Consider the following 107,293-nt stretch of genomic DNA (forward strand, 5'->3'; position numbering starts at 1 on the left):
TGCATGGTGGAGTCTTATTCCAGGCATTCACCTTCTCATTCTTTTTTACTCCCCTCTGCACATTCTACCCCATGCACAGTTGTCTAACGTAACATTGATCACCTGCTATGTGCCAGCCACTGTGCTAGGTACAACCTATGCATATCCCCATGGATACCCCACTCAATATCACCACCTTTGTTTTGCAGTTAAGGAAATGCAAAATGGGCACACCTAATATCCTACGTGTTTTTTTATTGGAGAGAGAGAGAGAGAGAGAGAGAGAGAGAGAGAGAGAGAGAGAGAGAGAGCGCGAAAGAGAGAGATTGTTGTTCCACTTATTTATGCATTTATTGAGTGCTTCTTCTATGTGCCCAGACTGGTCATCGAATCCACAACCTTGGTGTATCTGAATGACACTCTAACCAACTGAGCTACCTGGCCAGGGTATGGTTGTGTTGTTGTGGTTCTGATTAGATGGAATAGTTTGTGGAAGCATATAGCACAGTGCTTGGCATAACCAATGTTGGTCATTTGTATTAGTTTGGGATTTGAAGTATAACGTTGTTGTATTAGCAAAATGCAGGGTCTTTGGAATCACAAAGTCTTGAGCTGAAATTCTGGCTCAGGCACTTATAAGATGGCCCACGTGCAGGCCATTTGCTATTCTAACCTTGGTCTTCTGGTCTGAAAAAAGGAGGTGTGGGGTTGCTGCTCAGATGTGCCCCCTGGGCTCTCTGAAAGGACTGTAGGAGGTGATGCCTGGGAAGCACCTGGCCCAGGCATGCATGTGTGAGTGGGCACTGCCACAGGCAGTGGCTCCAACTGTTAGTTCTCTACTAGAGCCATTTCAGGGTGCTGTTGGGGGGTAGCGTATCTCCACTCTTCTGGCCCAACTGTCCCATGACATTTTACCTCCCAACCTCCATTGAACCACGAGAGAAACGCCACTCTTCAAAGTCACCACAGAAGATTGCTGGAAACACCTAGAACACCCCTGCCATGTCTGACACCTGGCTCTGAGTGAGGGTCTTGCTCTTCCTGAGTGATTCATTAATGATGAACTTTCAGCTCAGACAGCCTTTATTTCATGGAAGGAGTGAGTGAGAAGGCAGGGCTCGTAAAAGTTAAACACCCAAAGTATCAAACAAACAAAAAAAACAGCCCTGTCATTCAAGCAGAAAAAGCAGTCACTCCTCACTTTTGAGAAGATAATTCGGACAAGAAGAAAAGTCCATGGGATCCTCTCTGGATCTCAGTGGATCTCCTTTGTGGGAATGTAACATCAGCGTTGGGGTCAAGAAGACAGGGGACACGAAGCCTGGGTTTCAGTCACTTGCCAGTTGCCAGCTCTGTGACATTGAGAAGGTTTCTTATCCCTTGGTGCCTCAGTTTTCCCACCTTTGACAATGGATGTATGGTAGAGATGTAGAAGTCACTGATGACCATGTGCACACGTTTTTTTCATTGCCAAGCCTCTCTTGCAATTAGAATGAGGCCACTGAATTCCAGTTCTGGTCTGAGAACCCCAGTTGGAAGTGACACAGCTCACTGGTCTAGGCCATTTCAGGGTAGGTTTGAGTCTCAACACTCTCTTCCCGGACTCACTAGCCCTGGAAACCACGTGTGAAGGTGTAATATCAAAACATGGCAGAGACTCTATCAGCCCAGTTCTCTGAGTAACTGGGTAGCCCTCTCCTGTCAACCTGAATACGTTACACCCATTGCCTTTCTTAACCTTATGACAAACCTACGGAGCATTCGTTCATGCAATACACATGTAATGGGCACCCTCCAGGTATGGATATAGCTTTGGCCGTGTCAATCAAAGTTACTGTTGTCATGTTTATATTCCCATGAGAGGAATGAAGAAGACTGCAAAAAAAAAAAAATCAACTAAATTAACAGGAGAATCTCAAATGGTAATAGGTGTCCAGAAGAAAACAGAACAAGATAACATAACAGTGTGACTGGGCTTTGGAGTGAAGGGCAGCGGGAAGAAGGGACTTGGTGACTAAGGATATCATCTCTTAGAAAGTGATTGATGTTTTGAGACCTGAAGGAGGAGAAGGAGGCAGCCATGGGAAGACCAAGAGAAAAGGCAGGAGGAGCATTATGTACACAGGCTGGAGGCTGAGCTTCCCAAGGAATAGATCGAGGCTGGTGAAGCCAATTACTGAGTGAGAAAGATGATTCCGAGGTCAGAGACACAGGCAGGTCACAGAGCACTTTTGGGCCATAATAAGGAGTTTGGATTCTGTGTGAAGTGTGATGGGGTGTCTTGAGGGAATTTTAAGAAAAAAGAGACACGATTCACTATTTAATTAAGTGGCTAATGTCTTTGGTTATTTAATTTTGAAATAAAACGGGAAAGAGGTAATTCGGAAGTGAAATGATCAGGTTTGTACTGTAGAGACCTCACTGGCAGTTCTGGGAGAAGGGCTTTCAAAGTGAGAAGGATGCTGGCTGGCCTAAACTTTGATGGTGGCTTGGGCAAGCTGGGCACAATGAACACCGAGAAGTGGCGGATGTGGGCTGACATTTTGAGACACCATCAAGACGACTTCCTAGTAATGATGGTTATGATAGAGGAAATGAAGAAAAGAGAAATTGAGGTGACTCTCCAGCTTTTGGCTTCTGCAATGACACATTTGTCGGTCATGTTTTACCTCTGTAGAAGCACGCTGAGAAGATTGTCTAACATGACCAAGGACTTGAGGCCTGTCTTTCTCTAAGGCAGTCTGCCATGCTCACGTCTCCCTCCAATATTCTGCCCCTAAACTATCTGCCACAGGTCTCCATCTCTGATTTCTGGCTTCTTTCATAACAAACAATAGATATGAGCTGCTCAACTAAGAAACTGGGTACTGGGTGGGAGGGACTCCCACTCTCTTTACATTGTCTGTTCTGGGGGAAAAAAATAGACTCTGGAATTTATGACACTACAACATCTCAGTTGATTTTATGTTTGGCCAAACCATAGGAATTGACCAAAGCCTTCCCCAGACATTTCAGATCCAAAATTGCATCGACTTATGTCCAGGAGAGAGCGCCATGTGCCATAATGTTTGGAAGACACTGGAAGTGCCCAGCATATGGAGCATATGGAAAGTGCTTTCCAAATGGCGGCTGTTGTTTTTAAACAGAGACTCCAGTGCCAAATAGGCAAAGCTGAAACCGTGATCCACCAGTTACTACATCACACAAAGACAGAGGGCTATTGCAATGCTGTACTCCAGTTCCTTATCTGAAAATAAGAATAACTGCACCTCCCTGATAGAATTGATGTAAGAATTAAAGAAGATCATATGCGCAGACTGCGTGGAAGAGTGCCTGGCTCATAGTAAGGATAGTAGTACCCTGTTTACCTAAAAATAAGACAGTGTCTTATATTAATTTTTGCTCCCAAAGATGCGCTAGATCTTATTTTCAGGGATGTTTTATTTTTCCATGCGCTAGGTCTTATTTTTGGAGAATGTCTTATTTTCGGGGAAACACGGTAGTAATAGTAATAGTAGTAGTAGTAGTAGTAGTAGTAGTAGTAGTAGTATTGTTAGAGAGGAAGGACAGTGGGAAGAGAGGAGATATAATTGCTCCTTTAAGACCTCTTGCCTAAAGGAACTCATACACATAACCTCATTTATACATATACTAGGTGCCCGATACACGAAATTTATGCAAGGGGCTCAGTCCTTGCAGCCTCTTGGCCCCAGCCTCTTCAGCCATCACTGCATTGGCTGGCTCAAGGCCCCACCCACTGGTTGTTCTAGAAGATTGTTCTGCCATATGATTTAATTAGCATATTAGTTCTTTATTATATAGGATTAGTACCTTGTATTTCTTTTCATTAAAGAAATGAATTGAGACTCAGAAATTTTTCATGACTAAAAAGTATTGACTCAAATTTATTTAAAATTGACTATGTTACTGGCACTGTAACAAACTATTTACATGTCATCTATAATAATAAAAGTGTAATATGCTAATTAGACTGGACAGCCAAACAACCTTCAGGATGTCCTTCCGGATGACATTCAGATGAAACTGGGCTGTAAAGGCTGAGGTTACGAGGGGTTGCAAGGGCTGGAGGAGGCTGAGAGGGGCTGTGAGGATCAAGCCCCTTGCTTGAATTTCATTCATCAGACATCTAGTATAATATAAATATTATGTGGGAAAATACTATTATTGAATCAAAGGAGATTAAACATGGAGTGGGGTAAGTGGATGCTGCACAGACACCTTCCCAGTAACAAATTGGAATTATTAGGTTATACCTGTTAACAATGCAAATTTTTTCAATAAATGGAGCTACATATATGGTGATATATATGCAATTTGATATGTATGCTATTTTGTTATATTGCAATATGCAGTTGTTATATTGACAACATGCTACAGAACTTCATTTGTCAAATTTACTAAAGGTGTTAACATCATAGATATTTTTATGCTTAAAAAATGTGCAAGTTTTTGCCAAAAAAAAAAGAGAGAGAGAGAGAGATTTTGAGGGAAGTGATAATTCAATACTTTATTTTGAAGAAAAGTGCTGCTTTATATTTCGGGAAGCTTATGGTGAACATATTCCATCTCAAGATACATGTGAACTCTGCTTTAAATGCTTTAAAAGTGACTATTTCAATGTGAAAGACAAAGAATGTCCGGGTGAAAAAGTTTAAAGACCAACAGTTACAAGCATTATTGGATGAAGATGCATATCAAACTCAGAATCACCTTGCAGAAAGATTAAACATTGCTCAGCAAAAAATTTCTGATTGTTTACAAGCAATGAGAAAAAGTTTAAAGGAATGAAAATGGGTGCCACATCAACTGAACAAAAGACAAATGGAAACTTGAAAAGTCATCAGTAAAATGTTGCTTCAATGGCATGAAAAAAATTTTTTTATATCAAATTGTGACTGGCAATGAAAAGTGCATTTATTTTGAGAATCCCAAAAGCACAAAATCATGGGCTGATATATATCAACCATCAACATCGAATGCAAGGCCAAATTGCTTCGGGAAGAAGGCAATGCTCTGCATTTGTTGGGATCAGGAAGGTATGTATTATGAGCTTCTAAAACCAGGTGAAACTGTTAATACTGATCGCTACCAACAACAAATAATCAATTTGAACCATGCTTTGATTATGAAATGACCAGAATGTTCCAGAAGATATGGCAAAGTAATTTTGCTTCTTGATGATGCACCATCACACAATTTAAAACCTGTTAAAAACAGAGAGATCCAAGATGGCTGCACAGGTAAACACCTAACCGCAGCCTCCCACAACAATTTCAATAAAATACAACTAAAATACAAAATGGACATTACCCAGAACTACAGGAAAGTTGACTGACTGGAAATTCTACAACGAGAAGGAAAGAGAAAACCAGAAGGAAAAGCAGAGGAGCTGTAAAAGCCTAAGGTAGGGAGACACACTGTGCACAGAGAGGACAGAGCCGGAGAGGAGGGGAGGCTGAGTGCCTGGCTGGCATTCCCTAGCGGGAAGGAGATAAAAGCTCCAGACTGTGCTGAACCCCAGTTCTAGGCTAGACCCTGGGGACCCAGGCTCATACGGAGGTAGCCTGGGCTGTAAGGCGGAATCTGAGGGGAGCAGCAAAAGGCAGTCCCGGAGACACACATATTACGCGCAGAGGACGGACTGTTAACTCTGCTGCTAGATTGCCCTAGCAGGAAGGAGACAAAAGCTGAGCCTCAGTTCCAACTGCACTGAACCCTAGTTCTAGGCCGGACCCCAGGTAACCAGGCTCATACAGAGAGAGCCTGGGCTGTAAGGCGGAAACCCAGGGGAGCGGTGAAAGGAAGTCCCAGAGTCGCGCACATTGTGTGCAGAGAAGGAACGGTTGACTGTGCCGCTGATTGCCCTAGCGGGAAGAAGACAAAAGCTCCAGAACCTCACTTCCAACTGCACTGAACCCCAGTTCCGGGCTCATTGGGGGAGAGCCTAGACTATTTGGTAGCGGGTGAAACATTGAAAAACAGGAGAACAGTTTAAGAGAAGAGTAAGACAACATGAAACATAACAATATTCACATAGTAGGTATGCCAGAAGAAAAAGAAAGGGAGGGAGGGACAGAGAACATGTTCAAATAAATAATTGCAGGAAACATCCCTAATCTAGTAAAGAAAAAACCACACAAGTCCAGGAAGCACAGAGAACCACAAGCAAGAACACAAACAGGCTGATGACCAGATACATCACAATTCAAATGCCAAAAATCAAAGACCAAGAGAGAATCTTAAAGGCAGCAAGAGAAAAGAAAACTGTTACCTATAAAGGAGTTCCCATAAGGCTGACACCTGATTTCTCATCAGAAACTCCACAAGCCAGATGGGAATGGCATGAAGTACTCAAGGTAATGGAAAGCAAGGATCTGAGACCAAGATTTCTATATCCAGCAAGGCTATCATTCAAATTTTACAGTTAAATTTTTATAAAAGGGCTAAAGGAGTACATCACACTCAAGAGGTATCTGTATATTTCCCTGTGTGTTTGTGTGACTGTACCCCAACAAACAACTTTAGAGACAATCTCCCTAAGACTAACTCCCAGCAGTGAGGGAGAAGGAGACAATATGTGCTTCCTCCCCACCCCCAGGCTGAGCCTCTTCTGCCCCTGCTCCTCCCAGCCTGTGATGAGCCCTGGGGGTCCCATTCCAAGGGTGGATGAAGGGAAGGGGGAGGAAGACGTGGAAGACTCTGATGAAAGAAAGAACTTAAAGAGTGTGGAGGGAGAGTTTTTAGGGAGAACTCTGGATCCCTGGGAAGAAATATTTAGGTGGATGCACATGGGGGAAAGCTGAGGGTAAGACTCCTAGGCCCCTAGCCCCTCCTAGGAACGAGGGACTGGGAACCTCTGGAGAAGTCTGGGAGAGTCCAATGGAACTCCATTCCTGGAGAGCAAGTCACTCATTTGCCCACACTGGGCCTAGGCTGGGACCTAGCTGAGGAAAGTGCCTGGGTTGCTCAGAGCATCACTCCCAGAACTGGGTCCTGGACATCTACTGGACGTGCAGGGCCACATGAGAACACTGGGGTGTGTGCAGCAGACAACAGGAGGGAGAACCAGGTCCTTGCTCTCTCTAAAGGGAGAAGGGAGGGCAAGGAGGAACAGCATTTACCACAGGTTCATGTACATGATGAATGCACAACACAGGATCACCCTTGATGTCAATGTCAGCACTTTATTATCTTCAGCCCCAATTTGAGTGCCCACCTGGGCAATCCAAAGGAACAAGAGCCTTGGAGGCAGAGTAGTGACTGATGTTAACTTAAAACAACAGAAATGAGGGAATGCTGGCAGTCCTGGGTCCTTCCCAATCAGCCCCACCACCCCCACCTTGCCCCAGCCATGTGGGGGCACCGAGGGAGCCAGGTGTGTGCCCAAGGTCACACTCAGAAGGGATGCTGAATTTACTGTGGTTGCTTCTGACTGAACTCCTTTTCCCGAAGTTCATTCCTTTTGATCTTGCCAGTGACAGTTTTGGGCAGCTCTGGGACAAACTGCACCTGGGTGAGGAGAAAGCAAACCAGCCTGAGTCCTGCTTCATTTCCTACCCGTCCCCACTCCTCTCTTCACACTGTACGTCCCCCAAACAGGCTGCAGCAGGTGGTGGCCTCAGTGGTGGGGGCCAAGTACGTCAGGTCCTCCTCCTGACCCCCTGAAGCTGCTGCAGCCTGTGACGTGCTCTGACCAATGAAATGTGGTGTAGTGAAGCATGCCCCCTCTCACAGGAGAGTGGGAACCTCTGAGCCTGGCCACCCACTCTGTCCATCTCTGACAGCACCTGGCAGGTGCCTATGGGGGGGCTGCTTCTCTATCCTGCTCCCAGAAGACCAGGATGGGCATGTGGCATGAGCCTTTCTTACAATAAACCATGCTGCTGTGGGGCTATTTGTTACAATAACAACTAGCCAAGTGGTGTTTCCACATGGGGCACATGCCCCACAGGGGTCAATTTGATTTTTAAGGAGAGCAATTTTAGAATGAGTTATCAACAATGAATTTTTTCCATTTTTTACTGTTCTAGGGGCCTCATATACAGAATCTTACCTAATAAAGAGGGAAAATGCTAATTGACCTTCACACCATCACAAAGATGGATGTGCCTACAGCTATTAAAGAGGGCACATGCTAATTGACTGCCCCACCCTCAAAGGTGGTGGGGCCCACAGCTAACAAGGAGGGAATATGCCAATTGACTCCCTGTCCTCAAAGATGGCGGCGCCCACATCCAATAAGGAGGGAGCATGCTAATTGACTGCCACGCCCTCAAAGATGGACGTGTCCACAGCCAAAAGATGATGGTGCCCAGTCCCCTCAACCCCCCAGCTGGCCAAGTCTCAGGTGAGCAGGGCTGACCAAGGCTTGCATTGCTGGCAGTGGCAGCAGCAGAGGTGTGATGGGAGCATTTCCTTCCCCTGATTGCTGGGCCGATTCCTGCCCCTAAGGGCTCCCAGACTGTGAGGGGGACAGGCTGGGCTGAGGAATCCCACCTTCAGTGCATGGATTTTCATGCACCAGGCTTCTAGTATAAATATATATTGTGACATATTTATTCATTTCAGTTCTCCATTATGTTTTGAAACTTCATTTGCTATTTTTTTCATATCACTTCATATTATCATTATTATTATTATTATTATTTTTAACAATTTCTTAGTGATTTCTTCTTCAGTACTTCAACTGTCCTTTCATTCTTTTTCTCTTGCATGGATGCCATGTTTTTGGAAGCTTGTTTACACCAAGTTAATGGTCTTTTAGGCTTCCTTCCTATGAGAAGTTCACTTTTTGAAAGTATATGTCACAAGCAGGGCCTCAGGATTTTAGAGATGTTTAGATGGAGCATGGCCCCAAAGTGGTTGGAAACTACTTATCTAGCCCATTCTAACTGGTATGCATTCCCTATTCTACTCTCTAGGAGGCAGCAAAGACTAACATTAAAGCAAGAACACTGCTGCCATTAGAGTCACTGGTTTGAGTTCCAGCTCTGCCTGTATTAACTCTGTTCTCTGAGCCTCAATTTCAACTCCGTAACATACATGGTTAGACCATCTCAGGCTGCGGAGAGGATAAATGAAATAAGAATGCACATGAAGCATTGAACCCAGGGCCTGGCATGTGAAGTAAATATTCAGTAACTGTTAGCTCCACAGCTTTACAACATGCACTAACTATAAACATTCAGACAATGTAATAAATGGTCACTTGTTGGCATCAAACTTTGTTTCCAAACAAATACAATAATATTAAGTATATTCTCTCATAGCCTACTTTTTAATCTTAATAATATATTGTGGCACCTCTATATTAAAAATAAAAAATCTACATCATTAAAAATTACAAGATAATATTAAATTTTACAAATAATTTTATAATTTCTCTAAAGGACAAATGCAGCTCTGGCCAGTCTTTCTCAGTGGTTGGAGCATCATCCCACATAGCAAACTGTCATGGGTGTGATTCCAGATCAAGGGGATGTATATGGATTGCAGTTTCCATCCCAGGCCCTAGTTGGGGTGTGTACAGGAGGCAGCCAATTTATATTTCTCTCTACATTTCTCCCTCTCTCTCTCTCTCTCTCTCTCCCTCTCCGTCCCTCCCTTCCATAACTCTCTAAAAAACAATGGAGCACTCTTGTCCTCCTGCCATAAAGACAGAAGAGAAATAGTCCAGAGATGGAAGATGCTGACAACACCTCACCATAGCAGCAGACAGCAGCTGTGCATAGCTGAAGGATGCCCAGGACCAAACCAGAGACGGTCGGACATGCATCACAACCATTTGTCCACCAATCATATCTATAACACCATGGCTGACATGTACACATAAGGTACTGCTTGACATTGAAATTGGGACTCAAAAGAACTGTTGGCCCAGAAAGAAACTCACTATAGACTGATTCGTTTGCCTCTCAGCATAACCATTATGGCTTGTCTCAGTTTCAGTTCTTATAAGGGAATTCCTTATATCACACGATCTAATGCATCTAGGGGAGATAATGAACAACATAAATTGATGAACAGAAATAGACCCGGAGACAGAGAAGCAGTGATCAGACTGTCAAACCTCAGAGGGAAGGTAGGGGAGGGTGGGTCCAGGGGGAGAGATCAACCAAAGGACTTTTGTGCATGCATATAAGCCTAACTAGTGGTCATGGACAAAGCGGGGGGGTGGGGGGGCATATGTGGGGCGGGGTTTGGGACAGAGATGGGGAGATGAGGACAATTATGTAATACCATAATCAATAGAGAAATTAAAAAAAAAAACAATGGGAAAAATATCCACAAACGAGGATTGACAATAACTAAAGATGTAAACAGAAAAAAAAAATGTAATAGAATAAAAAGAATAAGAATGAGCTGCCACAGATGAAATATAAAATGGTGGCAGAGGCCCTAGCCAGCTTGGCTTAGTGGATGGGATGTCAGCCTGCGGACTGAAGGGTCCCAGGTTTGATTCCGGCCAGGGACACATGTCTGGGTTGTGGGCTCAGTCCCCAGAGGGGGTGTGCAGGAGGCAGCCAATCAATGATTCTCTCTTATCATTGATGTTTCTACCTCTCTCTCCTTCTCCCTTCCTCTCTGAAATCAATAAAGAAATGCACATTAAAATAATAATAATAATAACAACAATAATAAAATGGTGGCATAGAAAGTGGATGCTGCACAAATATGCTCCCAGGAACAAACTGGTATTACAACTAAAATACAGAACAACTTCCTGAATAATCAACAGAAAACTCAGAGCAGAGAACACTGATGTCTGAAGACCAAAAGTCAAGACCACATAGAGGCTTACAGGAGGGGTGGAGGTGCTAAAGGGCTGGCTGGGTGCCCAAGAACAGCAACTGAAGTCCAAGAGAGATATCTCAGCTGTGGGTGGTGCTACTGAGAACTCAGATATAGATATAGATATAGATATAGATACAGATACAGGTATAGATGTAGATGTAGATATAGATATAGATATAGATATAGATATAGATATAGATATAGATATAGGACAGCCATACAGACTTAATATGGCAATAAATAAGTACATATCAATAATAATCCTAAATGAAAATGCATTAAATGCTTCAAACAAATGGCTTAGGGGTCTGGCTGGCATGGCTTAGTGGTTGAGAATCCACCAATGGAGCAGGAGGTCACTGTTCGATTCACAGTCAGGGCACATGCCTGGGTTGTAGGTCAATCCCCAGTAGGGAGTGTGCAGGAGGCAGCCAATCAAGGATTCTATCTCATCATTGATGTTTCTATCTCTCCCTCTCCCTTCCTCTATGAAATCAATCAATATATTTGAAAATAAATGTTTATTTTTAAAAAGTCATGGGGTAGCTGAATGGATCCAAAAATATCACCCTCCTATATACTGTCTTCAAGAGACCTTTCTCAAAACAAAAGACACATACAGGATGAGAGTGAAGGAATGGAAAAAAAAAATTTTTCATGCAAGTGAAAAAGAATAAAAATCAGCCAGTCAGAGAAATATAAATATCACATTTGTGGAATAGAATGAACAACTTAAACTGATGAACAAAAATAGAGACAGAGGAAAAAAATTTTTAGACTATAATAGAAGTAATCCTGTTATTTGCAGTTTTTTAATTTTTCCTATCAATACATCCTTTGTGATAGAATACTATATTAGTACAGTTTTGGTAATCTACACTCATAAAAGAGAAATATCCAAATTAACCAACACTCCGCTATGCCCACCAGCCAATTAGGAGGGAATATGCAAATTAGAAGGAGAAAGATGGTGGCTGCCCAGCTGCTCCAGGCACAGAGTAGAGGAACAAGACGCCTGCTATTAGAGGGAGGGCAGAAATGGGGGAGGGGGTGGGGCCGAAGGGATCTACAGGAGCAGCACTCTGGCCACAGTGAAGACGAAGACTACAGACTCCGGCCTGAATCTGCAGCTAAGATGGCAGACTCAAGCCAGAGTCTGCGGCGAAGACAAAGGTGGAAGACTCTGGCTGGAGCCTACAACAAAGAGGAAGAAGGCATACTCTGGCCGCAGTCTGCAGCAAAGGCCGAAGACTCCAGCTGGAGCGAGAGCCTGGCTCCCAGGTGCCAGAGGAAAACTGCTACTGGGAGCCAAGGGATGGAAAGCCTATTGCACACATCTCTTCATGCAACGGGCCTCTAGTATTATTATATTTTACATCTTTTTTTCTCTTGAAATATTAATGTTTATTGCATGTAATATATTTAAAATTATTTTCCTTGAAATGTTGTTTATTACATGTAACATTATTATATTCAAAATAGTTTTTCTTGAAATGTTAATGTTTATTGAATGTAAAGGGCTAATTATTTTGTATATAAAAAAAGAATGAACTTGTTTTAAGGATATATATAATTTTGTTAACATTTGTTTGTTGTGTACATAAGTAAGTATTGAGTGGAAATATTGAATGTATTTCTTAGTATGAATCAAATTTAAGAATAGTTAGAAAGTGGCTGATTTGGATTTCTTTTGCAAATTTTGAAAGATGTTAAATAGCCTTCTTCAATAGCTTTGGGCACTGGTCTGATTGTTTTGCCCTCAGGGTAATGTGCAGCGCATTTGGGGGATTCCGGCCCAGAACAGAGGTTCCATCCCAGGCAGTTGGCTGCATCCACCCCTAAGCCGAATTGCTTCTTCTGCAGAGAAAAATGCTCCTTCTGTGTTCGGGGTCAGCATCTCCCGGCCACCCGACCAGACTCGGGGCAGCGGAGCTCAGAAGGCACGCGCATGGCCCCACTCACCTTCCTCGGGTACTTGTACGGGGCGGTCACTGACTTCACGTGCTCCTGCAGCTCCTTGATGAGCTGGTCCCGGTCATGGGACAGAAACTGTGGGGTCAGGACAACGAAGGCTTTCACCACCTGCAACGCAGAACCAGAGCGGGGGCTCAGGGTCAGTGCCACTCAGTGGCCGGGTTTAAAAAGTAAGTGTTTATGCAATGAATGGCAAAACAAGCTGACACCGGAGCCTTTGGAAACGGCTCAAATCCAAATACTTCGATTTCTACCTTTCCCTTGCAAAATCACTTAACCTCAGATTCCTTCTCTGTGACATGTGCAGAGTACAGATCCATCCCATGGTGGCCTTATGTTCAGATTCCATGAGTTAGTACACATGCACCTAGCTTAACTTTGTTATTATCCTCAGCTGTTGAAAGCTGTCCATTGTCTTCACTAGCAGAGAGGTGTGGACAAGGAAACAGAAGGCTGTTCAACCTTGAAGCTCTTCAAGGTCAGAGCCAAGCACCCACTGTCTAGTTGAGACAAAGAGAGCTGAAGCAACTTCTACATTTTAGTCTTAAGTAAATTCTTATTGATGGGCTATCATTGGAATTGTCTGCCTAAGGGCTATGGGTGTGTCCCAAAACCTGAATAAAAGGGATCGAAAGGCCAGAGCAAAGCAGAGTCCTTGCTCTTGAGCTGGGCTCCTGCATGGCCCCCTGTGTTTCCAAATTAATATTTTCTAGTCTCTTTCATTTGCAGGTGGCTTCCTCCAGAGCCCGAACCCTGAACCTGAACTCTGAACCACATGGGATGTGGGGGGGACACTCACACTCAGCATCATTATTCTCATCACTATTTTTACTGCTAATGAATATACAGTTCTGTGCCTGGAACCTGTGGGCATTTAATAATTGTTGGTAACTTATTGAACTTATTGTTTTTATATTTTTTAAGAAGTTGTTGATTCTTTTTAAAAAATATATATATATGTTTTTATTGATTTCAGAAGGAAAGGTGGGGGAGATATAAACATCAATGATGAGACAGAATCATCACTCTGATGCCTCCTGCAGGCCCCCTACTGGGGATCTAGCCCACAACCTGGTGGTCAGTGTGCATCACAGGGACTAATTGTTTTACCATTAGGTTGATTTGCACCTTAGCTTTTAGGATTTATGTCTTCATTGAATTGTGCAGGCCTTGTACCTAGTAGGTGCTCAATAAATCCAGTGAATGCATTGGAAACAGAGTTTCAGATTTCCATCCTGGCTCCACTACAGTGTAATCCGAGCAAGTTACTTAACTTCTTTATGCTGCCTCTCTGTCTATTTAAAGGGATAATAAGTAAAAGTCTCGAACTCATTAGGTAGTTGTGAGGGCTAAATGAGCCAGCACACCAGTTTCTAGTCAGGATTGTCACGGATGATGCCACAGTGCCTCCTGCTGCCCAATCAGTGTAAGTGTGGCACGCATACCCACTGCTTTGGAAGATTCCCGGACACGCAGGTCCCTTATCTCCTGTCCTTCCCCTCACCTGCCCTCGGATCGGGTCCGGGCTGCTCACCACAGCTGACTCAGCCACCGCCGGATGCTCTGCCAGCGCGTTCTCCACCTCTGCCGGCCCAATGCGGTACCTGTGGGACCAATGGTTCCTGCTCTGCTTCTGAGCAGATGCCAGGGCTGGAGTGACCCGGGCCCTCCAATCTCATGTGTGGGAGTCACAGCTTCCCTGGGCACAGAGGGCAACCTTAACAAGAGCCAGAGGACTGGGAGAAGGCTCTGTAGGGACCAGGATGTGAAGATCTGGGCATTGCAAACTCAGATGCTCCCAAGGCCTCCCCCCACTGCCTCTGGTGGGCAGTGGGGGTGGAAGGCTGTTCTCCTGAGGCTGAGTGTGTGGCACAAGGATCTTCCCAGCAGGACTCTTACTGTACACTTGGGAGCCTCAAACTTAGTCTTAAAGATTTAGGGAAATTCTGTCTCACTACATCAGCATCCAATGTAGAAATTCAAAAAGTAAAATGAAACTAATTTCCCTGATGCATCCAAGGGAAGTTGTTACATGTGTCACTTTTTCTCCCTACAACACCTAAGTGGTAAAGACAACAGATCAGGAGCCACACTACCTCGGTTCAAATCTGGGCCTCTCCCTGCACTATCTTGGAAACTTTCAGCAACTTAGTTCACTGGTCAGTGACTCAGTGCTCTCATCTGTAAGATAGGCACAATAATGGCATCTACTGGGTGAACAAAGCACAGAGCAGTGTACTTTCACACAGTAAGTTCTCCATGAGCTTAGCTGGTATTGCTGTTGTTCTGTGGCATGTGTCCCATTGGAAGAACACAAAGAATAATGTCCCCCAACAAATGGGGGAAGATGGGGGCTCAAACAAGATCTCCCTTGCCAATCCTATATCCCCTCTTTAAATTGGATGATGTCTCCTGTGCTTGTTCTTCCAGGGTTCTTGAACTTTCTTTTGATGTTGGGGGGATGCACAGATACCCCAGGCCGGGGCCCTGTAACGTGGCTGCATTCAGGAACACACTGCATGTTTCATCCCCAATGCATGGAGGAATGGGCAAGCAAGCTAGTGTCTGCCAGGCCCAGGTCAGCCACACCTACCCAGAGGCATTGATGATGTCATCGTCCCTCCCCAGGAACCAGATGTAGCCCTCTTCGTCAATAGTTGCTTTGTCCCCAGTGTTGTAAAAGTCTCCACACTCCACTTTGGCTGTCTTCACTGGGTTATTCTGCAAAGAGAATGTCACTCTTGTTGAAGAAAGTGAGATTAGAGATGCTGAGCTGCAACATGGGGCTCAGATCTGGGTTTGAATCCTGCTTCTCACTCCACCAGGCACCTGTGCAACTTTATAATCTCTCTGAGTCTATTTACTTTACATGCAAACACTCAATGCATGCTAATGGTCAATTAATGTACAAAACACACTGACAATTGATATTAATATAATACAGTGGTTGAACTGATGGAAGGTAATAATAAACTTTTCTAAATGAATTTTCTTCCCCAAGTACCATCTCATCTCATCCTCAAAGGAAGCTTGTGGCCCTGGCAAGTGTGGCTCATTTGCTTGAGTGTCATCCCATGTACCAAAAGGTGGCCAGTTCACTTCTTGGTCAGGGCACATGCCCAGGTTGTGGGCTCAATGCCCAGTAGGAGGCGTACAGGAGTCAGCTAATCAATGTTTGATGAAATAATGGCAGAAAACTTCTCTAACCTGGTGGAGGAAAAAGTCACACAAGTTCAGAAGGCACAGGGAACTCCAAACAAGAAGAACCCAAACAGACCCATGCCCTGACACATCATCATTAAAATGCCAAAAATTAAAGACTAAGAGAGAATCTTAAAGGCAACAAGAGGAAAGCAAACTTACCTAAACAAAAGAGCTCCCATAAGGCTGACACCTGATTTATCATCAGAAACTCTATAGGCCATGCCGAGACCGGTTTGGCTCAATGGATAGAGTGTCGGCTTGGGGACTGAAGGGTCCCAGGTTCAATTCCGGTCAAGGGCATGTACCTTGGTTGCGGGCATATCCCCAGTAGGGGTGTGCAAGAGGCAGCTGATCGATGACTCTCTCTCATCGATGTTTCTAACTCTCTATCTCTCTCCCTTCCTCTCTGTACAAAATCAATAAAATATATACATTAAAAAAAAAGAAACTCTATAGGCCAGAAGGGAATAGCATGAAGTATGCAAGGTAATGAAAAGCAAGAATCTAAGACCAAGATCACTATATCTAGCAAGGCTATCATTCAAATTAGACAGTCAAATAAAGAGCTTCCCAGATAAGATAAAAAGGCCAAAGGAGTACATCACCACCAAGCCAGCATTACAAGAAATGTTATAGGCCCTGCTGTAATGAGAAGGAGAAACAGAGAGAGAAACATACACATAAAGAATTAAAATGGCAATAAATAAGTACCTATCAATAATAACCCTAATGTAAATGAAATACATGGTCCAATCAAAAGGCATAGGATAGCTGAATAGATACAAAAACACGAGCCAACTATATGCTGTCTATAAGAGACCCTCCTCAGAACAAAAGACATGCACAGGATGAGAGTGAAGAAATGGGGGGGGGGGAATTTTTTCCATGCAAATTGAAAGGAAAAAAAAGGCTTGATTAGCAATACTCATATCTGACAAAATAGACTTCAAAGTAAAGGCCATCACAAAAGACAACAAAGATCACTTTAGTACATAATACAAAAGGGATGGATCCAGTAAGAGGATAGAACCCTAGTAAACATATATACACTCAATATAGGAGCACCTAAATATATTTAAAAACTGCTAAACTTTAACAGCTAGAGGAGAGATTGACAGCAATACACTCATAGCAGGGGACTTTACCACCCTGCTAACTTCACTGGATAGATCCTCCAGACAAAATGTGAAACAGAAACAGTGAATCTGAAGGACACACTGGATCAGATGGATGTAATTGACATTTATAGAACAGTTCACCCCAAAGCAGCAGAATATAGTACATTGTTCTCAAGTGCACATGGATCATTCACAAAGATAGACCACATGTTAGGACACAAAACAAGTCTCTACAAGTTCAAGAAGACCGAAACCATATCAAGCAAATTCTCATATCACAGTGGAATGAAATTAGAAATCAGCTACAGTAAAAAACACCCCAAAACATTCAAACACATGGAGGCTAAGTAGCATGTTATTAAACAAAGAATGGGTTACCAAATCACACCAATAAATAAATAAATAAATAAACAAACAAACAAACAAACAAACAAACAAACCTTCGTAGAAACAAATGAAAATGAACACACAACAACCCAAAATCTCGGGGACACAGCAAAAGCAGTCTGAAAGGGAAGTTCATAGCAAGATAGGCCTACCTCAAAACAAGAAAAATTAACAATAAACTATATAACCCTTCAACTTAAAGAACTGGAAAGAGGACAAGAAAAGATTAAAGCAGAAATAAATGACATAAAGACTAAAAGAAAAACACAAAACAATTAAGGAAATTAAGAGCTGGATCTTTGAAAAGATAAACAAAATTGATGAATAGGTTAGCCAGCAGTTTTAACTGTTGGTTGATAGTATCACATGAGGAGCAGCGGCCCCTCCAGGCCACAGGGATGACAACAGTGACAACAAGAGAGAGCCTCTGATGGCTGTTCTTTTGGAGAAAGGAGATGGAATCTGAGATTCATTTCAGGTGTGCCCACCCTTCCATACCCATCTTGGAAGCTGAGAATTTCCGCTTAGTGGCCTCTACTACCCTGGGAGGGCTAAGGTTTATCTGGTCAGGAGTCTGAGCAAGTTTCCTTAGAGCCATCACAAGTTTCTGTAATCTCTGGATTTCCCATTAGGCTCTGGGGCTGAAAGACATGGGTTTGAACCTTAGTTCTGCCATACATTTGACACAGGTAAAAACATGACCCCTATGGTCTGCAGGTGGTTTTCTCTGAGAAGTAGGGTAGGGGAGGTCTCAGGAGGCTCAGGACAGTTACTAGATTTGTGCACACCCTGTTGGTAAATTGGAGGTAGGATGTGAACCCAGCCGAAGCCTGCATTCTTAATCATCAGCCCCCAAGTCCGATGATTCCCAAGCCAGGCTTCTCCACCACACCAGTGCCACGTGGGTCAGGAGAGGAAAGACTGTGAGCTTTGTGTGAACTAGACCTGGCTTCACTGAACTGGAGCACATAACGGGAGATGGGAGGAGTCAAAGGATGTAGAGTTGGGAGCCCTCCCTTATCGCTGCAGGGGTGCTCGGGCCAGGGAGCAGCAGGCGGGGCGCCCTCACCTCATACAACATGAACAGGCCGATGGGCTTGGTGGGCTTCATCCTGATGCCAAGGTTGCCCTCAGTGTTGGGCGGCAGGATGTTGCCTTTGTCGTCGATGATCTGGAGCAAGAGGTCTGTGAGGCCCCCTGCAGGGCTCCCAACCCTCCTGCCTCCTGCGCACTCCCTTCCCCCAAACTCTGCCTGACTTATACGTGTGACACCAGTGGGGACCATGGGGAGATCCCTGTCAGAAAACAGAATGAAGCTGTCAAGTCTTTGAAATCAGCAAGTCATGGGCGTGTTTGTTTCCTGGTCTGGACATCTCATGTGTCTTCAAGCTAGAAAACAGGGGTCAGGACAAGCTAAAAGCCGGAGGGTGGAGAGAGCTGCCGGGCACCCCCAGGTCCTGTGCGCCATGGCTGTTGCACAGCCTCGGCTGGCACGGTGAGCTGCACTGATGCCCACAGTACTGACTCTCCCAGGAAACCAGAGGGGAACTAGGAGAGGAGGAGGGACAACTTGGGCAGGGGGCACGGCTCTTCTGCTGCCTGGTGTCACATGGGGTTAATCCCAGCTGAGTCCTCAGTGCTCCCTGGCCACGCCTTTAGGACCAAACCTGGACGTCGAAGGGCGGGATGGCTTTCCCCATGGAACCGGGCTTGACCTGTGACCCCCGGGCAGTGCCACAAGTAAATCCCTGTGCACAAAAGGAAGAGAAGATCAGTTGTCAAGGGCTCCAGGCCGATCACAGAGCAGCAACAATGGTTCACAGCACCCCTGCTCACACACACTGCTCATAGAGCCTGTGGGGGAGCTGGGAGCTCTGTGCACTGGGCTCAGGGCATTGACCCAGCTCTTCAGCAGACAGTCACTGCGCCCGACATGTGACATGCACTGGGCCAGTGCCGGCTGCCAGGGCCACAGGGTCCCATGGGGGAGGCCAAGAAAGGAGCAAAAAGCTGAGCTCGGAGTTGTGGGAGTGTGGTGGGTGGGGGAGTGCCCACTGTATGCCAGACATGTGTCCATTTGACCAACACTTACTCAAGACTGAACCTGACAGGAACCCTGCCTCCTCTGCCCTCGGGGCTGCGCTGAAATCACTTAGGCTTTGCCTCTGCCACCACTCCCACCCCCATTTGCCCTCCTGATGAACTATGACTTCTTCCTGGTTCTCTGAAGCTAACATCTGTCCTAAAGCTAAGCCTGCACAGTCACACAGATGAGTTGATGCCCTGGGAACCCCCTCTCAGGGCCTGCGGTGCAGGAAGCTGCTCAGGCCCACAGTGGTGAGCTCACCTGGCTCCTTCGGGCAACCAGCCCAGACTCAGGCCCCAGGAGAAGTCCCGGGCGATCCTCCTTCGGTGGCATCTCCCCCCCATTTCTGTTGTCGCCAATAGTTCTTATACTGACGTTTGGGCATGTTTCCCTCCACAGATAACCCTTCTACTCTGCACCCCTGACACCTGGCGCAAGACCCCCCACATCAGTGAGGACAGCGGGCTGGCCCTGGGGGCTCTGCAGGCTGGGTATCTCCAGGACTTTCACATTCCCTTCCACTCCCCTCACCACCACCCGCAGGGTTGGCATTCTATTCCCATTTCAGAGACAGGGAAGTTGAGCTTTTGGCAGGCTCCATGGTATGCCTACGGGGTTGAAGCTGCCATTGGCGATGCTGAGAGGAACTGAGAACTGAGCTCCTGGCAGAGGAAGGTCTGCCTCTCCAAACTGCTCTTCTCACTTCAGGATGTGCCAACGCCCACAGGTGAGTGAGTGGGTTGCAAGAGCTTTGAGCAATGAGGCTCCATGCAGCCAGGAGGGAGTATTCTGTGGCTCAAGCAGTCCACACTAAGGGGCGGGGTTATGGGTGTAGCTGGTGCTTATCTTAGTCCAACAGTGAACTGTGAACCATGCCAGGTGAGGCCTAGAGCCCTCCCATTTCTCAGGCCTGGAAGCAGACCACTTCACTGACTAAAATAAAACATTTTTCTCAAAAACAATACACCGTCAGAAAAATATGTGAATTAGGACCAGCAGAGCCCGCCCTACAGGTCCTGAGAGGGTTGACTCTGTGAGCTGACGGGATGGTGGGAGGCGGGTGAGTGGCTGTGTCGGCATCAGGGGGTTGAGGATGCTTCGGGAGAGAGGCAGCCCCTCCTCCTAACACTGAAGCCCCTGAGGGTCCAGACAGCACAGCAGGCTGCACGGCCTGCCCACTGCAGGCTCACTGACACCCTTAGTGATCACACTCTGTGTGTATGTGTGTGTGTGTGTGTGTGTGTGTGTGTGTGTGTGTTGTCTATGCTCCCTCCGCCCCTCCTGCTTGTGCCCCACAATCACACGTGTGCTTTGGGGCCCGCTCTTGCCTGGCCCTGTGGTTGCTACTCGAGGGAAGGATGGTGACATGGGCAGCACTCATAGGAGGGGCCTCCATTGCCATTGCTCCTCCCAGCTCCCTGATCCCAGAGATGTAGCCCTGTCCTCAGACCCCTATGGAAGGTTTTGTCCAATAGCTGTCAGCACACTGGGGTCTTGACAAGTCGAAAACTGTGTGAATTCTTACTTGCAAACTGATTTGGGGCCAATCAGCCTGAACTCCAGAGCTGCCCTCTGCTGGCTCTGCACACATTGGGCCTGTGCACACAGTGGGGCCTGTGCACACGCTCTGGCAGATTCAGCTGCTCTGCTGGGCTGGGTGGCCCCCCTGTGCCCATCCACCTACGGTTTCTGTCTGTCCATAGATTTGGTGAAGCAGAAGGCCCGTCTGTTCTCTCCACTTCTCTTGCTCCTCGGGCAGCACGGCCTCTCCGGAAGCAGAGCAATGCTCCAGAGTGGGGAACCTGAGGCTTGGGGGAGACAAGGTGTCCACAGAGCTTCAGAGAAGACATCTGGCTCCCCTCCTTCCTCCCCTCCCCCCAACACGTCTCCTGTTACACAGCCAGGAGTGGTGGACAAGGGGGCTGGTTTCATTGGGGGCGTCTTCCTCCCTCATCCGGAGTTTTCTCCAAAGTAGGTAAACTTAGCAGAGTCTCCAGTGGAGTCATTAGTGATGCCCTGATTAGATTGTTACTGGGTTTGACCAAGTTCATCATCTGAGGAATGTTGCATAAAGTGGCTGTCACAGAGCTTTGACATACAGATAGAGGCAGACTCCAAGGGCATGCTGGAATGGAGGCTTCATGAATAAAAGCAAGTTGTATTTCAAAGTTAGCTTCATAAGGGTAGTTGTTCAAGTCCTTGAGATTTTAACTCTGTGTCTAAAAGTTATTGGGACTGATTTTTGAAGCAGCCATTTCCATTTTAGAGTCTCTAAAATATGTATAAGTGTGCATTAGGTTCAAAGACAAGATTGCAGTTTAGCTCAGAATTAATCTACAAATACAAGGAAATTCAAAATAAAGTAACACTACATCCATCAGATTGGTAAAAATTAAAGACTCTGACAGGAACAAATGTTGCCAAAGATGTGGAACAAAGGCACACATAGTGATTGGATACTTTGGAAAATAGGGGGTAGGATGCGGTGTCAGTGTGACTCAGCAATTTCTCCTAGAAATACACTACATAGTGAGTGCTGATGTGCACAGAGTGAATGTACAAGAACAGTGCTAGTCATCAATCGCCCTCAAATGAATTAGTGGTAGAAGAGATGGGAAAATATGGACTTTTCATAAAACGGAATATTATATGGCAATAAAAATTAGCTACAACAATATAATGTAACATGGGCTTACCTTAGAAATATAATGTTGTAAAAAGAAGCTTCATATTAGAGAATTATATGATTACAAAGCTCAAAAGCAAGTAAAAGAGATTGATATTTCCTTAGGAGGTAAATTATGGGGGGCGGAGGAAGAAAAAACACACACAAATGAATGAACACCATAAAAGTAAAGATAATGAGTTCCTTTAGGGGAGTTGGAGAGGTCTGAGGAGGTCACTGCGGCTGGCAATGTTCTCTTCTTGTGACTTGAATGAGTGGTTACACATTTGTTTAATTTTCACCAATTTCTTCATTTACAAATTTATATCTTATGCATTTTTCTGTGTTTGTTATTTCACGACTTTAAAAAAGAAAAACACCCACAATGATGCAAGGCTCACTGTTTATTTGAATCTGAGTCCTGCTTAATAAACAAATTTGACTGGCTGATAATTATCTCTACATTTCATACACACGCACACACACACACACACACACACACACACACACACACACACTAGCTCTCACTGCCCTCAAAGAACCAGTGTTGAAACAGTCTGACCATTACAATCCTTAGCTGGTTATTAAAAGAAATAGAGCCGGGGAGAGGATGACAATGTTGAGCACAGTCAGCTGGGAAGCAGAGGCCTGTTTGCTTCACCAGGAACTCCAGTTTCACACCCAAGAAATGGCAGCATGGTATCCCCAAGGGGATTAACACCCGTCTCTCCCTCCTCTGGTTCAGAAATGTGTGTGGGAGGGGACATGGGGCAATCAGGAACTGCCCAGTAAAGTCAAACTGGCACAGGGGAGGGAGAACCAAGATGGTGGCCTAGGTGAGCATCTAAGCTGCTGCCTTGCACAACAATTTCAAAAACAACAACTAAAATCAGAACGGACTTCATCCAAAAACACAGGAAACCTGATGGAGTGGGAAATCTGTAACTAGAAAGGAGAGAGGCTCATGGATCAGATTTGAAGCCGCTGAGGTAGGGAGATGTTCGTGCACAGAGAGGAAGTGCGGCTAATGCTTGGTTGGCGGGAGGGGAAAGGAAGTTCCGGATTGCACCGAACCCTTTCTGACTGTACTGAATCACAACCCCGGCCGAAACCCCATGGACCCAGGCTCATACAGGTGGAGTCTGGACTGTAGAGAAAGGCATCCAGAGACTCAGAGACCGGGGGAGCCGGGAGCCGCAGCGGGCAGGGTCTACAGTAGTGCGAGAGTGAGTACGCACAGAGATCTGACCATGGAGGTTGCCTCTGCCTCTCCATAGTGGAAGGAATCAGAAGCTTCAGACTACAAAGACTCATCCCAATTCTGGGCGAGCCTCTGGGGCACCCACACTCTTGCACAGGGAATCTGGGCGGTCAGACGGAAACTCAGGGGAGAGGCAGAAGGCAGAGGTCAGGTGGAAACTCAGGAGAGTGCACAAGGGCAGGGCTGACTGGAAGCCAAGACTGTCAGCTCAGCCCTGAGACTCTGCTCCATGCAAGCTGAGCGCAGAGGCTTCTGCAATTTTGCAAATCTGATCCTATAAGACTGTCTCCAATACAGAAGGTATCCCAGAGTAGACACAGCTGATACCCACATCCAATTGGCCTGGCGGTCAATTCCTCCCAGGGATACCAACAACAATAAAGACTTAGCTACAACAGGCTGTACACGCAGTTCACAAAGGGGAGCACCAAGTGTATCTACCTCAGGTAACTGAGAAGGCTGACCAACTGGGCCATATATGACACCAAACACACAAAGCCATTCTACCAACTCTGGGAAGCAGCAAAAATGCCGAGACAAGGAAACAGATCTCAAATGAAAGTGATGGAAGAGAACAACAGACTGGATATTGAATTCAAAACCACGGTTATAAGGTTTTTCAAGAATTTCCTTGAAAAGGCCTATAAATTTACTGAGACCCAACTAGAAATTAAACATAAACTGACTGAAATAAAAAATATTATACAGAGACCCAACAGCAGACTGGAGGAACACAAGAATCAAGTCAAAGATTTGGAATACAAAGAGCCAAAGGACACTCCTCTGGAGAAGCAAGAAGATAAGAGAATCCAGAAAGTTGAAGATAGTGTAAGGAGCCTCTGGGACAACTTCAAGCGTACCAAAATCAGAATTATAGGGGTGTCAGAAGAGGATAGAGAGCAAGTTACTGAAAACCTATTTGAAGAAATAATATCAGAAAACTTCCTCCCACCTGGTGAAAGAAATAGACTTACAGGTCCAGGAAGCATACAGAACCCCAAACAAGAGGAATCCAAAGAGGACCACACCAAGACACATCATAATTAAAATGCCAAGGGCAAAAGACAAAAAAAAGGATCTTACAAGCAGCAAGAGAAAAGCAGTTGGTTACCTATAAGGGAGCACCCAAATGGCTATCAGCTGATTTTTCAACAGAAACTATGAAGGCCAGAGGGAGTGGCAAGAAATATTCAAAGTGATGAATAGTGAGAATTTACAACCAAGATTACTGTATCCAGCAAAGTTAAAATTCAGAATTGAAGTGCAGTTAAAGAGCTTCACAGATAAGAAAAAGTTAAAGGAGTTCATCACCACCAAACCAGCATTATATGAAATACTGAAAGGTATTCTTTAAGAAGAGAAAGAAGATCAAGCGAATTAAAAATCTGAGGAACAGAATAAACTGGTGAATATAATAGAATCAGGGGCAAAGAAAGGGAGTGGATTGATAATTATCAGGGGGAAAGGGGTGTGAGGGTGCAGAAAGAGACTGGATTAAAATCGTACACCTATGGATGAGAACAATGGGGGAGGGGTAAGAGCAGAGGGGGGGAACGGGAACCAGGTGGAAGGAAGCTATGAGGGGGGGAAGGAGAAACAATTGTAATAATCCGAGTAATAAAGATTTATTTAAAAAAAAAAACTGGCACAGGGGAAGGTGTTGGATGACAGAATCTGTGGGTCTAACCTGGGATAAGGTAGTTGACTTGGGGTGGACCCAGTGCATGTCCCTGGAATCTTGGGAAGTTAACTGGTTGTTTTGAAAAAGCTCCTGGTTGAGACCTAGGGGGCAATGTTGGCTCTCTCTCTTGCCTGGGACCCCACTGGCCCAATTTGTTCCTGTCCCTTCCGCCCAGGAGCAAGAACCATGCAGGACTACAGGCACCTGGGCCTGGGGGAGACTTCCAGGCCCAAACGATCATAAAGCTGAAATTCTAGGCATTGGCCTTTGCGTTGGCCCCAGAAAACAAGATTGGACTTTTTCCAGGGCAGGGCCAAGAGAGATGGGCCTTGGGAAGCCCAGAGGAGAACTCTATTGATGTTATGCAATAATTAAACCACATTGAACACATCACAATCTTCCGTGCATGGATCTTTGGGACTCTTTCCTCCCAACCCTGTGCAAGAGCCTGTTTCCCACCGACAACAAGACCACAGTGAAACAGACTCCTTAAATTCCTACCCAAAGATTGTGATTACAACAAGCCACTTCTACATACCTGCTAAAATTCTGCTGCAGAATCATTCGAAATACAGAGGGCACAGCAAAGCACTGGGTGATAGGGTATTTAAAGAATGTCTGCAAGGTGAACAGAGAAAAATTTTATATTTATAGTTAAGATGAAAAATACTGTTCAATTATTACCATTCTTTTGTTGCTTGTGGTGGTAACTCTATTTTTTAAATTATTACCATTTTAATTCTGATCTCCCTTCTGGGAGAGCACATTTATCCATGATGTACTCATAACAACAGCAATTGCTGCCAGTTCCTGAGTGTTTTCAGGTGCAGGCCTGATGGCTAAGCACTTTACACACTTTGCCTGTATCATCTCAATATTCCCAATAACCTTATGAGATTGTAATTATTAAGACTTCCATCTGACAGGTGAGGATACCAAGCTCAGAGAGGTGAGGTTACCACTAACAATTGCTAAAGATGTAAAACGGAACTGGAACCATTGTGTTCTAAGGGCTCTGTTTTTAAACACTTCAATCAGTTCACACACACACCAGCCACCTGGCCCTGGAGGAGCCAGGAGACCTGAGATTGTGCTGGTTGCTTTAATTTCTCAAAATGTGTATTCTGGGTGGTTCACTGACTGATTCAGCGCCTCACATTTTGAGAAACCCAGAGCCCAGGTTATACCACCCTAATGGGCTGTTTTGTTTCATACACTATTCTCTGCAGGAGCCAGCTTTTGAGCCTGAAACATGAGTTTCTCCTGGAGTTTGTTGACACTGAGAGATTAGTGCTCTTACCTCTACAATGACCTTAGGGTCAAATTGGGGCAGATGATGGATGAAGACTGTAGACCCTGCTGTCCATGGTTCAAACAGGGTCCCCATGAGAGCCGCAATCCAGCCTGGATCTGACATGCACCAGAAGACATCAGAGGCCTTCAGCTTCAGTAATTTCCTGCTAACTCCAAAATACAGTGGCCTCAGCTTTGTAAGCACAGTTGCATTCCCGGTCAAGGCACATGCCTGGGTTTTGGGCACAATCTCTAATCATTGATGTTTCTATCCCTTCTCCCTTCCTCTCTGAAACCAATAAAATGTAATATTAAAAAGTGCAACTTTGAGTTCTGCACTCTCTCATTTTATTATTTATTTATTTTTTTAAAATATATTTTATGATTTTGTACAGAGAGGAAAGGAGAGAGATAGTGAGTTAGAAACATCGACGAGAGAGAGTCATCGATCAGCTGCCTCTTGCACAGCCCTTACTGGAGATGTGCCCGCAACCAAGGTACATGCCCTTGACCGGAATCGAACCTGGGACTCTTCAGTTCCCAAGCCGACGCTCTATCCATTGAGCCAAACTGGTTTTGGCTGTCTCTCATTTTAAAATAATAATAATCAACGAGGGGAAATACCCTTGGGTGAGAATTAACAAAAATAAAAAATAAAAATAATAACAGAAACAGCTGGTAAAAGGAAAATTGAATCCAGTGGCTACTCAGCTAGGACTGAAGCATCTCCCCACCTACTGTTACTGCTTCTGAGGGACCTCTGTGTGCAGAACTCCTTGAGAAAAACTCAATTCGTCCCTTAGCAAACTATGGCTTTGAAGAGCTCTCTGTTAGTAGGGAGGGGCCTGGAGAGCCATTCACACCCCCTCTTCCCATCTCTTAGGGCTGTGGCTCACCCACAGGAAATTACAAGCTAGGGACCTCTGTTCTGAGCTGCAGACCCAACTGCCCACTGGGCATCTCTTCTGGGATATCTCTCTGGCATCTCAAACCCAGAGCGTCCTAATCTCTCCTGCCTTTCTGGACTGATTCTTCTCCAGTGTTCTCTGTGATTCACTGAATGTCATTACTGTCCAAGCTCAAAACCCGAAGTCCACCTTGACTCTCCAGCCTCTCCCAACCCCCACATCTAGCCAGCACACCCTCCCATTCTATCTCCTAAAATCTTAGACTTCTTAATTTCCTCCCTGTCCTCAGCAATTGGCCAAGCCACCACCATCTTGCACCGAAATTATTCTAAGATCCTCTAACAGGTCTTTCTAAATCTATTATTTCCCCCAGCCATTCTCCACCTTGCAGCCACAGTGATCTTTTCAAAATACACATTTGATTAGGTCTCTCCCTTGTTCACAACCTTTCAATAACACCCATTGTTTTCCCAATCTCTACACCAAAGTCCCCACAACCCTCTGTGCTCTGGGCCCCATTCACTTTCTCAGCTGCTCCCATCTGTGCCTCCCGGACACCCTGAGAAGCTGCTCTCAAATCCCTGTAATGCTACTTTTAATATATTTGTGCCTTTGCTTGTGTTGTTCTCACTACACAGACATCCCCCCGCTTCTTCCCACCCTAATTCCTTCAGTATTTTGCTTATAAAGTGTTATCATTAGAACAGATACTCAGTGCCCACAAGACACCTTCTCTACTCCCTGGTCTGCTTAATAAGGTACAAAATATATTATTAGTTGGGGAAGAGGAAGTAGGAGGGAGAAGATTGGTTTAATACTGATTAAATGATTAACCCAAGGCTATTTCTTCAGCCTCTACAATTATTGATTTTAGGTTAATGGCAGTGGCTTGGTTCCAGGTATAACTTCCCCCTAATGGCTCATGATTGGGAAACTCAACCTCCGTATCTGTACAGTTCACATCGCTAGAACTTTCTGTCCTCCTCCCACCAAACCTGGAACCAGTGACAAAGACACATGGCTTGTCATTTGTGCAGCTTGCAGAATGCCTGCTGCCTCCACCCATGTTCCCTCCACACCTGTGAAGGTGCTCAGGCAGAACCCCCTTGTCATTGGGAGGCTGCTGTCAACACACACTTAGAAGTCCAGACCTTTGCCTCTGAGACCCCCAGTGGTCTGAACCAAAGAGAGCAGAAGGGAGAAGAAGGATGGACTTGTTCTACTTGGAACACCTTTCCCAACACACACACACACACACACACACACACACACACACACACACACACACTCCTTGCTCCAGAGTGACCCAGCCTCTAAGCTGGTGCCCTCTTTCCTACCATGAAGGGAAGGAGTGTCGCAAGGCAAGTCCATGGCTGTGTTTTGCCATCTTGGGGAAGCCAGAGGTGCCACTGGTGAAGAAGATGACCATTGGGTCCGTGGTCTTTGACTTAATGCAGGTGTGATCTGGGGATGCTGATCTACAAAGGGATTGAACACAAAAGGATAAAAGTCAAGTCTCCTGGCTCCACCCTCAGGGTGAGCCAAAGAAACAACATGAGGCTCAAAGTCAGAAACCTGACTTGTTTGCTTGTACAGATTTGAGAGAGAGGGAGAGAAGGAAGGATGGAGGGAGGGAGAAAGACAGAGAGAGAGAAAAACATGCATTTGATGTTCCACTTACTTATGCATTCATTGGTTGATTCTTGTATGTGCCCTGACCAGGGATCAAACCCACAACCTTGGCACTCTATCCAACTGAGCTACCTGGCCAGTGCAGAAAACTGCAGTTTTGCAACACTGGAGGAAAACTGGTCTCCAGGTCTGAAGCACCAAACAGAGTTTATGGGTGATCTGGGTAAAAGCACTGACATTTCTTTATTTAAAAAATGGGAAAAACATGGCTGAGTATTTTATAATTTAACAAACATTGAAATAGAACTTTCAGTGAGTTTTTTTGGTGCTCTACCAGTAAGTGACTTACAAATAAGAACTCATTCAATCTTCAGAGAAATCCTAAGATGTGACTATGCCCAACTTGTCATGCTCCCTTTGGGGATGAGGAAACTGAGGCTCAGAGAGGTTAGGTAACTTCTCTGAAGACATACAGCCAGCAATTGGCAGAGCCAGGTTCAAACCCAGTGTGCTGCATAGACTGTCCTCTTAGTCACACTGCTAAGCTTGCTTTCATACAAGCTAACTTTAGAGGAATTTCACTCCATAACCTTGGTGCTGAGTGGGGGAGGGGAAAGGAGATGAGAAAGTGAGGGAGAGTGAGAGTGAAAAAAGAAAGAATTACTGGGCCTTGATTCCTGGGAGCAGCTACACTCAGTCTCTGGGGGCTGGCCGGCGATGATTGTGCTTGTGAGCTTCCTGTGTTGATCTGATAAACTGCAGATCATTCAAATGCTGGAGGGAACACTGGCTTTTGCTGGGAAATGGTACAGTCCTGACTCTGGGCAATTTAAGGGATTTTTCAACAGTACTATTTTTAAAAATATGTTTTATTGATTTCAGAAAGGAAGGAAGAGATAGAGAGAGGTATAAATACCAATGATGAGAGAGAATCATTGATTGGCTGCTTCCTGCATCCCCCCCCCCCCACCTTGGATCTAGCATGCAACCTGGGCATGTGCCCTGACCAGGAATGGAACCTCGACCTCCTGCTTCATAGGTCGAAGCTCAACCACTGAGCCAGGAGGGCTTGGCAACAGTATTATTTTTAAGTTTTTTGTTTGTTTAACTCTCTGACTTTGTTTATTCAAATTATAAAAGAAAGTTTATCTAGAAGCCACAGAGGTAGTAGAGATGAGCCAGAGGGCTGCATTGGCTCAGCAAACAAGTTCAGACAGAAGAAGGGCCCTTGGTGTTGAGGAGAGAGACAAAGGTAGCGCAGGGGGAGGTGAGGGCACGCTCACTGGAAGGAAAACCCCAAATCTGGACCTGAGAGTCCACTACAAGGTGTGATGTCATTATGTTTGCCTTTTGGTGTTGAATAACATTTTAATTTAAAATCAGAAGGGGCCCTAAAAAGTTTGGCTCAGTGGACAGAACATTGGCCTGTGGACTGAGGAGTCCCAGTGCAAGGGCATGTACCTTGGTTGCGGGCACATCCACAGTGGGGGGCGTGCACGAGGCAGCTGATTGATGTTTCTCGCTCACCAATGTTTCTAACTCTCTGTCCCTCTCCCTTCCTCTCTGTAAAAAATATCAATAAAAATATATTAAAAACAGAAGGGTTCCTTCAAGAAAATAAACCCAGTGTAACTTATAGGTTATAAACCAGTATTACCTCAGAAAAATAAAAGAGACAAAGAAAAGACATCCAGCAAGGTTTGAGCTGCGGATGGAAAGGGGGCTCTGTGAACTAAGCTCACAGGTGATCTGATCATAAATCCCTGTCTAGGCAGGGCATGGCGGAGGCAGGCCCCTGACACAGAGCTTCTCTGGTAAAACGGTTATCTTTGCCTTAAGCAAGCCTATGCATTGCTCTTGTGCATCTTCTAGGTTAACACCCCTTGAAATATTGAAAGTAATATCCCTTGAAGGGGGTGTGACCCCTCAAGGGAGCAGAGAATCTTAACTATCCTGTAATCCCATCCCCACCTTGCTTTCTCCCACCTTAGTCTTTCTTGCATCCTCTCCTGGATTTCAAATGCATGAGAGAAGCTACAAAACTCTTTTCCTCCAGAGCATTTGAGGTTTTGTTCCCCAGCATATGTTGTCATTTTGGCTCAAATAAACTCATAAAAGTTTCCTGCAGGTCTGGGTGTTTCTTAGGAGGACAGTGAAAAACACACCTAAAGGCTCACAGAATGAAAGCATTGAAGGTGGAGGGTCTCTCTGACCTGGCATTTTTCTAACTTTCTAAGGGCACCCAGACTCCGGGAGATGTTTGCCCCCCAAAACCCTCTATCAGTCATTTTTTCTTGCAGTCTCAATTTTCACCTTAAGGATCCATTTTAACCTCTCATTCAACTTATTCACATATATGTATTTATACTTATATATGAACTAGAGGCCCGGTGCATGAAAATTCATGCACTGGAGGGGGCTTCCTTCAGTCCAGCCTGTCCCCTCTCACAGTCTGGGAGCCCTCAGGGACTGGAGTCAACCAGGCAATCAGGGGAAGGTGATGCTTCCATCACACCTCTGCTGCTGCCACTGCCAGTAGGGCAAGCCTCAGCCAGTCCTGATTACCCAGAGCCTCTATCAGCCCTGGGTGGCAAAGCAGCCATCATCTGATATTTGCGTATACCTCAGGACGACCTTAGGCAGCTGGGCAGCCAACATCTGAGGCATGCCTGCACCTCAGGCGAGCTCTGGTTGGCTAGGAGGCTGCCATCCCAGGCTTACTTGTGACTTAGACTGGGGGTGGCTGGGGGGCTAAGAAGTCTGGGGGTTCTGGAGGCAACCATGCAGAGCAGCAGGACCCCCTTGGGTTTGAACCCGGCTATCCTGTGCACCTGCCACCCTGGTGGAGCTGAAGGGACTGCACACCACCATCTTGGGGTTGTGGGTGAAACTATCTTTGAGTGCATGGCAGTCAATTAGATATTCCCTCCTTATTGGCCGTGGGCGCTGCCATCTTTGAGGGTGTGATGGTTAATTAGCATATCACCCTTTATTATATAGGATAGTCTTTTAGATTCCCACCTACAAGAAGCCTGAAACACAGTAATCCTCTGATGGTACAACTCCTTTCACATCCCAGGGATGATCAAACTTTAGGGAGAGAAGCATAGACGTGCAATGTCCTGATATTACAGATGAAGCAACCTTGGCTCAGAGAGGGGAAGGAAGTAGCCCAGGGTCACACAGCAGGTCAGGAACATAGCTGGGAAGAGGTTTCAGGAGTCAGGCCTGGTGAGCTTCCTACCACCACCAGCTGTCTGTCGACAGCACTTGGGTGTACATGGTCTTCTCCCACCATTCCTCAGAGAGCACCTCCATCAGACCCGAAACTCACTTAATCAGAGATCGGAAGTCCAGCCACCCCTCACGCCTGCGGTCAGACACCAGGAGCTTGGTTTTCAGAGCGGGACACTGAGAAGCCACAGAGTCCACAACCGGGGCAAGGGCATCTGTGGTCACGATGCTATTGGCATTAGACTCCTTCAGTCGGTAAAGAATGTCCTTGGCCTGCATCTGGGTTGTCCCTGGTATGAAGATAATGCCTGGGGATGAAAAAAGAAATTTTTTGTTTCATTTTCTCTTTCATAACCATTGGCTTCGGGCCTGTCTGATCTGAATAGAAATCCCTTAGCCCCTTGCTACACAAAGGCCCGCAGTGCCAGCACCAACACACCACACCCAATCCTACCCAATCAGAACCTGCATTTTTAAAATTTTTGTTTATAATAAATTTTCATTGATTTCAGAGAAGAAGGGAGAGGGAGAGAGAGATAGAAACATCAGTGATGAGAGTCATTGATTGGCTGCCTCCTGCACGCCCCACACTGGAGATCTAGTCTGCACCTGGGCTTGTGCTCTAACTTCAAATTTTTGCTTTTATGTTTTAAATATTTATGCTTTCAACCATGACCTCCTGGTTCATAGGTCAATGTGCAACCACTGAGCCAAGGCAGCAGGGCCAAAACCTGCTAAAATGCAGGACCTCCAAATAATTCCCACGCACATTATAATTTGAAACACTTGCCCTAAACCTTTCTACTCTAAATGGGTGCAGCCAGTAGACAGGTGGATCCTATTTTGCGAGAGTCTGCATAGGACCTAGGAGCACAGATGCAAGGAGGACAGAATCTCTGACATCAGAAATAATTACATTCCAGCCCCCAGTTTTATCCTCCACCCCCTTCTCTCATCCCTGTGTCATTGGGAATCCCTTCTTTCCTTCATCCCTCATGTCCAAATTAACCACTTTGTCCCTTGAACTCCCCTACATTCCCTCCTTTTCATAAGCTGTCATCAATAATTAGTTCAAGTATTTGTGTGCACCTATCTGATTCTAATCTCCTCACCAGATAGATGCCTTGCCCTGGAACTTTCATATTATAATCTCTGTAAATTCCACAGAGCATTGATTTTCTCCCCACATTTACTGCTGTTAGGACTAGAAAGCAATAAAATCCTTGACAGTGATTTGTAATCATCTCACCAAAGGAGAACAAAGACAAGGAAATGCTGGCTGGACACCAGAAATCAGACCATGTAAGGAAGTGAAACTGTCCTGAAGACACCCAGTGGCACACCTTCATTCCATCCCCATTTCAGGCCCACCAGCTCAGCCCCAAACCCACTGATGACAAGAGAGTCCCCCGTGACAGCATATAAGAATGAAACTCCTGCTCCTGGGCACATCATCATCCCCTTGGCTCAGAGCTGTACAACCCTTCCCTTTGGGTATCCCACCTTTGATCCCGTTTCTCTTAAATAAACTCAATTTTCTTTAATCACTTCTGAGATGGCCATTTAGCCTGCCTGCCCACCAAGTTCACCTTCAATTCTCTTCCCTGACACCTGTGTCCTCTCTCCAGGAAAACGCCATGCTTCCTATTCTGACATTGAAGACACTGCCCATGCTCCACCTTTCTCCCTCTAGTCTCTATTTCAAAATGGCCATTCACATAGGCAACTCTTGACTCTAACACTTTGCATGTATGTGTTCAGCCCATTCTTGGAATTCCCTTTCTATTTTTCTACTCCTCTTTATTTATGCTTTTCCTAAAGGGCTCAGCTCATGTCTTGGGGTTCTCATGGGTCATCTCTCTTTTCTTTCTTTTTCTTTTTTTAATATATTTTATTGATTTTTTACAGAGACGAGGAGAGAGGGATAGAGAGCTAGAAACATAAATGAGAGAGAAACATCAACCAGCTGCCTCCTGCACACCCCCTACCAAGGAATGTGCCCACAATCAATGTACATGCCCTTGACTAGAATAAAACCTGGGACCCTTCAGTCCACAGACCGACCGACGCTCTATCCACTGAACCAAACGGGTTTCGGTTCATGAGTCATCTCTTAGTTCTACAAGTCTCATGGCTTCTTTATGCTCCCTCTGCTGTTACCAATAACATTTGATTCCAAAGGAACGAGATGGATTAATCCACTATTTTATGAGGGGAAAAAGAGATAGAATATACAATATAAACAAGAACATGAACAGACTGTTGTGTGAACATGTGATTCAACTGAAGTGATTAAAAAAATCCACGAGTCCCATACTGATTCTAAATTAGATAGATAAGTAGATAGATAGATAGATAGATAGATAGATAGAGGATGGATAGATAGATAGATAGATAAATAGATAAGTAATTGAAATGGAAAGGAAAGTCTCTACAGAAGAATGCTAATTAATGATAGTAGAAGGATTGATATAAAAAGAATATCCTCATGTAAATCACCATCATAATATTCAACTCAGTCAAGAATCAACAGTGAACACTCAAACCATGGGGTGAAAGTCAGTAGGGGAGCAGGATAGTCACTAGTTTTATAAGTGTTATTCTTACTGGTCAGGAAGAGAAAAGGTGCTTTGACACAGTTGACCACCACCCCTCTAACGAGATAATCAGTATCACTGTTGGAAGACAAAACAACTATTGTACATAGACCCCTCATGTGGTGCACTGACAAAGACACAACACTGTCCTCCCAGCACTCCTGCTAAGATGTTTTAAGATGAATATAATCATGAAGCAAGAGACAGAAATACACATTTGTGTGTAATGCCTGCAAAGCAACTGGCTTAGACACTTCAAAATATCATTGCCATGTGGAAAAGGCTAGAGAACCATTCTAGGTTACAGGAGACGGAGAAGACATGACAACTAAATGCAATGCATGATCTTCAATTGGATTTTGGACTTAAAGAAAGAACAGGCTGTCAAGGACATTATTAAGGCAATTGGGAAACGTTGACTATGGATAGTTATCAGGTACCATATACTGTACCAATGTCAGACTTCTTGTTTGAAGACATCTGATGTGAAGGAAATGTCTGGGATCCAGGGTTTATGGGTATTTACATGCTCTTTATGGGTGTCAAAATGCCTGCAACTGATTCTTTACTAACTCAGTGGGGAGCTGCAATACGGCAAAAGGTTAACAGTTGATGAATTTCAAAAAAAGCAACAATGTCTGAGACTGTGCAAGAAAAAGTAAGTGGCATCAAGACAGTCTGTTCAATAAATGGTATTTATAAAATTGGACAGGCCTGTTTTTATTTACATGCAAAAAAATGAAACTAGGTCACCAAATTCCACCATATACAAAAATAAACACAAAATGGATAAAGAACTTAAATATAATATGAGAAATCATAAAAATCTTAGAAAAATCCATAGACAGCAAAATATCATACTTATGTGGTAGCAATATCTTTACCAATACAACTCCGAGGGCAATGGACACTAAGGAGAAACTAAACAAATGGGATTACATCAAAATAAAAAGCTTCTGCACAACAAAAGGAACCATCAACAAAACAACAAGAAATCCCACTGCTTGGGAGAATGTATTTGTCAATGTTATATTCAATAAGGGTTTAATCTCCAAAATTTAGAGGGAACTCATACAATTTAACAAAAGAAAGATCAACAATCCAATCCAAAAATTGGCAAAGGACCTAAATAAACACTTTTCAAAAGAGGACATACAGAGAGCCAAGAGACATATGAAAACATGCTCAAAGTCATTAATCATCCAAGAATGCAAATCAAAATGACAATGAAATACCATCTCACAACTGTCAGAATGGCTATCATCAACAAATCAACAAATGACTGCTATCTAGGATGCAGAGAAAAATGAACCCATCTTCTATGCTAGTAGGAATGCAGACTGGTGGAAAAACAGTATGGAGTTTCCTTAAAAAATTAGAAGCGGAGCTTCCATTTGATCTAGTATTCCCACTTCTAAGAATATATCCCAAGAAATCAGAAATACCCATCAGAAAGGATATATGCACCCCTATATAGCAGCACAATTTACAACAGCTAAGATTTGGAAACAACTTAAGTGCCCATCACCAGTTGAGTGGATTAAAAACTGGTGGCACATCTACACAATGGAATGCTATGCTGCCATAAATAAGAAGGAACTCTTGCCGGGACCGGTTTGGCTCAATGGATGGAGCATCGGCTTGGGGACTGAAGGGCCCTGGGCTCGATTCCGGTCAAGGGCATGTACCTTGGTTGCAGGCATATCCCCAGTGGGGGGTGTGCAGGAGGCAGCTGATCGATGACTCTCTCATGATGTTTCTAACTCTCTGTCTCTCTCCCTTCCTCCCTGTACAAAAATCAATAAAATATTTTTTAAAAAAGAAGGAACTCTTAAAAATTGCAACAGCATGGATGGACCCGGACAGCATTTTGCTAAGTGAAACAAGTCAGAGGAAGATAAATATCACATGATCTTACTCACTTAAGGAATTAATGAACAACATAAACTGATGAACAAAAACAGATCCAGAGACAGAGAAGCATCCATCAGACTATCAATCCTCAGAGGGAAGTTAGGGGAGGGTACGGGTAAGAAGCAGAAATGAACCAAAGGACTTGTATGAATGCATATAAGCATAACCAATGGACATAGACACCAGGGCAGTGAAGGCATGAGCTTGGGGCTTGTGGGGAAGGGGGGGTAAGAAGATAAGAACACATATGTAATACTACTTTAATCAATAATTAAAAAGGGGAGAGAAAGTGTGTGTGTGTGTGTGTGTGTGTGTGTGTGTGTGTGTAAGAAAGAGAGAGAGAGAGAGAGAGAGAGAGAGAGAGAGAGAGAGAGAGAGAGATTGCATTTGAACATAAGTGAGGGTGAGGGAGAGACTAAGGAACAAGGGGTAAAAATATGTGAGGGAGTCGGAGAAAGAGAAAGACTGTGAATAAGAAAGTTGTAGGGGAAGAGAAAGCATCTAGTGTTCCTCGACCAGTTGGCTCTAGGACATCCCTAAGGTCTCTAAGGGCCTCTCTGAGTCACTGACCTGTTCGCATGCAGCCCATGGTCACCAGCCACCACTCAGGCACTCGAGGCAGAATCAAGGCGAGACGGTCTCCCTGCTGCAGGCCACAGGTCTGTGTGAAGACATTGGCTGCACGGCAGGTGAAGTCTGTCAGCTCTCTGAAACTCCACTTCACTTCGTCTCCTTGGCTGTTCACCCACCACAGGGCTGGGTTGGGGCCTCTTTTGAATTCCTGGTCAAGATCATACACCATGTGTTATTTCCTGCTTCAGAGGAAAAGGGCACTTATTTCCCCAACCCCCTGTCATAGGCACGTTCCAGTTTGAGCATAGCACAGGAACTAACACCCATTTTAAACCATTTAAAGAGTCAAGGAAAGTTAGGGTGTGCTGTGATCCAGCCAACTTCTTCTGGTCTACTATGGCCATCTCCTCCCAAGTCACATAAGATTATGAATAGCTTCATGTTTCCAACTGAAGACTTATCCATCCCCACATGTCTTAGTTCCATGCAGACAGTGCAATCCTCTTTGTCTCCCAGCATTCTCATCTACGAAGTGGGGACAATAAAATTACGAAGATGGCGCCATAGGTAAACACCTGGACTTGCTGCGGCACTCAACTACATCAAAACTACAACTAAAAGACAAAAGGAATATCATCTAGAACCACAGAAAGGCTGGCTGAGTGGAAATTCTATAACTAGAAGGAAAGAGAAAAGTGCATTGAGTCCGGTAGGAGGTACAGAGGTGTGGAAATGTGGAGGTATAGAGGCCTGCATGAAAGGAGTTGGTGACTGCTTAAGTGTTGTCATTTTCAATTAGGAGGGAGATACATGCTCCCCACTGCTCTGAACTCCAGTTCTGGGTGAGACTCTGGGGACTCATACAGAGAGAAACTGGACTGTCTGGCATCAGGCTGGAACTCGAGGGCTGCTTTCTCTCAGAGGTGCTTCCAGTAATCATTATTCCTTCATGGTGCCACAGGACACAGAAACACAGGAGCCTCTTCAGGCAGGGCTGATAGGCAGCCATTGCTGTTTGCTCCCCGTGGTGATTCCCTGAGACCCTGCCCCACCCAATTTACAACCTCATCCAAGCTGTGCCCAGAGGCTTTTGCATATGAATGGCAATCTAAAACCTAACAAACTGCAGCTGGGTCAGAGAGCTCCAGAGTTTCCAAAAGAAGACCCAACGCTCCATAGCAGCTTACATTGCTTCACATGTGGGCCTCATCTGTCACCTCCAAGCCCCAAAGAGGAAGAATCTGCAGATCTCTCTGTAACTCCTGCTGCATGGCCTCAGGCAGTTGCTGACTTTGCCACTGTATCCAGTATACCCAGTCGTCAGAGTGAGCCCATCCAGATTACAGTACTTCACATCCAAAAGAGACACAGTCAGGGGCTAGACTGGGTGAGTGCCAAAGCCCCACTGAAATAAGTCATGGTGTATCCAGCACTGAAGTTCTCTCATTATAGACACAACTGGTTCTTACAGCCAACTGGCCTGGAGGTCAATTCTTCCCAATGATCCCAACAACAATCAAGATTACAACAAGACAGTGCACACAGCCCACAAAGCAGTGCACCAAGCATGTCCACCTCAGGTAATTGGGGAGGTTGAGCCACTGGGCCCTATAGAACACCTAACACACAAAGCCACTCTATCAACACAGGGAAGCAGCCAAACTGCAGAGACAAAGAAAGAGGTCACAAATGAAAAAAATGAAGGATAGCAAATTTACTGGGTATATAGTTCAAAATCATGGTTATAAGGTTAATCAAGAATCTTCTATAAACCTACAAGAAATTTAGTGAGACCCCCACCCCCCAAGGATATGAAAAAGGACCAACTAGAAATTAATCATACACGACTGAAATGAAGAATAACATACAGAGATCCAACAGCAGATTAGAGGATCCCAAGAATCAAGTCAAAGACTTGAAATACAAAGAAGCAAAAAACACCAAACTGAAAAAGAAAAAAAATGATCCAAAAATATGAAGATAGTGTAAGGAGCCTCTGGGACAACTTCAAGTGTACCAACGTCAGAATTATGGGGATGCCAGAAGAAGAGAGAGAGCAGGATGTTGAAAACCTATTTGAAGAAAATGACAGAAAACTTACCCTACTTGGTGAAAGAAATAGACTTGCAAGTCCAGGAAGCACAGAGAACCCCAAACAAAAGGAATCCAAAGAGGAACACAGCAAGACACATCATAATTAAAATGCCAAGGGCAAAAGACAAAGAGAGAATCTTGAAAGCAGCAAGAGAAAAACAGTTAGTTACCTACAAGTGAGTACCTATAGTACTGTCAGCTGATTTCTTAACAGAAACTATGAAGGCCAGAAGGGAGTGGCAAGAAATATTCAGAGTGATGAATAGCAAGAACCTACAACCAACATTACTCCACCCAACAAAGCTATCATTTAGAATTGAAGGTCAGATAAATTGCTTCACAGATTAAAAAAAAAACTAAAGGAGTTCATCACCACCAAACCAGTATTATATAAAATGCTTATCTTTAATAAGAGGAAGATAAAGAAAAAGGTAAAGATAAAAATTATGAACAAAAACATTACACTGAGTAAAAGAAACCAGACATAAAAGGATGCAAGAGCAGGTCAATGGTTGCCTGGGGCTAAGGGTGGGGGTGGGAGGGGATTGGCTGAGATAGGACAAAAGAAAGGTTTTTGGGGTGATAGGAATAGTCTAGACCTCAGTTTCAGGTGTACAACCTAATGATTAGACATTTATTTAACTTATGAATATAACATTGTATGTTAATTGTAATTGGAAATCTTTAATAATTATTGAAAAAATAAAGCTCTGGCCGGTTTGGCTCAGCAATTAGAGCATTGGCCCTTAGACCAAAGGGTGGCAAGTTCAATTCAAAGATAAGGGCATGTACCTTGGATGCAGGTTCATACCTGGCCCTGTCAGGGTACCTGTAGTAGGCCACCAACGAAAATGTCTCTCTCAAATCCATGTTCTCGCTCTTTCCCCCATCCATCCACCTCTTCCACCTTTCCCCTTTCTTTTAAAAAATCAAATTAATTCTTGGATAAGGATTAAGAAATAAATGAATAAATAAAGGCATCCAACTCACAATAAAATGAACAAAACTCCCACATGTGTGAGTTTATTGCTTGTAGAAAAAGCTAGCTTCAGTATTTAAAAACTTTTTATTTATTGATTGGTTTAGAAAGAGGGGGGGAGAGAGAGAGAGAGGTCAACTTTGGTGTTTTTCTTATTTATGCATTCATTGGTTGATTCTTGTATGTGACCTGATCAGGGATCAAATCCAAAACCTATCCAGGATAACAATCTCACCAACTGACTTACCTAGCCAGTGCCATGAAGCACTTCCTTTTGTTTTATAATGAATTCTTTGCCAACACACACACACACACACACACACACACACACACTCAGAAGAGAACACATTCTGAGTTCTCTTGTGCCCTTGTAGCTCAGTGATTGAGTGTCAACCTATGAACCAGAAGGTCACGGTTCAATTTCCAGTCAGTGCACATATCCAGGTTGCTGTTTGGGGTGTAAAGGAAGCAGACAATCAATGATTCTCCCTCATTATTGATGGTTCTATCTCTCTCTACCTCACCCTTCCTCTCTGAAATCAATAAAACATTCTATATAATATGAGCACAGTATGCAAGTTGTCCTCTCAACTGGGAGTTCCTAAAAGAGTTCAACCAGGAGGTGGGACCAACCTGGGCAAGGGAGGGAGGCCCCGACCGGTGGCAGCAGCAGCCACTAGAACCCTATCAGTGCATGAATTTTGTGCACAGAGCCTCTAGTATTTAAAATAAAAAGAAGGGGGCACATAAAAATTTTGGATTTCTAACTTAAGGGAAATTTGTTTAAAGGGAGGTTCAGGAAGTAAAGTGGACCCCAGTGGCATGCCCTCTGCACAGTCTTTAATAGGAGCAGCACCAAGATCTACAGATTGTTAGGCAGGTTTCAAAATTAATTTACTTCACAAATGTTTGTTGAGAAACTTCTTTGTGTCAGACACCCCACATCACTAGAGACACTGATCATGGTTAAGGCAATTGGAAAAGTGAAACAGACAGGTCAGAATTATTATGAGAATGAAAATGTATGGAATGAGGTGTGCGTGTGAAAATTGGGAGATATGGATGACTTGACAGTGACTGATAACAATGATGTAAAACCCAACAAGAACAGTATTTCATGGGGAACCCTATTTATTTGGTGGTTATCTCCCTGGGTGGATGTGTGAACTAATGAATTAGATTCTAATTATTAGAATTTTATGAAGATAAATGCAATAAAAAGTGATTGCTCATTCTCTCCTCTCTACCTCCTCCTTCTCCAGGCCATCTCACGGTCCCAAAGTTCTTCACCAAATCAAGAGATGTTTTGGCATCATCCAATCATGGGAACAGGTTAATAAATGGATTTTAGAATTAGAAAGCCTAGACCCAAATTCTGCTCCTCTACTTAGGTAACTAATTTCCGTACGTTATTTAAAACTCTTGGAATCTCAGTTTTCTCATCTAGGAAATGGGGATCATAAAACTGTCCATCTAATTTAAACATTAAAAGCAAAGTGCTTGACATAGCATATAAAGAATGTTCTTCATAACCAAGGCTCTATTTTCCTGGGAGTTATTATTAAAATTCAGAGAAAGGAAAAAGAAAGGAGGAAGAAGCCCCATGAAAGGCATATATAGGCCTTGAACACTAGCACGTGAATGCATATGTTAAATTCATTGGAAACTTAAAAATTCCATCAACTCTCTGGCTGCATTGCCAGTGAATTCTCTCTTTCTACAAAGATAATGTTGGGTAACTTTTTACACTGTGATCATCATCAGCTGGGACTTAGTAGCTGGAACACCTCCCATTGTCCACCCCACCCCCTGGGGTACACATCACGGCTCCCCTTTCCATTTCAAGAACTTGGTGTCTTCTGAAGAGACCTGTAAATTCTAGAGGCTGAGGGGCTGGTTTCTCTGGACAGACCCCAATTCAAACCCCTGTTGTCTTTGGTAGCCAGGCCTGCAGCTGGCCTTCCTCTCCTCACAGGAGGACTCCTGACTGAGCTCTACCTGTCAGTGCACAGGTGCACCAGCAAGGGGCCTGTCCCTTCCCTCTGTGCAGCCTGAAGTTGAGCCCAACTTTGATGAGATAAATTCCAGTGAGGCTCACCCTTAGTGGAAGGTCAGAATTCAGGTGAACATCAAGTTGCTGACCTTGTAGTTAGAACTTTGCATTTGGTCCCAATTATCTGACTGTACCAGATGCTTTTACCTGCTGTCGTATTTCTTAAGGGAGTTTGTCCCCATTTCACAGATAAAACCAATGAGGCTCAGAGAAGTGCAGAAGTGGCCAACATGAGAATTGAGAATTGAACCCCAAAATATACACTTTTCCTATGACACTGTATTGGGTCTGTGCCATCAGCCTCCGAGAAACAAGATAAGCCAGAGAGATCATGCGTATAACCACCCCCCATCACAGGTTCCTCCTCACCTTCTCCATTTGAGTCCAGTAGTCCACGACATCACTTGCAAAGTTAAATTTCTCAGGTGTGTCATGGTCATTCCATCGCGGGGCGCCAGTTGCTGATACAGACTGGGAGCTCAAGTGCCAAAGGGATGGCTGGAAGGCGTGGCAGGATTTGTGGGTGCCCCAAAGGACCCGGAGCCTCATCAGCCACTGCATGGCGGAGCAGTCCTCAGGAGGCAGGCACGCACTTCTCAGTCACCACCTGCTTCGGGAAGAGATGGCTGCTAGGTCAGCAGTGGAACAGGGCTTTCCTCCACAAGATGAGGCACATTTCTGGTTCATGGCTGGAGTGTGGTTTCAGCTGACCAGTATTTGGAGGCACAACTTAGTGCCTTAGGATTTAGAATTTCTCTTCCCAGCTCAGGAACCACAGGCAAAGAGGGATCATAGCTGCTAGATGGGGTTGGTACACCTTCCTGAGGGTCTTCTCCTTCTCTCTCACCCCCTGGGAGTTAAGCTCAAGTTGGCATCCATGGGACCAGCCCCTTTTTGGGAAACTCACCATTTGAAAGTCCTGTTCTCCATGCTAGCCGGGCTCTAACACCTCTCTTCCTGCCGAGGCCAACTGTGCCATTCTCATGGGAGCTGTTATATTGTTAGATGATCCCAGCTGCTGTCCAAAGTTCATTGGTCCAGGGTTGAACAAACATGCCTTACGATTTTTTAATCCAGGCTGAGCTGCCCACAATCCCTTTATCCCTTTCTCAAATGTGTGTGTGTGTGTGTGTGTGTGTGTGTGTGTGTGTTTGTGTGTGTGTGTGTGTGTGTGTGTGTGTGTGTGTGTGTTTGAGTCTGTGCTTGTTACCAAAGTGGGTAAAGGCACTCTTTCTAACACTGTAACCACTGAGCACACCAGCGAAGGCTGAAGGAAGACTCTTTAAAGAGGTAATTAATTTAAAATGAGTCAGTAGGTAGACCCTAATCGGATATAACTGTTCTTATAAGAAGAGATCAGGACACAGACACAGAAGGAGAATGCCGTGTGAACATGAAGATGGACAACTTCAAGCCCAAAGCTAAGCCCAAGAAGAGACCCACCTGCTGACACCTTGATCTCAGACTTCTTGCCTCCTGAGCTGTGAGAAGTGAATTCCTGAGGTTTAACCCCCCAGGCTGTGGCTCTTTGTAACAGCAGACCTAGCTATCCAATACCCCACTCTTAACCAAACAGCAAATAAATGACTTTGGCACTATCATCTGTAAATGTGTTTGAAATTCTGATTTAATCTTCATCATGTGAAAGGACTGTGGGAGGGCTGTGGGAGCTGAGAGCGTGCCCTGAGGAGCAAAGTGGCACATGTTCAAATGCCAGCCCCTCACTCCTCACCAACACAGCTTTGGGCAAATTTCTTAACCTCTCTCTACATTATGGAAATATTAGCAACACCTGGAGTAGTGACTGGATGACATCCTGTGTAAAGCATGTGAACACAGACTCAGCTCAGATGAATAATCCAGGTCTGGGGGTTTCTGCTAACAAACACTCTCTCTGGGGAAACTCATTGAACAATCAGGCTTCAAAATCCTGGCTGCTTGAGCTTTGGAACTAGCACCTAATGAGAAGGAACAGGGATAACATGCTGAGCAGACACCACAGCGTCCAGCTTCTGCATTGATACATTAAGAAGGCTAAACATGGGGATATGTATACTTACATGTCCATGTCTATTTTCATGTATATCTGTCTTTATAACGGTCAATATCTATATCTATAATGATGCCAACATTTGCTGTCACTGTCTGTAGCTTTATCATATCTATACCTATATCGACATCGATAGCTGTATGTATATCTAATCCGAGTTGATATTGATATATCTCACCATGAATTACTTTTTTTAAAAATATTTTTATTGATTTTGTACAGAGAGGAAGGGAGAGAGATAGAGAGTTAGAAACATCGATGTGAGAGAGTCATAGACCAGCTGCCTCTTGCACACTCCCTACTGGGGATATGCCCGCAACCAAGGTACATGCCCTTGACCGGCATCGAACCCCGGACCTTTCAGTCCCCAAGCGACGCTCTATCCATTGAGCCAAACCGGCCTCGGCTCACCATGAATTACTATAGTGATATTTATTGCTACATTTGTATCTGTGAGTGGGTTCGTGACTAGACTACGCCGGTGTTTAAGGCTAATTTGCTACATGGATGTGCAAAGGCAATGGCAGCAGTTGTACTGTACCCACTGCACAGGTGCACCATTATCCTCTGTAACTAATGTCACTGTTTGGCAAGAGACCTCTTTTGTCTGAGTTGGTATGAGAATGTATCGCTGACCAGCCAGTGTGCGGCCGCTTTGTGGGACTACTTTGTTGGTTTCTTTTATTTTTGTTTTGTTTTGTTTTGTTTTTTTGAGGTTTTTTTTCACTGTGCACTTTATTTTTTTATATAAATCTTTATTGTTCATATTATTACAAATGTGCCTCTTCCCCTCCTCCCTCCCCCCCACCGCTCCATTGTTCCCCTCCACCAGGTTCCCACTCAACCCTCTGCCCTTTCCCCTCCTCCCATTGTCCTTATCCATAGATGCCCATTTTATGTTCAGTCTCTTCCTACACTCCCCTCTCCCCTTTTCCTGAGAATCATCAGTTCACTCCCCTTCCATACCTCTGATTCTATTATATTCACCAGTTAATATTGTTCATAAGATTTTTTTAATTTCCTTGGTTTTTAGATTCATTTGTTGATAGTTATATATTTGTTGTTCATAGTTTTTATCCTTATTTACTTTCTTTTCTGGAAGAACCCCCTTCAACAATTCATAGAATTCTGGTTTGATGGTGATGAACTCCTTTAGCTTTTTTTTTTTATTAGTGAAGCTCTTTATCTGGCCTTCGATTCTGAGTGATAGCTTTGCTGGGTAGATTATCTTTGGCTGTAGGTTCTTGCTATTCATCACCTTGAATATTTCTTGCCATTCCCATCTGGCCTGCATGGTTTCTGTTGAGAAATCTGCTGACAATCGTATGGGTGCTCCTTTATAGGTAACTATCTGCTTTGCTCTTGCTGCTTTTAATATTCTCTCTTTGTCTTTTGCTCTTGGAATTTTAATTATGATTTGTCTTGGTGTGGTCCTCTTTGGATTCCTTTTGTTTGGAGTTCTATGCGTTTCCTGGACTTGTAAGTCTAATTCTTTCACCAGGTGGGGGAAGTTTTCTGTCACTATTTCTTTCAGTATGTTTTCGATATCTTGCTCTCTCTTATCTTCTGCGACCCCCATAATTCTGATGTTGGTTCGCTTCAAGTTGTCCCAGAGGTTTCTTACATTATCTTCGATTTTCTGGATTCTCTTGTCTTCTTGCTTCTGCGGAGGAGTGTTTTCTGGCTCTTTATGTTCCAAATCTTTGACTTGATTCTTGCAATCTTCCATTCTGTTTTTAGGACTCAGAATAATATTTTTTATTTCAGACAATGTATTCTTTATTTCTTGTTGATCCCTTATTATTTCTTATTGATCCCTTATTATTTCTTGTTGATCTCTTATTATTTCTAGTTGATCCCTTTTCATATCCTCATAGGTCTTATCGACCTTTTCTAGGAAATTCTTGAAAAACCTTATAAGCGTGGTTTTGAACTCTATATCCAGTCGCTTTTTGTCCTCCATTTCTTTCGTTTGTGATCTGTTTCGTTGTCTTGACATTTTCGCAGCTTCCCTGAGTTGGTAGCCTTAAAAGTCTCTGTGTTCAGCTTGGATGGGGGGGAGTTTCAGGGTGGAGCCTACAGCCTTGGTTTCCATCAGCCATGCCCTATGCGGCTCCTGAGTCTCAGTGTTCCTCAGGGTCCTTTGGTGCTCACTGCAAGCACCTCTGAGAGTGAGGTGCCCTCGAGTTTCACCTGCTACCAAACAGTCTAGGCTCTCCCCCCATGAGCCCAGAACTGGGGTTCAGAGCAATCTGGAGCTTTTGTCTCCTTCCCACTAGGGCAATCCCAAGGCACAGCCAACCATCCGTTCTCTGCGTGTAATGTGCACACCTCGGGACCTCCTTTCGCCACTCCCCCGGGTTTCCACCTTACAGCCCAGGCTCCCTCTGGATGACCCTGTGTCCTAAGGGTCTGGCCTAGAACTGGGGTTCAGAGCAGTCGAAACTGGGGCTCAGCACAGTCCGGATCTTTTGTCTCCTTCCCGCTAAGGCAATCTGGCAGCCGAGTCAACAGTCCGTCTTCTGTGCACAATGTGCGCGCCTCCGGGGGCTCTGCCTTTCGCCGCTCCCCTGGGATTCCGCCTCACAGCCCCGGCTCCCTCTGTATGAGCCTGGGTCCCCAGGGTCTAGCCCAGAACTGGGGTTCAGTGCTGTCGGATCTGGGGTTCAGCACAGTCCGGAGCTTTTATCTCCTTCCCACTAGGGACTGCTTTGAAGAACTGCTTTGTCTGATATCTCCTGTGTTAGCAATGGCTACTTAGTCTGCAATAAAGTCTCCTATGTGCCTGCGGATGCTCATGTCTTCTGATTTCTGCGGGCACAGAGGTCCAGCCCTCAGCAGAGCAGCTGTGACCAGACACTGTGTCTATAACTATGTACTGTATCTTTCTCTGTATAAGACACTATTTTTTTCTAAAATCATTAGACTGAAAATTGAGGGGCATCTCATACATGGAAGTCAGCCAAGGAGAGAGCTGCTGCCCATACCTCGTCAAACAGGCTTCCTCCAATCACGAGCCTGGTTGTTACTGACGTCAGATGATGCCATAATTGGAGGTGGAGGTAGAGAGTGTGCAGATACAATCAGGACCACAGTGTTCTGAGCCCATAAAAATGTAAAAAAATAAAAAGATAAATACGGAAAGCGACTGTATTCTGCAAAATTCAAATGGAGTGTAATCAGCCAAGCAAAAGTGCATGAAAATAGAGTAGAAGAGAGACACTTTGGACCTCCTCCCACTGAGTATGATCAGACAGGGGAGAAACAGGAAGAACAACTCCTTAAGATGCCAAAAAAAAGGAGAAGGCCTTAAGAGGAAAGCCAGCAAAATGGGCAAACTTGGAGCAGAGGCTACTGACAACAAATAATCACTTTGAATCACGCTTTGACCATAAAACGACCAGAATGTTCCAGAAGACACAGCAAAGTAATTTTGCTTCATGATGATATACTATCGCACACTTCAAAACCAGTTAGAGACACCTTAAAAGATCTTGCTGGGAGGTTTAACTCGCCTGCAGTATTCACCATACTTGCTCCTTCAGATTACCACTTGTTCTGACTGATGGCACACGCACTGTCTAAGCAGCACTTCAAAACATACGAAGAAACCATGAGGGATGTAGCTCTATGGATAGAGCATCGGCCTGCACATTGAAGGGTCCCAGGTTTGATTCTGGCCAAGGGCACATGCTGCGGTTGCCAGCTCGATCCCCAATGGGGATTGTGCGGGAGGCAGCAGATCCATGATTTTCTCTCATGGTGGATAGTTCTCTCTCTCTGACCTTCTCTCTTACTCTCTGAAATCAATAAGAAATAATTAAAAATATTAAAACAGAAAAACATACGAGGGCCCATAATGGTTTGGCTCAGTGGATAGAGCATCGGCCTGCAAATTGAAAGGTCCCAGGTTCTATTCTGGCCAAGGGCATGTACCTTAGTTGCTGGCACATCCCCAGTATGGGGTGTGCAGGAGGGAGCTGGTCGATGTTTCTCTCTCATCGATGTTTCTAACTCTCTATCCTTCTCCCTTCCTCTCTGTAAAAAATCAATAAAATATATATCTTTTAAAAACATGAGAGGAAGTGGAAAATTGTGTCTCTGAATGGTTTTTCTTAAAACAAGAAAAGTTCTCTTAGGACAGTATCCACAAATTACCTGAAAGATGGGGAAATGTGTAGCTAATGATGAACATTACTTTGAATAAAGCACGTTATTCAAAAATTATTGTATTTTATTTGATTACAAAATCTAGCATTATTAACTGGTACACCTAGTAGAAATAAAATATGGGAAAATTACCTTAATAATCAATAGAAGATTTAGCAGAGAGAACCCTGATAAAGGAGGACCAAAAGTCGACTGCATAGAGACTGGTAGGATGGGCAGAGGTGGGGAAGGGCTGTCCCGGCATTCACAGATAGCAACCAAAGTTCTGAGAGATGTCTCAGCTGTGGAGTTTGCCACTGAAAACTCTGAGGTCTAATCCCCAAGCTGGGGCCCCCAGTAAAGAGTAACAGAACTAAAAAGGTCACCCACATGATATCTGGGTGAAAAGCAGGGAGAGATGCTGGAAATTCAGGCACCCTCTCAAAGGGCCAACACACAAAATTCCCTGTGGAGACACCCACTTTGTGCCCAGGCAGATAGAGGCAGAGCAGACTGGAGCTTTGGGAGCAGAAGCCAGGATTGGGGGCTCTGAGATGAGAGCTCAGAAGGCAGACACCAAGAGTTCCTGTGCTGAGTCAGTCCCCTCTGCAGCAGAGCACATCTTTCCCACACAGACATTTGCTATGCAGCAGGCCTTGCCTGGGGGAAGAGGGTTGACCCATCCTATTGGGATACACCTTGCCCCAAAGTGCTGAGTTCCTGAGGCCACTTAAGAGTCTAAAAATAACAGTTAGCCTCCAGGTAGAAGCAACTACCCAACCCTGTTGAAAAAAAAAAAGAAAAAGAAAAAGAAAAACTCTTGCCACACATGAGGACAATTGCCTGAGGGCTGTGGTCGGCAAACTATGGCTCCAGATGTCACATGAAGCTCTTTGGCCCCTTGAGTATGACTCTTCCAAAAAATACCACATACTGGGTGAGTCTATTTTGAAAAAGTGGCATTAGAAGAAGTTTAAGTTTAAAAATTTTGGCTCTTAAAAGAAATTTCAATTGTACTGTTGATATTTGCCCTGTTGACTAATGAGTATGCCGACCACTGGCCGGAGGGAAACTCAAGTCAGAATCTTTTCAGTCTGTAGGCACAGGCAGTCCTTGGAGTCTTTAAGTCTTTGCCTGATCATATTATTCAGAAAAGCATTTGATGCTGTTCTGCACTAAAGATTAAGAGGTGCAGCAGATCTACTTAATACAGTCACAAATCCAAACACACAGCCAAAATGAATAGACAAAGAAACATCCCCCAAATGAAAAACCAAGAGATTTCTTCGAAACAAGAGATAAATGAAGCACAGGTAAGAAATTTATCCAAAACAGTGTCTAGGGTAATGATGATAAAAATGTTCAACAGCATGGAAAAAAAAAAAAGATATAGTAACTCTACTCTGAAAACAGAAATACAAAATGACATAGCACAAATAAATAACATTAAAGGGAATACACAGCCAATTAGGGGAAGCTGAGGATAAAATCAGTGATTAGAAGACAGAGGTGGAAAAAAAAATCACTCAATCAGAGAACCAGAAAGAAAAACCATTAAAAAACAGGAGAACAGCTTAAGCCTTAAGGGAACAGTGGGACAACATGAAATGTAACAATATTCACATAGTAGGTGTGAGGAAAGAGGCAGAAAGGGAGGGAGGGACAGAGAACATGTTCATAAAATAATTACAGAAAACTTCCCTAATCTGGTAAAAAAAAAAAAAAAAAAAAAAAAATCTCACAAGTCCAGGAGGCACAGAGAATCCCAATCAAGAAGAACCCAAGCAGGCCCACAGCCAGACACATCATAATTCAAATGCCAAAAATTAAGGACCAAGAGAGAATCTTAAAGGCAGCAAGAGAAAAGAAAACTGTTACCTAAAAAGGAGTTCCCGAGGCGGAGCTTGAAGATGGCGACCGAACAGTCGGACTTGTTCTGACTCTGGTCCCAGAACAGATAAAAGTAACATCTGAGTCGCTCAGGGAGGGTTGATTGGCAGCTGAGGGGCAGCAGAGGTTTCAAGGAAGCTAGGCAGCGATCCGCTGGATAGGATTTCCAGCCGGTGGCCAACACTGCCACAGCGGCGGCCGGCGGCTGCGGCGGCGGCAGAAGCAGCGGCGGCGGCGGCGCTGTGAGAAAGGAGTGGCTTCTCTGAGGCCGGGAAAGCCCACTGCGGAGAGGTCCATCCAGTAGCTGAGACGCCCGAGTTGGCGCTGGCGCGTGGATTCAAAGGAGTTCTTCGGTCACCCACGGAAAGGTCAGAATTTGCGGGGAAAGCCTGAGAGATCGCGGTCCCGCGGTGCCGGCAGCCACAGTAGCCGGGGAGTTCCGGCCCTGCCTCCATGCAGCGCCCGCAAAGCTGAGCCCTAAGAAGGCTGCAGCGACATCTAGTGCTGGGTTTGGCATAAGCTTCCCCAGAAGCGGGAATTTTTTTTTTTTTTTTAAAAAGCCAGGGGACACGGGACAGAGTGTTAAGAATCGCGGCTGTCCCGCCAAGGGCGGAACATCTGGACACCTCGGCGCCTGATCCCCTTCACCCCCTAGCTTCGGAATACTAGGGAAGATCAGCCTAGTTGGGCATATCCGGGGAATTTGCAGGGAGAAAGTGCCTCCCTGGAAACAAGGGATCGGAGCCAGAAGAGATAGTCTGGGAGCCAGCTGGCACCCTGCCAGCTAGAGCCATAGAGAAAGAAGGCCGGAGCAACCAAAAAGACTGGGAGGTCAAACCGGAAACACTGACACCTAAGAGCTGAATTACAAACTGCCCTTTTTTTTTTTTTTTCTCTCTTTTTTTTTTTTTTTCCTTTCTTTTCTTTTGTCTTTTAATTAATCAAAAATAAATGGACACAAATATCTAAGATATAGTCTACTAAAAATTAAGGATTACCTTACAAAACTGAGGTGCAGTGGAAAGCTGGGAACTGCAAGACTGTCTGGTCCGAGAATCAGAAGTGCCAAATATATTAACTGAGGAAGTGAGTGACCAGTACTGGTCATTTTTATGCTAATTTTGCTATACTTTATTTTATTTTCATTTTTTACATCTTTTATTTAATTTTCATTTTTCATATCTTTTACTTAAGAAACAATTTTTTTTCTTTTTTCCTTACTTGATTTTACCTTTTCAATTACTACATTTTTCAATCTCTATCACTATTACTACTGCTATTTTGCAATTTTTTTTAAAAAAAAAATTTTTATTTATTTTTTTTTCTTTCTTTCTTTTCTTTTTTTTCTCTCTCTAGTACCATTTTATTTTTTCTTTATTTTACATTGGGAGTAACCTTCATTCTATTTTAATCTCTACTATAGCATCATTCAACCCTATCTCAACTCAACCTTTACACTATCACTCTCTTACTAAACTTTACCCTTTAGTCTACAGTTCATCCTATCCCTTTCCGGCTTTAGTTTTTCCTCTATTCTCTCTCTATACCCCCTGCTAAAGCTCTCACTATACTTATAGACCTAAGTTCCAACCCCTGATCCAAGTATATAAATACCAATCTCTGCACTATATTAACTAGTTAAAAAAAAAAAAAATCCATTCTCCCCTCTATCCTTTTCGCATTGTATGTGTGAAGGTTGATTATTGTGAATTTTTATGCCTTTTAGTGAAATTGTTATGCTTATTCCTGTATTGTTATTGTTGCTTTGTATTTTTTTTTAAATCCTCTGTTTTTGTTTGTTTATTTTACTTCTGTATATCATAGCCTTACTTAATAATAGTGGATATTGTAGTTTGTATTAATCTCCAAGTATTGTTACTGGCATTGGCTGGGTCCAGAGGTTTTTCTATGGCAATTTTCTCCACATATATATAGTTTGTTTCCCATTTCTCTTTTAGTTTGCTTCTTCTCTCTCTTTCTCTCTCTCTCTCTCCATCTTCTTTTTTTCCCTGTTTTCCAACTTCATTTTGTCATTACTTTTTTCTTCTTCTTCTTTTTCTATCTCTTTATCCCTCTTTTTTTTTAATTTACTTAATTTTTTTTTTAATTTTAATTTTATTTTATTTTTATTTTTTTTTAATTTTTCTTTATTTTATTTTTACCTTTATTCCTTCTCTCCTATCCCCTAAGTTGCCTTTCTCTAGTGGTCACCTTTATTAGAGGTTATTAATATTGTAAATACATTCCTGTTAAGTGCCGCTTGTGTTGTACCTGGTAGTGTTGTATTTTGTACCTCAAAATCAACGCAGGAGAAGGAATACCACATAACCAGACATCCTGAAAAGAGAGGCCATGGGGAGACAAAAACATAGTCCGCACTTGAAAGAAAAGCAGGCATCACCAGAAAAGGAAGTAAACGAGCCAGAGGTAAGCAGCCTGCCAGAGCAAGAATTCAGAGTAATGATCATAGCATGGCTAAAAAGAATGGAAGAGAAATTTGACAAAAGCCAAGAAGAAATGAGAAAGAACCATGAGGAAATGAAGGAGAGCCATGAGGAACTGAAGAAGAACCAAGAAGAAATGAAAAGTGACATCGCTACCATGAAGAACTCAATAGAAAGCATCAAGAGTAGACTAGATGAAGCAGAGGACCGCATCAGTGAGCTAGAAGATAAGATGGAAAAAAATACCCAAGTAGAGCAACTTCTAGAAAAAAAGATTAAAAAGCAGGAGGAGAGCCTACGGGAGCTTTGGGACAAAACAAAACAAAATAATATTCGAATAATAGGGGTTCCAGAAGGAAAGGAAACTGAGGTAGACATGGAAAAAGTATTTCAAGAAATAATGACAGAAAACTTTCCTGAAATAGAAAAGAAAAAACCCACACAAATCCAAGATGCCCGCAGAGTCCCAAGCAAAATGAATCCCAGAAGACAGACTCCAAGGCACATTATAATTAAATTGGCAAGCAACAACGACAAAGTAAGAATCTTAAAAGCAGCCAGAGAGAGACAGAAAGTTACATACAAAGGAACCCCCATCAGACTAGCAACTGATTTCTCAACAGAAACTTATCAGGCCAGAAGGGAATGGGATGAAATATACAAAGTCATGCAAAGGAAGGGTCTGAATCCAAGAATACTATACCCAGCAAGGCTATCAATCAAAATTGAAGGGGAAATCAGGAGCTTCACAGACAAAAAAAGACTGAAGGAATTTATCTCCACCAAACCAGCAATGCAAGAAATGCTAAAGGGTCTACTGTAAAAATAAAGAAATAAGAAGTGAAGAAGGAGCACGGGTATAGAATAAAAATGGCGTCAAATGAGTACCTATCAATAATAACCTTAAATGTAAATGGATTAAATGCTCCAATCAAAAGACATAGGGTAACAGATTGGATAAGAAAACAAGACCCATACATCTGTTGTCTACAAGAAACCCACCTCAGAAAAAGAGATGCACACAGACTGAGGGTGAAGGGATGGAAAAAAGTTTTCCAGGCAAATGGAAATGAAAAAAAAGCTGGGGTAGCAATACTTATATCTGACAAATTAGATCTCAGAGTGAAGGACATAACAAGAGATAATGAAGGCCACTTCATAATACTAAAGGGAACAATCCAACAAGAAGAAATAACCCTGGTAAATATATATGCACCCAATACAGGAGCAACCAAATACATTAAAAAACTGCTAGAGGACATTAAGGGAGAGATTAATAGCAATACAATCATAGTAGGAGATTTTAATACCCCACTGTCACCCTTCGACAAATCATCTAAACAAAAAATCAGCAAAGAAATATCAATCCTAAATGACTCACTAGACCAGATGGAATTAATTGACATCTTCAGGACACTCCACCCCAAAGCCACAGAATATACATTCTTCTCAAGTGCACATGGGACATTCTCAAAGATAGACCACATTTTGGGACATAGGCAAAGTCTCTTCAAATTCAAGAAGATAGAAATCATATCAAGTATCTTCTCAGACCATAATGGCATAAAACTGGAAATTAACTACAATAAAAATAATCCAAAGAAATCAAACACATGGAGACTAAACAGCTTGCTATTAAACAAGGACTGGGTTACCAGAGAAATCAAGGAAGAAATTAAAAACATCCTGGAAACAAATGACAATGAAAGCACAACAATCCAAAATCTTTGGGACACAGCAAAAGCAGTTTTGAGAGGGAAGTTCATATCCTTACAAGCCTATTGCAAAAAACTAGAAAAAATAGTAACAGATGATCTAACTCTACAACTCAAAGAGTTAGAAAAGGAGCAACAAGAAAAACCCAGTGTAAGCAGAAGGAAGGAAATAACAAAAATCAGAGCAGAGATAAACGACATAGAGACCAAAAAAACAATACATAAGATCAACAAAACCAAGAGCTGGTTCTTTGAAAGAATAAACAAGATAGATGGACCTCTAGCCAGGCTAACCAAGAAACAAAGAGAGAGGACCCAAATAAACAAAATCAGAAATGAAAGAGGTGAAATAACAACAGACCCCACCGAAATACAACGGATTGTTACAAAATACTACGAACAACTCTATTCCAACAAACTGAACAACCTGGAGGAAATGGACATATTCCTAGAAAAATACAAACTTCCAAAACTCAATCAGGAAGAATCTAAAAATCTCAATAGACCAGTGACTTGGGAAGAAATTGAAACAGTCATCAAAAAGCTTCCAGCAAACAAAAGCCCAGGGCCAGATGGCTTCACAGGAGAGTTTTACCAAACATTCAAGGAAGAACTAAAACATATCCTCCTCAGACTATTCCAAAAAATTCAAGAGGAAGGAACACTTCCAAACTCCTTCTATGAAGCCAGCATCACCCTAATACCAAAACCCGATAAAGACAACTCAATGAAAGAGAATTACAGGCCAATATCCCTCATGAACATAGATGCCAAAATCCTCAACAAAATTCTAGCAAATCGGCTCCAGCAGAGCATCACAAAGATCATACACCATGACCAAGTAGGATTTATACCAGGAATGCAAGGTTGGTACAATATCCGCAAATCAATAAACGTGATACATCACATAAACAAGTTGAAAGATAAAAATCATATAGTCATATCAATTGATGCAGAAAAAGCATTTGATAAAATCCAACACCCTTTCCTGATAAAAACTCTTAACAAGGTGGGAGTACAAGGATCATACCTCAACGTAATAAAAGCTATATATGATAAACCCACAGCAAACATCATACTCAATGGGCAAAAACTAAAACCATTCCCTCTAAGAACAGGAACAAGACAGGGATGCCCACTATCGCCACTCCTCTTTGACATAGTACTGGAAGTACTAGCCATTGCAATTAGACAAGAGGAGGAAATAAAAGGCATCCAAATTGGAAAAGAAGAAGTAAAGTTATCCTTATTTGCAGACGACATGATATTGTATATAAAAAACCCAAAAGACTCCATTAAAAAACTAATTGGCTTAATAAATGAATTTGGCAATGTAGCAGGATACAAAATTAACACCAAGAAATCTATGGCATTTCTATACACCAACAGTGAGTTTATAGAAACAGAGACTAAAAAAGCAATTCCATTTACGATCGCACCAAAAAAATTAAGATACCTAGGAATAAACTTAACTAAGGAAGTAAAGGACCTATTTGCGGAAAACTACACGACACTGAAAAAAGAAATAGAGGAAGATGTAAACAGATGGAAGAACATACCATGTTCATGGATTGGTAGAATCAACATCATCAAAATGTCCATACTTCCTAAAGCAATCTATAAGTTCAATGCACTCCCCATTAAAATACCAACGGCATATTTCACTGACCTAGAAAGAACTCTCCAAAAGTTCATTTGGAACAATAAAAGACCCCGAATAGCCACAGCAATCCTGAGAAAGAAGAGTAAAGTAGGAGGTATCTCAATACCAGACTTCAAACTGTATTACAAAGCCACTGTTCTCAAAACAGCCTGGTACTGGCACAAAAACAGACATATAGATCAATGGAATCAAATCGAGAACCCAGATATCAACCCAAATCACTATGCTCAATTAATATTTGACAAAGGAGGCACTAATATACAATGGAGTCAAGACAGTCTCTTCAATAAATGGTGTTGGGAAAATTGGACAGATACATGCAAAAGAATGAAACTAGATCACCAACTTACACCATACACAAAAATAAACTCAAAATGGATACAGGACTTAAACATCAGACGGGAAACCATAAAAATACTTGAAGCATCCACAGGCAACAAAATCTCAGACGTATGCCAAAAAAACTTCTTCACTGATACTACCCCTAGTGCAATGGAAGCTAAAGAGAAAATAAACAAATGGGACTACATCAAAATAAAAAGCTTTTTTACAGCAAAAGAAACCATCAACAAAACAACCAGAAAGCCCACTGTGTGGGAGAACATATTTGCAAATGTTACCACTGATAAAGGTTTAATCTCCAACATCTACAAACAGCTTATACAACTAAATAAAAGGAATATGAATGATCCAATTAAAAAATGGGCAATGGACCTAAATAGAATATTTTCAAAAGAAGACAGAAGGAAGGCCAAAAAGCACATGAAAACATGCTCAAAGTCACTAATTATCCGAGAGATGCAAATCAAAACAACAATGCGGTACCATCTCACACCTGTCAGAATGGCCAACATCAACAAATCAACAAACGACAAGTGTTGGCGAGGTTGCGGAGAAAAAGGAACCCTCGCGCACTGCTGGTGGGAATGTAGACTGGTGCAACCACTGTGGAGAACAGTGTGGAGTTTCCTCAAAAAACTGAAAATGGAACTCCCATTTGACCCAGTAATCCCACTTCTAGGAATATATCCCAAGAAACTTGAAACACCAATCAGAAAGGATATATGCACCCCTATGTTCATAGCAGCACAATCTACAATAGCCAGAATTTGGAAACAGCCTAAGTGTCCGTCAGCAGATGATTGGATCCAAAAACTATGATACATCTACACAATGGAATACTATGCTGCCATAAAAAAGAAGGATTTCTCATCATTTGCAGCATCCTGGATGGAATTGGAGAACATCATGCTGAGTGAAATAAGCCAATCAATGAAAGAGAAACACCACATGACCTCACTCATTTGTGGATAATAAAGAACATTATAAACTGGTGAACCATAAGATAGATATAGAGACAGTATATCAACAAGTAGACTGTCAAGTTACAGTGGGGACGGGAGGAAGATCTGGGGGAGATAATAGATCAACCGAAGGACTTGTATACATGCATATAAGTGCAACCAATGGACACAAAACTCTGGGGAGGGAGGGGATGTGTGGGAGGGAGGGAGGGGGTAAAAAAAAAATCAATAAAATATATTAAAAAAAAAACAACAAACAAACAAAAGCAAACAGAAATAAAAATTCCATGCCCTAAAAAAAAAAAAAAATAAATAAATAAAATAAAAAGGAGTTCCCATAAGGCTGACACCTGATTTCTCATCAGAAACTCCACAAGCCAGATGGGAATGGCATGAAGTGCTCAAGGTAATGGAAAGCAAGGATCTGAGACCAAAATTATTATATCCAGCAAGACTATCATTCAAAATTTACAGTTGAAGAAAGAGCTTCCCAGACAAAAAAAAAAAAAAAAAAAAAAAAAAAAAAAAAAAAAAGGCTAAAGGTGTACATCACTCCCAAGTGGTATCTGTACGTTTCCCTGTGTGTTTCTGTGTCTGTACCCCCAAGAAACGACTTTAGAGGCAATCTCCCTAAGACTAACTCCCAGCGGTGAAGGAGAAGGAGACAATATGTGCTTCCTCCCCACCCCCAGGCTGAGCCTCTTCTGCCCCTGCTCCTCCCAGCCTGTGATGAGCCCTGGGGGTCCATCTCAAGGATGGATGAATGGAAGGGTCAGTTCATACAACCCCATGCCCAGATTCGGGAGGAGTTGGAGAAGACTCTCATAGTTGAAAGAACTTAAAAAGTGTGGAGAGAGTGTTTTTAGGGAGAACTCTGGATCCCTGGGAAGAAATATGTGGGTGGGTGCACATGGGGGAAAGCTGAGGGGTAAGACTCCTAGGCCCCTAGCCCCTCCTAGGAATGAGGGACTGGGAACCTCTCCCAGGGACTGGGAGAGTCCTGTGGAACTCCATTCCTTGAGAGCAGGTCACTCACTTGCCCACACCGAACCTAGGCTGGGACCTAGCTGAGGAAAGTGCCTGGGCTGCTCAGAGCATCACTCCCAAAACTGGGTCCTGGACATCTACTGGACGTGCAGGGCCACATGAGAACACTGGGGTGTGTGCGGCAGACAACAGGAGGGAGAACCAGGTCCTTGCTCTCTGGAGAAGGGAGGGCAAGGAGGAACCGCATTTACCACAGGTTCATGTACGTGATGAATGCACAACACAGGATCACCCTTGATGTCATTGTCAGCACTTTATTATCTTCAGCCCCAATTTGAGCGCTCGCCTGGCCAATCCAAAGGAACAAAAGCCTTGGAGGCAGAGTAGTGACTGATGTTAACTTAAAACAACAGAAATGAGGGAATGCTGGCAGTCCTGGGTCCTTCCCAATCAGCCCCACCACCCCCACCTTGCCCCAGCCATGTGAGGGCACCGAGGGAGCCAGGTGTGTGCCCAAGGTCACAATCAGAAGGGATGCTGAATTTACTGGGGTTGCTTCTGACTGAACTCCTTTTCCCGAAGTTCACTCCGTTTGATCTTGCCAGTGACGGTTTTGGGCAGCTCAGGGACAAACTCCACCTGCATGAGGAGAAAGCAAACCAGCCTGAGTCCTGCTTCATTTCCTACCCGTCCCAACTCCTCTCTTCACCCTGCACGTCCGCAAAACAGGCTGCAGCAGGTGGTGGCCTTAGTGGTGGGGGCCAAGCACGTCAGGTCCTCCTCCTGACCCCCTCAAGCTGCTGCAGCCTGTGATGTGCTCTGACCAATGAAATGTGGTGGAGTGAAGCATGCCCCCTCTCACAGGAGAGTGGGAACCTCTGAGCCTGGCCACCCTCTCTGTCCATCTCTGACAGCACCAGGCAGGTGCCTACGTGGGGGCTGCTTCTCTATCCTGTTCCCAGGAGACCAGGATGGGCATGTGGCATGAGCCTTTCTTACAATAACCCACACGGTTGTGGGGCTGTTTGTTACAATAACAACTAGCCAAGTGGTGTCCAACATGGGAGACACACCACACAGAGGGTCAATTTGATTTTTAAGGGGAGCAATTTGAGAATGAGTTATCAACAGTGGATTTTCCCCATTTTTTATGGTTCTAGGGGCCTCATACACAGTATCCTATCTAATAAAGAGGGAAAATGCTAATTGACCCTCACACCGTCTCAAAGATGGCGGTGTCCATAGCCAAAAGATGATGGTGCCCAGTCACTCCAGACCCCCAGCTGCCCAGGACCAGCCTGAGGCACTGGCAAGCCTGGGATGGCAGCTGTCCAAATGTCCAGGACCAGCCAAATCTCAGGTAACCAGGGCTGGCCAAGGCTTGTGCTACTGGCAGTGATGGTAGCAAAAGTGTGATAGGAGCATTGCCTTCCCCTGATTGCTGCGTCGACTCCTGCCCCTAAGGGCTCCCAGACTGTGAGAGGAGAAACGCCAGGCTGAGGAACTCCACCTCCAGTGCATGAATTTTCATGCACCGGGCCTCTAGTATAAATATATATTGTGACATATTTATGTATTTCAGTTCTCCATTATATGTTTTGAAACTTCATTTGCTATTTTTTCATATCACTTCATATTATGATTATTTTTTTTAAACAATTTCTTAGTGATTTCTTATTCAGTACTTCAACTGTCCTTTCATTCTTTTTTTTCTTGCATGGATGCCATGTTCTTTAGAAGCTTGTTTAGAGCAAGTTAATGGTCTTTTAGGGTTCCTTCACATGAACAGAAGTTCACTTTTTGAAAGTATATGTCACAAGCGGGGCCTCAGGATTTTAGAGATGCTTAGATGGAGCATGGCCCCAAAATGGTTGGGAACCACTGATCTAGGCTGTCCTAACTGGTATGCATCCCCTATTCTACTCTCTAGGAGGCAGCAGAGCCTAACATTAAAGCAAGAATGCTGCTGCTGTTATAGAGACACTGGTTTGAGGTCCAGCTCTGCCTGTATTAACTCTAGTTTCTGAGCCTCAATTTCAACTCCGTAACATTCATGGTTAGACCATCTCAGGCTATGGAGAGGATAAATGAAATAAGAATGCACCTGAAGCACTGAACCCAGGGCCTGGCACGTGAAGTAAATATTCAGTAACTGTTAGCTCCACAGCTTTACAACATGAACTGACTATAAACATTCAGACAATGTAGGAAATGGTTACTTGTTGACATAGGTATTCTTTCAAACTTTGTTTCTAAACAAATACAAAAATATTAAGTACATTCTCTCATAGCCTGTTTTTTATCTTAATAATATATTGTGGTACCTCTGTATTAAAAAAAATCTACATCATTAAAAATTACAAGAAAATATTACATTTTACAAATAATTTCTCTAAAGGACAAATGCAGCTCTGGCCAGTCTTTCTCAGTGGTTGGAGCATCATCCCATACAGCAAACTGTCATGGGCATGATTCCAGATCAAGGGCATGTACTTGGATTTCAATTTCAATTTCCAGTTGGGGTATGTACAGGAGGCAGCCAATTAATAAGTCTCTCTACACCAATGTTTCTCTCTCTCTCTCTCTCTCTCTCTCTCCCTCTCTCTCTCCCTCTCTCTCTCTTCCCCTCTGCCTTCATCCCTCCCTTCCTTCCACTTTCTTTAAAAACCACTGGAAATATTGACAATAACTAAAGATGTAAACAGAAAACAAATGCAGTAGAATAAGAATGAACTGCCATAGATGAGATATAAAATGGCACCAGAGGCCCTAGCCAGTTTGGCGTAGTAGATGGGGTGTCAGCCTGCGGACTGAAGGGTCCCAGGTTTGATTCTGGCCAGGGACAACATGCCTGGGTTGTGGGCTCGGTCCCCAAGGAGGGGTGTACAGGAGGCAGCCAATCAATAATTCTCTCTCATCATTGAAGTTTCTATCTCTCCTCCCTTCCTCTCTGAAATCAATAAAGAAATACACATTAAAATAATAATAATAACAACAATAATAAATAGGTGATAAGAAGTGGATGCTGCACAAATATGCTCCCAGGAACAAACAGGTATTACAACTAAAATACAGAACAACTTCCTGAATGATCAACAGAAAACTCGTAGCAGAGGACACTGATGTCTGAGGAACAAAAGTGGAGACTGCATAGAGACTTGTAGGAGGGGCAGTGGTGCAAAAGGGCTTACTGGATGCCCAATGACAGCAACTGAAGTGCTAGAGAGATAGCTCAGCTGTGGGGGGTGCTACTGAGAATTCTGGGGTCTAACCTCAAGCTGAGCTCCCCAGTGGAGAGAACCTAAACTGAGGAGGGTACCCACATAACATCTGGCTGTGAAAAGCAGTGGGCTGCTATCTGCCAGGGAATAAGAGCTGAAAATTAAGGCACACTCTTAAAGGGCCAACACACTAAATTCCCTGTGGAGCCACCCACTTGGTGTTCAGGCAGAGGGAGGGTGAAGTAGACGGAGCTGTGAGAGCAAAGCCCAGAACGGACAACTCAGGGGACACAGCTCAGAAGGCAGACACCCCGTTTCCTGGGCTCAGTCATTCCCTCAAGGGGACATCTTCCCCACATAGACATTTGACTTGCCTGAAGACAGACAGTTAATGCACCCCACTGAAAAACACCTTGCACTTAAGAGATTAAAAGTCCAGTTAGCCTCCAGGCAGAAGCAACTGCCCCACCCTGTTGAAAAAACTCTTGCCACACCTGCCAACTATTGTCAGGGACAATTCAAGTTGGAATCCTAACAGTCTGGAGGCTGATCTAATTAATCTTTACAGCCCTTAACTCTGTCCTGCACTAGAGACTGAAAGGTGTAGAGGATCTACCAACCTAATACATAGTCACAAATTCAAAGAGACTGCCAAAATGAGGAGACAAAGAAACAACCCCCAAATAAAAGACCTAAAGAATTCTCCAGAAGAAATAAATGAAGCAGAGATGAGAAATTTATCTGAATCAGGGTTCAGAGTACTTATGGTAAAAATGCTCAACAGCATAAATAAATTTATAGTAACTATGAAAAAAGAACAGTCTGAGATAATGAATGACATAACACAAATAAAGAACATGTTGGAAGAAATACAAAGAAGATTAGGGGAAGCTGAGGATCAAATTAGTTGAAAATATCATTCAATCACAGAACCAAAAAGACAAACAATTAAAAAATAGGAGGACAGCTTAAGGGAGCTGTGGGAGTACTTGAAACATAACATTATTAGAATAGCAGGTGTGCCAGAAGAGGCAGAAAGAGAGAAAAGTATAGAGAAGATGTGTCAAAAACTAATGGCATAAAACTTCCCTAATCTGGTAAAGAAAAAAGTCACACAAGTTCAGGAAGCACAGAGAACCCCAAAGAAAAAGAATCCAAACAGGCTCATGGGCAGACATCATCATTAAAATGCCAAAAATCAAAGACCAAAAGAGAATCTTAAAGGCAGCAAGAGAAAAGAAAACTGTTACCTACAAAGGAGTTCCCATAAGGCTGACACCTGATTTCTCATCGGAAACTCTACAGGCCAGATGGGAATGGCATGAAGTAATCAAGGTAATGGAAAACAAGGATCTTAGACCAAGATAACTACAATATATCCAGCAAGGCTATCATTCAATATATATGGTCAAATACAGAGATTTCCAGACAAACAAAGAAAAAAGGGGAAAGGGGTACATCATCACCAAACCAACATTACAAAAAATGCTAACGGGATTGCTATAATCAGAAGAAGAAAAGAGAGCTATCCAGCCATACAGAATTTAAATGGCAATAAATAAGTACATGTCAATAATAAACCTAAATGAAAATGCATTAAATATTTCAATCAAAGGCTTAAGGGCCTAACTGGCTTCCACCAGAGCCAGGAGGTCACGGTTCGATTCCCAGTCAGGGCACATGCCTGGGTTGTAGGTTGTATTTTGCAAAAAGACCTAGAGGAAGACATAAACAATTGGAAAAATAAACCACTTGTTCATGGATTGGTAGAATCAACATAATTAAATTTTCTATTGCCCTAACCGGTTTGGCTAAGAGAATATAGAGCATGGGCGTATGGACTTAAGGGTCCCAGGTTCGATTCCCGTCAAGGGCATGTACCTTGGTTGCAGGCACATCCCCGGTAGGGGGTGTACAGGAGGCAGCTGCTTGATGTTTCTTTCTCATCACTGTTTCTAACTCTGTTTCCCTCTCCCTTCCTCTCTATAAAAAATAAATAAAATATATTTTTAAAAACTCCATACTACCCAAAGAAATCTATAGATTCAATGTAGTCCCTATTAAGTTATCAATGGAATATTTAACAGGTCTTGAACAAATTCTCCAAAAAAATTCATATGGGATAAAAAATAAAAGACCCTGAAAGCCTCAGCAATCCTGGGGAAGAAGAGCAAAGTTGGAGGGATCAAAATACCAAATATCAAGCTATATTACAAAGCCACTGTTTTCAAAACTGCCTGGTACTGGCACAAAAAAAGACATACAGTCCAATGGAACTGGACAAAGAACCCAGAAATCTACCCAAGCAATGATGCTCAATTAATATTTGACAATGGAAATAAGAGTGTACAATGGAGTCAAGACAGCCTCTTTAATAAATGGTGTTGGGATAATTGGAACAATTCATGCAAAAAAAAAAATGAAACTAGACCAACAACTTACACCATACACAAAAATAAACTCAAAATGGATAAAGGACTTAACTGTAAGAAGGCAAACCATAAAAATCTTAGAAGAATCCATAGGAAGCAAAATATCAGACCTATGCTGTAGCAATATCTTTATGGATACAGCTCCTTAGAGCAATGGAAACTGAAGAGAAAATAAACAAATGGGACTATATCAAAATAAAAAGCTTTGCACAGCAAAAGAAGCCATCAACAAAACAACAAAAAAGCCCACTGCATGGGAAAACACATTTGCCAGTGCTTTCTCGGGTAAGGGTTTAATCTCCAACATTTACAGGGAACTCAGACAATTTAACAAAAGGAAGATAAACAATCCAATCAAAATGTGGGCAAAGGGTTGAAACCGGTTTGGCTCAGAGGATAGAGTGTTGATCTTCGGACTAAAGGGTCCCAGGTTCGATTCCAATCAAGGGCATGTGCCTTGGTTGTGGACAGATCCCCAGTAGGGTTGTGCAGGAGGCAGCTGGTCTATTTTTCTCTCTCATCGATGTTTCTAGCTCTCTATCCCTCTCCCTTCCTCTCTGTAAAAAAATCAATAAAATATATTTTTTTATAAAAAGTGGGCAATGTACCTAAATAGATAATTTCAAAAGAGCACATATAGAAGGCCAAGAAACATATGAAAACATGCTCAAAGTCACTAATCATCTGAGAAATTCAAACCAAAATGACAATGTGGTACCATCTCACACCTGTTAGAATGCCTACATCAACAAATCAACAACAAATGACAAGTGCTGGCGAGGATCCAGAATAAATGGAACCCTCATGCACTGCTAATGGGAATTCAGACTGGGGCAGCCACTGTGGAGAACAGTATGGGGTTTCCTAAAAAAATTAAAAATGGAACTCCCATTTGACCCAGTAATCCCACATCTAGAAATATATCCCAAGAAATCAGAAACACCAATCAGAAAGAATGTATGCACCCCTATGTTCATAGCAGCACAATTTACAATAGCTAAGATTGGGAAACAGTCTAAGTGACCATCACCAGATGAGTGGATTAACAAATGGTACATCTACACAATGGAATACTACCCTGCTATAAAAAATAAGGAACTCTTACAATTTGCCACAGCATGGATGGACCTGGAGAGTATTATGCTAAGTGAAATAAGCCACTCAGAGAAAGATGAATATCACATGAACTCACTCGTTAGTGGAATATAATGAACAACATAAACTGATGAGCAAAAATAGAGTCAGAGAAAAATATTATTAGAATATAATAAAAATAATCCTGTTATTTGCAGATTTTTAATATTTCCTATAAAAATCTGGTGAGAGAGGCTCCTGCCACTGCCAGTGCACTCACTAGCCTTTGTGATAGTATACTATATTAGAACAGTTTTGATAATCTACACTAATAAAAGAGAAATATGCAAATTAGCCATCACCTCGCTATGCCCACCAGACAATCAGGAGGGTATATGCAAATTAGGAGAAAGATGGCACCTGCCCAGCTGCTCCAGGCCCAGAGTGGCCAGGTGGGGCATGAAGCCTATGAGAGGGAGAGCAGGTGGAGGGTTGAGGGAGGAGGTGGCGAAGGGATCTACAGGAGCAGGATTCTGGCTACAGTGAAGACTACAGACTCCAGCCTGAATCTGCACCTAAGATGGCAGACTACAGCTGGAGTCTGCAGTGAAGACAAAGGCTGCACTGGCTGAAGCCTGCAGCAAAGGCCACAGACTCCAGCTGAAGCGAAAGTCTGGGTCCCAGGTTCCAGAGGAAAACTGGTGCTGGAAACCAAGGGATGGAAGGCGTATTGCACGAATCTCTCATGCAGCGAGTCTCTAGTATTATTATATTTTAAATAATTTTTTCTCTTGAAATATTAATGTTTATTGCTTGTAAAATGTTATATTTAAAATTATTTTCCTTGAAATATTATTTGTTACATGTAACATTATCATATTTAAAATAGTTTTCCTTGAAATATTAATGTTTATTGCATGGAATAGGCTAATTATTTTGAATCTTAAAAAAGAATGAACTTCATATTTTAAGGATATATATAATTTTGTTAACATTTGTTGTGTACATAAGTAAGTATTGAGTGGCAATATCGAGTGTATTAGTATGAATCACATTTAAAACTTGGAAAGTGGCTGATTTGGATGACTTTTTCAAATATTGAAAGATGTTAAATAGCCTTCTTCAACAGCTTTGGGCACTGGTCTGATTTTTTTGCCCTCAGGGTAATGTGCAGCGCATTTGGGGGATTCCGACCCAGAACAGAGGTTCCATCCCAGGCAGTTGGCTGCATCCACCCCTAAGCCGAATTGCTTCTTAGGAGAGAAAAATGCTCCTTCTGTGTTCGGGCTCAGCATCTCCCGGCCACCCGACCAGACTCGGGGCAGCGGAGCTCAGAAGGCACGCGCATGGCCCCACTCACCTTCCTCGGGTACTTGTACGGGGCGGTCACTGACTTCACGTGCTCCTGCAGCTCCTTGATGAGCTGGTCACGGTCATGGGACAGAAACTGTGGGGTCAGGACAATGAAGGCCTTCACCACCTGCAACGCAGAACCAGAGCGGGGGCTCAGGGTAAGTGCCACTCAGTGGCCGGGTTTAAAAAGTAAGTGTTTATGCAATGAATGGCAAACAAGCCGACACTGCAGCCTTTGGAAACGGCTCAAATCCAAATACTTCGATTTCTACCTTTCCCTTGCAAAATCACTTAACCTCAAATTCCTTCTCTCTGACATGCGCAGAGTACATCCCATGGAGCTGAACATGGTGGCCTTATGTTCAGATTCCATGAGCTAGTACACATAACACATGCACCTAGTTTAACTTTGTTATTATCCTCAGCATCATTATTTTCACCACCATTTTTACCACTAATGTATGTACAGTTCTGTGCCTGGAACCTCTGGGCATTTAATAGTTCTTGGTAACTTACTGACCTTGTTTTTTTTTATATTTTCTAAGAAGTTGTTGATTCTTTCTTTTTTAAAAAAATATGTTTGTACTGATTTCAGAGAGGAAAGGATGAGGAGAGATATGAACATCAGTGATGAGACAGAATCATCACTCTGCTGCCTCCTGCAGGCCCCCTACTGGGGATCTAGTCCGCAACCTGGCATGCGCCCTAACTGAGAATCAAACCTCATTCCTGGGTTCACACTCAACCAATGAATCAGATTGGCTGGGCTGACCTTATTGCTTTTATATTGTTACTAGAGGCCCGGGACACGAAATTCGTGTGCTTGAGGAGGGGATCCTTTAGCCTGGCAGTCCCAGAGCTCTTGTGGGATGTCCGACTGCCAGCTTAGGCACGCTCTCCACAGAGGTGAGAGAGGCTCCTGCCACTGCCAGTGCACTCACTAGCCTTGAGCCCAGGACTGATCACCACGGGAAAGCTCCAACATTGAGCATCTACCTCTGGTGCTCAGTGCATGTCATAGCAACTAATTGTCCTACCATTAGCTTGATTTGGAAGATTATCCTGTCGGATTTATGTTCCCATTTAATTGCACAGGCCTTGTATATAGTGGGTAATCAATAAATCCAGTGAATCCATTGGAAACAGAGTGATCAGATTTCCATTCTGGCTCCACCACAGTATAATTCAGGCAAGTTATTTAACTACTTTATGCTGTCTCTCTGTCTATTAGGAGGGCATAATAAGTAAGGGTTTCTAACTCATTACATTGTTGTGAGGGATAAATGAGCCAGCATACCCTGTATTTACTCAGGATGTCATGGATGATGCTACAGTGCTTCCTGTTGCCCACATGGTGTAAGTGCGGCACACATACCCACTGCTCTGAAAGATTCCCTTGCACCAGCTGTCCAGTGCCACGCAGATCCCCTGATCTCCTGTCCTTCTCCTCACCTGCCCTCGGGTCGGGTCCGGGCTGCTCACCACAGCTGACTCAGCCACCGCCGGATGCTCTGCCAGGGCGTTCTCCACCTCTGCCGGCCCAATGCGGTACCTGTGGGACCAATGGTTCCTGCTCTGCTTCTGAGCAGATGACAGGGCTGGAGTGACCCAGGCCCTCCAATCTCATGTTTGGGAGTCAGACTTCCCTGGGCACAGAGGGAAACCTCCATGGGAGCCAGAGAATTGTGAAAAGGCTCTGTAGGGACCAGGATGTGAAGACCTGGGCATTGCAAGCTCAGATACGCCCAGGGCTTCCCCTCACTGCCTCTGGTGGGCGGTGGGGGTGGGAGGCTGTCCTCCTGAGGCTGAGTGTGTGGCACAAGGATCTTCCCAGCAGGACTCTAACTGTACACTTGGGAGCCTCAAACTTTGTCTTAATCCTTTATGGAAATTCTGTCTCACTTCATCAGCATCCAATGTAGAAATTTAAAAAGTAAAACAAACCTAATTTCCCTGATGCATCCAAGAGAAGTTGTTACTTGTGTCACTTTTTCTCCCTACACTACCTAAGTGGTAGAGACAACAGATCAGGAGCTACACTACCTCAGTTCAAATCTGGGCCTCTCCCTGCACTATCTTGGAAACTTTCAGCAACTTAGTTCACTGGTCAGTGACTCAGTGCTCTCATCTGTAAGATAGGCACAATAATGGCATCCACTATGTGAACAAAGCACAGAGCAGTGTACTTTCACACAGTAAGTTCTCCATGAGCTTAGCTGGTATTGCGGTTGTTGTTCTGTGGCATGTGTCCCATTGGAGAAACACAGATAATAATGTCCCCCATCCCATGGGGGAAAATGGGCGCTCAAACAAGGTCTCCCTTCCCAACCCTATATCCCCTCTTTAAATTGCACGATGTCTCCTGTGGTTGCTCTTCCAGGCCTTCTTGAACTTTCTTTGGATGTTGGAGGAGATGCACAGATACCCCAGGCCGGGGCCCTGTAACATGGCTGCATTCAGGAACAGGCTGCACGTTTCATCCCCAATTCTTGGAGAAATGTTGTAGCAACCGAGAGCCTGCCAGGCCCAGGTCAGCCAGACCTACCCAGAGGCGTTGATGATGTCATCGTCCCTCCCCAGGAACCAGATGTAGCCCTCTTCGTCAATAGTTGCTCTGTCCCCAGTGTTGTAAAAGTCCCCACACTCCACTTTGGCTGTCTTCACTGGGTCATTCTGCAGAGAGGAGGGCACTCTTATTGAAGGCAGTGAGATTAGAGATGCTGAGCTGCAACATGGGGCTAAGATCTGAGTTTGAATCCTGCTCCTTACTCCACCAGGCACCGGTGCAACTTCTGTAATCTCTCTGAGCCTATTTATTTTACATGATAACACTCAATGCATGCTACCTGTCAATTAATGTACAAAATACACTGACAATTGATATTAATATAACACAGTGGCTGAACAGATGGAAGGTGATAATAAACTTTTCTAAATGAATTTTCTTCCCCAAGTACCATCTCATCTCATCCTCAAAAGAAGCTTGTGACCTGGCAAGTGTGGCTCATTTGCTTGAGTGTCATCCCATGTACCAAAAGGGGCCAGTTCACTTCTTGGTCAGGGCACATGCACAGGTTGTGGGCTCAATGCCCAGTAGGGGGCGTGCAGGAGCCAGCTGGTCAATGTTTGACAAAATAATGTCAGAAAACTTCTCTAACCCGGTGGAGGAAAAATTCACACAAGTTCAGATGGCACAGGGAACTCCAAACAAGAAGAACCCAAACAGACCCATGCCCTAACACATCATCATTAAAATGCCAAAAATTAAAGACCAAGAGAGAATCTTAAAGGCAAGAAGAGGAAAGCAAACTGTTACCTACAAAAGAGCTCCCATAAGGCTGACACCTGATTTCTCATCAGAAACTCTATAGGCCAGAAGGGAATAGCATGAAGTACTCAAGGTAATGGAAAGCAAGGATCTAAGACCAAGATCACTATTATCCAGTAAGGCTATCATTCAAATTAGACAGTCAAATAAAGAGCTTCCCAGACAAGGTAAAAAGGCCAAAGGGGTACATCACACCAAGCCCGCATTACAAGAAATTCTATACGCACTGCTGTAATGAGAAGGAAAAACAGAGAGAAACCTACACATACAGAATTAAAATGGCAATAAATAAGAACCTATCAATAATAACCCTAAATGTAGGAGAAACCAAGATGGAGGCATAGAAAAAAATCTAAACTGCTGTCTCACAGAACAATTTAAAAACTACTACGAAAAGACAAAACGTCTATCACCCAGAACCACAGGAAGGCTGGCTGAGTGGAAGCTCTACAACTAGAAGGAAAGAGACAAGCAGAAGATCTGAAAAGCTGAGGTACAGAGGTGTGTGAATTGGGCTGGCGGCGGGTGTCTGGTTGCACTGCTTCTTTCAACCTAAAGGGAGACAAGCTCCCAGTAACTCTGAACTCCAGTTTCTGGGGAGATGAGGGGGACCCAAACTCCTATGGGGAGAAGCTGGACTATCTGCCATCGGGTCTGAAAGTGAGGGCAGCTTTCCTGCAGAGGTGCGCTGAGCAATCATTGTTTACTGTGCTGGGGCACGGGATGCAGGGAGTTGGAAACACAGAGATGGCTGACTGATAACCATGGCTGATTGCCACGCCCTAGCTTAGTGACACCCTGAGACCCCAACCTGCACAATCTACAAACCCACTCTAGCTCCAAGCAGTGGCTTTTGCATATAAATTTAGCCCTATTGCAGCTTAACCAAACAAACTTCAGATCTGTTCAGACAGCTCCAAAACCTCCAAACTCAAAGCAAAGAGGAGAAAACTGTAGGTCATGCTGTAGCTCCTGTTGAGTGGCCTGAGACAGTAGCTGACCTGCACCCCATTGGAGATCCAGAAGTCAGAGTTTCTAGTGGTCACTGTGAGACAACACCAGATTTCAACTACTCACATACGTAAGTGACACATTCAAGAGGCAGACTCAAGGAGCGCCAATGCCTCACTGAAGCAAGTCCTGCCCCATAAGCATGTCTCCAGTGCAGCAGTTCTTCCATTATAAACACAGCAGGTCCTCAAAACCAATTGACCTGGAGGTCAACTCCTCCCAGGGACATCAATAACAGTCAACACTTAAATACATCAAGTCTGTACACACAGTCCACAAAGGGGTGCACCAAGAGTGTCCACCTCAGGTAACTGGGAGACCAACCCATTGTCCCATATAGGACACCTTAGCACACAAGACCACCCTACCAACTCAGGGAAGCAGCAAAAATGTGGAGACAAAGAAACAGATCAGCCAAAACCGGTTTGGCTCAGTGGGTAGAGCCTGCAAAATGAAAGGTCCCAGATTTTATTCCAGCAAGGGCATGTGTCTTGTCTGTGGGCACATCCCCAGTGGGGGGCATGCAGGAGGCAGCTTATAGATGTTTCTCTCTCATCGATGTTTCCAACTCTCTCCCTTTCTCTCTGTAAAAAAATCAATAAAATATATTTTTAAATAAAAACTAAATGAGATAGATCACAAACTTAAGAAATGGAGGAAAACAAATAACTGGATATAGAGTTCAAAACCACGGTTATAAAATTTTTCAAGAATTTCCTGAGAGAGAAACCAAGATGGCGACATAGGTAAACGCCTAACTGCAGCCTCCACAACAATTTCAAAAAATACAACTAAAATACAAAATGGACATTATCCAGAACTACAGGAAAGTTGACTGACTGGAAATTCTACAACTAGAAGGAAAGAGAAAATCAGAAGGAAAATCAGAGGAGCTATAGAAGGCTAAGGTACAGAGACATGGTGCACGTGTGGGGAGAGGACGGAGCTGGAGAGGAGGGAGCGGCTGAGTGCCTGGCTGGCATTCACTAGCGGGAAGGAGATAAAAGCTCTGGATTTGATGAACCCCAGTTCCGACTGCACTGAACCCCAGTTCTGGGAGAGACCTTGGGGACCCAGGCTCATATAGAGGGATTCTAGGCTAAAAGGCAGAAACTCAGAGGAACGGCAAAAGGCAGAGCCCCAGAGTCACGCATATTGTGCACAGAGGATGGACTATGGCTGTGCCACTGGATTGCCCTAGCGGGAAGGAGACAAAAGCTCCGGACTCTGCTGAACCCCAGTTCCGACTGCACTGAACCCCAGTTCTAGACCAGACCCTGAAGACCCAGGCGCATATAGAGGTAATTTAGGCTGTAAGGCGGAAACTCAGGGGAGCAGCAAAAGGCAGAGATCCAGAGATGTGCACATTGCGAGCAGAGAATGGACTATTGACTGTGCTGCTAGATTGCCCAAGCGTGAAGGAGACAAAAGCTCTGGACTGTGCTGAGCCCCAGTTCCGAATGCACTGAACCCCAGGTCTAGACCAGACCCTGGGGACCCAGGCTTATAAGGAGGAATCTGGGCTGTGAGGCGGAAGCTCAGGGGAGCAGCAAAAGGCAGAGCCTCGGAGGCACACACAGTGAGCACAGAGGATGGACTGTTGACTGATTGCGCTAGCGGGAAGGAGACAAAAGCTCTGGACTGCACTTAACCCCACTTCCAATTGCACTGAACCCCAGTTCCAGGCTCATTGGGGGAGAGACCAGACTGTCTGGTAGTGGGCGAAACTCGCAGGCACCTTTCTCTCAGAGGTGCTTGCAGCAAGTACCAAAGCAGCAAGTACCAAAGGACACTGAGGAACACTGAGACTCAGTAACCCCATAGGGCAGGGCTGACAGGAAGCCAAGGCTGTAGGTTCCATCCTGAACTCTGCCTCATCCAAGCTGAGCACAGAGGCTTTTACAATTTTTCAAGTCTAGTCGAATAAGACTGTCTCCAGGCATAGACACACCTGATCTTCATAACCGATTGGACTGGAGGTCAGTTCCTCCCAGTGATACCAGCAACAATCAAGACTTAACTACAATAAGGCAGTACACATAGTTCATAAAAGGTGCATCAAGAGTGTCCACCTCAGGTAACTGGGAGGCTGACCCATTGAACCATATAGGACACCTTAGCACACAAAGCCAACCTACCAACTCAGGGAAGCTGCAAAAATGCCGAGACAAGGAAAGAGATTCCTGAAAAACCTTATAGGCGTGGTTTTGAACTCTATATCTAGTCGCTTTTTTGTCCTCCACAAACTAAAAAAATGGAGGGCAAAAAGCGACTGGATATAGAGTTCAAAACCACGCTTATAAGGTTTTTCAAGAATTTCCTAGAAAAGGTCAATAAAATAAACGAGATCTATAAGGATAAGAAAACGGATCAACTAGAAATAAAGAATACATTGTCTGAAATAAAAAATATTATACAAAGTCCTAAAAACAGAATGGAAGATCGCAAGAATCAAGTCAAAGATTTGGAACATAACGAGCCAGAAGACACTCTTCAGCAGAAGCAAGAAGACAAGAGAATCCATAAAGTTGAAGATAATGTAAGAAATCTCTGGGACAACTTCAAGCGAACCAACATCAGAATTATGGGGGTCCCAGAAGAAGAGAGAGAGCAAGATACCGAAAACATATTGGAAGAAATAGTGACAGAAAACTTCCCCCACCCTGTGAAAGAATTAGACTTACAAGTCCAGGAAGCGCACAGAACCCCAAACAAAAGGAATCCAAAGATGACCACACCAAGACACATCATAATTAAAATTCCAATAGCAAAAGACAAAGAGAGAATATTAAAAGCAGCATGAGAAAAGCAAGTAGTTACCTATAAAGGAACACCTATATGATTGTCAGCTGATTTCTCAACAGAAACCAGGCAGGCAAGATGGGAATGGCAAGAAATATTCAAGGTGATGAATAGCAAGAACCTACAGCCAAAAATACTCTACCCAGCAAAGCTATCACTGAGAATCGGAGGCCAGGAAGTGCACAGAACCACAAACAAGAGGACTCCAAAGAGGACCACAGCAAGATATATCATAATAAAAATGCCAAGGGCAAAAGACAAAGAGAGAATATTAAAAGCAGCAAGAGAAAAAACAGTTAATTACCTACAAGGGGGCACCCATAGGATTGTCAGCTGATTTCTCAACAGAAACTATGCAGGCCAGAAGGGAGTGGCAAGAAATATTCAAAGGGATGAATAATGAGAACCTACAACCAAGATTACTCTACCCAGAAAAGGTATCATTCAGAATTGAAGGGCAGAAAAAGAGCTTCACAGACAAGAAAAAGCTAAAGGAGTTCATTACCACCAAACCAGTATTATATGAAATGCTGAAAGGTATTCTTTAAGAAGAGGAAAAAGAACAAAAAAATAAAGATAAAAATTAAGAAAAATGAATATATATCTATCAATAAGTGAATCAAAATATCAAGTGAATAAAAATCTGATGAACAGAATAAACTGGTGAATATAATAGAATCAGGGGATAGAATGGGAGTGGATTGAAAATTTTCAGGTGGAAAGGGGTATAGGGGATAAGGAAGAGAATAGACAAAAATCATACACCTATGGATGAGGACAGTGGGGGGTGAGGTAAGGATAGAGAGTGAGGTGGGAACTGGGTAGAAGGGACCTATGGGGGAGTGGAGAGAAGAAACAATTGTAATAAATCTGCACAATAAAGATGTATTAAATTTTAAAAATAATAATAACCCTAAATGTAAACAAAATGCATGGTCCAATCAAAAGGCATAGAACAGCTGAATGGATACAAAAACATGAGCCAACTATGTGCTGTCTATAAGAGACCCTCCTCAGAACAAAAGACATGAACACAATAAGAGTGAAAGCATGGAAAAAAATGTTTTCCATGCAAATGGAAAGGGCTCCGGAAGCTGGAGTAGCAATATTCATATCAGACAAAATAGACTTCAAAGTGAAGGCCATCACAAAAGTCAACAAAGATCACTTTAGTACATAATACAAAAGGGATGGATCCAGTAAAAGGATAGAACCCTGAAAAAAAAAATACACCCAATATAGGAGCACCTAAATATATGTTAAAAACTGCTAGTCTTTAACAGCTAGAGGAGAGATTGACAACAATACAATCATAGCAGGGGACTTTAGCACCCTGTGGCTTCACTGGATAGATCTTCCAGACAAAAACGTGACCAAGAAACAGTGACTCTGAAGGACACACTGGATCAGATGGATGTAATTGACATTTATAAAACAGTTCACCCCAAAGCAGCAGAATATAGTACATTGTTCTCAAGAGCACGTGGATCATTCACAAAGATAGACCACATGTTAGGACACAAAACAAGTCTCTACACGTTCAAGAAGATCAAAATCATATCAAGCAACTTTTTATATCACAATGGAATGCAATTAGAAATCAACTACAATAAAAATACCCCAAAACATTCAAACACATGGAGGCTAAATAGCATGTTATCAAACAAAGAATGGGTTACCGATTGGTATAAGAAATAAATTTTAAAACCTTCGTGGAAACAAATGAAAATGAACACACAACAACCCAAAATCTCGGAGACACAGCAAAAGCAGTCCTGAGAGGGAAGTTAATAGCATGACAGGCCTACCTCAAAACAAACAAACAAACAAAAAATAAACAAAAAACTATTTTTTAATAAAAAAAATAAACTATTTTACCCTTCAACTTAAAGAAATCCAATGAAGACAAGAAAAGCCCATAGAAGCAGAAGGAATGAATTAATAAAGATTAGAGCAGAAATAAATGACATAAAGACTGAAAAAACAATACAAAAAAATCAGTGAAACCAAGAGCTGGATCTTTGAAAAGATTCAACAAAATTGATGAATGGTTTAACCAGTGCTTTTTACTGTTGGTCCATAGTATCATGTGAGCAGCAGCGCCACCTGGAGGCTACAGTGATGACAACAGTGACACCTAAAGAGCCTCTGATGGCTGTTCTTTTGGAAAAAGGATATGGAATCTGAGATCCATTTCAGGTGTGCCCCCCTTTCCATGCTCATCTTGGAAGATGAGAATCTCCTCTTAGTAGCCTCTACTACCCTGGGAGGGCTAGGATTTATCTGGTCAGGAGTCTGAGCAAGTTTCCTTAGAGCCATCACAAGTTTCTGTAATCCCTGGATTTCCCATTAGGTTATGGGGCTGAAACACTTGAGTTTGAACCTTAGCTCTGCCATGTCTTTGACATTGGAAAACACATGATTCCTACGGTCTGTGTTTTCTCTGAGAAGTGGGGGTAAGGGAGGCCTCAGGAGGCTCAGGACAGTTACTAGGTTTGCGCACGCCCTGTTGCTAAATTGTAGAGTAGGATATGAACCCAGCCGAAGCCTGCATTCTTAATCAGCCCCCAAGTCCGATGATTCTGAAGCCATGCTTGTCCACCACATCAGTGCCACGTGGGTCAGGAAAGGAAAGGCTGTGAGCTTTGTGTGAACTAGACCTGGCTTCACTGAACTGGAGCACATAACGGGAGATGGGAGGAGTCTTAGGATGCAGAGCTGGGTGCCCTCCCTTATCGCTGCAGGGGTGCTCGGGCCAGGGAGCAGCAGGCGGGGCGCCCTCACCTCATACAACATGAACAGGCCGATGGGCTTGGTGGGCTTCATCCTGATGCCAAGGTTGCCCTCAGTGTTGGGCGGCAGGATGTTGCCTTTGTCGTCGATGATCTGGAGAAAGAGGTCTGTGAGGCCCCCTGCAGGGCTCCCAGCCCTCCTGTCTCCCCTGCTCCCTCCACCTCTGCCTGGCTTATGCGTGTGACACCAGTGGGGACTATGGAGAGATCCCTGTCAGGAAACAGAATGAAGCTGTCAAGTCTTTGAAATCAGCAAGTCATGGGTGTGTTTGTTTCCTGGTCTGGACAACTCATGTGTCTTCAAGCTAGAAAACAGGGGTCAGGACAAGCTAAAAGCCGGAGGGTGGAGAGAGCTGCCGGGCACCCCCAGGACCTGTGCGCCATGGCCTTGGCTAGCAGGGTGAGCTATACTGATGCCCACAGTACTGACTCTCCCAGGAAACCAGAAGGGAACTAGGAGAGGAGGAAGGACAATTCGGGTAGGGGGCACGGCTCTTTTGCCACCTGGTGTCACACGGGGTTGATCCCAGCTGAGCCCTCAGTGCTCCCTGGCCACGCCTTTAGGACCAAACCTGGACGTCGAAGGGTGGGATCGCTTTCCCCATGGAACCAGGCTTGACCTGTGAGCCCCGGGGAGTACCACAAGTAAATCCCTGTGCACAAAAGGAAGAGAAGACCAGTTGTCAATGGGTTCAGGCCGATCACAGAGCAGCAACAATGGTTCACAGCACCGCTGCTCACACATACTGCTCATAGAGCCTGTGGGGGAGCTGGGAGCTCTTCGCGCTGGGCTCAGGGCATTGACCCAGCTCTTCAGCAGACAGTCACTGAGCCCAACATGTGACATGCACTGGGCCAGTGCTGGCTGCCAGTTCCACAGGGTCCTCCTGTGGGGGAAAAGAGGAGCAAAGGGCTGAGCTCGGGGCTGTGGGAGTGTGCTGGGTGGGGGAGTGCCCACTGCATGCCAGACATGTGTCCATTTTACCAACACTTACTCAAGACTGAACCTGACAGAAACCTGCCTCCTCTGCCCTCGGGTCGAAAACTGTGAAATGTCTCTCTGTAAACGGATTTGGGGCCAATCAGCCTGAAATCACTGAAATCACTGAGGCTGTGCCTCTGCCACCACTCCCACCCCCGTTTGCCCTCCTGATGAACTATGCCTCCTTCCTGGTTCTCTGAAGCTAACATCTGTCCTAAAGCTAAGCCTTCAGTCACACAGATGTGTTAATGCCCTGGTCTCCCCTGTCAAAGGGGCCAGGCCACACCCTTTCTCAGGGCCTGCAGGGCAGGAAGCTGCTCAGGTCTGCACCCGTGAGCTCACCTGGATCTTTAGGGCAACCAGCCCAGACTCAAGCCCCAGGAGAGGTCCCAGGAGATCCTCCTTCGGTGGCATTTCCCCTGCATTTCTGTTGTTGCCAAGAGGCCTTATTCTGACGTTTGGGCATGTTTCCCTCTACAGATATCCAGTGTCTGAGCTTAGAGATGCCCCTTCTGCTCTGCACCCCTGACAGCTGGCCCACGACCCCCACATCAGTGCGGACAGCAGGCTGGCCCTGGGGGCTCTGCAGGCTGGGTAACTCCGGGGCTTACACATTCCCTTCCAGTCCCCTAGCCACCACCCGCAAGGTCGGCATTCTATTCCCATTTTGGAGACAGGGAAGTCAAGCTTCTGGCAGGCTCCACGGTATACCTATGAGCTTCATGCTTCCATTGGCGATGCTGAGAGGAGCTGAGACCTGAGCTCCTGGCAGAAGAAGGTCTGCCTCTCCAAGCTGCTGCTCACACTTCAGGACATGGCAACACCCACAGGTGAGTGAGCGGGTTGCAAAGCTTTGAGCAATGAGGCTCCATGCAGCCAGGAGGGAGTATTCTGTGGCTCAAGCAGTCCTCACTAAGGTGCGGGGTTATGGGTGTAGCTGGTGCTTCTCCTCGTCCAACAGTGAACTTTGAGCCATGCAAGGTCAGGCCTAGAGCCCTCCCATTTCTCAGGCCTGGAAGCAGACCACTTCACTGACTAAAATAATACATTTTTCTCAAAAACAATACACCGTCAGACAAATATGTGAATTAAGACCAAGAGAGCCTGCCCTATAGGTCCTGAGGGGGGTGACTCTGTGAGCTGACCGGATGGTGGGAGGTGGGTGAGGGGCTGTGTCAGCATCAGGGGGTTGAGGATGCTTCAGGAAAGAGATAGTCTCTCCTCCTACCACTGAAGCCCTTGAGGGTCCAGACAACACAGCAGGCTGCACGGCCCGCCCACTGTGTGCTCAGTGACATCCTTGGGGATCGCACTGCGTGTGTGTGTGTGTGTGTGTGTGTGTGTGTGTTGCCTGTGCTCCCTCCCCTCCTCCTGCTCATTCACCACAATCACAGGTGTGCTGCCCTCATACACACCCAGAGATGAGCTTCGAGGCCAGCTCCTGCCTGGCCCTATGACTGCAGCTCTAGGGAGGGAGATGACAATGGCAGCACTCGTAGGTGGGGCCTCCATTGACATTGCTCCTTCTACAATAGCTCTCTGATCCCAGGGATGTAGCCCTGTCCTCAGACCCCAATGGAAGGTTTTGCTTAATAGCCATCAGCACACTAGGGTCTTGACAAGTCAAAGAATGTGTGTGAATTGTCTCTCTGCAAACTGATATGGAGCCAATGAGCCTGGAACTCCAGAGCTGCCCTCTGCTGGGTGTGCATATAGTGGGTCCTGTGCACACAGTGAGTCCTGTGCACACAGTGTGGCCTGTGCACATGCTCTTGCAGATTCAGCTCCTCTGCCGGGCTGAGTGGCCCTGTGCGGTCTGTCCACCTACCGTTTCTGACTGTCCATAGAGTTGGTGGAGCAGAAGGCCCGTCTCTTCTTTCCACTTCTCTTGCTCCTCGGGCAGCAGGGCCTCCCCGCCAGTGGTGCAATGCTCCAGAGTGGGGAACCTGAGGCTTGGGGGAGACAAGGTGTCCACAGAGCTTCAGAGCAGGCCTTGGCCCTCCTGTTCAGACCCAGGAGTGGGGAGCCTATATACCTTTCTGTTTCCTCACTTTCTTACTTGCCTTCCGGTTGGATGTAATTCACTTCTGGTTGGATGTCATTTACTTCCAGGTGTCAATCCCTATAAATTGTTCTTCAGTGGGGTGATGGGTGGGGGGGGGATGATGAGGCTAAGGGGTTCAGTTAGGGATCCAACTAAATTTGGACATTGAAACCTCGTCTGAGGGAAGCTCCTATGTGGAAAGAGCGATGTTTTATAAACCGCGAGGGGGTGAAGGCTGGGACTCCGGGGACACGTTGGGGGTTATGGGACTGCACTTCCTGCCTTGGGGGAGATGGGTTATGTGAACTGAAGGGCTTTGTGTCCCTGAGTGGAGAATGCAAGTCAGGGATATTCAGTGAATTGCTCTGGTCATCATGGAAGATTGAGCTGGGTGTGGGAAACCAGGAGTGGTCACGGGTAGCAGTTTTTTAAGAAGGAATTTTGGAGAGAACAAAAATGTCTGCTGTAGCAGATATATCCTGTACTAGGCACACCATTTGCTATACGTTATTTCTCCTCCATTTCTGCCAGGAAAATTCCCAGAAATAATACAAAAACAATCAAGATTATAATGGACTCCCTAAAGGAAATGAGGAGAAGTGACTGAGGTCTGAACATCATCAGCAGGCTGAGCTGGACCAATTCTTGGAGATGAGGGTAGTGGCAGACCTCTGGCTCCAATTCCCATGCACCAAACCCCAACTGTGACCTCTCCTGATACATAGAGTCAGGAGTGGTGGACCAGGGGGCTGATTTCATTAGGGGTGTCTTCCTCACTTGTCTGGACTTTGCTCCAAAGTAGGTAAAATTACCACAGTCTCCAATGGAGTCATTAGTGATGCCCTGATTGAATTTTTACTGTGTTTGGACCAATTTTATCATCTGAGGAATGTCGCAAAAAGTGTCTGTCATATGAGCTTTTAAATACAGATAGAGGCAGACTCCAAGGGCATGCTGGGATGGAAGCTTTGTGAATAAAAGCAAGTTATATTTCAGAGTTAGCTTCGTAAGGGTAGTTGTTCAAGTACTTGTCATTTTAACTCTGTGTCTAAAAGGTATTAGGTCTGATATTTGAAGCAGCCATTTCCATTTTAGAGTCTCTAAAAAATATGTAAATATATCTCAAAGACAAGATTAGCTCAAAACTAATCTACAAACAAGGGGAAATACTAAAATAAAGTTATAGAAAAATAACACTACATCCATCAGATTGGTAAAAATTAGACTCTGACAGGAACAAATCTTGCCAAAGATGTGGAACAAAGGCACACATACTGATTGGATACTTTGAAAAATAGGGGGTAGGATGCGGTGTCAGTGTGACTCAGCAATTTCTCCTAGAAATACACCACATAGTGAGTGCACAGGGTGAATGTGCAAGAACAGTGCTAGTCATCAATCCCCCTCAAATGAAACCATCTAAATGTCCATTAGTGGTACAACGTTTTGAAAAAAATGTGGACTTGTACAAAATGGGATATTATACGGCAATAAAAGTTAACTACAGCAATATGATGCAACGTGGGCACATCTTAAAAATATGATTTTAAAAAAAAGAAGCCAGACATTACAGAATAATATCATTACAAAGTTCACAAGCAAGTAAAATAGACTGATCAGTTTCAGAATATTTCCTTAGAAGGGAAACTACAAGGGGAAAAAAGAAAAAACACACAAATGAGGGAACACCATAAAAGTCAAGATAGTAGGTTCTTTTAGGGGAGTTGGAGAGGTCTAAGGAGGTCACTGGGGCTGGCAATGTTTTCTTACTGTGACTTGAGTGAGTAGTTACATACTGGGTCAATTTTCAACAATGTCTTCATCTACAAATTTATGTCTTATGTATTTTTCTGTGGGTTTGTTATTTCACAATAAAAAGGTTTGGGGGGGTGGGGACACAATGGTGCAAGGTTCACTGTTACATTACTATCTTACTCCTGCTTAACAAACAAATTCGCCTGGCTGGTAATTATCACTGCCAACATCTCTCTCTCTCTCTCTCTCTCTCTCTCTCTCTCTCTCTCTCTCTCTCTCTCTCTCACACACACACACACACACACACACAGACACACACACACACACACACACATACACACTAGCTCTCACTGACCTCAAAGAACCAGATTGCAACAGTCCGACCATTACCATCCTTGGCTAGTATTGAAAGAAATAGCCAGGGGAGAGGCTGACAATGTTGATCACAGTCAGCTGGGAAGCAGAGGTCTGTTTCACACCCAAGAAATTGCAGCATATTCTCCCCAAGGGGATTAACACCCATCTCTCCCCCCTCTGGTTCAGAATTGTGTGAAGGGGGATTCGGGGGAGATCAGGAACTGCCCAGTAAAGTCAAACTGGCACAGGGGGAGGTGTTGGATGACAGAGGCTGTCAGTCTGACCTGGAATAAGATAGTTGACTAAAGGTGGACCCAGTGCATGCCCCTGGAATCTTGGGAAGTTAACTGGTTGTTTTGAAAAAGCTCCTGGTTGAGAACCAGAGGGTAATGCTGGCTCTCCCTCTCTTGCCTGGGACCCCACTGGCCCAATTTGTTCCTGTCCCTCCCGCCCAGGAGCATGGACCGTGCAAGTCTACAGGCACCAGGGCCTGGGGGAGACTTCCAGGCCCAAAGGGTCATAAAGCAGAAACTCCAGGCTTTGGGCTTTGAAGATGAGATTGGACTTTTCCAGGGCAGGGCCAAGATGGGCCTTGGGAAGCCCAGAGGAGAACTCTATTGATGTTACGTTACAAATAAACCACATTGCCACATCGCAATTTCCTGTGTGTGGATCCTTGGGATTCTTTCCTCCCAACCCTGTGCAAGAGCGTGTTCCCCACCTACAAGACCACGGTGACACAGACTCCGTAACCTCCTACCCAAAGATTGTGATTACAACAAGCCACTTCTACATACCTGCTAAAATTCTGCTGCAGAATCATTCGAAATACAGAGGGCGCAGTAAGGCACTGGGTGATAGGGTATTTAAAGAATGTCTACAAGGTGAACAGAGAAAAATATTATATTTATTGTTAAGATGAAAAATACTGGCCAACAACAACAAAGTACTGGCCAATTATTACCTTTTTTTTTTTTTTTTCCTGATCTCCCTTCTAAGAGAGCCCATTTATTTGTTGATTCTTTCAGTATTTGTATATTGAACATGAATGTGTTTATGGACTGAGGAAGTAGAGTTGATGAAAAGTGAGAGATTGATAATATAGTAGAAAGGGCATAATGGATTAAAGATGAGTAGTGAGGGGCTCCAATGGAAGGGCCTGGAGAAGAACAGGCCCCACAGTGGTGAGGGGCGGGGCCTGGGCTTGAGAGGTAGAGAGGCAGTTCTGGGAAGGAAAGCCAGGGTGCAGTGAGTGCAGACACAAACAGCAAGGTCAGGTGCAGGAAGTCATTTGAAAGGGTTTATCTAGGCAACTTCAATTGTCACCATGATGTACACCTAACAGTAACAGCTACTGCTGCCAGTTCCTGAGTGTTTTCAGGTGCAGGCCTGATGGCTAAGCACTTTACACGCTTTGCCCATATCATCTCAATATTCCCAAAAATCTTATGAAATCATAATTATTAAAACTCCCATCTGACAGGTGAGGAGACTGAGCTCAGAGAGGTGAGGTTACCTGTAACAAATGTTAAAGGTTTGAAAAGGAACTGGAACCAACATATTCCAAGGGCTCTGCTTTTAAACACTTCTGTCAGTTCACACACAAACCAGCCACCTGGCCCTGGAGGAGCCAGGAGACCTGAGATTGTGCTGGTTGCTTTAATTTCTCAAAATGTGTATTCTGGGTGGTTCACTGACTGATGCAGTGCCACACATTTTGAGACACCCAGAGCCCAGGTTATATCACCCTAATGGGCTGTTTTGTTCCATACACTATTCTCCACAGGGGCCAGCTTTTGAGCCTGAAACATGAGTTTCTCCTGGAGTTTGTTGACACTGAGAGATTATCCTCTTACCTCTACAATGACCTTAGGGTCAAACTGGGGCAGATGATGGATGAAGACTGTAGACCCTGCTGTCCATGGTTCAAACAGGGTCCCCACAGCAGCCATAATCCAACCTGGATCTGACATGCACCAGAGGACATCAGAGGCCTTCAGCTTCAGCAATTTCCTGCTAACTCCAAAATACAGTGGCCTCAGCTTTGTAAGCACAAGAGCATGTGACCAAGGGCTGGAAAATCTAGTTCTGAGACAGAGAGCCACCCCAATCACTCTGAATTTATGCAGTTAGTGTGGGGCTCCAGACTCACTCCCACCCCAGTCCCAAAAGCAAGCCAATTGGATTTCCTGGTCAAATGCCCCTTCAACTGGTTCAATCATAATGACCCTTAAGGCTGGGAAAACTGGGATGGAGTCTGTTGCTCTTTTTCTGGATTCAAATATGTTACTGGTAGAGTTTGGGGCAATGCTGGCAGCCATCAGGGATAAGGGAGCAGCCTTTCTGAGAACAGCATCAAAACATAACAGAAATCCCTAAATGGTTTAGCTCAGGGGATAGTGTCGGCCTGAGGACATATGGCTCGCAGGTTCAATTCTGATCAAGGGCATGTACTTTGTTTGCAGGCACATCCCCAGTAGGCACATCTCATCGATGTTTCTAACTCTCTCTCCCCCTCCCACACTCTCTAAAAAATCAATGAAAAACAAATACCCTCGTGTGAAGATTAACTAAAAAATAATAATTTAATACAGGGGATGAGGTGGGCTACAAGGAGGGAATGGGGGTGGGGAGGAAGGGACATATGTAATACATTGAACAATAAAGATTTCATTTTTAAAAACACACACACACACACAACAGAAACAGCTGGTAGATGGAGAGACAGAAAATTGAATCCAGTAGCTACTCAGCTAGGATTGAAGCGTTTTTCCACCGACTTACTGCTTCTGAGGGACCTCTGTGTGCAGAATTCCTTGAGAAAAATTCAATTCGTCCCTTAGCAAGCTATGGCTTTGAAGAGCTCTCTGTTAGTAGGGAGGGGCCTGGAGAGCCATTCACACCTTCTCTTCCCATCTCTTAGGGCTGTGGCTCACCCACAGGAAATTACAAGCTAGGGACCTCTGTTCTGAGCTGCAGACCCAAGTGTCCACTGGGCATCTCTTCTGGGATATCTCTCTGGCATCTCAAACACAGAGTGTCCTAATCTCTCCTGCCTCCCTGGACTAATTCTTCTCCAGTGCTCTCTGTGTTTCATTGAATGTCATTACTGTCCAAGCTCAAAACCCAAAGTCCACCTTGACTCTCCAGCCTCTCCCAACGCCCACATTTAGCCAGCACACCCTCCCATTCTATCTCCTGAAATCTCAGACTTCTTAACTTCCTCTCTGTCCTCAGCAATTGTCCAAGCCAACACCATCTTACACCGAAATTATTCTCAGACCCTCTAACAGGTCTTTCTAAATCTATTATTTTCCCCAGCCATTCTCCACCCTGCAGCCACAGCGATCTTTTCAAAATACACATTTGATTAGGTCTCTCCCTTGTTCACAACCTTTCAATAACACCCATTGTTTTCCCAATCTCTACACCAAAGTCCCCATGACCCTGTGTGCTCTGGGTCCCAACTCACTTTCTCAGCTACTCCCATCTGTGCCTCCCTGACAGATGAGTATCAGCTGCTTTCATATCTCTTTAGTTCTATGAGTGCTACTTTTTAAAAAATATATTTTTTATTCATTTCATAGAGAAAGGGACAGGGAAAGAGAGAAACATCAATGGTGAAGAGAATCATTGATTTTCTGCCTCCTTCATGCCCCATACCATATGGAGTTCAAAAGCTGGGCATGTGCCTTGACTTACCATTAAGCCAAGTTCATAGGTCAATGCACAATCAGTGAGCAACACCAGCAGGGCTATGAATGTTACCTTTTATATCTTGGTGCCTTTGCTTGTGTTATTCTGACTACACATAAACTTTCCCATTCTTTCCATGCCCATTCCTCCAGGGTTTTGCTGATCAAGTGATACCATTAGCAGAGATGTCCAGTGTCCACAAAACACCTCTCTGACCCTGCTTTGCTTAATAAGGTACAAAAAAAAAACATAAAATGCTGGGGCTGACCAGCAGATCCTGAGAGACAGATAAGCATATTTCTTTGATACACATTTCTGTGAAAGAGAAGGCTAAGGGGCTTGTTTGGCTTTAGGAACCAAAACAGCCCCGAAAGCCTGCACTGTTAACCTCGTATTGTGACAACAGCTTGAACTAAATTTAACCTCTAGATACAATGAGCAGGGTAAATATCCTGAGAAAGCACATGCTTCTTCAAGGTCGGGTCTTAAAGACTAAACATAGATATTCCAGCAATACACCCAGGGGATCAGACTTGTTTGGAAAAGTCAAGGTAGGAGCTGCCACCTTTGGCAATGACCCCCAGGGGCCCCTAACCTCTTGGAAAATCCTCCTTACAGTCTATGCAACCAAGTCCCATATGTGAGATCCTCCTCCCCCAAGCTGGTGGGCGGAGTTATGACATTACTGACATCTGCCACAGACACATCCCCAAGACACTGAACCACCAATCAGCGTGTGCCGAAGTGCCCTGGTGCCCACCCCTTCCTGTCCCACCCTGGGTACTTTCTCCTCTCCCCTCTCCTTTAATTCTGATTTCTCTCCCTCCATAATGAGTCTTGTTCATCACTGGGGAATAAACTTTCCTTTAATATATCTTGGTGGTCAGTTTGATGCACCTCAAACCTTACACCATACTTCCTCACAGAACTTAATCTCGTCTGCATATTACTAGTTGGGGAGGAGGAAGTAGGAGGGAAAAGATTTTTGGTTTACAGATGATTACATAGTTAACCCAAGGCTTTCTCTTCGGCCTCTCCCATGCTTTCTTTTAGGTTAAAGGCAGGTGCTTGGTTCCAGGTATTACTTCCCCCTAATGGCTCATGATTGGGAAACTCAACCTCCCTATCTGTACAGTTCACATCGCTAGAACTTTCTGTCCTCCTCCCACCAAACCTGGAACCAGTGACAAAGACACATGGCTTGTCATTTGTGCAGCTTGCAGAATGCCTGCTTCCTCCACCCATGTTTCCTCCACACCTGTGAAGGTGCTCAGGGAGGACCCCCTTGTCATTGGGAGGCTGCTGTCAACACACACTTAGAAGTCCAGACCTTCGCCTCTGACACCCCCAGTGGTCTGAACCGAAGAGAGCAGAAGGGAGAAGAAGGATGGACTTGTTCTACTTGGAACACCTTTCCCAACACACACACACACACACACACACACACACACACACACACACACTCCTTGCCCCAGGGTGTGACCCAGCGTCTAAGTCGGTGCCCTCTTTCCTACCATGAAGGGAAGGAGTGTCGCAAGGCAAGTCCATGACTGTGTTTTGCCATCTTGGGGAAGCCGGTGGTGCCACTGGTGAAGAAGATGACCATTGGGTCCGTGGTCTTTGACTTAATGCAGGTGTGATCTGGGGATGCTGATCTACAAAGGGATTGAACACAAAAGGAGAGAAGTCAAGTCTCCTGGCTCCACCCTCAGGGTAAGCCAAAGAAACAACATGAGGATCAAAGTCAAAAACCTGACTTGTTTCCTTGTACAGATTTCAGAGAAAGGAAGGGGTGGGGAAGAAAGGAAAGAGAGAGAGAGTGATAGAGAGAGGGGCGTGGATTTGCTGTTCCACATTTTATGCATTCATTGGTTGATTCTTATATGTGCCCTGACCAGAAATCAAACCCACAACCTTGGGACTCTATCCAACTGAGCTACCTGGCCAGTGCAGAAACTGCAGTTTTGCAACACTGGAGGAAAACTGGTCTCCAGGTCTGAAGCATCAAACAGAGTTTATGGGTGACTTGGGTAAGAACACTGACATTTCTTCATTTAAAGAATAGGGAAAACACAGCCTAGTATTTTATAATTTAACAAACATTGAAATAGAACTTACTGTTTCCCAAAATACACTACTAGTAAATGTCTAAAAAAGAAGAACTCATTCAATCTTCAGAGCAATCCCAAGAGGTAATTATGCCCAACTTGTCATGCTCCCTTTGGGGATGAGGAAACTGAGGCTCAGAGAGGTTAGGTAACTTCCGTGAAGACATACAGCCAGCAATTGGCAGAGCCAGGGTTCAAACCCTGTGTGGTGTGTAGACTGTCCTCTTACACTGCTAAGCTTGCTTTCATACAAGCTAACTTTACAGGAATTTCACTCCATAACCTTGGTGGTAAGTGGGGAAGGGGGAAGGAGCTGAAAAAGCAAGAGAGAGAGAGAGAGAGAGAGAGAGAGAGAGAGAGAGAGAGAGAGAGAGAGAGAGAGAGAAGAACGAATCACTGGGCCTTGATTCCTGGGAGCTGCTACACTCAGTCTCTGGGGGCTGGCTGGCGATGATTGTGCTTGTGAGCTTCCTGTGTTGATCAAAAAAACTGCAGATCATTCAATGCTGGAGGGAACACTGGCTTTTGCTGGGAAATGGTACAGTCCTGACTCTGAGCAATTTAAGGGATTTTTCAACAGTACTATTTTTTAAAATATGTTTTATTGATTTCAGAAAGGAAGGGAGAGATAGAGAGAGGTAGAAATATCAATGATGAGAGAGAATCATTGATTGGCTGCTTCAGCATGCCTCCCCACCTTGGATCTAGCCTGCAACCTGGGCATGTGCCCTGACCAGGAATGGAACCTCGACCTCCTGCTTCATAGGTCGAAGCTCAACCACTGAGCCAGGAGGACTTGGCAACAGTATTATTTTTTTAAGTTTTTTGTTTATTTAATTCTCTGACTTTATTTGTTTATTCAAATTATAAAAGAAAGTTTATCTAGAAGCCACAGAGTTAGTAGAGATGAGCCAGAGGGGCTGCATTGGCTCAGCAAACAAGTTCAGACAGAAGAAGGGCCCTTGGCTTTGAGGAGGGAGAGGCAAAGGTAGCACAGGGGGAGATGAGGGCACGCTCCCTGGAGGAAGAGCCCCAACTCTGGACCTTAGAGTCCACCACAAGGTGTGACGTCACTGTGTTTCCCTTTTGGGGTTGAATAACATTTTACTTTAAAAACAGAGGGGTTATTTCAAGAAAACCAACCCAGTGTAACTTATACGTTATAAACCAGTGTTACCTCAGATAAATAAAAGAGACAAAGAAAATACACCCAGCAAGGTTTGAGCTGTGGGTGGAACAGGGGCTCTGTGAACTAAGCTCACAGGTGCTCTGATCATAAATCCCTGTCTGGCAGGGCATGGCGGAGGCAGGCCCCTGACACAGAGCTTCTCTGGTGAAAGGTTTATCTTTGCCTTAAGCTAGCCTGTCCATAGTTCTTCTGCATCTAGGTTAACACACCCTTGAAATACAGAAAGTAATATCTTTTGAAGGGGGAGTGACCCCTCAAGAGAGCACAGAATCTTAATGTCCTGTAATCCAATCCCACCTGGCTTTTCCCACCTTAGGCTTTCTTGTGTCCCCTCCTGAATTTCAAATGCATGAAAGAAACTACAAAACAGTTTTCCTCCTGAACATTTGAGGTCTTGCTCCCCAGAATATGTTGTCAGTTTGGCTCAAATAAACTCATAAAAGTGTCCTGAAGGTCTGGGCATTTCTTATGTCGAAAGTATAAAAAACGCCTGAAGGCTCACAGAATTAAAGCATTGGAGGGGGAGGGTCTCTCTGACATTTCCCTAACTCTCTAAGGGCACCCACACCCTGGGAGATGTTTGCCCCAAAAGCCCCTGCCAGTCATATACTCATTTTTTCTTACAGTCTCAACTTTCACCTTAAGGATCCATTTTAACCTCTCTTTCACCTTATTCATATATATGTATATTTATATGTGAATAGTCTTTTGATTCCCACCTATATGAAGCTTGAAACACAGTAATCCTCTGATGATACATCTTCTTTCACATCCCAGGGGCGATCAAGCTTAGGGAGAGAAGCATAGAAATGCAATGTCCTGATGTTACAGATGAAGCAACCTTGGCTCAGAGAAGGGAAGGAAGGAGCCCAGGGTCACACAGCAGGTCAGGGACATAGCTGGGAAAAGGTTTCTGGAGACAGGCCTGGTGAGCTTCCTACCAACAGCTGTGTGTCTACAGCGCTTGGGTGTGCATGGCCTTCTCCCACAGTTCCTCAGAGAGCACCTCCATCAGACCTGAAACTCACTTAATCAGAGATCGGAAGTCCAGCCACCCCTCACGGCTGTGGTCAGACACCAGGAGCTTGGTTTTCAGAGCGGGACACTGAGAAGCCACAGAGTCCACATCCGGGGCAAGGGCATCTGTGGTCACGATGCTCTTGGCATTAGACTCCTTCAGTCTATAGAGAATGTCCTTGGCCTTCATCTGGGTTGTCCCTGGCATGAAGACAATCCCTGGGGATGAGAAAAAAAATTGTTTCACTTCCTCTTTCACAACCACGGGTTTCAGGCCTAGCTGATCTGCATCAAATCCCTTGCTACACAAAGACCCTAAGTGTCAGAACCACCATGCCACACCCAAACCTACTGAATCAGAATCTGCATTTTAAAATTTTGTCTAAAATACATTTTCATTGATTTTAGAGAGGAAGGGAGAGGGAGAGAGAGATAGAAACATCAGTATTGAGAGAGAATCATTGATTAGCTGCCTCCTGCACATCCCACACTGGGGATCAAGTCTGCAACCCAGGCATGTGCCACAACTGGGAATTGAACCATGACCTCCTGCTTCATAGGTCAATGTGTAACCACTGAGCCAAGGTGGGAGGACCAGAACCCACCTTTTTACAGGACCTAAAAGTGAATCCCATGCACAATAACATTTGAAACACTTGCCCAAAACCTTTCTACTCAAGATGGGTGCAGCCAGTAGACAGGTGGGTCCTACTTTGCAAGAGTCTACATGGGACCAGGACAGAGTCTCTGACATCAGGAATAACTGCATCCCAGCCCCAATTTTCTCCTCCACCCCTTCTCTCATCCTTGTGTCACTGGGAATCCCTTCTTTCCTTCATCCCTCATGTCCTAATTAACCACATTGTCCTTTAAACTTTCCTACATCCCCTCCCTTCCATCTGCTGTTGCCAACAATTAGTTCAACTATTTGTGTGCACCTATTGGATTCTAATCTCCCCACCAGATGCCTTGCCCTGGAACTTCCATATTATAATCAGTGTAAGTTCCACAGAGCATTGATTTTCTCCCCACATTTACTGCTGTTAGAACTAGAAGGCAATAAAATCCTTGACAGCCATTTGTAAGTTTCCCACCAAAGGAGAACAAACACAAGGAAATGCTGGCTGGACACCAGGAATCAGACCATATAAGGAAGTGAAACTGTCCTGAAGACCACAGATGGCACACCTGCATTCCATTCCCATTCCAAATCCACCATCTCAGCCCCCAAACCCACTGATGACAAGAGAGTCCCACTGTGACAGCATATAAGGATGAAACTCCTGCTCCTGAGCACATCATCGTCTCCTTGGCTCAGAGCTGTGTAGCCGTTCCCTTTGGGTATCCCACCCCCCATCCCATTTTCCTTAAATAAACTCAATTTTCCTTAATCACTCCTGAGATGGCCATTTAGCCTGCCTGTCCACCACGTTCACCTTCTCTTCTCTTACTAACACCAAAGTTCTCTCTCCAGAAAACTCCACGCTCCCCATTCTGACACTGAAGACGCTGCCCACACTCCACCTTTCTCTCCCACACCTCTGCTCTCTATTTCAAAATGGCCATTCACATAGGCAACTCCCGACTCTAAGCCTTTTTTTTTTCTTTTTTTTCTTTTTTTTTATATTAAATATATTTTATTGATTTTTTTACAGAGAAGAAGAGGGAGGAATAGAGAGTTAGAAACATCGATGAGAGACAATCATGGATCAGCTGCTTCTTGCACACCCCCTACTGGGGATGTGCCCGCAACCCAGGTCCATGCCCTTGACCAGAATCGAACCTGTGACTGAGCCAAACCGGTTTCTGCCCGACTCTAAGCCTTTGATGGGTTAAGCCTATTCTTAGGATTCCCTTTCTCTGCTTCTACTCCTCTGTAGTTATGTGTTCCCAGAGAGCTTAGGTCACTGGTTTCTCATGGGTCATCTCTAAGGTCTACAGGTACATGGCTTCTTTATGTTTCCTCTGCTGTTGCTATTAACGTGTGACTCCACAAGAACTAGATGGATTGATCGACTATTTTCTGAGTAAAAAAGAGAGAGAGAATTTGTAAGCAAGGTAAGCAAGAGCATGAACATGTGATTCAACTGATTTTCAAAAACCCATGAGTTCCATTCTGATTCTAAATTGTATAACTAGATAGGCAGGTATGTAGATAGATGGTAGATGATGATAATAGATAGATAGATAGATAGATAGATAGATAGATAGATAGATAGATAGATTAGCAATTAAAAGGGAAATTAAGCCCTGTCTAGTTTGGCTCAGTGGATAGAGCGTCTGCCTGCGGACTGAAGGGTCCCAGGTTCAATTCCAGTCAAAGGCATGTACCTTGGTTGCGGGCACATCCCCAGTAGGAGGCATGCAGGAGGCAGCCGGTCAATGTTTCCCTCCCATCGATGTTTCTAACTCTCTATCTCTCTCCCTTTCTCTCTGTAAAAAATCAATAAAGTATATTTTTTAAAAAGGGATATGAAAATCATACAGAAAAATGTTAACTAATGAATGTAGAGTGGGTGATATAAACAGAAAATCCTCATGTTAATAATATTTAACTCAGTCAAGAATCAACAGTGGACTCAAGCTATGGGGTGAAAGATAGTGGGGGAGCAGGATAGTCACTAGTCTTATAAGTGTTATTATTACTGGTCAGGGAGCGAAAAAGTGCCTTGACACAGTTGACTACCACCCTTCTAATGAGATATACAATGTCACTGATGGAAGACAAAGCAATTGCATAGACCCCTCATGTGATGTGCCGACAAAGACACAACACTGTCCTCCCAGCACTCCTGCTACAATGTTTTAAGATGAATATAATCATGAAGCAAGAGACAGAAATACACATTTGGGTGCAATGCCTGCAAAGCAACTGGCTTAGACACTTCAAAATATCATTGCCATGAGGAAAAGGCTAGAGAACACTTCTAGGTTAAAGGAGATGGAGAAGACGTGACAACTAAATCCAATGCATGATCCTCAATTGGATTTTGGACTTAAAGAAAGAACTGGCTGTCAAAGACATTATTAAGGCAATTGGGGAATGTTGACTGTGGATAGCCATCAGGTACCATATATTGTACCAATGTCAGACTTCTTGTTTGGTAAGCGGGCTGTGGTGATGTGAAGGAAATGTCTGGGATCCAGGGTTTATGGTTTTTTTCATGCTATTTACGGGTGTCACAATGTCTGAAACTGACTCTTGACTAACTCAGTGGGAGGCTCCAATATGGCAAAAGGTTAACAATTTATGAATTTCAAAATAGTAATAATGTCTGAGGCTGTGCAAGAGAAAGTGTGGGAGTGCGCATGGGTGTGTGTGTGAGAGAAAGAGAGAAAGAGAGAGAGAGAGAGAGAGAGAGAGAGAGAGAGAGAGAGAGAGAGAGAGAGAGAGAGAGAGAGAGAGAGAGAAAGAGACACGTTGCATTTGAGCATATGTGAGGGTGAGGGATAAGGAGTAAAAATATGTGAGGGAGTCTGAGAAAGAGAAATACTGTGAAGAAGAAAGAATGTCGGGGAAGAGAAAGCAGCTGGTTTTCCTGGACCAGTTGGCTCTAGGATATCCCTAAAGTCTCTATGGGTCTCTGAGTCACTGACCTGTTCGCATGCAGCCCATGGTCACCAGCCACCACTCAGGCACTCGAGGCAGAATCAAGGCGAGATGGTCTCCCTGCTGCAGGCCACAGGTCTGTGTGAAGACATTGGCTGCACGGCAGGTGAAGTCTGTCAGCTCTCTGAAACTCCACTTCACTTCGTCTCCTTGGCTATTCACCCACCACAGGGCTGGGTTGGGGCCTCTTTTGCCTTCCTGGTCAAGATCATACACCATGTGTTATTTCCTGCTTCAGAAGGAAAGGGCACTTATTTCCCCAATCCACTGTCAATAGGCACGTTCCAGTGTGAACATAGTTCAGGAACTAAAACCCCATTTTAAATCATTTAAAGAATTAACGAAAGTTAGGGTGTGCTGTGATCCAGCCAACTTCTTCTGGTCTACTATAGCCACCTCCTCCCAAGTCACATAAGACTATGAATAGCTTCATGTTTCCAACTGAAGACTTAAAGCTCCATGCCCACATGTCTTAGTTTCATGCAGACAGTGCAATCCTCTTTGTCCCCCAGCGTTCTCATCTACGAAGTGGGGACAATAAAATTACGAAGATGGCGGCATAGGTAAACACCTTGACTTGCTGTGGCACTCAACTACATCAACACTACTACTAAAAGACAAAAGGAATATTATCTAGAACCACAGAAAGGCTGGCTGAGTGGAAACCTATAACGAGAAGGAAAGAGAAAAGTGCATTGAGTCCGGTAGGAGGTACAGAGGTGTGGAAATGTGGAGGTATAGAGGCCTGCATGAAAGGAGTTGGTGACTGCTTAAGTGTTGTCATTTTCAATTAGGAGGGAGATACATGCTCCCCACTGTTCTGAACTCCAGTTCTGGGTGAGACTCTGGGGACTCATACAGAAACTGGACTGTCTGGCATCAGGCTGGAACTCGAGGGCGGCTTTCTCTCAGAGGTGCTTCCAGAAATCATTATTCCTTCATGGTGCCACAGGACACAGAAACACAGGAGCCTCTTCAGGCAGGGCTGATAGGCAGCCATTGCTGTTTGCTCCCCCTGGTGATTCCCTGAGACCCTGCCCCACCCAATTTACAACCTCATCCAAGCTGTGCCCAGAGGCTTTTGCATAAGAATGGCAATCTAAAACCTAACAAACTGCAGCTGGGTCAGAGAGCTCCAGAGTTTCCAAAAGAAGACCCAAGGCTCCATAGCAGCTTACATTGCTTCACATGTGGGCCTCATCTGTCACCTCCAAGCCCCAAAGAGGAAGAATCTGCAGATCTCTCTGTAGCTCCTGCTGGGTGGCCTCAGGCAGTTGCTGACTTTGCCACTGTATCCAGTATACCCAGTGGTCAGAGTGATCCCATCCAGATTACAGCACTTCACATCCAAAAGAGACACAGTCAGGGGCTAGACTGGGTGAGCGCCAAAGCCCCACTGAAATAAGTCATGGTGTATCCAGCACTGAATTTCTCCCATTATAGACACAACTGGTTCTTACAGCCAACTGGCCTAGAGGTCAATTCTTCCCAATGATACCAACAACAATCAAGATTACAACAAGACAGTGCACACAGCCCACAAAGCTGTGCACCAAGCATGTCCACCTCAGGTAATTGGGGAGGCTGAGCCACTGGGCCCTATAGGACACCTAGCACACAAAGCCACTCTATCAACACAGGGAAGCAGCCAAACTGCAGAGACAAAGAAAGAGGTCACAAATGAAAAAAATGGGTATATACCCAGCAAACTACTGGGTATATAGTTCAAAATCATGGTTATAAGGTTAATCAAGAATCTTCTATAAACCTACAAGAAATTTAGTGAGACCCCCCCGCAAGGATATGAAAAAGGACCAAGTAGAAATTAATCATACATGACTGAAATGAAGAATAACATACAGAGATCCAACAGCAGATTAGAGGATCCCAAGAATCAAGTCAAAGACTTGAAATACGAAGAAGCAAAAAACACCCAACTGAAAAAGAAAAAAAAATGATCCAAAAATATGAAGATAGTGTAAGGAGCCTCTGGGACAACTTCAAGTGTACCAACATCAGAATTATGGGGGTGCCAGAAGAAGAGAGAGAGCAGGATGTTGAAAACCTATTTGAAGAAAATGACAGAAAACTTACCCCACCTGGTGAAAGAAATAGACTTGCAAGTCCAGGAAGCACAGAGAACCCCAAACAAAAGGAATCCAAAGAGGAACACACCAAGACACATCATAATTAAAATGCCAAGGGCAAAAGACAAAGAGAGAATCTTGAAAGCAGCAAGAGAAAAACAGTTAGTTACCTACAAGGGAATACCCATACGACTGTCAGCTGATTTCTCAACAGAAACTATGCAGGCCAGGAGGGAGTGACAAGAAATATTCCAAGTGATGAATAGCAAGAACCTACAACCAACATTACTCCACCCAACAAAGCTATCATTTAGAATTGAAGGTCAGATAAATTGCTTCACAGATTAAAAAAAAAAAAACTAAAGGAGTTCATCACCACCAAACCAGTATTATATTAAATGCTTATCTTTAATAAGAGGAAGATAAAGAAAAAGGTAAAGATAAAAATTATGAACAAAAACATTACACTGAGTAAAAGAAACCAGACATAAAAGGATGCAAGAGCAGGTCAATGGTTGCCTGGGGCTAAGGGTGGGGGTGGGAGGGGATTGGCTGAGATAGGACAAAAGAAAGGTTTTTGGGGTGATAGGAATAGTCTAGACCTCAGTTTCAGGTGTGCAACCTAATGATTAGACATCTATTTAACTTATGAATATAACATTGTATTTCAATTGTAATTGGAAATTTTTAATAATTATTGAAAAAATAAAGCTCTGGCCGGTTTGGCTCAGTGATTAGAGCATTGGCCCTCAGACCAAACGGTGGCAAGTTCAATTCCCAGACAAGGGCATGTACCTTGGATGCAGGTTCATACCTGGCCCTGTCAGGGTACCTGCAGTAGGCCACTAATGAAAATGTCTCTCTCAAATCCATGTTCTCGCTCTTTTCCCCATCCATCCACCTCTTCCACCTTTTCCCTTTCTTTAAAAAAATCAAATTAATTCTTGGATAAGGATTAAGAAATAAATGAATAAATAAAGGCATCCAAGTCACAATAAAATGAACAAAACTCCCACATGTTTGAGTTTATTGCTTGTATAAAAGGCTAGCTTCAGTATTTAAAAACTTTTTATTTATTGATTGGTTTAGAAAGAGGGGGGGAGAGAGAGAGAGAGAGAGAGAGAGAGAGGTCAACTTTGGTGTTTTCCTTATTTATGCATTCATTGGTTGATTCTTGTATGTGACCTGATCAGGGATCAAATCCAAGACCTTGGCAGTCCAGGACAACAATCTCACCAACTGACTTACCTAGCCAGTTCCATGAAGCACTTCCTTTTGTTTTATAATGAATTCTTTGCCAACACACACACACACACACACACACACACACATACACACACACTCAGAAGAGAACACATTGCTCAGCCCTTGTAGCTCAGTGGTTGAGTGTCAACCTATGAACCAGGAGGTCACGGTTCAATTTCCAGTCAGAGCACATATCCAGGTTGCTGTTTGGGGTGTAAAGGAAGCAAACAATAAATGATTCTCCCTCACTATTGATGGTTCTATCTCTCTCTACCTCACCCTTCCTCTCTGAAATCAATAAAAAATTCTATATAATATAAGCACAGTATGCAAGTTGTCCTCTCAACTGGGAGTTCCTCAAAGAGTTCAACCAGGAGGTGGGGCCAACCTGGGCAAGGGAGGGAGGCCCCGACGGGCGACAGCAGCAGCCACTAGAACCCTATCAGTGCATGAATTTTGTGCACAGAGCCTCCAGTGTTTAAAATAAAAAGAAGGGGGCACATAAAAATTTTGGATTTCTAACTTAAGGGAAATTTGTTTAAAGGGAGGTTCAGGAAGTAAAGTGGACCCCAGTGGCATGCCCTCTGCACAGTCTTTAATAGGAGCAGCACCAAGATCTATAGATTGTTAGGCAGGTTTCAAAATTAATTTACTTCACAAATGTTTGTTGAGAAACTTCTTTGTGTCAGACACCCCGCATCACTAGAGACACTGATCATGGTTAAGGCAATTGGAAAAGTGAAACAGACAGGTCAGAATTATTATGAGAATGAAAATGTATGGAATGAGGTGTGCGTGTGAAAATTGGGAGATATGGATGACTTGACAGTGACTGATAACAATGATGTAAAACCCAACAAGAACAGTATTTCAAAATAAACAAATGGGACTACATCAAAATAAAAAGCTTTTTTACAGCAAAAGAAACCATCAACAAAACAACAAGAAAGCCCACGTTGTGGGAGAACATATTTGCAAATGTAACCACTGATAAAGGTTTAATCTCCAACATCTACAAACAGCTTATACAACTAAATAAAAGGAAGATGAATGATCCAATTAAAAACTGGGCAATAGACCTAAATAAAATATTTTCAAAAGAAGACAGAAGGAAGGCCAAAAGGCACATGAAAACATGCTCACAGTCACTAATTATCCGAGAGATGCAAATCAAAACAACAATGCAGTACCATCTCACACCTGTCAGAATGGCCAACATCAACAAATCAACAAACGACAAGTGTTGGCGAGGTTGTGGAGAAAAAGGAACCCTCGTGCACTGCTGGTGGGAATGCAGACTGGTGCAACCACTGTGGAGAACAGTGTGGAGTTTCCTCAAAAAACTGAAAATGGAACTCCCATTTGACCCAGTAATCCCACTCCTAGGAATATATCCCAAGAAACTAGAAACACCAATCAGAAAGGATATATGCACCCCTATGTTCATAGCAGCACAGTCTACAATAGCTAGAATCTGGAAACAGCCTAGGTGCCCGTCAGCAGATGATTGGATCCAAAAACTATGGTACATCTACACAATGGAATACTATGCTGCCATAAAAAAGAAGGAATTCTCATCATTTGCAGCAACCTGGATAGAACTAGAGAACATCATGCTGAGTGAAATAAGCCTGTCAATGAAAGAGAAATACCACATGGCCTCACTCATTTATTGATATTAAAAAACATTATAAACTGACAAACCAAAAGATAGATATAGAGACAGTAAAGCAACAAGTAGACTGTAAAATTACAGCGGGGAGAGTAGGGAGATCTGTGGGAGATAAGAGATCAACCAAAGGACTTGTATACATGCATATAAGTACAACCAATGGACACAAAACTCTGGGGAGGGAGGGTATGTATGGGGGGGGGCAATGTTAAAATATGTACACAGATAATAATTTAATAATAAAAAAAAACAGAAAAAAAACATTTATTTTTCAAAAATGAAAAATTTTTATAATGATAAATGTAATTTTTCAAACGATGTTCTGTCCCATCTGATCCTGAATTGTGCTGCCTGAGAATCTCTGTTCTCTTTAGAGATTAAAAACAAAAACAAACACACACACACACACACACACAAAAAAAGAACAGTATTTCATGGGGGAACCCTATTTACTTGGTGGTTATCTCCCTGGGTGGATGTGTGAACTAATGAATTAGAATTTTATGAAGATAAATGCAATAAAAAGTGATTGCTCATTCTCTCCTCTCTACCTCCTCCCTCTCCAGGCCATCTCACGGTCCCAAAGGTCTTCACCAAATCAAGAGATGTTTTGGCATCATCCAATCATGGGAACAGGTTAATAAATGGATTTTAGAATTAGAAAGCCTAGACCCAAATTCTGCTCCTCTACTTAGGTAACTAATTTCTGTAGGTTATTTAAAACTCTTAGAACCTCAGTTTTCTCATCTAGGAAATGGGGATCATAAAACTGTCCATCTAATTTGAACATTAAAAGCAAAGTGCTTGACATAGCATATAAAAAAATGTTCTTCATAACCAAGACTCTATTTTCCTGGGAGTTAGTATGAAAATTCAGAGAAAGGAAAAAGAAAGGAGGAAGAAGCCCCATGAAAGGCATATAGGCCTTGAACACTAGCACGTGAATGCATATGTTAAATTCATTGGAAACAAAATTTCCATCAACTCTCTGGCTGAATTGCCAGTGAATTCTCTCTTTCTACAAAGATAATGTTGGGTAACTTTTCACACTGTGTTCATCATCAGCTGGGACTTAGTAGCTGGAACACCACCCATGGTCCACCCCACCCCCTGGGGTACACATCACTGCTCCCCTTTCCGTTTCAAGCACTTGCTGTTTTCTGAAGAGACCTGTAAATTCTAGAGGCTGAGGGACTGGTTTCTCTGCACAGACCCCAATTCAAACCCCCGTTGTCTTTGGTAGCCAGGCCTGAAGCTGGACTTCCTCTCCTCACAGGAGGACTCCTGACTGAGCTCTACCTGTCAGTGCGCATGTGCACCAGCAGGGGGCCTGTCCTTCCCTCTGTGCAGCCTGAAGTTGAGCCAAAGTTTGATGAGATGAATTCCAGTGAGGCTCACCCTTAGTGGAAGGTCAGAATTCAGATGAACAACAAGTTGCTGACCTTGTAGTTAGAACTTTGCATTTGGTGCCAATTATCTGACTGTGCCAGATGATTTTACCTGCTGTCATGTTTCTTAAGGGAGATTGTCCCCATTTCACAGATAAAACCAATGAGGCTCAGAGAAGTGCAGAAGTGGCCAACATGAGAATTGAGAATTGAACCCCATAATATATACTTTTCCCATGACACTGTATTGGGTCTGTGCCATCAGCCTCCGAGGAACAAGATAAGCCAGAGAGATCATGCCTATCCCCACCCTCCTTCACAGGTTTCTCCTCACCTTCTCCATTTGAGTCCAGTAGTCCACGACATCACTTGCAAAGTTAAATTTCTCAGGTGTGTCATGGTCATTCCATCGCGGGGCGCCAGTTGCTGATACAGACTGGGAGCGCAAGTGCCAAGGGGCAGGCTGGAAGGCGTGGCAGGATTTGTGGGTGCCCCAAAGGACCCGGAGCCTCATCAGCCACTGCATGGTGGAGCAGTCCTCAGGAGGCAGGCACGCACTTCTCAGTCACCACCTGCTTCGGGAAGAGATGGCTGCTAGGTCCGCAGTGGAACAGGGCTTTCCTCCACAAGACAAGGCACATTTCTGGTTCATGGCTGGAGTTTGGTTTCAGCTGACCAGTATTTGGAGGCACAACTTAGTGCCTTAGGATTTAGAATTTCTCTTCCCAGCTCAGGAACCACAGGCAAAGAGGGATCATAGCTGCTAGATGGGGTTGGTACACCTTCCTCAGGGTCTTCTCCTTATCTCTCACCCCCTGGGAGTTAAGCTCAGGTTGGCATCCATGGGACCAGCCCCTTTGTGGGAAACTCACCATTTGAAAGTCCTGTTCTCCATGCTAGCCGGGCTCTAACACCTCTCTTCCTGCCGAGCCCAACTGTGCATTCTCATGGGAGCTGTTACATTCTTAGATGATCCCAGCTGCTGTCCAAAGTTCATTGGTCCAGGGTTGAACAAACATTCCTTACAATTTTTTAATCCAGGCTGATCTGCCCACAATCCCTTTCTCAAATGTGTGTGTGTGTGTGTGTGTGTGTGTGTGTGTGTGTGTGTGTGTTTCTGTTTCTGCTTGTTACCAAAGTGGGTAAAGGCACTCTTTCTAACACTGTAACCACTGAGCACACCAGCGAAGGCTGAAGGAATACCCTTTAAAGAGGTAATTAACTTAAAATGAGTCACTAGGTAGACCCTAATCGGATATAACTGTTCTTATAAGAAGAGATCAGGACACAGACACAGAAGGAGAATGCCGTGTGAACATGAAGATGGACAACTTCAAGCCCATAGCTAAGCCCAAGAAGAGACCCCCCTGCTGACACATTGATCTCAGACTTCTTGCCTCCTGAGCTGTGAGAAGTGACTTCCTGAGGTTTAAGCCCCCCAGGCCGTGTCTCTTTGTAATAGCAGACCTAGCTATCCAATACCTCTCTCTTAATCAAACAGCAAATGAATGACTTTGGCACTATCGTCTGTAAATGTGTTTGAAATTCTGATTTAATCTTCATCATGTGAGAGGACTGTGGGAGGGCTGTGGGAGCTGAGAGCGTGCCCTGAGGAGCCAAGCTGCACATGTTCAAATGCCAGCCCCTCACTCCTCACCTACACAGCTTTGGGCAATTTTCTTAACCTCCCTCTAAAACATGGAAATATTAGCAACACCTGGAGTAGTGACTGGATGACATCCTGTGTAAAGCATGTGAACACAGACTCACCTCAGGTGAATAATCCAGGTCTGGGGGTTTCTGCTAACAAACACTCTCTCTGGGGAAACTCATTGAACAATCAGGCTTCAAAAACCTGGCTGCTTGAGCTTTGGAACTAGCGTCCAATGAGAAGGAACAGGGATAAGATGCTGAGCAGACACCACAGCGTCCAGCTTCTGCATTGATACGTTAAGAAGGCTAAACATGGGGATATGTATACTTACATGTCCATGTCTATTTTCATGTATAACTGTCTTTATAACTGTCAATATCAATATCTATAATGATGCCAACATTTGCTGTCACTGTCTGTAGCTTTATCATATCTATACCTATATCAACATTGATAGCTGTATGTATATCTAAACCATGTTGATATTGATATATCTCACCATGAATTACTTTTTTAAAAAATATTTTATTGATTTTGTACAGAGAGGAAGGAAGAGAGATAGAGAGTTAGAAACATCGATGTGAGAGAGTCATAGATCAGCTGCCTCTTGCACACTCCCTACTGGGGATATGCCCGCAACCAAGGTACATGCCCTTGACCGGCATCGAACCCGGGACCTTTCAGTCCCCAAGTGATGCTCTATCCATTGAGCCAAACCGGCCTCGGCTCACCATGAATTACTATCGTGATATTTATTGCTACATTTGTATTTGTGAGTGGGTTCGTGACTAGACTACGCCAGGTGTTTTAGGCTAATTTGCTACATGGATGTACAAAGGTAATGGCAGCAGTTGTACTGTACGCACTGCGCAGGTGCGCCATTATCCTCTGTAACTAACGTCACTGTTTGGCAAGAGACCTCTTTTGTCTGAGTTGGTATGAGAATGACCAGCCAGTGTGCGGCCGCTTTGTGGGACTACTTTGTTGGTTTGTTTTATTTTTGTTTTGTTTTGTTTTTTTTGGGGGGGGGTTTCACTGTGCACTTTATTTCTTTTTAATGAAACTTTATTGTTCATATTATTACAAATGTTCCTCTCCACCCCCCCTGCTCCATTGCTCCCCTTCACCAGGTTCGCACCCAACCCTCTGCCCTTTCCCCACCCATCATTGTCCTTATCCATAGGTGCACAGTTTATGTTCAGTCTCTTCCTACACTCCCCTCTCCCCTTTTCCTGAGAATCGTCAGTTCACTCCCCTTCCATACCTCTGATTCTATTATATTCAACAGTTAATATTGTTCATAAGATTTTTTTAATTTCCTTGGTTTTTAGATTCACTTGTTGATAGTTATGTGTTTGTTGTTCATACTTTTTATCTTTATTTACTTTCTCTTCTGAAAGAACCCCCTTCAGCAATTCATATAATTCTGGTTTGATGGTGATGAACTCCTTTAGCTTTTTTTTTTTTATTAGTGAAGCTCTTTATCTGGCCTTCGATTCTGAGTGATAGCTTTGCTGGGTAGATTATCTTTGGCTGTAGGTTCTTGCTATTCATCACCTTGAATATTTCTTGCCATTCCCATCTGGCCTGCATGGTTTCTGTTGAGAAATCTGCTGACAATCGTATGGGTGCTCCTTTATAGGTAACTATCTGCTTTGCTCTTGCTGCTTTTAATATTCTCTCTTTGTCTTTTGCTCTTGGAATTTCAATTATGATTTGTCTTGATGTTGTCTTCTTTGGATTCCTTTTGTTTGGGGTTCTGTGTGTTTCCTGGACTTGTAAGTCTAATTCTTTCACCAGGTGGGGGAAGTTTTCTGTCACTATTTCTTTCAGTATGTTTTCGATATCTTGCTTTCTCTTATCTTCTGCGACCCCCATAATTCTGATGTTGGTTCGCTTCAAGTTGTCCCAGAGGTTTCTTACATTATCTTCAATTTTCTGGATTCTCTTGTCTTCTTGCTTCTGCAGAGGAGTGTCTTCTGGCTCTTTATGTTCCAAATCTTTGACTTGATTCTTGCAATCTTCCATTTTGTTTTTAGGACTCTGTATAATATTTTTTTATTTCAGACAATGTATTCTTTATTTCTTGTTGATCCCTTATTATTTCTTGTTGATCCCTTATTATTTCTTCTTGATCTCTTATTATTTCTAGTCGATCCCTTTTCATATTCTCATAGGTCTTATCGACCTTTTCTAGGAAATTCTTGAAAAACCTTATAAGCGTGGTTTTGAACTCTATATCCAGTCGCTTTTTGTCCTCCATTTCTTTCGCTTGTGATCTGTTTCCTTGTCTCGGCATTTTCGCAGCTTCCCCAAGCTGGTAGCCTTAAAAGTCATTGTGTTCAGCTTGGATGGGGCAGAGTTTCAGGGTGGAGCCTACAGCCTTGGCTTCCATCAGCCATGCCCTATGCGGCTCCTGAGTCTCAGTGTTCCTCAGGGTCCTTTGGTGCTCGCTGCAAGTATCTCTGAGAGTGAGGTGCCCTCGAGTTTCACCTGCTACCAAACAGTCTAGGCTCTTTCCCCCATGAGCCCAGAACTGGGGTTCAGAGCAATCTGGAGCTTTTGTCTCCTTCCCGCTAGGGCAATCCCACAGCACAGCCAACCGTCCATTCTCTGCGTGTAATGTGCACACCTCGGGACCTCCTTTCGCCACTCCCCCGGGTTTCCGCCTTACAACCCAGGCTACCTCTGGATGAGCCTGGGTCTCCATGGTCTGGCCTAGAACTGGGGTTCAGAGCAGTCGTAACTGGGGCTCAGCACAGTCCGGAGCTTTTTTCTCCTTCTCGCTAAGGCAATCGGGCAGCAGAGTCAACATTCCGTCCTCTGTGCACAATGTGCGCACCTCTGAGGGCTATGTCTTTCACCGCTCCCTGGGAATCCGCCTCACAGCCCAGGCTCCATCTGTATGAGCCTGGGTCCCCAGGGTCTAGCCCAGAACTGGGGTTCAGTGCTGTTGGATCTGGGGTTCAGCACAGTCCAGAGCTTTTATCTCCTTCCCACTAGGGACTGCTTTGAAGAACTGCTTTGTCTGATACCTCCTGTGTTAGCAATGGCTACTTGGTCTGCAATAAAGTCTCCTATATGCCTGCGGATGCTCATGTCTTCTGATTCCTGCCTGCACAGAGGTCCAGCCCTCAGCAGAGCAGCTGTGACCAGACACTGTGTCTATAACTATGTACTGTATCTTTCTCTGTATAAGACACTATTTTTTTCTAAAATCATTAGACTGAAAATTGAGGGGCATCTCATACATGGAAGTCAGCCAAGGAGAGAGCTGCTGCCCATACCTCGTCAAACAGGCTTCCTCCAATCACGAACCTGGTTGTTACTGACGTCAGATGATGCCATAATTGGAGGTGGAGGTAGAGAGTGTGCAGATACAATCAGGACCACAGTGTTCTGAGCCCATAAAAATGTAAAAAAATAAAAAGATAAATACGGAAAGCGACTGTATTCTGCAAAATTCAAATGGAGTGTAATCAGCCAAGCAAAAGTGCATGAAAATAGAGTAGAAGAGAGACACTTTGGACCTCCTCCCACTGAGTATGATCAGACAGGGGAGAAACAGGAAGAACAACTCCTTAAGATGCCAAAAAAAAAAGGAGAAGGCCTTAAGAGGAAAGCCAGCAAAATGGGCAAACTTGGAGCATAGGCTACTGACAACAAATAATCACTTTGAATCATGCTTTGACCATAAAATGGCCAGAATGTTCCAGAAGACACAGCAAAGTAATTTTGCTTCATGATGATATACTATCGCACACTTCAAAACCAGTTAGAGACACCTTAAATTAAAAGATCTTACCTGGGAGGTTTTAACTCGCCTGCAGTATTCACCATACTTGCTCCTTCAGATTACCACTTGTTCTGACTGATGGCACACTCACTGTCTAAGCAGCACTTCAAAACATACGAAGAAACCATGAGGGGTGTAGCTCTATGCATAGAGCATCGGCCTGCACATCGGCCAGGTTTGATTCTGGCCAAGGGCACATGCTGCGGTTGCCAGCTCGATCCCCAATGGGGATTGTGCGGGAGGCAGCAGATCCATGATTTTCTCTCATGGTGGATAGTTCTCTCTCTCTGACCTTCTCTCTTACTCTCTGAAATCAATAAGAAATATATTAAAAATATTAAAACAGAAAAACATACGAGGGCCCATAATGGTTTGGCTCAGTGGATAGAGCATCGGCCTGCAAATTGAAAGGTCCCAGGTTCTATTCTGGCCAAGGCCCATGTACCTTAGTTGCTGGCACATCCCCAGTAGGGGGAGTGCAGGAGGCAGCTGGTCTATGTTTCTCTCTCATTAATGTTTCTAACTCTCTATTCTTCTCCCTTCCTCTCTGTAAAAAATCAATAAAATATATATCTTTTAAAAACATGAGAGGAAGTGGAAAATTGTGTCTCTGAATGGTTTTTCTTAAAACAAGAAAAGTTCTCTTAGGACGGTATCCACAAATTACCTGAAAGATGGGGAAATGTGTAGCTAATGATGAACATTACTTTAAATAAAGCACGTTATTCAAAAATTATTGTATTTTATTTGATTACAAAATCTAGCATTATTAACTGGTACACCTAGTAGAAATAAAATATGGGAAAATTACCTTAATAATCAATAGAAGATTTGCCAGAGAGAACCCTGATAAAGGAGGACCAAAAGTCGACTGCATAGAGACTGGTAGAATGGGCAGAGGTGGGGAAGGGCTGTCCAGGCATTCAGAGATAGCAACCAAAGTTCTGAGAGATGTCTCATCTGTGGAGTTTGCCACTGAAAACTCTGAGGTCTAATCCCCAAGCTGGGGCCCCCAGTAAAGAGTAACAGAACTAAGAAGGTCACCCACATGATATCTGGGTGAAAAGCAGGGAGAGATGCTGGAAATTCAGGCACCCTCTCAAAGGGCCAACACACAAAATTCCCTGTGGAGACACCCACTTTGTACCCAGGCAGAGAGAGGCAGAGCAGACTGGAGCTTTGGGAACAGAAGCCAGGATTGGGGGCTCTGAGATGAGAGCTCAGAAGGCAGACACCAAGATTTCCTGTGCTGAGTCAGTCCCCTCTGCAGCAGAGCACATCTTTCCCACACAGACATTAGCTATGCAGCAGGCCTTGCTTGGGAGAAGAGGGTTGACCCATCCTATTGGGAAACACCTTGCCCCAAAGTGCTGAGTTCCTGAGGCCACTTAAGAGTCTAAAAATAACAGTTAGCCTCCAGGTAGAAGCAACTACACAACCCTGTTGAAAAAAAAAAAAAAGAAAGAAAAACTCTTGCCACACGTGAGGACAATTGCCTGAGGGCTGTGGTCGGCAGACTATGGCTCCAGATGTCACATGCAGCTCTTTGGCCCCTTGAGTATGACTCTTCCACAAAATACCACAGACTGGGTGAGTCTATTCTGAAAAAGTGGCATTAGAAGAAGCTTAAGTTTAAAAATTTTGGCTCTTAAAAGAAATTTCAATTGTACTGTTGATATTTGCCCTGTTGACTAATGAGTATGCCGACCACTGGCAGGAGGGCAACTCAAGTCAGAATCCTTTCAGTCTGTAGGCACAGGCAGTCCTTGGAGTCTTTAAGTCTTTGCCTGATCATATTATTCAGAAAAGCATTTGATGCTGTTCTGCACTAAAGATTGAGAGGTGCAGCAGATCTACTTAATACAGGCAGAAATCCAAACACACAGCCAAAATGAATAGACAAAGAAACAACCCCCAAATGAAAAACCAAGAGATTTCTTCGAAACAAGAGATAAATGAAGCACAGGTAAGAAATTTATCCAAAACAGTGTCTAGGGTAATGATGATAAAAATGCTCAACAGCATGGGAAA

At 44.1% G+C, this 107,293-nt stretch overlaps 2 protein-coding genes across 8 annotated transcripts; both read right to left on the minus strand.

Moving 5' to 3' along the window:
• Positions 1-7,164: 7,164 nt before the first annotated feature.
• On the minus strand, positions 7,165-47,584 carry LOC311622127 (acyl-coenzyme A synthetase ACSM1, mitochondrial-like). 3 transcript variants are annotated; one of them, XM_084882941.1, is made up of 14 exons: positions 47,485-47,584; positions 42,817-43,057; positions 37,319-37,529; positions 32,338-32,545; positions 28,709-28,849; positions 26,471-26,630; positions 25,709-25,788; positions 21,248-21,371; positions 19,145-19,225; positions 18,547-18,648; positions 15,362-15,489; positions 14,273-14,372; positions 12,757-12,876; positions 7,165-7,509 (listed from the first exon to the last, which is right to left on the minus strand). In XM_084882941.1, exons 2-14 carry the CDS (start codon positions 43,006-43,008, stop codon positions 7,414-7,416), a joined length of 1,743 nt encoding a protein of 580 aa, XP_084739067.1. In that variant the 5' UTR covers positions 43,009-43,057; positions 47,485-47,584; the 3' UTR covers positions 7,165-7,413. The 3 variants fall into 3 exon arrangements, with proteins under 3 accessions (XP_084739067.1, XP_084739065.1, XP_084739066.1); XM_084882939.1 differs by lacking the exon at positions 47,485-47,584 and adding an exon at positions 43,355-43,454; XM_084882940.1 differs by lacking the exon at positions 47,485-47,584 and adding an exon at positions 43,355-43,447 and having other exon boundaries at positions 42,817-43,054.
• Positions 7,165-100,879, minus strand: LOC311622128 (acyl-coenzyme A synthetase ACSM1, mitochondrial-like). 5 transcript variants are annotated; one of them, XM_084882942.1, is made up of 15 exons: positions 100,685-100,800; positions 100,147-100,387; positions 93,408-93,618; positions 89,822-90,029; positions 87,011-87,151; positions 83,657-83,816; positions 82,598-82,677; positions 79,473-79,596; positions 77,235-77,315; positions 76,655-76,756; positions 69,275-69,402; positions 68,182-68,281; positions 66,737-66,856; positions 59,119-59,288; positions 7,165-7,339 (listed from the first exon to the last, which is right to left on the minus strand). In XM_084882942.1, exons 2-14 carry the CDS (start codon positions 100,336-100,338, stop codon positions 59,193-59,195), a joined length of 1,743 nt encoding a protein of 580 aa, XP_084739068.1. In that variant the 5' UTR covers positions 100,339-100,387; positions 100,685-100,800; the 3' UTR covers positions 7,165-7,339; positions 59,119-59,192. The 5 variants fall into 5 exon arrangements, with proteins under 5 accessions (XP_084739068.1, XP_084739069.1, XP_084739071.1 ...); XM_084882943.1 differs by lacking the exon at positions 77,235-77,315 and having other exon boundaries at positions 100,685-100,879; XM_084882945.1 differs by lacking the exon at positions 93,408-93,618 and having other exon boundaries at positions 100,685-100,751.
• Positions 100,880-107,293: the final 6,414 nt, after the last annotated feature.

Source organism: Pipistrellus hanaki (genome assembly GCF_964339955.1).
Source record: "Pipistrellus hanaki genome assembly, chromosome: 4".
Lineage (NCBI taxonomy): Eukaryota > Metazoa > Chordata > Mammalia > Chiroptera > Vespertilionidae > Pipistrellus > Pipistrellus hanaki.

Bases quoted from the DNA above. Each gene is read 5' to 3' on its own strand.
- LOC311622128 (XM_084882942.1), bottom strand. From the start codon at position 100,338: ATGCAGTGGCTGATGAGGCTCCGGGTCCTTTGGGGCACCCACAAATCC. The intron at 93,619-100,146 runs GTGAGGAGAAAC...GATCTTGACCAG, and splicing joins ACTGGACTCAAATGGAGAAG to GAAGGCAAAAGAGGCCCCAA. The intron at 83,817-87,010 runs GTAGGAAAGAGG...TTTTGGAGTTAG, and splicing joins CGACACTCCTTCCCTTCATG to CAGGAAATTGCTGAAGCTGA.
- LOC311622127 (XM_084882941.1), bottom strand. From the start codon at position 43,008: ATGCAGTGGCTGATGAGGCTCCGGGTCCTTTGGGGCACCCACAAATCC. The intron at 26,631-28,708 runs GTAGGAAAGAGG...TTTTGGAGTTAG, and splicing joins CGACACTCCTTCCCTTCATG to CAGGAAATTACTGAAGCTGA. The intron at 25,789-26,470 runs GTAAGAGCACTA...TTCACCTTGCAG, and splicing joins ACCCTAAGGTCATTGTAGAG to ACATTCTTTAAATACCCTAT.